We start from the raw sequence: 112215 nt of genomic DNA, 5'->3' as shown, positions 1-112215 counted from the left end.
CATTCGAATTGCAGAAGGAGCAGTTTCCTATAACCGTTATTGGTTTTACGGAATCGAAGTTGTGCCTGCATATGGGACATCTGGAATTGGTTGCTCTGTACAGTACTAAACAATTTTCACAAGCACACAAATGTCCACACGGGAAGAAGCATTTGGTAGATTGCTGCATTCTACAAATGCAACATTCACTGTTGTTAATTTCTTCAGCATGTTGATCTCGTTCGATCGCCAGATCATTTCCTTCTGGCCGACCTTGTTCCAACACTGGACCTTGCATGGCAACATTTCGAAAATCACAAAAAGTAGGTGCTAAAATTATTTAATATTTAAAATTATGTTTATATATTTAAAAAAATTATCCTGTGAAATGTATATTAAATTGAAATTTATTATTACACTTTTCGGTAAAATTCAAATTACCTTCTGCAGGATCTCGCTCTTGTTCAATCGGAAGATCACGGTCGTCCGCCAAACCTTGTTGGACCTCTGGACCTTGTTCAGCAACATCAGGGAAATCACGGAAAACAGGTACTAAAATTATTCAAAATTATCTTTCATTTTTCGAATGACCAACAAAATATGCCAATTTTGAATATGAGAGATTCTTTTTCAATCGCCCCAGCCCAAAAAGTCAATGTTCTGGGATTGGCTTCATACTTTGGTAAATTGTTGTCCTATATGATAGTAATAAATCCCTAAAATATAAACTCATTAAAAAAATATTTGTAGAAAGTAGAGGGGGTTGAAGTTTTGACGTTAAGGGTAACATTGTCATTTTCAAATCTTAATAAGTATGACAAAAGTTAATGGATTTTAATTTATTTATAATGAATTTTAATAAATTTTTCACGTACTTTTCAAAAATGTATACAAAATTAAAAAAAAAAAATTTTGACCCTTTTTTTCAAAATCAACCCTTATTTTTCGATTTTCACCCCTTCGGGAATTTTTTTTTGTTTTTTTTTTATTTTCTTTGGAAAGCTGAGGTTTTTTCCCATGAGCTATGTAAATATGAAAATGGGACAACAATAATTTTGTGAGAAACAGAATATTAAAGTAGGCGGTGCCGATAAGGGTGCCGTTAAGGGTAACATTGTCATTTTCAAATCTGTATAACTATGACAAAAGTTAATGGATTTTGATTTATCTATAATAAATTTTATTGAATTTTTCACGTACTTTTCAAAAATGTATACAAAATTAAAAAAAAAAATTTTGACCCCTTTTTTTCAAAACCAACCCTTATTTTTCGATTTTCACCCCTTCGGGAATTTTTTTTTGTTTTTTTTTATTTTCATTGGAAAGCTGAGGTTTTTTCCCATGAGCTATGTAAATATAAAAATGGGACAACAATAATTTTGTGAGAAACATAATATTAATTAAATTACGTGAAAAATGCATTTAAATTCATTATAGATAAATTAAAATCTATTAACTTTTGTCATAGTTATACGGATTTGAAAATGACAATGTTACCCTTAACGTCAAAACTTCAACCCCCTCTACCTTCTACAAATATTTTTTTAATGAGTTTATATTTTAGGGATTTATTACTATCATATAGGACAACAATTTACCAAAGTATGAAGCCAATCCCAGAACATTGACTTTTTGGGCTGGGGCGATTGAAAAAGAATCTCTCATATTTCGACCAATTTTCAAGATTTTACATTCACCGTTTTTTTTAAACATTCGATTCAGAAACGATTTATTTATAAAATAAAAAATAAACCTTCAACAGCTTGAAATAAGCGCAACGTAGATAAACGTTAGATAAACGCAAAAATATTCAGTACTCGGCTCAGCCACCACGTAACTGCATTGTGTCAAAAATTCCTCTTTCGTCAGATTACCCGATTCCAAAAGATTTCACATCCTTCTCAGTCTTGCGGAGGTACTTCTGTTTAACACTCTGGTTGCATTAATGCCCGTTCTATGTCCGCTATTTAGCCTGACATTGTCTCTAAATGATCGGCTTTGGAGCGCTAGTAGTCCATCTGAAATATTTGTTTATATAATTAGTAATTAATACATCATCATTTTCTCATGTTGTTTTGGTTTCGTCAATGTCTCTCTAAATAATTAAAATTAATTTTAATAAAATAATTCTAACCTAAAAAATAAATACCTGTAAAGTTCCACGTTAGGGGAAATGTTCCCACTCTTACGTGAAGTTGATTGCTGAAAATTTGAAACAAGTCCGTCATCATATCGAGGTTTCCGTTGACAGCGAAGAATTCAGCCGTAACTTGTTTCAACCAAGACGCAGAGAAATCTGCAATGAATTGATTTAAAATAGTTGCCGAATTTTCACTCAATTGTCGAACCATTTCTCGAAACGTTTGTTCAATGATCCCAGCAGGCAGAAGAGGCAATCAAAAAACAGACGGTAAAAATCTTTTGATTTCATTTTCGTCTTCGATTAAAAATGTATGAACTCCGTGTCGAATCGCCATTCGCTGTACTTGCTGCAAATAAAATGGTAAAAACATCAAAAACCTACCCAGAAACTTTTCAAATTAATTAATTAAGTTTTAAATTTATCGTGGACATAATTGACAAATTTCCAAACATATGTCAATATAACAATAAGGAAAATATGATATTTTTTCTAAATAACATTACTAATTTAAAAAATTTTTAATTTAGCTTAAACATAATTTCACGACTTTTCAGAAATATACAAAATTTTTCAATTAATAAATATAATTTGATAAAAAATTTATGAAATATGACTAATTTGCAAAATTTTAGAAATGTTCAGACTAAATTTAAAATTTTGCATTTTCTAAACCATAAAAAACTTCTCGAATAAGAAATAAAAAATGGTAATTTTTGAAGCAATCACTAATTTTTAAATTATTTAATTTATATTAGAAATAATTAGTCTAAGGAACAAAATTTGAAATTAATTAATCATAGCCACGTACCTTTTGATAGTAAAAGTGGCTTCCGCTCCCAGAAACCGCGGGAAAATGTTGTTGGATACTGCGACGCAAAAAATCTCCAAAATTGGTGATGACAGTGTTCATCGTGAGACCCGGCACAACTCTCCTCAATTCTCCAATGATGGCACTGTAATTTTCAGCTGATGACCTCGTTAAGGCATATGCCCAAGGAATCGCCTGGAATACGAATTAAAATTAAGGAAGTTCTCCCCCTCCAACGTCAGTCAAATCAATGCCCATTTAAGTTTTCATTTGTATCACGTAGTACTAGCTCAACGTTTGGCAACGTTGGATTATATTTCCCCCGTTCCATTTCGTGTCGTCTGCTATTGTTTGATTTATTTTCGTTAAATAATAATAATAATAATTTATTATTTTAAAAATCTTAATTTTTTATAAGCAAATTCAAATTATTATTCATTATTATGAATCTTTGAAGAATATACTATTATATGTATATACTACTTATATTACTTTCAAATTTCGCGCTTTTTCTATACCTAACCTACAAGACGCAACGTTGCCAAGCGTTGTGCTAAGTAATTTCTGATTGTCAAAATACGGTGTTTTTTTAGACAAAATAATTAATTGTGAGTCTCCTAAGCCAGGTCTGATCAATTTTATTAAAAGTAAGTGAACATTGGCTATTAAACTTTATGTATATAAAGTTCCAGTAATATCTTTTCGTCAGATTTTTCACAATTTGAGATTTCAGACCAAAAAATTCAATTTCCCATAAGAACCCGTGTTAAATGTGAAAAGAGAAAATTATTTATATCTTTTGTCAAAATCCACCTAGACCTTTAAAAATTTAACTACATCTTCTTTAAACCATTATCTATCAGTTTATCAAGTTTGATAATTAACTCTTCGTCATTTCTGTTTGCGAGAGAACTTCCTTAAGTTAAAATTTTTGAAACATCTTGAAATGGTATTTCAATAGTCAAAAATTTTATTACAAAATAATTATAAATTATTTAAAAATTATAAATTAATAAATATTAAAAATTAAATTATACAAAGAAATGAAATTAAAACTAGATAAATTGAATTTCTGAAAATAATAGAAAGAAAGAGAAGATATCTATAGATAACACAATGAAAACATAAACAGGAAAAACAATAGAAAGAGAAGGTAGATATAAATACCAATTAAGAGAATTATTAATTTAATTTAATTTAAAGTTTTTTTACAAATAAGAATTTTTATAGATTATTATTTAAAGAATAAATTTATTTTATATTTTTTCTTTAAATTATTTAGGAAGTGAAATAATAAAAATTATTTGAAAAAATTGCTGAAATTAATAATAATTAAATAAAATTATATGTTATATTAAAGTAAAAATTATTTAAAAATTAATGGTAAAAGTTAAATAATTTTAAAATTATTATTTTTTGAGAAATTAAAGATTTTAGAAAATGAAAATCAGTTAGAGAAAAATGATTGACAGGTAGACAATGGCATTGTTCTTGGCGAACGTTAGAAACAGAATTAGAGAGAGAAAAATATCTCTGTCCTTAGAAAATAATTTAAATGTAATTGGCTATCCGAAAATAGACGCCGCGAAAAATTCAAATAGAGGGAGAAATTGGCGGTAAGAAATACATGGGAGAAGCGCCCTGCGTAAAGTGGTGAGGGAAACTCGCGGATTTTCGCTCAATCAATTTGAAATTCCTTACTCACACACTCGCACATTTTGAATTTTACTTACCCCAGAACATTAAGGGTAGGGACGCAACTATATAAGCCAAGTAAATGCGTGTTTCTGTCTCTTTTATCTGAAAAGTTTTAAACTGGTAAGAGCTTTCTTTTATATTAATATAAGGAAATTTCAGAACTATAAAATCTACAAAGTCAAGTCTTTTAAACTTGAGAAATGCAGATTGTTGGAAGCTTTCTAACGATCTCTACCTAAACGATCTGCATCTCTGGGCGAGAAAGATAAAAAGGACTAAATCGTAATTAAAAATAAAATTTATTTAAAATTGTTGATTTTGGGAGACCAATTGTTAGGGGCTCTCTAACGATTTCTACCAATACGATTGGTTCTTCCTAAATTAACAATAAAAAAATTGCTGAAGAGGAAAGTCCGTTGTCAGGAGCTCTCGAAAGATTTCTACCAACAAGACGGACATTCCAAATCTGCAATAGAATAAATTATTATTTAACAAAACAACAAAATAATACCAACAAATAAATCTTCAAAGTCAAGCCACGGAAAATCAATGGTCAGGGGCTTTCTAACGACCTCTACCAACACTGATGATTGTCCAAGAGTGGTAAAAAGATAAATCGTAATTCTTGTTTAATATTCTTATATGCCATGTGCATTGAAATAGGCGATCCACATGACAATTTGAAAGATTAAACTATAGAGATGATTCTGACAAGCCCAAGAATTAGCTGGAATAAAATATAATTAATTTATTCAAATTAATTATCTAGTAGGGTTTTTCAGAGATAAATCTATTGAAGTTTAGTGTAATATTATAGTTTAACAATATATTGTTGAACTATGATGAGTCATTAAGGTTTAATTTTTTCATACCAAGAACAGAAAATTTAGAAATAGAGTTAGGAGAAACTAACCCTTAAAATTTTGTTAGGTAAAGTTTTATAATACTGTTAAAATAATTTATTTTATATTTTTTTTGTAGATTTCATAAACTACATAAACAAATTGCAAATCGATTTTAATAGTGAGATTATCTCAAAATCAAGGTGTGTTTGTATTTATTTTTATTTATTTATAGTTACTAAGTTAAACTAAAAGTAAATTTTATTCTATTCAGAATTGAGAGAATTAATGAGGAAAGACTCACAATCGTTTTTATAAACAAAGAAAAACTATATTGTCTGATTGATTGTTTATTTAAATTACTTAAATATAAATAATTAATTCTTTTATTTATTATTATTATTTTCTTACCATCAAATTCTTTGAAACGATAAACAATCAATTGTTTAAACAAGTAAAAGAATTTTGAAAAGTTAATAACAAAAGCTAAAAAACTAAATAATTATTGGAAAGATTCCTGTAATTTAGTTGGAAAAGCGACAAATAATTTAAAAATAAAAGAGAAGAATATAGATATATATAAGTATAACATAGAATTTGGAAAAGCGAAAAAAAAGATAAATACTAACGTATTTTTATTCATAAAATTTACTACACGTTTACAATCTTATCTGATGATATAGTTAGCACGTGTTTCATTATATTGAATAATAGAAATTAACTATAATAATCTTGGTATTCATTCATTCATTCATTCCGTCCGGACCCCTGCTGGGTTTTCGGTGGCAGAGAAAAGAACAAGTTATGAAGAGAGAAAGATATTTCTTTATTTTGCAAATGAGGGTTCGCTTGACCTGCAATCTGTTGAAGAGGATAAATTAATAACTTTGAGGACCCAGGTGATTATTTCTTTCTCCCTTTATCACGTGAAAAGGCTATAAAGAAAGTCTAAAACTGAATAGGTAACGCATACCTTTCTTTCTTACACCCAGGAATATAACATAAGTACTTATTGGGTTAACATTGCGTTTCTCTATCTAGACGATTGAAAATGGCATAAGAACATCATCGTCTAAAATCTTAATCTTCTTCCTTTTTGTTTTAAAAATAAAAAAAAATTCATAAATATGAGAGATTCTTTTTCAATCGCCCCAGCCCAAAAAGTCAATGTTCTGGGATTGGCTTCATACTTTGGTAAATTGTTGTCCTATATGATAGTAATAAATCCCTAAAATATAAATTAATTAAAAAAATATTTGTAGAAAGTAGAGGGGGTTGAAGTTTTGACGTTAAGGGTAACATTGTCATTTTCAAATCCGTTTAACTATGACAAAAGTTAATGGATTTTAATTTATCTATAATGAATTTTATTGCATTTTTCACGTACTTTTCAAAAATGTATACGAAATTTAAAAAAAAAAATTGTTAACCCCTTTTTTGTCAAAATCAACCCTTATTTTTCGATTTTCACCCCTTCGGGTATTTTTTTTTTTTTTTTTTTTTATTTTCATTGGAAAGCTGAGGTTTTTTCCGATGAGCTATGTAAATATGAAAATGGGACAACAATAACACAGGCACACAAAAAAAAAAAAGTTGTCTGTTTCTTGAACTACACATATATTTCCTATAGTATTTTGGCCCGCTGAAACCGAATCTGAGGTCAGAATTGCTCCATCACCCTTAGTTTTTTTTTAAATCGACCAAAACCACCCTTAAACGGACAAATTCACACTTCGGAAAAAAATAAATCAACTTATTTTTTAGAAAAACCAAATTTTACATCTACGAAACTTTGCTCCACTAACTCAAAAACAAAGCCAGCATTGATCCAGCACCCCCTGAATTTTTTTAATCGAAAAAACTACCCCTAATCTGAAGAATCAAATTCAGGAGGTAAAACAATAAAATAACTGATTAAAAAATTTTATAACCAGGTATTTTTACTCCAGCAAGGCAGAAATAAATCCAGAAATGCTCCCTCACCCTCTAAATTTTTTTTAAATCGAAAAAACCACCCTTAAATAGAAAAATTCAAATTTAAGAAGTAAAAAAAAAATACTTTACCGGCTTTTTTTAAAAACAGAACCTTACATGTTTGTAGTTTTGCTCTACTAACTCAAAAAAACAAAGCCAGCATTGATCCAGCACCCCCTGAATTTTTTTAATCGAAAAAACTACCCCTAATCTGAAGAATCAAATTCAAGAGGTAAAACAATAAAATAACTGATTAAAAAATTTTATAACCAGGTATTTTTACTCCAGCAAGGCAGAAACAAATCCAGAAATGCTCCCTCACCCTCTAAATTTTTTTTAAATCAAAAAAACCACCCTTAAATAGAAAAATTCAAATTTAAGAAGTAAAAAAATAATAAATTACCGGCTTTTTTTAAAAACAGAACCTTACATGTTTGTAGTTTTGCTCTACTAACTCAAAAAAACAAAGCCAGCATTGATCCAGCACCCCCTGAATTTTTTTAATCGAAAAAACTACCCCTAATCTAAATAATCAAATTCAGGAGGTAAAAGAATAAAATAACTGATTAAAAAATTTTATAACCAGATATTTTTACTCCAGCAATGCAGAAACAAAGCCAGGAATGCTCCCTCACTCTCTAAAATTTTTTTAAATCGAAAAAACCACCCTTAAATAGAAAAATTCAAATTTAAGAAGTAAAAAAATATTAAGGGGGGAACACCAGTTGTAACTCAAAAAATAATGCTTTTTTCAAGAATATTTTCCAAAAGAACAATGAATCTTTTTAAAGAATACTATTTATTAGTTAAAAGTACATGTAAAAAGCTGTAATTTAAAAGAAAAAAAAAATTTTTTTAACAAAAACTTTTGGAGATATGAGCCATTGAAGTGGCGTCTTAAGAAAAAAGGCGAATTGCGGTGACCAGCATTCTGCAAGTATACTTCGTCTGAAATACAAAAATGAAATTGATTTACATTTATTATAAGATTATCTAGTTCGTGATCGAAGGATTTAAAAAAAAAAAAAATTTGACAAAATGGCGACCTGTCAAAGTCAAAAGTATGATTTTCGTTAAAAAAATACGGTCGATTTTCAGCTATATAAAAAAAAGTTTTGATTAAAAAAAAAAATCCTTCGATCACGAACTAGACTTATATGTGTAAATGAAGCACACTAAATTTTAAATAAATCGGTTTAATGGTATTCGAGTAATCGTGGTCACCGACTTGGAAAATGTCATTTTGAGAAAAACGCATTAAAAGTTTCAACTTACTTTTTTTTGTTCAGAAGAAATTTTGTTTCTAAGTTACAAAGAGTCATCGATTCCTGGACCATATAATAACTCTTCCGCAGTGGTTGCCGTTTCTAAATCATAGGAAAAGGCCATCTGTCGTTAGGGTCAGGTATGGCTGGCCACCTTGTATGAAGCCACGGGACGCGCCGCTGCAGTGTTCTGTATATCTCATTTATTTTTCACCGGATCAACTTTGAAATTTACAGACACATTTCTAAATATGTATACTTTAAGAAAATGCACCAAAAAAAAAATCGATTTTTCGAAAGTTACAACTGGTGTTCCCCCCTTAAATTACCGGCTTTTTTTAAAAACAGAACCTTACATGTATGTAGTTTTGCTTTACTAACTCAAAAAAAAAAGCCAGCATTGATCCATCACCCTCTGAATTTTTTTAAATAAAAAAAACTACCCTTAATCTGAAGAACCAAACTTAGGAGGTAAAACAAAAAAATAACTGATTAAAAAAGTTTATATCCAGGTATTTTTACTCCAGCAATGCGGAAACATACCTGGCTGTAAAATTTTTAATCAGTTATTATATTGTATTACCGCCTGAATTTGATTCTTCAGATTAGGGGTAGTTTTTTCGATTAAACAAATTCAGAGGTTGATGAATCAATGGTGGCTTTGTTTTTGAGTTAGAGGAGCGAAAAAACATAGATGTAGTAAGGTTCTGTTTTAAAAAAGTCAGTTATTTAATTTTTAATCTCCTAAATTTGAATTTTTCTATTTAAGGGTGGTTTTTTCGATTTAAAAAAATTTTAGAGGGTGAGGGAGCATTTCTGGCTTTGTTTGTGCATTGCTGGAGTAAAAATATCTGGTTATAAAATTTTTTAAACAGTTATTTTATTGTTTTACCTCCTAAGTTTGATTCTTCAGATTAAGGGTAGTTTTTTTTATTTAAAAAAATTCAGAGGGTGATGGATCAATGCTGGCTTTATTTTTTTTAATTAGTAGAGCAAAACTGCATTCATGTAAGGTTCTGTTTTTAAAAAAAGCCGGTAATTTAATATTTTTTTACTTCTTAAATTTGAATTTTTCTATTTAAGGGTGGTTTTTTCGATTTAAAAAAATTTTAGAGGGTGAGGGAGCATTTCTGGCTTTGTTTCTGCCTTGCTGGAGTAAAAATACCTGGTTATAAAATTTTTTAATCAGTTATTTTATTGTTTTACCTCTTGAATTTGATTCTTCAGATTAGGGGTAGTTTTTTCGATTAAAAAAATTCAGGGGGTGCTGGATCAATGCTGGCTTTGTTTTTGAGTTAGTGGAACAAAGTTTCGTAGATGTAAAATTTGGTTTTTCTAAAAAATAAGTTGATTTATTTTTTATCTCCGAAGTGTGAATTTGTCCGTTTAAGGGTGGTTTTGGTCGATTTAAAAAAAAACTGAGGGTGATGGAGCAATTCTGACCTCAGATTCGGTTTCAGCGGGCCAAAATACTATAGGAAATATATGTGTAGTTCAAGAAACAGACAACTTTTTTTTTTTTGTGTGCCTGTGTAATTTTGTGAGAAACAGAATATTAAAGTAGGCGGTGCCGATAAGGGTGCCGTTAAGGGTAACATTGTCATTTTCAAATCTGTATAACTATGACAAAAGTTAATGGATTTTAATTTATCTATAATGAATTTTATTGCATTTTTCACGTACTTTTCAAAAATGTATACAAAATTTAAAAAAAAAAAAATTTTGACCCCTTTTTTTTCAAAATCAACCCTTATTTTTCGATTTTCACCCCTTCGGGAATTTTTTTTTGTTTTTTTTTTATTTTCATTGGAAAGCTGAGGTTTTTTCCCATGAGCTATGTAAATATGAAAATGGGACAACAATAATTTTGTGAGAAACATAATATTAAATTAGGCGGTGCCTATCTAAATCCTCAAAGATGATCTCCAGGTACACCCCTTATCGGCACCGCCTACTTTAATATTCTGTTACTCACAAAATTATTGTTGTCCCATTTTCATATTTACATAGCTCATCGGAAAAAACCTCAGCTTTCCAATGAAAATAAAAAAAAAAAAAAAATACCCGAAGGGGTGAAAATCGAAAAATAAGGGTTGATTTTGACAAAAAAGGGGTTAAAAATTTTTTTTTTTAAATTTCATATACATTTTTGAAAAGTACGTGAAAAATGCAATAAAATTCATTATAGATAAATTAAAATCCATTAACTTTTGTCATAGTTAAACGGATTTGAAAATGACAATGTTACCCTTAACGTCAAAACTTCAACCCCCTCTACTTTCTACAAATATTTTTTTAATTAATTTATATTTTAGGGATTTATTACTATCATATAGGACAACAATTTACCAAAGTATGAAGCCAATCCCAGAACATTGACTTTTTGGGCTGGGGCGATTGAAAAAGAATCTCTCATATGTATATATGTATGTAGGGGAGAGAGACAAACAGTGGGACACTTTTTTTCAAAGACATATTAATATGTTAATTTTATATATTTTTGGACACTTTTTGGTATAACCATAAAGTTTGAACTCTTTTTTACATAATGCATATATTCTATTTAAATTATATTGTGATTAAATAGAAAAATTTCAAGTTTTTGGAACTTGATACATTTTTCTTGTTTTGAAGGTTTGTGTTAAACAGTGGGACACCTATTATTAAATAATGAATAATTGTTTCAATAATAATATTTTGCTTCATACTTTGTAAATATATATGTTTTGTATTAAATAACGTTAACAAATGTTGCAAAACACTCATAATTTAATAATATTTTACATTTTTATAATACGATGTCAAGTTTCATATGAAAAATTGCTATTATTTTTTTTACGTTTACAGTACTGCTGATCATACGTCATACTTTGGTCATAACCTAAAAACAATTTGTAGGAAAATTTGAATAGTCGTTCTCTTATCATGTGTTATTTTAATTGTTGCCGAACAATAATTGTAATAATTATAAATTTTGAATTTTTTAATCTTTTTAGCATAAAAAAATTACATTTTTAGGCGCTGTGTACGTATAAATACGCATGCGTATAACTGACACAACTTATAATTAGTGTTGCCAAAATCCACGTTTCATAAACTTAAATTTTTGCCTGTCCCAGTGTTTAATGTCCCACTGTTTAAATTGAGCAATCGCAAGAAATTATTTAAATAAAAATTGTTTGTAAAATTTTAAAATATTTTAAATTATTCGATATTATACTTAAAAACATGAGTAAACGAAGTAACAATTACACTTTTTTTAAAACTGTCCTATCTATATAAAAATCAGCATTGTATTTCAAGAAAAAAATTACTCCGGAACGTCAAAAACAGTTTTTTTCAAGTTTATTTGTAAATAATGAATCAATGTGGCTAAAATTTTTGGAGATAGTGTGTTGTCATAAACATGGTTTACATTTAAATTTTTGGCGAGTTTCTTTAAATAGTTTTTCAGAAAATTAAAGTGTCCTACTGTTTAAACTGTCCCACTGTTTATCACTCTCCCCTACCTGTATTAGAGCCCCAGAAAATTTTAATAAAAAAATTTAAAAATTTTTACCTGGCCCCTCAGAATGAATCTTCATTAACAAAGGCTCTATTGTCCAAGGATTGGTATTGTTTGTGGTAATTGTGCTGAGGGTCTAATACTGGTATATACATATTTTTTTTATTTTGAAAACAAAAAAAAGAAGAGTAAGATTTTTAGGCGAAGATATTCTTATGTTATTTTGAATTCTCTAGATAGAGAAATGCAATATTAAATGAAAATGTTTATATGTTATATTCCTTGATGTGAAAAAGAAAGATATACATTACCTCTTCAGTTTTTGACTTTTATCTTTATATTTCCATGTGATAATACCCGGAAAAAATTTCGAGACGTCAGACGTGCCGATGTCAATGTAAACCTACAGTACATTCACTCAGAGTTAATCTTCATTAACAAAGGTTCTATTGGCCAAGCACGGTGTGCCTGAACCAACTTTAAATGACAACTTTTTTTACTTCGAATTTTTTACTTGCATTCGATTCAGGAGCTCAAAAATAGTGTGGAAAATAATTTTTAGCAAAATCCATCGAGTTGTTTTTAAAAAAAATGATTTTTTGTGTCAAAAAATCGATTTTTGAGAAATTCAATGTGATAAATAAGCGGTATTTCAATTAATTAATTAATTAATATAATATTCTGTATGGGTAAAATGATTTATAAAATGTTTACCAATATCAAAGGAAAAATAAAAAAAAAATTTCTATTTCTATTTTGCATATTATATGTTTCGAAAATCAACATTTTTGAAGCAAGAAGCTTCTAAATTAAGTTTTTCAAAATTTACCAATATTGCGTTACATTAGGCACATATTAAACAAAAGAAAGATGAAAAATTTGTATTCTTCCACTTTTACGTCAGTGAGGTTATGAGTTTTCCTAAGAAAACATGTTTTCAAAGCCAAAAGTTCGTGCTGGATCACAGGATGAAAACCGAAAGAAAATTTGTTTTTTCTGTTTAAAGAAAAAGGAGAAAATGGTAGAAATTAAAGGTGCTTTAAAGGATCGAGTGACAAAAATTGTGACGTTCAATGTAGAAGATAATCGTGTTCCAACTGTTGTTTGCAATTCTTACAAAATCTCAAAGATTTTATCTTAAAGATAATATTATCTTTGAGCGAACTATAAACAAGAATTTTGCAAGCATTGCAAACAACAGTTGGAACACGATTATCTTCTACATCGAACGTCACAATTTTTGTCACTCGATCCTTTAAAGCACCTTTAATTTCTACCATTTTCTCCTTTTTCTTTAAACAGAAAAAACAAATTCTCTTTCGGTTTTCATCATGTGATTCAGCACGAACTTTTGGCTTTGAAAACATGTTTTCTTAGGAAAACTCATAACCTCACTGACGTAAAAGTGGAAGAATACAAATTTTTTCATCTTTCTTTTGTTTAATATGTGCCTAACGTAGCGCAATATAGGTGAATTTTGAAAAACTTAATTTAGAAGCTTCTTGCTTCAAAAATGTTGATTTTAGAAACATATAATATGCAAAATAGAAATAGAAAATTTTTTTTTTATTTTTTTATTTTTCCTTTGATATTGGTAAACATTTTATAAATCATTTTACCCATACAGAATATTATATTAATTAATTAATTGAAATACCGCTTATTTATCACATTGAATTTCTCAAAAATCGATTTTTTGACACAAAAAATCATTTTTTTTAAAACAACTCGATGGATTTTGCTAAAAATTATTTTCCACACTTTTTTTGAGCTCCTGAATCGAATGCAAGAAAAAAATTCGAAGTAAAAAAAGTTGTCATTTAAAGTTGGTTCAGGCACACCGTGCAAGGGTTGGTACATCTTTATTTTTCTATATAATAAATGTGAAAAAAGAAATTATTACCTGGGTCCTCAGAGTAAATCCTCATTAACAAAGGTTCTATTGTGTTGGTAATTTTGAACAATTATTTAAAATTTTCTATTCGCCGGAGGAACCAAGTTGCCATTAAAAAGTCAAAATGAACATTCAACTTAATAATGTTTATTTTTAATGTGGGTTCGATTAATTATATCGCCGATAGAAGACGAAACTGCCAATTTAATCTTTATATCGTAAATAATGTTTCTTAGCTTTGAGATGAAAATCCACACTATTTTTGACAGCACAAATAAAAAGGTCTATTTGATTGAATAGAACAATTGGAATTTTAGTTTACAAAAATTTATTAAAAATCAAAGTAAAAATTGCAAACATTACACATTATATGCTTTCTTTTGTAAAGAATAATGTTTTTGGAACGATACAGTTTTTTATTACTTACGGCTAGATTTCTCTTACACACTACCGTCGAGAGTGCTTGTTGAGAAGGGAGAATTCTCGCGATCTCGTCACACAATCAACGGGCAAAACGAAAGAAAGGTGTTATGCGTATTTCCGCGTCTCGAAACGCGGTACCGGTACCCTATCAGACACAAGCGGCGCAGGTACAATCCGTACGGACTGGCCGGTTTTAATACGGTTTTATTAAAAATTATTTAATAAATTATAAATAATTTATTAAATAATTTCTCACTGTACTGATCAACCGATTGGGACTCAGCCGGTTCAAGGTTCGATTTAATTTTACGTCCGCCCAAAGAAAATAGAATTTAAATTGGAGCCAGCTCGCAGACGGGCCTTATTCTTAAAATTAAAAATTGGCTCAACGAAAATCTATCGTGATTCAGCAATTTTAATTTTAGAAATTTAAGCACTGCTGTTAATTTACCTGGCTCAACGAAAATCTATCGTGATTCAGCAGGTATATTATTGAGCTTTCTCCACAGTTTAAACTCTAAGTTCACTTTTTAAAGAAATAATGCAAAAATCAGTAACACGTACTAAGTGATTGACTGAAGACGAATAGGCAATGAGGCCCTATGAGCTTCTGCTTATAAAGAGCATCGCGAGATGCACTTAGTGGGATTAGTGAATCAGGGGTAGAAGGATTCTGGGGTTTTCAGGGGTATCGATAAGAAAACTTAGATCATCGTCCATCGATATTCTCAGAACCCATGATTCTTGTTATTCTTTTCTTTGTTGACACTATTGGAACTGCACATCTCCATATGTGTAAGTGTATATGTGTGTTTTTAATAAAGTATAACTCGCAACCTTTGTTGAATTCCAGAGCGGTCATAGTTCTGCACAGATTATCGTTTTCATATTAAAAATGAAACTATTTTCCTTTTTATATATGCATATACATTTTACGCATACACACGTACATTTACCTTAGTACACATGCATATATGCACGACATACATGTCTCAAAAATTTTCTTCTCTTTTTTTTTCATATGCATTTTGTTTTTTTTACAAAATTGACCCTCTTAAAATAAAATCTTAATTGTTGCGAGTTTATATGTGCTTGGAAAATGTGACATGATCCAATTTAAGCTATCAACAATTATTGTATCTTTATTTCCTTTTTTTTTTAATTTGAAGGTATTATAAGGAAAAGAATAGGGGAAGGAAGGCAGTGTTTGCATCGCGCGATACTCCTTAAGCGCCTCACACATATGCGTTACGCAGGCTATGGGGAGTACGTGTCTGTGTGTACCGCATCCACGCTGCGAGACTCATTGCACCTGAACGCGTGAGAAAGAGAGAGAAAGATAGATAGAATTGACGTATGCGATTCTTCTCCCTTCTTATAAAATAATACATTTTCGTAAATATAATAATTGCAATATAATAATCACATTATTGTTGGTTACTATAATATGCGTAGAAATGTGCAACCAAACAATGTATACACATATCTATGCATATCACTTTGGCATACTATGAACACACGTACACACGATAAAAATAATGCACACGCATACGTGCAAATACAATGCATATTCTTTGAAATAATATTTGATAATGATGATTCTAATAAGTAGAAAAATAGTATTGGTAATATATCCAATTGTTTATCATAATAATTATGATTAATTATTAATATTAATTTTAGTAAATGTAATTAACAATGATAATAATACGATTTATCATTATTAAAAAAAAATCATGAATTAACAATAATTTGCATACAATTAATTAATTAGTTACTGCAAATTATTAATAAAAATGAGTAAAGTATGATTGTTTTATTTATAATAATATTTTAGTATCTTTATATAAGGTAAGTACGCTATATTATATTTTTCATGCATATATTTATAATATTCAAGCTTGAATATTAGTGTTAAATACGTAATGTAATTTATAATATAGCATAATATAATATAGTGTAAATAATAAATGTTTATAGTAAAATTTGGTTTTATGGCTTTTTATAGGACAAGTAAAAGATATTAAGAAACATCTTTAACGTTTCGGAATCGGTACCGATTCCCTCATCAGAATTTATTTCATCTAAAAGAACAATGTTACAATTAGAACTATTTTAAGGTTATAAATTCAAAAAATGCGAAAAAGAAAAATACATACCAATTAATCCTGAGGAATTAATTTTAATAGTTGTGAATCAAATAAAAGATCATTTCTGAAAAGAATTTTGGTTATATAATAATTTAAAATTTTAAAAATATTTTAAATCTTTTTGTTATTAAATTCAAAACATACCTGTTAGTATTATTAAGAAATTTTTATGATTTGAGAAATGATATGTAAAAAATTAAAATATTTTAAAAAAGGGGAAATTTAGAAAACTTTTTTTAAAAAATTATTAATATTAAAACGGATTTTTTGATCCATTTTTAGTTGAATCACAACCACTAACTGACAAAAACATAGAATCATATGACATGTGGAAAATAGGTTAGGTTAAGTATTGTGTAAGTAACGCAACGTTTCATAAAGACGTTATGATATACGGAGTTTTACAAGAATTTGAAAGTCTTTTTTACGAAAAACAGATTATCATATATAAATACATTAAAGAGAATAATTACAGTAATTTTAAAAGTCTATTATATGTAGAGTCAAAATTTGCTAAATCATTCATTATATTTAAACTTTTGTCTTTTTCTTTTTTTATATAAAACATTTCTGCAATTTTTCTTTTTGGTAAACTACTTTCTTGGTTTAAAAAATAACAAACAAATTTTTGTAACTCATGCTGACAAAGGTAGTGTCACAGTTATTTTAAAAAGAGAAGATTATTTTAGTAAAGTTCATGACCTCCTTAATGACACAAACTCTTATGTAAAATTAAATTTCAATCCCGAAGATGAACTAAAGAAAAATTCCACTAAGATTTTAGAAAATTGGAGACTAAAAGGTTACTTGGGTAATGACGTGAAAAAAGCTGACGTCTCTATCGAAAATACAAATTTAGCCAGATTATATGGACTTCCAAAGATCCACAAAACTAATTGTCCGATGCGTCCTGTTGTTTCTTTAATTAATTCTCCAACCTATTTAATAGCCAAAATTTTAAATAATATTTTTAAAAAATCTCTCATTATTCCTAAAACTAATGTCAAAAACTCAAAATTATTTAAAGACGAAATTATTAAAATTAAAATCCCGGAAGATCACATTATGATATCTTTAGATGTAGTTTCCCTTTTCACAAATGTACCATCGACTTTAGTTTTTGAAAGCATTGAAAAACGTTGGAATTCGATCGAAAAATTTACAAAATTATCAAAAATTGAATTTATAAATGGTATTAAATTTCTTTTAGATTCTACATATTTTTCTTTTGATAATAAATATTTTAAACAAATTTTTGGTACTCCAATGGGTTCTCCCATTTCTTCAAATTTAGCTGATATTGTCCTACAAGACTTAGAAATAGAAGTTTTTAATTCATTAAATTTTCAGATTCCTTTCTATAGAAGATATGTCGATGATACTTTTCTTATTGTTCCTAGGAATAAATTAGACTTTATCATTGAAAAATTCAATAGTTATAACCCTAAATTACAGTTCACGTATGAAATTGAGAAAAATAATTCGATTTCCTTTTTAGATTTAAAAATAATAAAATTACCTGATAATTCGATCATAACCAACTGGTTCCAAAAAAGTACATATTCTGGACGATATATTAATTTTTTGTCCAATCATCCAATAAAACAAAAAATTGGTATTATTAAAAATTTAGTAGATTCTGCAATATTGCTAGCTGACAAAAGATTCCATTTTGAAAATCTAAATTTAATTAAAGAAATTTTATTATTAAATAACTACCCTTTAGAATTTATAAATAAACAAATTAAAGCAAGAACTTTTCAATTACAAAATTACAACAATAATAATAATATTAATAAAATAACTAAAAAAGACTTTGAAGTTGACAAATATCGTACTTTTTCTATTCCTTTCCATAACAATCTTTCTTACAAATTTAAATCGGTTTTAAACAATTATAATATTACAACACTATTCAGAAGAGGCTCTTCTCTTAGTAAATTTATTAAACTTGGTAAAGATAAATTGGATAACATGAAAAATAAAGATGTAGTTTATAAACTTGAGTGTAAAAACTGTGACAGTACCTATGTTGGACAAACTTGTAGATTACTTCAAACCAGATGTAAACAACATAAAACTAACTACCGTTTAGAAAAAAAGTACCACTCTGTTATTACGAAACACAGATTTAAAAAATTTAATGATGGTGTCGATCACGATTTTGATTGGAATAATGTTAAAATTTTACACCAAGAAAGTAGTTTACCAAAAAGAAAAATTGCAGAAATGTTTTATATAAAAAAAGAAAAAGACAAAAGTTTAAATATAATGAATGATTTAGCAAATTTTGACTCTACATATAATAGACTTTTAAAATTACTGTAATTATTCTCTTTAATGTATTTATATATGATAATCTGTTTTTCGTAAAAAAGACTTTCAAATTCTTGTAAAACTCCGTATATCATAACGTCTTTATGAAACGTTGCGTTACTTACACAATACTTAACCTAACCTATTTTCCACATGTCATATGATTCTATGTTTTTGTCAGTTAGTGGTTGTGATTCAACTAAAAATGGATCAAAAAATCCGTTTTAATATTAATAATTTTTTAAAAAAAGTTTTCTAAATTTCCCCTTTTTTAAAATATTTTAATTTTTTACATATCATTTCTCAAATCATAAAAATTTCTTAATAATACTAACAGGTATGTTTTGAATTTAATAACAAAAAGATTTAAAATATTTTTAAAATTTTAAATTATTATATAACCAAAATTCTTTTCAGAAATGATCTTTTATTTGATTCACAACTATTAAAATTAATTCCTCAGGATTAATTGGTATGTATTTTTCTTTTTCGCATTTTTTGAATTTATAACCTTAAAATAGTTCTAATTGTAACATTGTTCTTTTAGATGAAATAAATTCTGATGAGGGAATCGGTACCGATTCCGAAACGTTAAAGATGTTTCTTAATATCTTTTACTTGTCCTATAAAAAGCCATAAAACCAAATTTTACTATAAACATTTATAATTAATTGGGACATAAAGAATTTTAATTGTAAATAATAATATAAAATAATATAACATAAGGTAGAATAAAATAATATATTATAATATAACAGTTTAACAAAGTTATATTATAATATCATAGCCATAGATACATTCTTTAAAAGCAACGAGAATATAAGTCTGTATGAGTGTGTGGAGTATCACTCAACGCGCGCGATTATCGGGGATTCAAATTACGTGCCTATATACATTGTGGCATCGACTTTGAATTTTCATTCTTAAATAATTTTCAATTATTCTTGAAAATTATTTATTATACTATTTATTTATTTTTAATTTATAATTTCGTTACGATAGTTCGTAACAGTCCTTTTTGCACTTATTGGCTGATCAGTAGTTACTGATTCATTGTTACTTATAGTTCTCTCATTCTTTTGGATATTTTGTAGTTTTATTGGAGGTTGGTTATATTGGTTATATTAGAGAGAGTGAGCAAAAGGGTTATAGATATTTAGATTTTCATGAATCAAAAATAAAATTAAACGAAGTATACTATGGCCAACATAAAAGAGTATGTTATTTTAAGGATTGGGGTATAAAAGTTCCAAAAAATAAGTTCCAACCCAAAAGTACCAATAGATAAGTTCCAAGAATAGTTTGTTCCAAAAGTACATAAGTTCCAAGAGAAAAGTTACAACAGAAAATTTAATAAAAGTTCCAAAAAGTGTAAAAATATTTAAAAATGTAAATTGTGACCAATCGCTCTTAAGTAATCAATAATTTCATCCATATGTACAAATTTGAAGATTTATTAAGAAAAGATTCCAATTCTTTTTTTAATATGCAAAGTGCTTTGTACAAATAAAATATTTAATTAGATTGTTCCCTTTTAAACCAACAGTAGTTTTTGAAGCTGTTGATCAACAACCTTTTGGTAGTGTTGAGTGTGGAGTATATGCAATAGCATTTGCAACATCTATATTATTTAACGTAATACCAAACCGTGTAAATTATGAAACTGATAATAACAAAATGAGAAACCATTTTAAGTCAATGTTTGAAAATAATCGCTTAAATCATTTTCCGACAGTAAGAACGTCTCACAATAGGAATTCGATAATAGAGAATGATTAGAACTGTCTTTTCATAAATTGAACTCAGGAACATAAAAATTATATTTTTAGTAATTATATTCACAGTAATAACATTAACAGAGTTCTATTTACACAAGATTTAAAAATTAAACATTCTCTAAATGACACTAGTGAAAAGAAAAGAATTCGTACAACTGATAATAATGTGAACAAATTTTCACCACATGAATATTTAAAAATGAAAAATTGTATGAGTAAAGAAAATGATAAAAAGATAAATCGAGCAATTAAAGAGAAGGGAAGAAAAAGGAAGGCAAGGCGCGAAGTTACATATGAGCAGAAAATAATAAGACATGAGAATGAGAGATTGAAAAAACGTAATCGTAATATAACAGAAATAAAAAAGTATTTTTATTTTAATTAGAGATAATAGAATGTGGGTGATACTTCCCTAAACATTTATGTTTACAATTTATTGGCCACATGTTGGAACTCATTTGCTTCTCAGAATCGATGTGTCACGCAAATTTAATTAAATAATAATAAGAAATTATATAATCTCGTGTAGAAATTGCCCTATCAGGGCCCTAGTAGGGAATGAAACGCCACCCCTGATCAGGGCCAAATCAGGTCGACTAGAAAATGTGGATTTCCTAATTAGGGCCACATTAGGCGCGTCGTTTCATTTCCTAATAGGGTAGTCTGATCCGGCCCCGATTTGGGCCCTGGCAAAATTTCTACACGATATATTAATAATCCCCGGACTGAGAGCTTATGAATGCTTCAATCTTTAAAATTTTGAGTAATACTTACAAATCCATCTTTTAGGCACAAAAAAGTGAGTGACTCTTTACACCATGTCGTCGAAGGAACGGCAGTGTACTAAATATGAATATAAAAAGTTGTCACATCCGTCAGTAGAGTTCTTGCAAAATTCTCGTCCAGAATTACTATGCTTTTGTAGTCTCGGCCTGCGACGCGGTTGTAATTAAGACTTCCCTCAACGTATGTCCGCAAATAACTCATATCATTTTGAATCAAGGTGTGCTAAAAGAAAAACATGTTTAATGGAACTTCTGTTGGTCTTCTCAAAAGCCTCCAATTAGCCATAGTGCCTCGGATGGAATGAAAGGGTATACCAATCACTGCATTTCTATGCCTATAATAGAAATAGCTATATAAATATAGTTACTAAAATAGTACAGTTAAACCTTTTTGATTGAGATTTTTTTATACAATTCAAAATCAATATAAATTAGTACTCACAAATTAGCCACCGCATGGAAAATGTTTCGCGAGTTGTTTGGTTAGGTCCTGACGCTTCGAAACAGTTCTCTCCTCAACCTTTGTTCCCCTTCTAATCTCCCGTTTGGTAAATGTGTGTGATTCGCAGTAAGATTAAATGTACCATTTATTCCCATAATTCCTCGCCCAGGGCAACTTGTGCTTCGATTGAACTGACATTTCAAATATCTGCAAAAATTAATATAATTATAACTAGTCGAACACTCTGCTGAGTATTAAGAAAAAATAATATAAATACATACGAAACTCCATTTCTCCTCTGGTTAGTGACGTAAAAATGACCTTCAAAATTTAGCGTTTCTCTGAGCGGTCCTCTGTTATTTTGACGATCGTTCGGCCTGTAAAAAATTAATTTATTGTGCTTCACTAAAAATTAGAACGAATAAATGATACAGAAATATAATTGAGTTTCATATTAAAATTTATTACTTCTGAATAAACAGTAGTTTTAAGCTTCTATTTTTTAATAAGAAAATTTACTAACATGTTAGCATTGTCAGGCCGATTATTTTGATTGTCGATACCGTTGGCCTCACCTTCTTCCATTTCTGATTTTTTCTGTAATAAAACAATAAATTTGGTACTAAACTTTGAAGGCCTTTATAAGGTCAATGTGATTTCATTTAAGTCATATTAAAAAGAAATTAATCTATATAAATAAAATTAGACTTTTGTCTGTACATTGCTCCACATCGAAAAATTTATGTTATTTTTCGTTTCAAATAGCAAGGATTCCAAAAATAATATTAAAGAAAATTCTTCATGTCTGTCTGTCTGCGGACGTTGTGCGCGTATTACGTAAAGACGGCTTGATTAAATCCAGTTCATCAATATTCATCAAATTGACCAGTTTTCGATAATTGAAAAAAATGTATTTTTTTAAAAATTTCAAATGTTATATTAAAAAAAAATTCAGCTAAACATTTTAAATTTACTATTTTTTATTCCCATTTTTTTATTTAAAAATTAATGTTTTTTATAAATGGCTATTTTTAACAATATTATAATTAAAAATTATAAAAAAAATTAATAATTAATAATTGTGTAAAATGTTTTATATTATATTTAAAAAAATCAGAAATTAGAGGTAATCTATTTTCAAGTTTTAAAAAAATGAATTTTTAATTTTAAACAATGCATCAAAAATACTAAAATTAAAAATTTTGAGCTGCAAATTAGTTTTGAGTAAGCAAACAAATTTTCTATAAAATTACGAATTGGTTTTGAAGAATTGAATAATGAGTAAATAAAATAAAATATACCTATAATCAAATAATAAATAATAGTAAATAATTAAAAAAAAAATTTAACACAATGTTCTTTATTTTCGTTGAATTCAATGCAAAAAATGCGCATAATGCGATACTATAAAAATGGACATTAGACAAAAAATTTTTTTGGCCAGTTGATAAATGAACATTATTCCAAAAAAAACAGGAATTTTTGAATTTAAATATTGTGTTTGAAAATTAAAAAAAAATTTCCTTTCCATTATATTATTTACTAATATAAAAATAAGTTTTAAATTATGGCAATTTTATTATTTACAATAACAATTAAGTACTTACTCAATACTTAATAATCTACATTTTTATAAGTTATTCAGAATTTAATTTCAAAATAGCTTTTTTAAAAATATTTTATTGTTTTATATATTGTTCGAAAATTTTCTCTGATATTTAAAAAGCAATCGTATTGTTAAAAAGAAAACAAATTTTTATTTCACATCTTTTGGTTGAAAAATGTATGAAATTTTTAGAAAATAAAAAAGTTTTTATTACATTACTATTATTATTATTATTATTATTATATTTATTAATATTATAATGGTAATTTTTTAATTCGTATTAATAGTAATTTTTTAATAATTAATTATCTGAATTAATTAAATAATTTTTGCTAATTTATTTTAAACATCGTGTTAAAATTTTTTTATTCCAAAAGCAAATCATATTTCCTGAGAAAAAATTTTCTGTTTTTATGTCATGTATTTTCTCTTCAACAATAAAATTTAAAAAATTGAAATTCGTTCTGCGTTTTCTCAAATGGAAGAACTAGAAGAACTCGAAATATCTAAAAGTATGAGAAACAATCATACGATTAGCTACCTGGAAATAGGACGCGGATAGTATATTATATATTATATATATATATTACACACTAACAAATCTGAACTGAATTTTACATCGAGCGTTTAGATAAATTTTCATCGATGGTCGTTGCTCATGTTTTGAACAAATTACAATTAGTCTCCCATAATTTTTTACATACCAATAACTGCTTTAAGTTACTCGTTATTCTTAATATTATGCTTTAAAAAGTCTCTAAATTAACCAATTTGAATTTATTAATATAAAAATTTAAATTTAAAAGCAATTGAATTTCTTTAAAGCAGTTTTATAGACTTGAACATTAACCGAAATTTTTTCTTGATATTCGAAACAGAAGATCTTATTTAAAGACGCAAATTTTCGTTATCAATTATTGTGATTGTATAAATTTCGAAAAAATCTTACAGAATGTTACATCCCGGTAACAATTTTCCCTAATTTTCCTTAAAATTATCATAAAAATAAGACATTTCATATAATTCTATGATAATTTTACTATATTTAAATTATACGTCTTATTTTAATGTATTTATTTATGTATATATTGATAGGATAGAGTGTGGAAACGCAATCGATCTCAAAAGAGATATGACATTCGTTTTCACCATAAAAGTTCAGAAAGTTGAAAAGCTAATAAGATATACGTAAGCAAAATGTGAAGCAAGTTCGAGCTTGTTTGTTTATACGCGCGAAGAATATGAAGATTGTGAAGATCCAAGTGTAATATGATCTCCAAAAGCCCATTGTCAGCATATAAAAGAGAGAATTCAGAAAGAAGGAGATTCAATGTCATACATGCGATGTAAATCATTACCATTTAAGGAAAGTGATTCTATTTATAGATCACCCCCTCCTCAATAATATGACATTTCTCCCACTAATTAGCATAATCGACTTGTATATAAACAAGAGCTTTTTCCATAAAGCTTGTCAAAAGTTCCGGTGCAATCTCTAACATCGTAGAGCGACCCTTCAGTTTACTTTCGCCATAATTATTGTATTCTTTCCTGATAGCCAATAGGTGCAAGTTAATTTGACTTTTCACTTAGTGTAGTTCTTTCCTGATAGCCAATAGGTGCAAGAGAAGCAAATTAACACTTAGAATCAATAATTTAATAGCAATAACTGCCGTATTTATAACTATAAATACTAAAGAAATCTTGCATTATCTCTTTTTCTAAATTTATCAATTTAGTATATGTTGCTTCTCTTACATCTGCAATAAAATTCATTCCTGTCAAAGGTGCGAGTGACGAGAAATAACAATAAAGAATATTGTAATTCTTTAAATAGGTATAAAACAATCAAAGTCGTTAAAGTTACACAAGTGCAACAAAACGAACTATTTCAAATCAAATCAAAACCAATTTATAACAACTAAGCTATAATCATCGATTTATCCGACTTCATTGCTAAAAGTAAGTAAAAGAATTGTAAACTTGTATCATTATTGTATAATCATTACTATATAATTATTATTTAAACAATAAATGTTATAAAAGGGAATATTTGACTTGTTATTGTAACGCAAAACCCGTAGTTTTGACAAGTGACCACGATCCTACATAAAAATAAATATCAGACTTTACCAACCTGATTAATCAGTCTTATTACCTTCAAGTAAATAAAATTCATTTTATTTAAAAACCACGCCTAGTTCGGAACGTAACACAGAATAAAAAGACTTTTTTTATCATATAGTTCAAAATAAAAATAATCTTGATTTGAATAATGTTGTTTTTCTAGAAGAAAAAGGTTAATTCTACTGCACTCGGAGTGTACTATTGAAAAGGCTTGGGTTCTCTGTGAGTCACCTTGACACAAGGTCAAAAAAAAACAAACAAGACCCTCTAAAGTTGAATATATTTCTTCTCAATTCAAGAACAAACATGTTTTTTTCGTACTTAGAAATTTTAATTAAAACTATTGGCAAAAGAAGTGCTAGTCTACATTGTAGAACAAAAATTTTCATTTTCCTGAATACAAAATATGTATGTTTAGAAAAAAGTGAATTCATTGAAAATCATTCATTGTTCCTAAAAGCACCAAAGACTGATTTTTGTGACCTGCTTTTTTTTATATATTTTTCTTTAAAAATTTTCTACATTAGTAATATGTACTGTATTCAAAATTTAATTTTTCATTTCTTTTTCTTTAGTGTTTTTAACGGGATAGAACATTAAATTAAATTTTTCTTTGATACTGAAAAAACAAAATCTTACTTTAAAACAAACAGAAATTTTTCATTTTAATTGTCTTTGTTAAAAATATGAAGAATCATTTCATTAAATAATTAAAAATAAAAAAAATTATTGCCTTTCGCACAATAATACTTCTTCTGTTACGAAAAACACAGAATTACTGCCTGTTAGTATATTCAACACGTGGTCAACAGGCAGCACGTGGTCATCTATCACAGGCGATTCTCTACGAATGCATCTCTCATCGAGTCGAATAAAATAAACCGTAATAATTTAATCTACTATGAGTAAAGAAGCACTTCTAATTTCTAATTTTATTTCTATCACTCGAAAACCGGAAAAAATGTCACTCAACTTTGATTTTCACACGCGGCCTGATGCAAGGAAACAATGGTGATCCGAACTAGGAGAATGTCGTTCTAAAAATGAAGTGAAACAGAATAGGGGGTGAAAAACGTGTTGGTGGCGCTATTAACATACAATCGTACTAAATTACATTAATTTTGATTGGCGGACAACTGATATATTTTTGCGCAAATTTGAAAAGCAACGCATTAAGTTTAATTCGATAACGTGATGCAGTTTGCATCGCCAACTCTCTCCCATATGTCCTCTTCTACCTAGGTTGTTCTGGATTGGAGGAAATTGATCACATGGTAAGGCCAGTGTTACACACACAGATACCATACTTGAGTGTCAAACTCTTTCATCCTAGATGGACCGTATATTTTGAGTTTTCAACGGTAATATACGGTTAATTGTATTTTAATAGCGAATTGTTTCCTTGCATCTGCCAGCCTGTGAAAATCATAGTTTAAATATTTTTTTCCGGTTTTCGAGTGACAAACGAAAACCAAAGTGTTTCTTTACTCATATTAGATTAAATTAATACGGTTTGATTTATATTCCATTCGAGAGATGTATTCGTAGAGTATCGTACTAGATGACAACGTGTAGTATTTTCTTAAAGGTAGGAATTCAGGTTTTAACTTGTTTTTCATAACAAAAATATATATTAGGTAGTAATTGAATTATACATAACTAATAAATTTAGAATTTTTCGAATTACCTAATATTAAAAAAAATTATTTTTAACGTCTTGTGAATTTTTCCACTTTCAATGTAATCATAATAATTTTCTAAAATTATAAAATCGACAAAAATTTTTTTTTTAGTTATTAATAACTTAATTTTTTATTTTTCTTATTAAATGAAAACATTTTTTCTTGAGACCCTGTTAACCAATTAAGAATTAAAAAGGACGATCGATTTTTGTAATGATGAACAACAATAATTTAGCCGAGTTACAATTTCACTGATCCCCCTCTTAACAAGTTTTTGTCTGTATAGCAGAATGCTTTTCTTTCTTGGAACAATTTTTTTATAAATTGTTTTGACAAATAAAAAAATTGATTTTTTTAAAAACATCATTTTTTTAAATTCTGAAAATGGTTTTTGTTGTTACTTGATAACAAAACGAACTTTTTTCAACATTTTTGATGTACGTTAAAATGCCTCGAAAGTCGCTAGAATTTTTATTTTCAAAAAAATGATAATTACATTTATAAAATTATACCATATTAGCATAATAATAATAATAATAATAATTTAATTCTTGACAATTTTTTCATAGTAGTAAGATTCATATAATTGGATATTTTATAAATATTTCAATATTTTTAAATTATTATAATTAGCCATTATTACCAAAACACTTATCGGCACGTAATGTATTTCAAAAGAATGATATAATTTTTTAGTTGTTACATTTTTACGGAATCGATATCCATAATTTTTTGCGTAAAAAATTGTGTAATTTAATATTTCAAAAAACACTTTTGTCAATTGATAAATAAATAAAAATTGTTTGGTTTCATAGATAATATCGTAATCAGTATGGCGAATAGGGAAGAAGGAAATACGAGATTTTTTAATGGAGTAGTATTTAACAATTATAAATACTCCATCAACAGCCGCCAAAATAATGTAATGTAGGTATAATATTATATTTATTTAAGGGAGTTGTTTTTCAAATTATATCACATTATTTTATACCACGTTTATATTTTAAATATATATTGTCTTTTTATAAAATTTTAGCTACTACGTTTGCAGCCATTATCAGAGTGGCACTTGCCGGGCACATGGCGTATTAAAAAATAATGTATTTAATTTAATAACTGGACACAGTCATGGCCCTAATGTTCGCAAAGTAATGGAGGAAGCTTTAAAAAGAGACCTGTATCGCCACGTAACAAGAAGAACTACTCATTACCGTAAAATTTCCGATTCTGTTCGTCCCGAGTAGTACAGAAAAAATTTGGTTAAATATCTTTTCTAATGATTTTATCTATTTTACATACATAAAAAAGTGATATTGTATATGCTGATTATATCCCTATGGAAAAAATCGACATCGTTTACGTTGCAGAAAACTACACATAATTTGACGTAATACATGACATGGTAGTTTATATCGAAAAATGTTGCGTAAACATGAATGCAAACTACGTAGAAATTAACGTAGTTTTCAATGTCGGAAATTGAGATAGTAAACTACATGGTTTATGATACGGTTTACCACATCGTTTAAGACTGAAGAGTTATTTCAATAGTCAAAAGATTATATTTATTTAAATACAGATAAAGGGAAATGTAGAGTACCATATAATTTCAAAAATATAACGTTTCATTTTGGTATAGATATATATATATATATATACATGGGTAAAGAAAAATATAAGAAAGAAAAATACTGTTTTCATGAGTACACTTGCACTCAGGAGAATGAGTATATATATATACATGTATATATGTGTGTATATAAATGTCTAAACTATACACTAATATAGAAATCCTAAAAATATAAAAATGCATAGGTAGAATAAATTCAATGTTTAAATATTATATTAAATAATTAATAATACATAAATAAAACACCTTTTTACATTATCTTAAATATTGATAAATAAAATAATAAAAATTATTTTATTTTGTAAAATTATTATAAAAAAATAATTAATTATTTAAGAAAAGTTATAAATTATTTATAAAAATCAAAGAAAAGAAATATTAAGAAATAAACTTAAATCTAGAGAAATAGAATTTCAGAAATAATAAAAAGAGATAGAAGACATTCATAGATAGCACTATATGTAGAAAAGTATACATGAGAAAAAGAATAGTAAGAGAGGAAAGATATAATTTCGAATATAAAGAAATTATTAATTCAATTCAAATTTAAAGATTTTTTTTAATAACAATATTAAAAATAAATATAAACTACAATTAAATTAATTAACCATATTTTTCATTTTTTATATAAAATAATATAAATTATTTTATTTAATTGCTTAAATTAACAATATTAAAATAAAAATTATATGTCACATAAAAGTAAAAATTATTTAAAAATTAATGGTAAAAGTAAAATCTTTGTCAAATTATTATTTTTTAAGATATTAAAGATTTCAAGAAACTATATTAATAATTGAGAAATAATTGACAGCTGGACAATGTCATTGTTCTCTGTATACGTTATAACGGAATTAGAAAGAGAGATCCCGCGTGGAAATGGTTTGTGTGGGTTGACCATTGGTTAAAATTTTTGTAAGATTTTGCCTGTTGTTTAGCCACATTGGACCAAGTGTGGGGTTTGTCCAAATCCCATAGTTGAACTATGGACAAATTTTCTTCTGACTTCTACATTTTTGAACTTTGAACTATGGGCTAAATTTCGCCCATACTGTGGCAATGTCAAAAAATCAATTTTAAGTAAATTATACATTTATTAACATAAAATTTTTCAAATTTTGCAATTGGACTAAAATTTTGCCAATCAGTGGGAAACCAAAAATACCATTTTAATAAAATTAATTATAAATAAACATGGAAAAGTTCGAATGTTCAGATAATGAACAGTTAATGAACAGAAAACTAAAAAAAAATTTATTTTTCTAACTCTATAACTTCATTAATATTTTTTAATAAAAAAGAAATATTACTCGTGTAGATATATATTATTGTATATCCATAATTTAATGTGATTTTTTATTGACAGTAATCGTCTCTGAATAAAGTTTGGTGGACGAAGGGAAGCAATTCTTTCATCAGCAACAGTAACAGCTTCAAAAATAGAGAAACGTTCACCAGCAAACTGAGGATCAAACCAAAAGGCCATTAATGCCTTTAACACCCCTATAAAAACCATATGCATGGAGTCTAATGCTGTGGTTGTTATCCACTTATAAACTAAGGTAGACAAAATAGTTCGACCTTTCACCCCATAACTTAAATTTTCCGCGTGTTGAAGTGTCTCTTCCTCATTCCGTAGATGCATATTCCTTCTGTAAGGATATACTTGCCGATTCCCTAATCTTATTCCTTCATCTTTACATTTGTGGCACCCAAACTTCCCATTGTATTGCTTCATGTTCAAGAACAATGCTTTCGCAGGAAGGTCGCAGGAGCCACAAATGATCATACCTTTAACATTTACAAAATCGTTATTATCTGGCAATTGCATATCAATGCCATTACGAAATCGAAGCAACTCCTCATGCAAGGGATACAGGAATAAGTTTGGAACAGGTTTTTCATCCCCAAACCACATACCAGCCAAAATTAAGTTCTCTTTTTTAAACCTATCTTCATAAGGTAATTCATTGATTACTAAGTAAAAGGGCCAAAAAGAAAATTTTGATGTTTTGAAACCCTTTACACCATCAGTGTACCAAGATAAGGATATATTATTTAAATTTGCTAGAAATCCACCAGGTTCGCTCAATTCCCTATATATACTCCCGTCGTAAATATCTTCAATATTTTCTGGAGCAACTTTTTCACGATAAAATCGGTATTGCAATTTTTGCTGAAACCCTCTTCTCAAATAAAGAGCTTGGATTTGATCAATCACAGACATGAATAGAAAATAATTGCAATCTATATTTTCCAAACATTGAGGACATTGTGCAACTTTGAGCTCAAGAGGTGTTAAGCATATTGGACAATAATAATGTCTTGTAACCGGTGTATGCAAATCCTCAAAATATTGTTTAAATGTATATATAGTAGTTCGGCAAAAATTTGGTTCGGGACAATGTAAAGCTATTAGTTCCAAAATACCAGCAAGAATTGCACCTGATAAGGAAAATTTTAAGACGAGAGCGAGAATACATAGTATGCTCTCTGTCACTTTGAGGGGAGATCCTTCGTACAATGGAACATCTTCTTCCACATTATCGTTTTCAAAATTATTTGGATCTTCAGCAGCAATGTTATCTTCGGAGATATTATCATCATAATCTACATCAGCCTCATCAGAATCAACAATCGAATCATAATCAGTACTACTGTCAGAAGAAAAATCAATTTCAGTATCTGAGTTTTGTTCTTCATTCTCACTGCCTAAAAATATATTGACTTGATATTAGAAAAATAAATTTTTTTTTATAGTCTATATTTTCTATGTTCTTTAATATAGAAAAAAAATTATTCTAAAATTATTATTATTATTGGGAACTTATTTTAGAATATTGTATACTCAAATTCAGTATACTATTCTTTAAAAAATTATATTCGTAGTATTAATTTATTATCTTAATAATTAAGATATACTAAATATTAAGAATATATCCTTATTTCAAGAGTAAAATATAGACTGAATTTAAGTATAAAGTATTCAGTGTTTTAGAATAAATTTCTTCAGTGTAGAGTAAATATTTCGATAAGTAGAATTTTATATTATATTTCCATTCGAACAAAAATTCAAGCTTATATGATAAAAAAAATAAATTTAATCGAAACGATAATCAATTTAACAAATTTTTGTCAATTAGATTTTTATGAAGGTAATAAAAATTTAGATTTCATCAAACAAAATTGCACTTTTAATTTTTCAAGAAAGTAGTAATAGGTTATAATTGTGTAGTTAGCGATTATTTTTACTTGAGCAAAATAACAAAAATAATTGCTATGTTGTTTTTTATCAGAATAATTAAATGAATATTTCACGGTCTTTTTTCTGTGCATATAACGCATTAGTTGAATCAAAATAAAATCAATTTAAAGACATATTTGATTAATTTTTCATTAACGCTAATGTTTTTGTAAATTGGATTTTTAATAATAATTTTTTATGTGTATATTTATAAAAAACGAAAATATTTATCTTATATAATACCTTCGTCCATTACTGCGCTTAAAATACTATAAATACTGGCATTAGAATTGCTTCTCATAGAGACATCACTGTCTTCGATAGTATCGGTCTAATAAAAAAAATTACAATTTACTTTTTTAAAACAGAAAAAACATTCGTTTTCTAAAATTTCACATACATTTACAGAATTTGGAACATCTGAAAAATCTGAATCTTCTGTCAAATCGTTGGCAATGCGCATTTGAGTTTTTCTGCTCATTAATTCAAAGTCTTGAACTCGGGGCATTTTTAGTAACAGAATATTTAAAAATATCAAACTGTATTTAACTTGATCAATTCAAAATAAAACTTCAGATAAAGAAAATTTTAACCTTTGAAAAAATGTAGATTTCATATGACATAAGGCTAATTGATAAACATTGAAACAAAAGTAATTGAAAATTCAAAGTGACGTTTAAACTTTTATTGTAACGTTGCCCTTAGTAACAGTATCTGGTACACAAATCTTTTTATTAAAAACATTAAGTTGACATTTTTTCTAAAGTTTTTTAAAATGTCGAAAAAAATGTATATTCTTGTCCAATGGGTTGAGAAGCCAAACGAAATTACAATTATGGAGCAAGCAGAAAATGTAAAATTAATTAACGAAGGAGAAATTGTTGAAATTGATTATCCTAATAAAGGAGTTTTTCAAGCTACTCTTCTTCGCAGGAGTGGTAAAAATAATACATTTTAAATATTTTAATTGATATTAACTTTACATTATCTTTAAAAAAATATTTTATTAATATAATTTTTTTTAAAAGTACAATTTTTTAAAAATTTGAATTTAATATTCTTTGATTGCTTTTAACCTAAAACTTTATCAAATACATATTTAAATAACACATTATTTTTTAAGTCGAAAAAACACTTATTGTATGAAGTAAATTTTTTTTATCTTTTAGAGTCAAAAATATACTTAGAAAAAATAAGTAAAAATATAAACAAAGATGGGACTATAATAATAAATAAAAAGGATAATAATAAAGTTAAAAAATTAAAACGTAAATCAGCAAATGAAAAAGCTCATTTAAAATATAAAACAAAAATGAGAGCTCAATCTAAAACAGTTTTAGAAAAAAAATTATCTGAATTACTTCCAATCTGCGGTAAATTAAACTATTTATGTAATTTAAATTTTAAATTATTAACACTTAAAAAAATTTGTTTTTATAAAAAAGTAACAAATAATTCTTCTTTTAAATATTTAATTAAATTTTTCAATAAACAAATTCATAAAATATTTACAGACAATATTATTGCAAATGAAGATAATAAAAATGACAACACAAAAAATAAATGTGCTGCAAACGAAGAGAAACTTACAGTTCCAGTTAAAGGTTAATTTATTGTTTAATTTATTTTAGAAAGAAACAATATCATTGGTTATATTTTCATGTAATCTTATTTAAGATACAATTTGATTTTTTAAAAATTTTAATTATGATTACTTAATCATTCTATTAAAATAATAATCCACTTGAAATTATAAAGTAAATAATTTAAAATAACCTCTAAAATTTTTATTTACATTATCAATTTAGATGAAATTGACATTAATGAAAATTGTATAAAAAAAAATCAAGAAACAATACAACAAGATATAAAATCAAAAATACAATCTGAAAGTGACATAGCTCATTCGATATTGAAAAAGAAAATGAGAGAGCGTACGAAAAACATAATAGGAAAAGAAATCTCTAATTTTGCGTTAATTTGTGGTAAATGTAAAAAAAAAATTTTCAAGTTATATTTAATCATTAATTAAAAATTATTTATTGTATTATGGTGAAAATTCTATTAAATTTTTGGAAATTTTATTATAAATTATACAGAGGATGTGGATGAGAAAAAAGTTAAGAAAAATGGGAGTGAGATAAATACTACAAAAATTAACAACCATAGAAAAGAAAAAGATCAATTTGATAATAAATTTACAAAGTCAGCACCAATGAAAAAATATAATGATACAAAATTGGAAAGCCAATCGAAAGCAAACAAAGCTGTTTTATCATTAAAGGAAAAGAGTGAAGTGGAAACACATGGAAAAGTAGAAAAATTAATCTCAAAATTGCGTTCATCTCCAAGTAATAAAAAAATACTTTTTGAATTATTTTAAATTATCTTTTGTGTCTAATAGTATAACCAAAATAATAACTTTTCAATTAAACTATTTTAAATTTGTTAAATAGTTACTTTTTTTATTAGTGTATATAAATTTACGAATCATTATTTATTTAATTGAGCAGTACATAATTTAGGTTATTAATATTATACATTTATATTACTATATAGCTGTAAAACGCGATAAAACTACTGATAATATGCATACGGCTCAAAATGATAATACATTGAAAATAGACAATAATCAAAAAGATGATGAATGTATTACATCCAGCTCAATAAAAAAAATATTGATTATAAAAAATCAGAAAATCAAATGGAAGGAGATCAAGCTGATTTTACATTAAAAAATAAAAATAAAATAAAAACGGATGAAAATGTATTAAAAGATATGTGCGAATTTCCTTCAACTTCCGGTACAGTACATTTAAAATTAATTTCTCATTTACTTAGGTATATTCAATCATTTTAAATAAGTAACCGTAAAATTATTTGGTTTAAAAAATTTCACAATTTAAACTTTTTTAAATATTAATTTTTCACTTTAATACACAACATATATTATTATATATTTAATTAAATATCATAATGTAATTATTATTACATAAATTATTATATAGTTCAAAGAGGTGACAAAACTTCTGATCGTATATATGGGACTAGAAATGATGGAATACTCAAGACGGACAATAATACAAAATTAGTAATCAATTCAGGAATTGATAAAGCTCATTCAGTGGGAAAGAAAAAAAAAGAGCGAACGAATAAAAATGAAGAGAAAGACAGATTTGATTTTCCTTCAACTTCAGGTATAATTTAAATAACAAAATTACTTTTATATTTATCGTATATTATCTGTCTAATGAATCAAGAAGATTATTTTGTTTAAGAAACTAAACAATTTTAAAATTGATAAAGAGTTTATTGTTTTTTACATATTTTGCATTTAGTTTTATTAAGTTAATATTATTAATTATAATAATAAAATATTAACTTTGTACCTATATAAATTAAAAAAAATTATTACTATTAAGAACGGATGTATAAAAAATTTAACATATTAGGATACAAAAGTGAAAAAAATTATGACAGCTCCACCCAGAATGAGGAATTTAATAAATCAATCTTTGATGCTATGTTTCCAAAAAGTAAGAAATAATGAATTAATTTAAAAAACTTATATTTAATTTAAAAAAGGCTAATAAATAGTAACAGAAAAAAGTGGTAAATGTCATATTTATATATGTGACAGTCCCCGAGAGAAGGGACCTTAGCTCACCAGAGGTCAATATTGAGTTTTATGTGGTAAATGATAGATTTTGAATTGCTTTTTCACATGCAAAAGTCAAAAACTGATTAGGATAATTGCTTTTGACACAATAACATTTTGAAGATGGGTATGTCAAGCGCATTTCGAGGCGGATTGTGGCACTCAAGAAATCAGCCCCACTACTTTACTTACACAACTATACTCTCGCGTACGTGAGCTTCGCGTACGTGAGACCCGAAGATACACGAAGTAGACGAAGCTCACGTATACAGAAACACAACGTTGTGTTAGTGTGGTGGGGGGACTTTTCAGAAGTTCCGCCCCACTCTTCGAGTTCCGCGTTTCTGCTTCTTCTTCAAACGCTTGCCCTGTGAAATTCGTTTTGGTGAGCTAAGGTCCCTTCTCTCGGGGACTGTCACATATATATATATATATATATATATATATATATATATATATAGCAACTGTAATTTTTATATATAAATCTTTATTTATAATTAAAATGTATATATTCATAACGCAAAGAAAAGAAATTGTGTTTACTTAAAATTTATCTTATGAAAAAATGTAATAATAGTAATTCGCATTACTGATATTGATATAAAAATACAAGGTTTAAATTTAGCGAACTTAACATTACAATTTTTTACAGTTACACCAGAAATTGTCCATTTTTGTGAAACCCTATGTATTTATGCTAAAAAAGGGTTGAATAAAAATAATAAAGGAGCATCTCGTGTAAGTTGTCATATTAAAATTTTTATTATATGTATAAGTATACATATACGTATACGTATGCGTATTCATATAAAACTTATTATATAAATATACATACACGTTTTCATCAAATAACTTATTTCGCTATATAACAGATAGTGGAGCATGATATGGATGGATCTAATATGACCTATTTGTTTGAGGGATCAAAAGTTCTTATAAACAAAAATAAACTATTTTTATTGAAACGATTCAAAAGTAATCCTCGAGAATTAACTCGTAAACTTATGCTGGAACTGGTGGGAGCAGAAAAATTAAAAACCATGACAGCACAAGGCAAAAAAGGAAACGCAATTCCTGAAGAAATAAGGATTGATGTTTTCAGTTAGTATATATATATATATATATATATATATATACCTAACTCTATTTTATCTAATATCAAAATAACACAGTAAATTAGGGGGTATTATTCTAATACCAAAATTGATTAAAATAAGAAGCAACGCTTTATTCCATCGAAGATTAAAATAATCCATCTGAAGATTAAAATTACATTCGAAAAAAGGTTTTTTAAATTTAAATAATTTTTTAATTATTGAAAAAAAATTTTAATCTAAAAAATGGATTATTTTAATTTTTTATGGTATTAATTTAATTTGCAATGCTTTTTAATACTTATATTTTACTGTGAAGTCAATCTTTTAACATTAAACTACTTTCACTTCAATCTTTGATCGCGTTAGACATAAAACCATCCTGAAAATATTTTTAAACATAATCTTATTACTGGATATAAATACTAAAACTGTTTGATTATTTTATACACAGAATACGTACAAGCGAGAAATAAGAATTTTTCCGAATTCGAATTTACAACTGTCCTCAACTATCAATGTGGAACATTAAGAAATCCTAAATTAAAAAAAGAAAATGTTAATTCAGGGGGAAATAAAAAAAGGAATAAAAGTATTGTCACTAAAAAGGACAGGAAGAAAGAAAAGAAAAATTCGAATGAGGAAAATAGTTATGAGAAAGAGAAAAGTCATAATGAAGAAAATGGAGAACGAACAGAGGATGAACAAGAAGATAATAATAATGAACAAGAAGTGGATAGTGAGCAAGAAGAAGATGGTGACAAAAAAGAAAATAGCGAGCAAGAAGAAGATAGTGACGAAGAGAATAGTGAGCAAGAAGAGAGTAGCGAGCAAGAAGAAGATAGTGGTAAAGAAGAAGATAGCGAGCAAGAAGACGATAGTCAAGATGAAATGGATAGTGAGCTTGAAGAGCCACAACCAAAAAAAAAAATATTAGAGAAGTTTTTTTCCTTTAAATAAATCAATATATTTAATATATTAATATAAATATTAATTATTTTTAAAATAAATAATTAAAATATTCTTTATTTAAATTAACTAAATTCATACGTATCAATTTTCTATCATTAATCATCACACTATATTAAAATAGACACTTCAAAAAATACGAGAGATTGAAAGAGAGAGTGAGAGAGAAGGGAGGGATTTTTATAATGAATTGTTATTATTATTGTTGCACTTATAATATTATATATGAAATATTTTTTAATACATATAATATATAATAGTAAAAAAAATAAAATTATTATCATTAATAGTAGTTTTTTATTGTAACATTTTTGATTCAATGGGATCAAATATAAAATATAAAAACTTGAAAACATTTCAATTTGAGAAGTATATACTCTTAAAACGGGAGTTAGATTATCACTATAATGACAAATTTGAAAAATTTTATGTTAATAAATGTATAATTTACTTAAAATTGATTTTATGACATTGCCATAGTATGGGCGAAATTTAGCCCATAGTTCAAAGTTCAAAAATGTCGAAGTCAGAAGAAAACTTGTCCATAGTTCAACTATGGGATTTGGACAAACCCCATACTTGGTCCAATGTGGCTAAACAACAGGCAAAATCTTACAAAAATTTTAACCAATGGTCAACCCACACAAACCATTTCCACGCGGGGAAATCGCTCTGTCCTTACCAAAATAATTTAAATATTATTGGCTAAGAAAATAGGACGCCGCGAAAAATGCGATTAGAGGGAAAATTTGGCGGTAAGAAATATACAGCAAAAGTATACGAAGAAAGGTAGGAAGGGAAAACCGCGGATTTTCAAGCAATCAGCTGTTAGAATTTCTCTCACACATTTACCAAATTTAAACCTACACAAGATAGAGAAATTTGGGGGATGAAGCGACTTCTCGAGTCAATAAATAGAGAAGCAGACCCAATTTTGGACATTCTCTGAAATTTACTCAGGCTGTTTGCATATAAATATATCTATAAATATATACATACGTATTCAATTTTGACAGATAGTTTTTTTTGTGTATTGTAGTTGATTTATTTTGTGATTGGATATTACAATATTAAAGTAAGTTACAAAGAATAAAAGAACAAGTGCTCAATAAAATTTTTTCCATTATTTAAAATATTAAATTTTTATTATTTATATTTTTTATTTATTTTTTTTAATCTTATATAATATCTGAGAGGCTGGCTTAACAACCGTTCCAACTCAGAATTATATAAGAAATAAATATTTTGAACAAATTATAAATTTAAAGTCAAGATTAGGCAAGTAGAAGAAACGAAAAGTGAATAATCACTTTAACTCAAACCATATAATCTACAAAGTCAAGCCATGGTGAAAGACTTGAGGGGTTTCTGATAACTCGGAGTACCACCTCATTATCTGGATCCTTAAGTGGTAACAAAAGCAAATCGTAAGTCTCTTGAAGATACATATATCTCAAATTCATTGCAATAGGCGATCAATTTGTTAATGTGTAAGATTCAATTGATTATGAATCTCTGCCCTCCAATCAATTAGTTAATCTAGGAAATAAATAATTTACTTAAATTATTTATTTAGCAAATTTTCAGAGAGGTAAATGACTTTTTCATTTATTTTCCATTTGACTTTGATCATTTTAATGTGTTGTAAATAAGACTGCGAGATAATTTTGAATTTTGATTGAGGAAAAGAAAATTCGTTAAAAGAAGTCAGATAAAAGGTGAAAAATTTAAGTTAATCAATAAAATTATTTCATTTAATTTCACTCAGAACGAACTCACAATTAATTATTCAAACTTAAATAATAAATGATTATAGTATATGATTGATTGTATATTTTATTCTTCTATTAATAATTAATATTTATTTTTTTTGCAAAGTAAAAATATTCAACTTCGAAACAATATATGCCATTTATTCATATATAAAAGTAGAAGTGAATAAGAAAATAAACAGCTGATCTACCGAATAATTATGGGAAAGATTCCTCTAATTTGGTAAACAAGCAACAAGTTTTCTAAAAACAAAATAAATATTTTCTTTCAAATATATCTATAGAAATAATAAATTTAAGAATTGATCTAATTTAAATAATTCTATTATATTATTACAATCATATCTGTTGACTTAGCTGGCACGTGTCCATTGTATCAAATAATTAAATTTGACAATACAATGTCCCTTTAAATTTGGACAATAGCAATTCTTTCTTTTGTATAACTTATGTAATGTGGGTGATCACTATCTAAACATTTATGTTTACGGTCATTCAACCACATTTTTGAACTTATTAATTTCTCAGAACCGAAGCAAATTAAGGCCTAGATTGATAAGAAGGTAAACATAAACACGTATGATAGTATATATCCCCGGTGTGAGAGTTAATAATGCTTCAAGACACAGTTATGATTTATTCTATAACCAGTGTAATAGTCTACGACTGGTTACAACGTGGTTTACGACATGGCTTCCGACTTGATATATGACATTGTTTATTATATCCGATTGATTTAAGGCATCGTTTAAAACGCGGTTTACGTTGTTGTTTCCAATGTGGCATACATACAAAACTTCATAATTTTGTATGTAGTTAAGAATATATTTTATTCTTTTTATATTATTTATAATATACACTATATTGTTGTAAATATAATAATATTTTGATAACTTACTATCACAAAATTGATAAATTATATGTACTTAGACTATTTTCTGAAATGATTTGTTATAACCATCAAATTAAAGATAAAGTTCCAAGCTCAATTTTTAAATAACATCTAATTTTAATTTAAAATTGGATGCAAATTATTATTTAAATATTTATGCGATCTAAAAGTCAGTGAAAATCGTAAGATTCCTAATTGTAAGTAATCAAAATTTTATTTAAGCAGTCACTTTAAAATACAAAGGTATTTAAATGACACAATAATTAAATTAATAATTATTGTAGAAAATTAAAAGATTTGAAACGTGTGAAACGAAATAAAAAATAAAACATTTTGATTAAATTTTAAACGGTAAATTCATTTAACATTTTAAAAAATCTCAACTAACAAATCTCTCAACGTGAGTAAACTTATAATTCTAAACGACGACGGACATCATACAATTTAGCCCTTATGATGTTCGGAAGCTTCTTCATGCGTAACGCTCTTTGTTTTCCCTCCGCTCCTGATTCCGTGATTTTTTCATAAAGGCGATCTATAGAAAAATAAAATTTAGGTATTGCAAATATATTTCATAAATTCTCATCAATTTTCAACAGAATTAGAAGGTCAGGAGAGACAATATTTCAGAGTAAAAAAAGAGAGAGGCAGAGGGAATGGGGGGGAAGGGTATTTCAGGGAATAAGTTTTATTTCCACCTTTCAAAATTTCATATTTTTCAGGAGTGAGAGGTGTTCATGGAACTCCTGTATTATTGTGTGCGTTAGCTCTCTCCGCATTCATGCAACGTTGCTGAAGGCTTTCTGTTCCCCAAAGTTTCACCGCTAATTTCCTTACGAATCGTGCGTCCGATCTTGTTTTCATCATTTCATAAATGTCTTTATGAATTGGTGTGTTAGGAGTCAAATATATCTACAAAAATGAAAAGGTTAATAATATAACGCCGAGTTATTTTTTTAAAAGCCCCATTCACTTCAAAAAGAGTAAAAAATTCTCACTTTAAATAAAATTTAATGAAAATATAAAATGGAAATTTTCTTCAATTTTTAAGTAAATTAGTTTCGTACTTCAATTGAGATTTTTCATATTTCGATTGAAATTCTTGAAGTACGACTTATTTTTTAAATTAAATTTCATTTACAGGAAGCAGGAATTTTACCTCTTATAATAATAATTTATTTAATAAAAATTATTCTTCCTATAAATCAAAAAAATGTTATAAAATAAAAAATTTTTTAAGTTTATTTTTAACTTTTTAACTTTACCAAGTCCTCAGCCCTTTGCAATCTTTCTCCAGAGCCATATATATTCCTGTTTCTTTCTTGCAACAAAACAGCACGATTCACAACTTGTTGGTTACGTGGTGCATTCTGAATGATATTGAATTATAATGAGAATTTAACTAGACTTTTCTTTATTTTTTAATCAATTGAATTTATTCATTATTATTATTTTATTTTATTTATGTTTACCAAATTGTCAGCCCTTTGTATTTGTCCTCCGTTTCCATTTCTTCTTTCTAAGAAAGCGCCAGGATTTCCAACTTGTCTAGCAACTGCTTGGTTAGGTGGTGCATCCTGAAAATGATTGTTTTCATATTTATGTAGAGATTAAATTTAAAAGACTTGTAAGAATGTAAATTCAAAAGGAAGTTGTTTAATCAATTTAATTTAATTAATTCAATATATTTTTACCAAATCACCAGCCATTTGTTGTTCGTCATTTCCATTTCTTCTTGTATTTGATCCACCAGGACTTCCGACTTGTCTCGCATTTTCTTTTTCAAGTTGATTAATCTGAATTTTTGATTTAGAAGGATTTCATGAGTCTTTAATTTATAGTTGTTTGACTTATAATAAAAAATTCTTTGCTTTTCAATTAGAATATTTTTTGGCGACGAGAAAATATTATTATTTAATTTTTACCAATTCTTGAAGGTTTTCCTCAGCAGTCTCAATATCAGAATCCCATTCTTCGTTAAATGGTCCATTATTACTTGCAGAAGATTGTGGAGTTTGCTGATTGTGATTACTGCCAGAAGTTGATGCGCCGCAGTCTGTTATTCAAAATAATTAAAATAAAAAATATCTTAAAAATACAATGTTATAAAATATTACATCCCCCACAGCACCGAAAATTTCCTGAAAATTTCCTAAAGATTTATTTGCAAACTTCGGAAACTTTAATTGCAAAGTTTAGAGAAAATTGTATAAAGATTTAAATGTCCAAAATGAGTAAATGTTTGGCGTAAAACTTGACGGAAGATTTAAATTAAATTTTCCAGAAATTTTCGACGCGAAAATTGAGTGAAGATTTAAATTAAAGTTTCGTGAAAATATTTGTAAAAAATACAAAAATAATATTTAAAAAGTATTAATATTATTATTAATATTAAGGAAGTTCTCTCCCTCCAACGTCAGTCAAATCAATGCCCATTTAAGTTTTCATTTGTATCACGTAGTACTAGCTCAACGCTTGGCAACGTTGGATTATATTTCCCCCGTTCCGTTTCGTGTCGTCTGCTATTGTTTGATTTATTTTCGTTAAATAATAATAATAATAATTTATTATTTTAAAAATCTTAATTTTTTATAAGCAAATTCAAATTATTATTCATTATTATGAATCTTTGAAGAATATACTATTATATGTATATACTACTTATATTACTTTCAAATTTCGCGCTTTTTCTATACCTAACCTACAAGACGCAACGTTGACAAGCGTTGTGCTAAGTAATTTCTGATTGTCAAATTACGGTGTTTGTTTAGACAAAATAATTAATTGTGAGTCTCCTAAGCCAGGTCTGATCAATTTTATTAAAAGTAAGTGAACATTGGCTATTAAACTTTATGTATATAAAGTTCCAGTAATATCTTTTCGTCAGATTTTTCACAATTTGAGATTTCAGACCAAAAAATTCAATTTCCCATAAGAACCCGTGTTAAATATGAAAAGAGAAAATTATTTATATCTTTTGTCAAAATCCACCTAGACCTCTAAAAATTTAACTACATCTTCTTTAAACCATTATCTATCAGTTTATCAAGTTTGATAATTAACTCTTCGTCATTTCTGTTTGCGAGAGAACTTCCTTAATAATAATAATACATAGATAGATAGATCTTTATTATTATTATTATTATCAATAAAAAAAATTAACTATCTGGGATTAAAAATAAAATAAATAATATACAAACACTTGTTCAACACACAACTATCGGAGCAACACGTGTTTATGAGTCGCTCCTGACTCTCGTGTGTTTTTCTCATTGAAATCTCATTAGTTTATTGTATTTTGTGATTTTTATTTTTGCGGAATCCTGTAGTGTTACAATTTTACACTTATATTTTGATAAATAGTGACTTGAAGTGTACTTTTCTGCAGTTTTTTACTTTGTGCTTATACTGTGCAGTGTCTCTCAGTCTGATTCTGCTCTTTATTGGGCATTAGACTAAAATGTCGGATAGATCTTGTAGCCAGTGTAACGCTAACATAGCGGGTGAAGCGTCCTCATGTCCATGCGGTGCATTTTACCATCCTGGCTGTTTTAATCTCTCCATTAGTAAATCCACTGGAAGGAGAAAATGCTGTCCATTTAAGCCTTCCCAAAGGTCTTTATCTCCAACAGCACCGCCATTGACTCTTGAAAGTATTAGCAATCTGCTTGATAATCATTATGTAAAAGCAAAAAAAGATTCGGAAGAATTTATTACTAAAAAATTAGATGCCATCCAAAATGATTTCGCTACTTTAAGCACCGCACTTTCATCGCATTCTGAGAGACTCGATAATGCTCTTGAAAGAATTGAGAACCTCGAACTACAGGTTTCGGAGATTCAAAGTACAGATAACGCTTGTCAACACATCGATAGTGGTCTCACACCATCACAAGTTTTTTCTGAGATATCCGACAGAATTCAAAGGAAACAAAATCTTATCTTGTTTGGCTGCCCTGAGGTTCATGTTGACGGTAAGCCTAGCAGCTCTGATATATTAAAAAAAGACATTATTAAAGTTAACGAATTCCTGCTTTCTATTAATTCTAAACTCAAAAACGATGATTACCAAATTAATCGCATTGGCAATTATAAACAGAACCTGGGAACACCTCGTCCAATCAAAATATCATTTGTGGTGGAAAAAACAAAGATGGATACGTTGACAGCCTTTTGGGCGTGGAAAAAGACAGAACAGAGCTCGTCTGTGAAGCTACATCTATCCCAGGACCGTACTCTCATTCAGAGAACTCAACTCAGGGCGACATTGAAAATTTTAGCGGATCGTCGTCTTGCTGGGGAAACGAATTTGAAGATCAGGGAGATTCGGGGCGAATCAACAATAGTGAAATCTCGGGTGAAAACAGCAGATTAGAATCTCAGATTAACTTTTCCAATACTTTATCTACGTTTAACTGTACTCACATCACAAATTTGGATTTGCTTAATGATCTTTTAATTTATTATCAAAATGTTAGAGGATTGAATACAAAGCTAAGTATTTTATCTTCTTCCTTGGACGTTTCAGAATAAGACTGGCTATCACATTTATATTTTTTTGCGCGAATTTAAATTTGATTACTCTTAAAATCTTTATTTTGTTAATTATTGTTGTTAAATTTAATAATTTTAGTTATATTTTTTGTTTTACTACATATTATTTTCGCGCAATTCATCAATTTTATATCACACTATTATTCTTGTTATCTATTATGTATAATTTGTATAATCCTATTATTGGTCTTCGGACTGTTGGATTAATTTCAATAAATAAAATAAATAAATAAAAATAAACATTGTTGCTCTGCTTTGATTCACATTAAATCAAGCACTGCATGCTTGTTGAGCAAGAACTTTTGAAAACAACTTTTGGGGTGCTGGGGATTGAACCTACATTCGCCGCGCGCTAGCTAAAGACCCTAACCACTACACTACAGATATCTGGCTGAAAAAAAAAAATCTTCCACATACACTACAACTTTATATTATCGACTTTTGAGTCGATAAGTAGGATCACTTGTCTATCAGTAAGTTGTAGAGTGTGTGGAAGATTTTTTTTTCAGACAGATATCTGTAGTGTAGTGGTTAGAGTCTTTAGCTAGCGCGCGGCGAATGTAGGTTCAATCCCCAGCACCCCTAAAGTTGTTTTCAAAAGTTCTTGCTCAACAAGCATGCAGTGCTTGATTCAATGTGAATCAAAGCAGAGCAACAATGTATATTATTTATTTTATTTTTAATCCCAGATAGTTAATTTTTTTTATTGATAATAATAATAATAATAATAATAAAGATCTATCTATCTATGTATTATTATTATTAATATTAATAATAATATTAATCCTTCTTAAATATTATTTTTGTATTTTTTACAAATATTTTCGTCCAACCTTTTCTGAAAATTTAATTTAAATTTTTAGGAAATGTTCGTCACAAAAATTGACTGAATATTTAAATTACATTTTCACTCAACTTTCGGTATAAATTTTTAATAAATATTTAATTTAAATTTTTAGTCAACTTTTACACCAAACATTTCACGAAACTTTAATTTAAATCTTAACTCAATTTTCGCGTCGAAAATTTCTGGAAAATTTAATTTAAATCTTCCGTCAAGTTTTACGCCAAACATTTACTCATTTTGGACATTTAAATCTTTATACAATTTTCTCTAAACTTTGCAATTAAAGTTTCCGAAGTTTGCAAATAAATCTTTAGGAAATTTTCAGGAAATTTTCGGTGCTGTGGGGGATACCACTCATAATACTGCGACTACAATTAGAAGTATCAGATATGCTCGGACTGATTAGCATTGTATCTTGAGTTCCCATAGAGTTAAAATTTTGTAATTCTTATGATTCCACAAGTGATTTACGCGAATTTCTAAGTTTATTGTATTGGTCAACAATACTTCTTCCTTCATTTCGTTTCGCTGCATCTCTCAAAGCATTAAGTTTCTTTTTCTCAACCTACAAATAATTTTTTTTAATTTTAATATTTGGTATATAAAATGTCTTTACTGCGAGAAGAATTCTCTCAGTTGAACTTTCGACATTGTGAATAAAAAGAATATTTGAAGTTGAAAAAAAAGTTTAAAATCTAAGTCCACACTGAACATGAATATTAATTTTAAAAAGGTATTAATAATAAATAATGTAAAGATAAATTATTTATTTATATAATCTCACCACTTTGGATTTCACTGTTTCTGTGATTTTTTTACTTTTATTAATCTTTCCATTCGACGATGTGAAGCTTATATTTCTCATATTGGGGAATTTTATACGAGACTCATTTTTCTTTTTTTCAATATTCTTCATACTGCCTAAACTAACCAAATAGCAGTAAATACATTTCTCTAATTCAAAAATTTTTGAGGTAAAAATAAAATCAATTTATTTAATAATATACAAAGATCAATAAAAATAATCAAAAACATTTATTTCTTAAAATAGGACCATAATAATTAAAGTTAGTAAAAAATTTTATTAGGTAATTATTATTTTAAGCTTTAAAAAATTTTGAATTTATTTCAAAATACTCATACTTACTTCCCAGTATTAAAATGTAAGCATTGAGTAAAATTTGACTTTTTTCAGAGTCGTCACTTTTCAACCATATTTTATATTTTTTATTTGGTTGAAAATCTTTGTCGTGCTTCGGATGAAAGTTTGAAATTAACGTAATTGGCACAGTTTTATAGTTTCCATTCGTATAATATACGTATGCGTGTGAGACAGGCATTTTTAATGATCTTTATCCGCAAATGTATAGTAAACTAAAAAGTGTCATTAAAACAGCTGTCATAACTGTAACTATGGTAACTAAGATATTTTGTTTTGTTTTATTGAAATATATTTTGACAGATATTTTGACGTAAGAAAATATTCGTAGGAAACAGGAAGCCATTTTAAAATTTAAATTATTCATTCGTTCGAAATTTAAATTTCAATTAGTGGCAAAATATTTTTAAAAATTAAAAAAATAAAATTAAATTAAAGAATTAAAACTTTTTAAGTGTAAAAAGTATTAGAGAGCTGAAAATCTTTTCAAAGCTTTATACAAATTTTCTGAACTCTTATTAATTATATTGAGTTTTATATGTGCATTATTTAAATTTGATTAACTTGGAATTATTTACTTCCCTGCTATTTCCTGAGAAAGTAAGTATTGATATTAAATTTTTAATTTAGAAATGGTGAATTTACATATTTTCATGTAATGCGTTTATTTAAAATTTGTATGAAAATTAAATAATTATAATTTAAACATAAAAAAATTATTTAATATTTAGTTGAAATATATGAAGAGTAAATTTAGGTTGTAAATTTAATAAAGATAATTTAATAAAGATTAAATTGTTTAGAGATTTCAACATGAAAAGATACAAGAAATATAAAGAGTATTTAGAACCTGAATCAATTGATGAAATTCCAGCTCCATCATGGTACAGATACAAAAAATTGCGTTTAAAAAATGTGAGTTCAAGTGATATCTATTTCATTTTTAAGAATGTAAGCAATAAATGAACATTTTTTTAATAAAATATTATATAGTATTGCGCGGATTAATACACGGAAAAATTTTTCGTCTAGTATTTGCATTTATTAGTACTCTCGTTGCATAAAACAGAAGACAGATCTTAAAACGTCAGTTTGGGATATTCGATGTTCTGCTTGGTACATATATTGCCCCCGAAGCAATACAAATTCCTTGCCAACGACAAAAGACTGCGGCAGTTATTTTTTTAGTAATAATTGTGTACCTTGACAACCGTGTAAAAACAGAATTCGATACTTGTGCTGGTTAATTCGTATAATAAAAATATGTTACAAACAAATACGACAAGTTCTGCAAATGGTAATAAGTTTGAAAAACCTAGTCCATTTTGCCAAAGTAAATATTATTTTAATTGAATGTGTTTGAAATTTCTATTTGACTTATTCTAAAAGTCATATTAAAATATAACCATATATTTTGGCATACAATCGTTATACAATCGAATACATATATACATTTATGAAAAACTTTTTTAAAGCTCAATGTTTTAGGGTTCCGTACCCGAAGGGGGAACCCTATTAATGAGACTAGTGAAGCAAGGCATGTACCCCCCCGCTAGCGGCCACACGAATTTATCTAGAGGGCTGAAATTTGGTATACATATGTATTTTGGCGTGTAGATTACAGGAAAAATATAGCGAATCTCATAGGAATTGATTATCATAGCGTTGTCAAGGAAAAACCATGAATTTTTACGAAAAATCCCTGAAAATGACTATGTACCTACCCTCCCTCTGGTTGCCACATCTTTTTACATAGAGAGCTCAAATTTGGTACACTTATGTATTTTTACGTGAAAATTACAGGAAAAATATAGCGAACATGATTCGGATCAATTTACATAGCGTTGTCAAGGAAAAATCAAAAATTTTGAAAAAAAGCGTTTAATCCACCTAGCGCACACAGTATTTGACCAAGACAGTTCATATTTGGTATACTTACGTATTTTTGCGTGTAGATTACAGGAAAAATATAGCGAGCACGATTGGAGTTGATGATCATATTGTTTTTAAGGAAAACTCATATTTTTAGAAAAAATCACGGATTTTTCGAATAAAAAAAGAAGAAAATTTTATCCTAAGAGATCCAAATTTATACTTTTTTACGTATTTTTACGTATAGATTATAGAAAAAATATAGCGAGAACGATTCGGGTTTATTATCATAGCGTTTTCAAGGAAAAACTGATAATTTTCGTTTAAAAGCATGAATTTTCCTCAGAAACCGAAGAAAATTTTATCTAAAGAGTTTCAAATATACACTGCGACCCGAGTTTAGCGAAACTGACTTTAGCGAAATCTCGGAAACGGCAACAATAGGATGGTAATTAAGCGGTAAGCGTAAGATGCTCCGACTCGAGCAGGAGCGTAGAAGTAAGGCAACGCGGATCCTTCTAGTTGAAAATGAGTACCAAGCGGAGACGTTTGTCTGGGAGGTACAAGGTTCTTTAATCTTTAATTTTAAATAAAAAATTTGATAAATTATAAAAGCTTATTTATATACATGTATACAAATTTTATTTTTGTTTTCACTCCCAGCAAATTTATAAATTTACTTTATGAAAATCTTAATTTTAATATTTGCTCTCAATGTTATATTTGATGAAATTTATATTATTTAATTTCAAATAAATTTAAAATTTATAAGGCAAATGGTGAGTTTTTCCCCTTTCTTGTCTGATGTCAGTACAATTATTTGAATTTTTATTAAAAGTAATTTTAAGTATTACTTATTACTGTTTATAATTATAATAAAATCTAAAAATTAAAATATAATTATAATAATTATTGCAATAAAAATATTATGTATTATAAGATGAAGAATTTTCAAAAAAAGAGTTTAAGGATTTCGTATTTCAAGTTGTTCTTACGGCCCTGATTGCTGACGCCGATTTCGGGAAATCTCATTACTGAGTTTAGCGAACGACCCACCAAACCTGCCGCTAAACTCAGGTCGCAGTGTATACACTTTTACGTAATTTTGCGTGTAGATTACAAAAAAAATATAGCGAGAACGATTGAAGTTGATTATTATAGCGTTTTCAAGGAAAAACTGATAATTTTCGATAAAAATCATGATTTTTCACCAAAAAAATTTTTTAATTGAGTTTTTTCAAAACATACAATTTTTTTAAAAAGTGGACTTTTTCCTTAAGTTTTACAATTTTTGACCTAGAAAGATAAAATTTTCTTCCTTTTTTTGGGGCAAATTCTTGATTTTTTTTCAACTCCAATTGTGCTTGCTATATTTTTTTGTAGTGTTTTGCCATTCTTTATAATTTGCCATTTTCTATTTTTTACCATTTACTATTTTTATTATCTTTTGACATTTTTTATTTTTTGATATTTTTATTATTTTTTAGTTTTATTAATTTATTTTCAAATTCATGCGTAGATTATGTTCTATGTTTATGTCTATGAATATGTCTATGTTTTTTATCTAGGCCTTCAAACTTTAAACCCCTCAAATTTTAGGTTTAAGGGTACGGAACCCTCGGTTTTAATGCGAGTGTAACTCGCACTTGTCCGATTTTTTAAATATTACTGACAATAAGCTGAGAATTATGTTAGAATGCCTATAACTACAAAAGAACATTGACTAATTTATAAATACGTGTTTGTTATGAAATATATAACATTGTATTTATGATTATTTTTTTAGTTTAATTCTTGTCAATTTTGAATAAATACAAAAAATAAAACACCAATTTTATATTACATAGATGTGATAATAGAAGAAATGGATGTTGACTTTTTTGATGATTCTGCGTCAGAAAAAATTCTCCAAATAGAAAATATCGACAAACTATCAGGTACTAACGTTAATCCTGAAGAGAATCTTGCTGTAACAAAAAGTGTACCTTCCACTTCAGAAGCTACTCTTTCAGGTAGTTCATTAATACCATTAAAAATACTTCCGACTCAACAAGAATAACCGTATCTGTATTTCGGATAATTCCTCTGACTGCTGCTTAGAAAGCAAGATTTATTCGAAATGCATATACAATTATTCTCTTTTAGGGCGTCAAAATATGATAAATTTTTTTGTTTGTTACAAATGTCACAAATTTCCATTGGTGTTTTAGGTTTTGTAAAAAATGATCTCTATTATTTTTTAAACTCCACTTTGGAGGGGCGCACTCTGCTTGGGGTGTATAAAAATTCTAACTTTTTGGATCACGGGAGACTTAAAAATTTAATTATTTATAATGAATTGGAGAACGATCCAGTAAATTACAAGTAATAATAATTTAAATTTTTTATTTGTTTATATTTATTTTGTTATTATTATTCTATAATAGAAAATATTTAACAATTTAAATGTCACTTCGGTTTTTTTTACATATCTGGATGTATATTTATATGAATTTTTAACGATTTCTTATGTGTATTTTTTATCATGGTATTTTTCATTTTATTCTAAAACTATCAACTGTAATAAAAATAGATATTGAAAAAAACTAACAGAAATATTGTTTTCTAGGATAAAACCTCCTCGATTTTTACAGCTGGCATTAGAAATTCATCAATTATTTCCAACAGAAGATGTAAACTTATTTTATGTTCCGCATTTTAAAGGAGAGAATAATGAGAATTTAAGCGCCAGAGGATCCCTTTACAATTATTACAAATTAGTGAGAAAAGATCTAAGAACCGCTGGGACACTGTTGATCGAAAATATACCAATTAAAGAAAAAGTGACTTATGATGAAGATTTTTTGAATTGCACAACTGATGTGAATGTAACAAATTGTTCCTTGGCAACGAAGTTAAAATTATGGGAGGAGACATATGAAAATCGCGTTATTTTACTATCCCGTCAAGAGAACAAAAAGAAAACTTTGAGGCTTGAAAAATATTTTAGAAGTTTCTCGTATTTCTGTTCACCTCATGAGATTTTATTGGTAAAAATATTAAACTGTTTAATAATCTGTATTTTAATGTATAATTTAATATTTAAATGAATAATATTTACCAATATTTATCGTTTTTACAATATTTATATAATATACTGAATTGTTTTAATTCTTATTTTTAATTATTCTACCTTTCCCATTGAAATATATATAGTTCCTTGATAATTTTTAAAATTTATGATTTTTTAACTGAAAATTAATTGTAGTTTCTTTAATACATTATAGTTGGAAGCAGATTTTCAAAAAACTATTGAGAAGTATGCTAACACGAATTTAATTCCCAAAGAGATAATTCCGGAATTATCAACATTGTTTTCCACTAAGTGGCCTGACTTAGCAAAAAAAATTCTTCTTTATTGCAAACGCTCAAGAAATTTGGAAGTTAAAGTATTTCTTGCCACAAACAAAGATTTAATCGATGCTGGTATGACTTAGTTTATCAGTCATAAATTTAAATTTATATATAATATACTTTACCTAAATAAAAAATCTTATTGTCCTACGATAAAAACCGTAAAAAGTCGATAAAATACCATCATGTCAATATCACTGAAAAATTTATTTCAACAACTTATTTTAATTTATTTAATTAAAATTAATTATTTGAAAATTGATTAAATTATTTTAAATTAAATAATTAATTATCAAATAAATAAATTTAACTACATAAAACAATTTATTTAAAAAATATTAATAAGAAATTTTTTTATTAAAAAAAATAAATAAAATTGAGATAAATATAATTACAACAGCAAGACTTTTAAAAAAATTAAGTCATTTTATCCACTTAATCGTTATAAAATAATTCATAATATATTAGATATTTAGAAAAATATTTAATTTTTTATTTAGGTACTCACAATGACGCACTTGCCTTCTTTCTCTTACCTTTGTGCATAAGAACAGTTTTAAGTAAAAAAGAAGAAAAAGTAACAAAAGAAGAGATCTCGAATAATTTCATTTTACATGTAAAGGAAGCAGATGATTTAGAAGAAGCACAAGAAGAGTTTGAAGAATGGCTGAAAAAGCGTGATGTCGAAGTTCTTCCGTATCTAATCTGTACTGGCAAATTTGAAAATGCTCAATTTTATATTTCGTTAAATAACGAAAAATATGTTTATTTAAATTGCATCCAAGCAGTTGCAGACTGTTATAAATGCCTTACGGCCTTACGCAGGCGGTCAAATTTCTGTGATTCTGTGTGGACATTCTTTGATCAGACGATTTATAATTTAACTTTCAAAAGAGCTAATTCTTTTGTGATCAAATTTATTTCCGAACTCAAAAAACTTAAATAACATTTGCAACTGTCGTGTTGATTAAGTTTTAATAACTTAATTTTAATTCTAACTTGAAACAAAATGGATTATATTTTGATATTGAATCACATTTTGGGGTTTATTTTGTCGCTTTATGGTGATCCAGGATTTCCTAGAAAAATTGTACAAGATGTTATTAATTATCTGAAAACTTTCCTTAAAAATGTTTACCTACCATCTTTAAAAAAGGACCTATTAGACATTCTTCAGAACGAAAATATTTCACCTTACTCTTTTAATGAGATAAATCATTGTTTTGAAAGGTACACTAATGTTTTTGACGCTGTTGACACTGAGGTCAAACGTTTTTCGATTTTAAAAAGACGAGGTCTTTTTCCCGATTTTCAAGAATTTTCAATCGGAAAAACATTTAAAAACACGATTGTCGGAAATGAAGAAATTTTGATTCCGCATTTAATGTATGGAATTCATATTCCACTTCGTTATAGTTTAAAACTTTTTCTTGAAATACCCGGTATATTTAATAGTATAACAGAATATGTTGAAATACTATCGAAAGAAACTAAAATTATTACAAATATAATTTAGGATGAATTGTGGAGAACAAAATATGCGTTAAATTTTATTGTTGATACAGTTCTGCCTCTCTATGTCTTCTTTGATGACCTGGAATTAGGTAATCCATTAGGAAGTCACCGCGGGGTCAACAAATTCGATGCTGTTTATGTAACAATCCCTTGTTTACCACCTCATATAGCTAGTCGCTTAAGTAGCATTATTTTTTCAACCATTTTTCATTCTTCAGAAAAAAAAGAAAGTAACAATGAAAACGTTTTCAAAACTCTCATTGATGAACTAAACTTTTAATTGGAAGAAGGGATTATAATAACTATTGGAAATGTAGCGAAGCGAATCAAATTTCAAGTAGTCTTAATTGTGGGTGATAACTTGGGCTTGAATGGAATACTGGGTTTCGTTGAATCATTTAAAGCCAAATTTTGCTGCAGAATTTGTACAATTTCTGCTGATGATTATTCTAAATTTACAACTGAAGACAAGTCTAAACTTCGAAATAAAAGTAATTACGAAAGAGACACTGCACTTAATGACGAAGGAGAAACTGGTATTAAAGAATCTTGCGTTTTCAATAAAATCAGAGGATTTCATGTTACCGAAAATATTTCAGTTGACCTAATGCACGATTATCTAGAAGGTGTATGTGTATATGTATTAAGCGCTATATTATATACATTTATTTTTGAAAAAGAAAAAAAATACTTCACTTTAGAGGATCTAAATAATAGAATCAGGAATTTTGATTTTGGATCGGAAAACTCCAACAAACCCCCATTAATTAAAGTCAAACAAGTCAAGAAAAAACTTAATATGAAATTCTCCGCGTCCGAAATTCTTTGCCTAGTTCGTTACTTGGGTTTAATTATAGGTGATCTAATTAAGAAATCTGATGAACACTGGAACTTATTTAAAAATTTACGTCGAATTTTAGATATTTTAATGTCACCAAGAGTGATTCGTACAGATGTGGAAGTTTTAAAACGCCTTATAATCTACCGCAGAATCAACTTCTTGCACAAAAAACTTATTGAAAACCATTGCCACTAAGCAAGCATTAAGATTGGGTCACATGGTTCTTTCTCCGGCATTTGATAAAACAATTAAATTTGGCTCTCTGAAGGAAAAAAATGAAAACAGTGAGATTTATGAACAGGTAGAGATTCAAAACTCCTTATATCACATCGGAACCTTTTTAGTCCTAAACATGGAGAATAGCGAAATTAAATTTTGTAAAATATATAAGGTAATTTATTTGCAAAATGATATTTATTTTGATGTTCAAGTATTCGAAGAAATAACTTTTGATTATCATCTCCATGCGTATATAATAAGCGAAAACAGCATCGGAATCCGATTAGTTAAATATTCTGATTTACCTGCGATAGCTCCACTACTATTTGTTGTCAAAAATAAAACCCACTACATTGTTCCTCGTTACGGTTTGTAATTAAATGTTTACTAATTGTGGTATAACAAAAATTGCATTATTGTTATTAGTTATTATTGTTATTATTAAATTTAAGAATTATTTAATTACAAATAAATCTTTTAAAACATTCTAAATGTTAAACTTTATTTACATTCCAAATATAAAGGGACTATTTACTTGGTAAATAAAATCTAATAAAAAGTATATTAAATATTATATACCAAAATAAGTAAAAATATATAAATTAAAATAACAATGTTATGACAAAATGTCACGAATGTTCAAACTATCGAAAAAAAAGTTATATAGATTTACAAAATTTTTATAATTTTTCAACATTCGTATTATAGGTAATTATAATTTTCTAATTTAATACTTATAATATTAAAAAAGCTAATAAAAAATTATTTTTTTGAAACTTAACTTTATTGAAGCAGTATTTAATAATTAAATAATAAATGTAATTATAATAATAAATATAAATATTATAATAAATAAATATAATATAAATAATAAATGTAATTACTTTAATAGAGATGACTATTTTAAGCACATAATTAATTTTTCGAGAAAAATATATTTTAAATAATATGTTATGAATTAAAATTACACATTAAATTAGTTTATAATAATAAAAATAGCAAGAATAATAAGGTACAAAAATTTTATAATAAAATAACCTTGTACATAAAGTAAAATAAAATTTAAAATGACAAAATATTTAATAACCTTTAATAAAATCCTATTTTTTATTAATTTGCAAGATTGGATTAACTTTTTTAACCTGAAATTCAAGTAGAAATTAATTACCAGATATAGAATTTATTTAATCAATTTCCATTTGCAGTTGACATTTGTATATTGAGTGTATAATGTCTTTAATTTGGTACAACATATGTACCTTACGCGTGAGAGAACAATATTACTAAGATTTAACAAAACATCACACCCAAAACTGACATTTCTGTTATCTATAGGTTAAGGTGCATTTAAATTACTAAGTATAGTTCAGAAGATAGTCAAAAAATTTTTCCGTGTACATTTTCTTTATTGTAATTAATAATTATAATAATAATTTAAATATTATTTTATTTTTATTAATCAATTAATTTTTTTATTCCTTCCTCGTGGAGGAAGCTTTGTAGTCCTTTCGTTTATAAAACTTTTCAAAGTGACGGAAACAAATTTTTTTCTTAATAGAAACATGTTATATGAGATCCTGATCAATTGTCCGGATGTATGTATGTGTGTGTGTGTGGATCCCTTTTTTGTTTAGAAGATAACTTTAACAGGTTTTAATGGATTTAGATAAAATTTGGTAGGCTCATTTATCATATTAATATCTCAAATCTGACCAAAGGATTTTGAAAAATACTCCAAAAAAAATTTTTTATCGTCTTTTTTCCAAAAATTTTTTTTAATCGAAAAAATTTTTAAATAGAAAAATTTAAGGTTATATATAATAAAATCGTATTCCTTACGTCAAGACGAATCGATCGATATATATAAAGTATTCATTTGAGGTAAATTTAAAGAATTAGTGAAAGTTAAAAAATCAAAAATTCACATTTTGGCTATAAAATTTTGTGATTTTTTAAATTGAAGTTTATATATGAAATAATTGTATTCCTTACATCAAGACGAATCGATCGATATATATAAAGTATACATTTGAGGTAAATTTAAAGAATTAATGAAAGTTAAAAAATCAAAAATTCACATTTTGGCAATAAAATTTTGCTTTCTCCATGAGGAAGCAAATTTTTTTGCTGATCGTAAAGAGGAAGCAAAATGTTCATGAAATGAACATCTGAATTTACAACTTGTTTAAAAAATTTTATAATTAAAATATAAAATATGTAATTTATAGTTAAATATAAAAAAAATATATTAAAATACATAGAAAATAAATTTATAAATAGCTATTTTTTAGGACTTACCCGAAAACTTACCGCTTGAAAAAGATGCCGACGATGAAAAAAATCGCACTTATATCACCATACATTTGGCAGATGAAATTAATGCTATTGATAATGAAATATTCACTACTGCTGAGGTAACTCCCCGCTTGGAATTTTGCTAGAATATTTATTTGAAGCTAAAAATATTTGAAAATATTTTCAAGTTCATTGGATTTAAAAGCTTTAAAACAGCTTTAACAAAAAACAGTTTTACAAAAATTCTTTAAAAATATTTTTTAATAAATAAATTTTTTTAATTTATATTTTTTATTTCAAGCTTTAATATATTAATAGTTGAATAAAAAATAACATTTTTCTCTTGTTCTCTTGTCATTTTCATTTAAAAAAATGTAAACGATAAAACTATAATTTTACTATGAAATTATTACGAAAAATGGAAAATTTTGTAAGGTAAAATAACGTTTTGCAGTTGGGAGTTGAAGATCCAGATGAAAAGTCACCTGATGAAGAAATCGATGAAGACATTTTTTTCGATGCTGTAAACGAAGATGAAAATTTATCAAACAATTGGTTTTCTTCTTTTTGAGATGCAATCAATAATGATGATTTGAAAAAGCCTATCACTACTGCTGCGAACAAAACCGTTGGGGAAGTAATATTTATGATTTTGAAGTTCGCTCTTATCCGTGCACTATCATTAACGGAAATAACGGACTTATTCACCCTGATTAATTGTATTTTCATGGAATCTTTCTTACCAACTACCCGATATTTTATTGACAAACTATTTTACCCCAAACATTCTATGATACTTCACGCCATTTGTCCAAAAGGTCATGCTTATCTTGGGAACTTTAAAAAAAGTGATCAATCTCTGAAATGTAAATTGTGCAAACCAGTAACTAATGTTAAAGGTATTTTAAAGACTTTTTTGTAATGTTAGATATTGAAACTCCCATTCGTTCGTTACTTGAATCAAATAGTGATTATTATACTTATATCATGAATGATAGAGTTCACGAAAAAAATCAATTTAACGAAATCTACGATGGTAAAATGTACAGAGAATTTGTGGAAAGTTTAAGCGAAGCAAATAAACACAGCTATGCTTCGGTTATATTTAACACTGATGGTGCACCTTTATTCAAAAGTTCGAAATATTCTATTTGGCCCATTTTTTTAAGTATAAATGAATTGTCATTTCAAGTAAGGACGAAGGAATTGATTTTAGCTGGACTTTGGTTTGGCAAAGAAAAACCAAATATGAGTGTATTTTTAGAACTATTTGTAGAGAATATGAATGAGTTTGCTAGGACGGGAATTAAATGCATTATAAATGGTATTAATATGTGCATTAAAATCTTCACTTTGATTTGTTGCGTTGATTCCGTTGCTCGCGCTTCTGTACAAGGATTTACACAATTTAATGGTAAATATAGCTGCAACCACTGTTTTCACCCGGGAGTTTAGGTTGGAAATAATAAAAATCCAAAGTCAGGTTGTATTAAATTCCCTTTGATGTCAAAAGTTCCAAAAGAAAGAGATCCGTTGAAAACGATTAAGCAAATGATCAAATCTGTCTCATCAAAGAAACCAATTTTCGGTATCAAATGTTCATCGCAGTTAATACGTCTATCGCATTATAATATTATTTACGGTTGTGTTGTTGATCCCATGCATTGTCTAGCTGGAATTGCGAAGCAATTCGCTACAATGTGGTTCGGAAATAACAACAAAACTGGATTGTTCTCTAAAAATAATATTTTCCAAATTGATGAGCTTATGGCTAAAATAAAAGTACCCCATCAAATAATGAGAATGACTAGACCTTTTTCTGAAAACGCGTTTTGGAAAGCCCGCGAATGGGAGAATTTCATCCTCTTTTATAGTATGATAGTTCTTAAAGAAATACTTCCACATAAGCATTTAATGCATTGGGCTTTATTTGTAGAGGCAATTTACATCTTAACTAAGGACAACATTAGCGTACATGAAATCGATTTTGCTGATCAATTGCTATACGAATTTGTTTCCCAAACACAAATTTTGTACTCAAAGGTAGCAATGACTTTTAATCTGCATTTGTTGTTGCATTTAGCCAAAAGTGTTTTAGATTGGGGGCCGTTGTGGTGTCACAATGCTTACGCTTTCGAATCAGGTAACGGAGATTTGCTTAAGGTTATTCACGCAGCTAAAGGAGTGCATCAACAAATATGCAGACGAATAAGTTTGAAATATAGTTTTTTAACATTAAGAGACGATGTTGTTCCATTTAGTTCCTTCCCTGTAAAAAATTACTGCAACACAATCGGTACGATAACTGCTCAAAAAACCTTTCAGATTAAAGATATTCGATACTTCGGAATTTCAAAGAAATTAAGTGCATATTGGTCACAAAAATTAAATTTGGCTGAAAATACTGTTTTCTATCAAAAAATTGTAAAAAATGGCTGCTTGTATGTATCGTCACTAAAAAATAATAAGAAATCTGATAATTCGTATGCACAATTAAAAAATAATTCGTATGTATAATTGATCTCGTTTATACCAGATCAAAAATGTCTAAACGAATTTACTATTGTTCAGAATATTACTACAGCAAATACTTATAATAATGATTGTAGTTTTTTGCAAAGAATTGTACGCATATCAGATGAGCAATCGGTAATATTAACGAGCGACATTGCAAAAGTTTGTGTTCATATGGTTGTGAATATCTCTGAATATCTGTGCACTGTACCTAATCTACACTATTATTAAGATCTCATTGTAAAGATTGAATTCTCCGTTTTGTGTGGAAAATTGTAGTTTCTGAGTTCAACTTAATGTTGAACATTTTAAACTAACTGTTCCTCTCTTGGAGCAATAGATTTATTTATAATATTATATTTAATAATTTAAACACTTGCTCTCGAAAGATTTCCAGGATTGACTAACACTGTATTCTGGGAAATTTTTTACATTGGTTATTATAAAAGAGGATTCATATTTAATTATTAATGAATATTCCCGTTTCTAAACTGAGATTAACTGTATTTCAAAATTAGCATGACTTTTGGATTATTTAATTATAAATTAAAACAAATTGTTATTTAATTTATGTTTAAACACCTAATTTGTGTGAATAGTGTTAAATTTAAGTACACTTAATACTTAAACATTTATATTCTACAATACTGTAAATACTTTAATATTAATAAAGTGACAGAATTCAAATTCAATTTATTATTTTGTTTTCATTTTATTTAACAATATTGAATATAAAGCAAAATTATATGTTCAATTAGTATGCAAAATGTTTTAAAATATTTCCTTATAAATTATGTAAAATATGTCATAAATCATGTAGTAAAAGATAATGTAAATGATATCGCAAAACATGTCGTAAAAGACAACGTAATTTATATCTTCAGTCGTATTTATGATAATAAACAATAACAACCGTATTGTAAACCGACCGTAATCCATGTCGTAAACTACGTCGTAACCAGTCGTAGACTATTTCACTGGTTATAGAATAAATCATAACTGTGTCTTAAACGATGTGGTAAACCGTATCATAAACCATGTAGTTTACTATCTCAATTTCCGACATTAAAAACTACGTTAATTTCTACGTAGTTTGCATTCATGTTTACGCAATATTTTTCGATATAAACTACCATGTCATGTATTACGTCAAATTCTGTGTAGTTTTCTGCAACGTAAACGATGTCGATTTTTTCAATAGAGATATCATTTCATGCAGGCTGAATAGGTTGAATTTTGGACAAATAAAGAGACACGTATTGTTTAGTTTTGTGAAAAAAATCTTTCGGTTGAGTTACGAGAATTTGAAAATTTTAGGTAAAAAGTGACTTTGAAGCAAAAAGGCTGACCAATTTCATTCCAATCATTCAAGTTAATTAAAAAATCAATATTTTGCTTCCTCGTGGAGGAAGCTATGTAGTCCTTTCGTTTATAAAATTTTTAAAAATGGTGAAAACAAATTTTCCTCTATATAGAAACATGTTATATGAGATCCTGATCAATTGTCCGGATGTATGTATATGTGTGTATGTGTGTGTGTGTGTGTGTATGTGTGTGTGGATAGTTTTTGTGAACACGATATCTTTAACAGGTTTTAATGGATTTGGGTAAAATTTGGTAGGCTTATTTAACACATTAATCTCTCAAAAATGACGAGAGGATTTTTAAAAATACCCAAAAAAAAAATTTTATCGTCTTTTTTCCAAAATTTTTTTTTTAATTGAAAAAATTTTTAAATCGAAAAATTTAAGGTAATATATAATATAATCGTCTTCTTTATGTCAAGATGAATCGATTGATATATATAAAGTATAGATTTGATTGAAATTTAAAGAATTAATGAAAGTTAAAAAATCAAAAATTTTCATTTTAGCTAAAAAATGATGTGTTTGATTAAATTCAAGTTTATATATGAAATAATTTTATTCCTTGCATTGAAACAAATCAATTAGTATATAGAAAGTATACATTTGAATAAAATTAAAAAAATTAATGAAATTTAAGAAATAAAAAATTTACGTCTTAGCTAAAAAATTGTGTTTTTATTTAAATTCAAGTTTAAACATAAAATAATTGTATTCCTTGCATTGAAACGAATCGACTGGTATGTATAAAGTATAAATTTGCGTTAAATTAAAACAATTAATGAAAGTTAAAAAATAAAAAAATTACATTTTAACAAAGAAATTTTGTGTTTATTTAAATTCATGTTCAAATATAAAATAATTGTATTCCTTTTTTTAAACTTTCATTAACTCTTTCAATTTAAATAATAATAATAATAATTTAAATATATATCATACATACCAATCGATTTATTATAATGCAAGAAATGCAATAATTTTATGTTTAAACTTGAATTTAAACAAACACAATTTTTTTATGTATATTAATTTCAGTGTTACTGCTTCGCGCCTCCATGAGGAAGCAAATTTTTTGCATTATATAATGAGGAAGCAAAATGTTCATGAAATGAACATAAAGGACACCCTACTTGTTTTAATTCTCCTTCTTGTTTCTTGTAGTGATTTTGTGTAAATAACATTTCTTTTCAAAATAAAAATTCTAGCGACTTTCGAGGCATTTTAACGTACATCAAAATTGATGAAAAAAGTTCCTTTTGTTGTCAAGTAGCAACAAAAAAATTTTCAGAATTTAAAAAAATGATGTTTTTGAGAAAATCGACTTTCTTATTTTTCAAAAAGTGTCCGACATTTTGTTAATTTTTCAATTGTTCCAAATTTTCAAGGCTTTAAAGAAAGAGCTAAACAAACACTACTATAAAAAAGAAAGAGAATAAAAAAATGTAGATTTTTGAAAAAATTATAATGATCCGAAAAAAATGTACATGAATTTGAGTATAATCAACTTTAAAATAAACAATATGAAAAATTTGATGTTAAATTTTTTTTTAAATGTTCAAAATTTATGGTTTTGATAATTAATAGTAATTATACATTCTCATGATAGTCACTTAGATGCTTCAGTCTCTGGAACTTTTAGTCGGTTGGAAAACTCAGTGTATAAATGGAGACAAGCAAATAATCCGCCCCTACGTTGAAACGTTAAATAGAAATGAGTGGCAACATTGGTTAAACTATAATGATGGAACATTGAGTATTTCACATGTTGTGGCAGCAGATTCTTCAGAATCAGTCATAATCATGGATCCTACCTTCGTTAGGAAAATTGCGGTAAACGGTTTCTTTTTTTTGGATGCGACATTCAAGGTAACACCGTCATTGATTGGTGCTCAACAGTTTATGACAATAATGGCAAAGAAGCATAACAAGGTAATTTTTATTTTGTATATTTGGCTGTTTCTATTTCACCCTCTCAGGCGAAATAATTCTTATTTCTAATTTCGCCCGTGACGGTGGAAATGGATACGAATGTGTGATGAGGCTATTTCTGTCAAAATAAATTTGTTTTAAGAGGCGGTCGAAATAAGAAAAATAGATTATTTCGCCCGCCTAAGAAAAAATGGAGTATCTAAAAGATGGACAAAATAAGTCCAGTTCATTTATCGTTAAATAAAGAAAATAATTCTATCTTTTTAAAGTCTTTTCCGATTATTTGGGTCTTAATGTCGAGAAAGACTACAGAAGCTTACAGATCAGTCTTCAGAAAATTAAAAGACATGATTCCAGAATTTCAAATTCATGAAGCAATGACTGACTACGAAGTGGCATTCAAGAGTGCCTTACGCGAGGAATTTCCGGGAATAATTGTTCACGGATGCCACTTTCATTATTGTCAAGTAAATTAATGTTATTTTTGTTAGTCTTATGCTATTGATGGTTATCACTGCAATTGAAAATTATAGTCGTTTATAATATTTAAAATGATTCTTAATTGACAACAGTGTGTTGTAGGTTATTTTTTCAAATAATATGAATTATTTTTTTAGTCTTTCAAATTCAATAAACTGATTTATTACGGTATAATGTTATAAACCTTCTGCTCGCTAAAAATTTTTTATAACTTTAAAAAGAAAATAATTTTTAAATTAAAATGATTATTAATGTACTTTCCCTAGCGTATCGGAAATTTCGTGAATTTTTAATATTTTTTGACCATTCATTTGTAGTTTACTTATTTTTTTGGCATTAAAATATTTCCATCATCATTTTATAAATTCAGAACTTTAAAATATAGCGTCAAGTGCCAGCGGACAATAGTGTGAATTTGCTAATCTCCTATTAATCTCTTTAAATTCACGGAATTTCCAGTCCGCCATGGTTAATATATATCCAAAGATTTTATAAAAATAAATCAGTCTGTTGCCCCCCCCCCCCATCACCTGAAAAATTAAAAAATATTTATTTGTAATTTTCAGAATATTTAATCGAAAGTTTAGTGAAAATTATGTAAAAATTTTAATGTCCCAGACAAAGAAATATTTGGCGCCAAACTTTCCAGAACATTTTAACTGAATTTTACACCAAGATATATGTAGGCAAAAAATTCAGTTCAATGTTCAGGAAATTTTGGCGCCATATATTTCTTTAACTGGGGCATTAAAATTTTTACACAATTTCCACTAAATTTGCGATTAAATATTCCAAAAATTGCAAATAAATATTTAATAAATTTTCAGGTATTTTCTGGTGCTGTGGGGATGGTAAAATTAAAATGACACTAAAAATATTGCTCTTTAGTAATGATAATGTCAATTCCAGTAAAAAAAAAGAATTATCTGATAATAATTACCAAAACACTTACTGAAAAGCATAATTTTTAGTTTACAATGATGGTGTCAATTTATAATTTGCAAATTAATTTTTTACCAATTCGTTCAAAATGTTACAGTATATTTATCTTAAGAGATCTCAAATTTCATTCCCTATAATAATGCAATTAATAATTTTGCTACTAGAATGAAGATCACGTTTAATTAGAATTTCCGTTTACATGTGATAATGCATTACTTTATACTTTTAGGCATTATATCGGAGTGCTGTTCGTTGTGGATTAGAAAACCATTTGAGGAACAATGCATACATTCGTTGTGTGATTTCATTGCTAATGTCACTAACATTACTAACTGCAAATTTAGTCGTACCTACCCTTCTAGAAAAAATTGATTGAAAACGATTGAAATCAATAGGAAAGAAATTTCTATTGTCCCCAATCGTGTTTCTTAATTGTGTTCTTACAATTGAGGACGATTTACTTTCTTATTATATTCAATCGTTTTCAATCGTGTTCTATAGATTCTATTCCATGCACTATTGTTTGGCGGGATTTTTTGAAAATTTTAAAAAATGCAACTAATTAAACAGTCTAGAAAAATATTATTTCAAAGATTATTATCCGAACTAAAAAATTAAAATATTTATCAATGTATTTGTCACCACAGAAGAAAATTATATATTTTATCAAAAATTAATTTAAAGTTATTTTTTAATTCATCTTTGAATGAAGCTGCACAAGACGAAATGTTTATAATTTATCGAAAAAATGTTTAAAAAATAATTTTTGACAAATACATCATGTTTTGTTTTAAATTGAAATTTTTATTAATTGCTGAAATTTTTTGTTAATTTCAGTCAATATTGAATTTTTTTTTAAATAGTCAAATATTGGAAGATCTACAATAATTATAAGATTCGTAGAAATAATTAAATTTCAGGCGATTTTTAATTAAAAATTTTGAAAATATTTTAATAAATTAAAAACTTTATACAAATGTAACGGATTTAAGTTATTTAGTGCTATAGCACTAAATAAGTTTGTAAAGAATTTCGAGTCAAAACACCTTTGAAATAGAAAATTCGACATTTATATTCTATAAAGTCAATTTAAGACTTATTAAACTAAGAGGTTATGTTATTTAGATGTTAAAAAATGTTTAACTCTATAAAAATCGATTATTTAAACAAATATGAGAAATTAAAACTAATACCGTAATTTTCTATTGCGCGGTGTATCAATTTCGGTGACCAAAATTACGTGTATTTTGAAGATACTTTGCCCGCCGAAATTGGAGCCAATGAAAATCTTAAAAATGTTTCAATTGCGGCGCGGAAAAAAATTTCGTCTCAAATAATTAAATTAATAATTGTTTAAATGTGCATATTTATAAGTAATTGTATCAAAAAAAGATTAAAATAATTTTGTTTTAATCATTTTGCAACAGTTATATTAAATATAATAGCAATAATTAGTTAATTAGTTAAAATTTTTTATAAATAAAATAATTACAGAATTTAATAGAAGTAATTCAATTTTGGAAGAGTTAGAATTGAAAGTTTTGACTTATTAATTTTAAATAATTAAAATTTTGTAAAATTTAATTGAAAAATTTGAAAACAATTGAACTTTTTAAAGAATTTGATTACAAGTTCAGGTGAACTTTGAACAAAATTTATACTGAATAATTTTTTTGTTAAATTTTTTTCAAAAGCTGCTGGACACCCAAAGTTTAGAAAAACTAAAAATTTGTTCTAAAAAAATGAAAAACTGAAATTATTTTAAAATGTAAGAAATAGAATTTTTTCTTATATTTATTTTTATATGTAACTAATTATTTATTTAATTTCTGTTTACATGTATTTTTTTACGTACCCATTTATTTATTTTTATTTTTTTGAGGTTATGTATTAACAACTCAAAGGTTGTCATACTTAATTTGTTCATATATAGGATAAGTAAACATATTGACACGTTAGTTTTCCTTAATAATTTTTTTCCAAATTTTTAGTTAATTTTATTCCCAAATTGTTACTTAATTTGCGCAATGGCAAAAATAGTGGGAAACAAACTTATTTGCGACGGGTTTGTGTATTTGCGGTCGAGAAGAGCTAAAGGTCGTGCTTATCACGGTGGGCAGGAAGCGACGATAGGTTGAACAAAAGTGTCAAGAAAAACTGAAAGTGGGGTTGTATTTATGGATGATTGTAGGTGAAAAATCCGTTTAGAATGAAATCCTAGCTGCTCCTATTTCAAAGTTATCCACATTTTAATTTTTTTAATAGGATCAATTTTTGAAAAATAGAAAAGGCGCGAACATTTCTTTATGTTTGTGTGTGTACGTGTAGACACCCGGTAAGAAGCGAGGAATAGAGAAAAATTGAAAGTTTGCAGACATAGAGCAGAAGTTAAGAATTTTTAATTTTTCTGAATAGGCGATTTTACGTTTTTACCCAATTCCTCACTGAACATCAAAATATCAGAAAAATGAATTCTTCTCTATTCCCAGTAGAGGTAAGTCAATAGAAAAGAATTCAGACTTCTTATTCTTCTTAATGCGCAAAGTTTCATATTTTCAAATTTTTGGTAGCGAATAGAGAAAAATTAAATTTTTGGAGAGTAAAATTTAAATATCTATTCCTTTCAATCGACAGTATCAAAATTTCTGAAGCGCATTGAAAGGAATAAAAAATTTGGAGAGTGAAGTGGATATGTCTATTCCTTTTAATTGATTGTATCAAGGAGGAATTTAGAGGAATCAGGAGCGTATTTAGAGGAATAGAAAATTTTAGATTAAATGAGGTATCTTTATGCCTTGCAATTGACTGCGTCAGGTTTTTAAGAGCATATTCAGAGGAATAGGAAATTTAGGGTATAAATTCAGTATTTCTATGCCTCGCAATCGCCTGAGTCAAGTTTTTAGGACCGTATTCAGAGGAATGGGAATTTTGTAATATGAATTAAATATTTCTATTTCTTGCAATCGACTGCGTCAGATTTCTAAAAGTGTATTGAAAGGAATGAAAAAACTGGCGAGTATATTAATAATTCCTAATCATTTCAATTTTTTTTAAATATTATAAGAAGCGAAAGAAAATGAATATAAATTTTAAGATTTTAAAAGAATATAAGTAATAATTAATTACTAACTAATTTAACTAGTTGATCATTTTCAATTCTTCTGAATGGGTGAATTTACGTTTTTACTCAATTCCTCATTCAACATCAAAATATATAAAAAATAAATTCTTTTCTATTCACAGTAGAGATAACTCAATAGAAAAGAATTCAGGCTTCTTATTTTTCTTAATGCGCGAAGTTTCTTATTTTCAAACTTTTGGAAGTGAATAGAAAAAAATTTAATGTTTGGAGAGTAAATTTTAAATGTCGCATTTTGGACCGCATTCAGAAGAATAGAAAATGTGGAGAATAAATGAGGCATTTCTATGTTTTACAATTGACAGCGTCAGGTTGTTAAGAATAATATGTATATAATTTAGAGTATAAATTTTGGCCAAGTCAATTAAGAAGAATAGATTTTTCTACTTTTTTTTTGCTTCATCGAGGAATTGAATAAAAACGTAAATGCTCCCATTCAAAAGAATTGGAACTCTGAGTTCTTTTCAATTATTCGCCTCTTACCGGGAAATTATTTTTATACTTGAATATTCTGTAAAATAGAATTTTAATAATATTAGTCAATATATGAGACCTGAACTATTTATTTATATTATATGGAAATATTTCCATAAGCTTAAGCTTAAGAAAAAAAAATATAATTTTTATTTATTAACACAATTAATCATTTAAAACTATTTAAATTGACAAAATTATTAATTAATATCATTAATGTTCATAAAAATATATATACGATAATATACTCTTTGTAATAATGAACATCTGAAAAGCTGTTTGATGACTTAACAAAATAATATATGTATCTGTTTAATGTGTTCATTATAAGACATTTTCTCAAAAAATTTTATAACCTCCCCTGGTCGAGCGCGTTAAGGCGCTCCCAGTGCGGTTGAGAGATATGATGGTCGAGGGTTCGAGTCTCAGAGTCAACTCGTCGGAAAATCCAAGATTGAGAGATGAATAATCATTTTTTCTATTTTTTTCTATTCCCAGTACATATTAAGTCAATAGAAAAGAATTCAGACTTCTTATTCTTCTTAATGCGCAAAGTTTAATATTTTCAAATTTTTGGTAGTGAATAGAGAAAAATTAAATGTTTGGAGAGTAAATTTTAAATATCTATTCCTTTCAATCGACAGTATCAAAATTTCTGAAGCGCATTGAAAGGAATAAGAAATTTGGAGAGTGAAGTGGATATGTCTATTCCTTTTAATTGACTGTGTCATGACATCAGGAGCGTATTTAGAGGAATAGAAAATTTGTAGATTAAATGAGGTATCTTTATGCCTTGCAATTGACTGCGTCAGGTTACATGTATAATTTAGAGTATAAATTTTGGCCAAGTCAATTAAGAAGAATAGATTTTTCTACTTTTTTTTGCTTCATCGAGGAATTGAATAAAAACGTAAAATCACCCATTCAAAGGAATTCAGATTCTGAATTCTTTTCGATTCTTCGCTTCTTACCGGGCATATGTTCACATACGATTTCCACACTTGTAGCCAAATATAGCATCCTTTGTAATTTCCCAATTATAAAATAATAAATATTAAGTGTTGAAAGTCACTAGTAGACGTGGCAAATAATATATGGGTGATTCCACGTCAGATTTTAGTTCAAAATTTAAATTCGTCCAAAACTATTTTTTTTTCATTCTTCATAGTAAAAAAACGTATACGTATTTTTTTTTTTTTGGTGCCCAAATTTTTGAGTTATGAATTTTCAAAATTTTGGTTTTTGAAAAGTAGACCTATTTTCAACTACCTACAATTTAAAAACTATTGAATTTAGAAAAATTTCATTAAGAGAAAAAAGTTTCGATTTTTTGTCGACTTTTTAATAATGTAAAAAAAAAATTATTTTTGAATTTTTATTAAAAAAATAATAATTTTTTATAAACAAATTCATTTTTTTTCAATTTGGACATTTTTTTTTAATTTTTTTTTTCATTAGATACCTGAAAATAATAAAAAACGTTTGCACAAAGTTTTGGAGTGGGCCTGATGAGTTTAATGGGTGAAAATGAATTTTTAAACTCTGCGTGCAAGTTGAGCGCGCGACGTACAATCCGAATTTTGCTAGTTTAAGTAGGAGTGTTTTTTTAAAGTTAGTTTTTAATTTGTTTTTTTATTGTATAACATATCTATTACAATTAATACTTTAAAATAATAATACTGATAATATAATTATTATTTTCTTATATATATTCAGTTTATGTTTTTCGTTGAGATTTAGTTGTTTACTTATTTTTTGTTATTCGTCCTGATTTTGTCGTTCGCGGAGATTTTCTTTTTCGTTGAGGTTCAGCAGTTTTCTTAGATTTGGTTTTTTCGTAACTGCTGAACCTCAACGAAAAAGAAAATCTCCGCGAACGACAAAATCAGGACGAATAACAAAAAATAAGTAAACAACTAAATCTCAACGAAAAACATAAACTGAATATATATAAGAAAATAATAATTATATTATCAGTATTATTATTTTAAAGTATTAATTGTAATAGATATGTTATAAAATAAAAAAAACAAATTAAAAACTAACTTTAAAAAAACACTCCTACTTAAACTAGCAAAATTCGGATTGTACGTCGCGCGCTCAACTTGCACGCAGAGTTTAAAAATTCATTTTCACCCATTAAACTCATCAGGCCCACTCCAAAACTTTGTGCAAACGTTTTTTATTATTTTCAGGTATCTAATGAAAAAAAAAATTAAAAAAAAAAAATGTCCAAATTGAAAAAAAATGAATTTGTTTATAAAAAATTATTATTTTTTTAATAAAAATTCAAAAATAATTTTTTTTTGACATTATTAAAAAGTCGACAAAAAATCGAAACTTTTTTCTCTTAATGAAATTTTTCTAAATTCAATAGTTTTCAAATTGTAGGTAGTTGAAAATAGGTCTACTTTTCAAAAACCAAAATTTTGAAAATTCATAACTCAAAAATTTGGGCACAAAAAAAAATACGTATACGTTTTTTTACTATGAAGAATGAAAAAAAAATAGTTTTGGACGAATTTAAAATTTGAACTAAAATCTGACGTGGAATCACCCATATATTATTTGCCACGTCTACTAGTGACTTTCAACACTTAATATTTATTATTTTATAATTGGGAAATTACAAAGGATGCTATATTTGGCTACAAGTGTGGAAATCGTATGTGAACATATGTCTACACGTACACACACAAACACAAAGAAATGTTCGCGCCTTTTCTATTTTTCAAAAATTGATCCTATTAAAAAAATTAAAATGTGGATAACTTTGAAATAGGAGCAGCTAGGATTTCATTCTAAACGGATTTTTCACCTACAATCATCCATAAATACAACCCCACTTTCAGTTTTTCTTGACACTTTTGTTCAACCTATCGTCGCTTCCTGTCCACCGTGTTATTGGGAATGTCGGAAATTGCATAATAAGGAGTGTTCCGTGCGGGTAATCACTTCCGACTCTGAGCCCGGTGAAGAAATTGTTTTTTTCAAAAGTGCCAAAATATCCGATCACGCCCATGCACCAAATCAGGAGGAATGCAGAGCGGAAGAGGTTAAAAACAGTATTAAGAGAAAAGCCGAACAACATCCAGAGCAACCTCCTGCACAATTACTTCGCACGGAGTTGACAGAAGTACCTGTGAGTGTTTTGAGCCAACTTCCAGAGCGAGAAAACTTGAAGAAGATTGTCAGAAGAACTCGACGTCAAAACTTGCCTCCTAACCCAAAATCATTGGACGATTTAGGCGAAATTCCTGATTGTTTTCAACGAACACTTGCCGGGGTCTGTTCGTTTCTCGATGGAACATTCAAGGTGATTAAATAAATTGTTAATTTAATTTTCTTATATTTTATAAAAAAATGTTATAATTTTACTTTTTTATTATTTGGAAATTTCATATAATTATATAAATGTAGGTTATAAATTATAAAAATAATTATAAAAATGTTATAATTTTACTTTTTTATTATTTGGAAATTTCATATAATTATATAAATTTAGGTATGTCCAACTATATTTACGCAAGTATTCACAATAATGGGAACAGCTCACAGAAACAGGCCTGGTAGTCGAGACATTGTTAGTGTTCCACTCGTGTATGCATTTCTCTCGTCAAAAGAAACTGATCAGTACGCAACAGTTTTGCGAGCAGTAAAATTGGCAGCTGAAGAGTTTAGGATTCCTAATTGTCAACCGCAGAAAATTATGTGCGACTTTGAGACAGCTATTCTAAATGCTTGCAGGGAGGTTTTTCCTGAAGTTCCGATTTCCTGTTGTTTTTTCCACCTTTCCCAATCTATGTATCGGAAAATACAAGAAAAGGGATTGCAACAACAATACAATAATCCCGATGATCGAGATATAAAAATCCACACGCACATGATTCTAGCACTTGCCTATGTTCCTGTGGATCAGGTCAGTCGTACATACGGTCTTCTCAAAAATGTGGTACCTGCGGATCTTCTCCCAGTAGTGGAATATTTTGGGGAGACTTACGTCAACGGAAAACCAGCAAGGGGTAGAAGGAGAGGAGTTGCACCTCGATATGTACCAGCTATTTGGAATCAGCATGTTGCTGCGCTCACTGATGCTCACAAAACAAACAATCTGAGTAAGGGGTGGCACAATCGCTTCAGGCTTGTCGTCGGAAAGCACCACCCCGATCTCTACTCCGCGCTAACAGAATTTCAAAAGGAGCAAGCTGACAGTGAAATCGTAATAGCAGAGCTTAGTTTGGGCCGGAAGGTAAAGGCAGCGCCGAAAAAGAGGTGGCTTGAATTTCAAGCTAGAATTAAATCGATTACTGCCGAATACGAGGAATACAATAACGATGGTCAAGATCTTGAGTTCTTACGCGCCATTGCGCATAATATCGTCATTTGAAAGTTAGAACACATTTTCTACTTCTATACATTTTTTCTATAAATTAAATATTAAATTTTAAATATTAAATTTTAAATATTACATTTTAAATATTAAATTTTTTTTATTTTCGGTAGCTTGTTGATTCGGTAAAAATGCATTCGGTACAGTGGTATTCGGTAAAATGGTCATTCGGTAAAATGGTCAATCGGTAAAATTTTTATTCGGTAAAATGGATTCGGTAAAATGGTTGGGAACCATTTGCGCATGTGCGTATATCGTTCTCCCGATAGCACCCGATTAAAAACAATTGAAAAAGTTTAACTTATTTTACACAGTTGAAAACAATACGAATCAATTGAAAAAATATATACTCCAATTGAAAACAATTCAAAACGATTAAAAAATTTGTGTACTCAATCGTTCTGAATCGTGTTCAATTGATTTTTCTAGAAGGGTACTTACAATCAGATTTGTGCTTCTTTGACGGCACAGACGAGAGGGATTCTTCGTCGATTCCTCAATTATTACGCTCGTGAATGGCTGCGAAAGGTTACACCACAAACGTTCAGTGTTCACATGTTGGTCCATCGTGCGAATAATTATTTGGAAGGGTACCACACCACCTTGAAAGAAAGACTTGGCATGCATTCTGCAACATGGAATTTTACAAGTACAATTTATAACAAACGATTTAATATAAAAAGAAATGTCTATTATAATTTTGGTCAGAATTTTTCAAACGGATTAACTAAAATGTTTTAAAAAGTACTTTCAGTGTAAAAACATTTTTATACGTAATACGATTAAAACGTCTTTTAAAAATTATTAAAGGAAAATAACTTTTATTCGAATTATTAAAAATTTATGTTTTACAGTCTTAAATAAAAAAAAATTAATATCCGATTTATCGTTAACAAAAATCAACGAAAGGTTTATTGCCTTTAACAAATAATTTTGTTTTCAATCATTTTTATTTTTAAATTGTTTACACATAAGCTAATAATAAAAAAATTATATTCTTTATGCCTCATTAAAAATTTGAATATTGTTCTATATTCCATATTCATATTTTAGTATAAAATCGTCGAGAAAAAAATTCACTGAATTTAAAAAAAAATTTTAATCATTAAATTAAAAAAAATTAAACAACAATTATTAATGAATCAAAACGTATTTACTCATTTAAACTGTTACAGGAGATTTGATAAAATTTCAAGAGAGCCTCTAAACGGATTTGAAAGCTCTTGAGCAAGGATTCTCCATCACCAGGCTTCCGAGAGTTGTAAATGTGCAGAATCAGAGGTTACTCCTAAACGCGTGGTCAATTTTACATGATAATGGATTCACACCAATGCAGTTTTTGGAACACGTCTTATCATATAAACTAAATATCGCTGAAGCCTATTTCATATTATATTCCGCAAATTGATCTACTGGACCGACAGAGGGTTTTCGCTTCTCTTCATCGCGTGTATCGATAAAGAGAGAAACAGCGTTTTAAAATTTTTTTAACTTTCTAAAAGTTTTACACTTTTTGTTCGTTCGTTTAATGTATTATTCTTGCAAAACTGTATTAAAAATTTTTTAAATGTCGACATTTTTTAATGTTTTGAAAGTTGAAATGAACAAAATTTTTTTTGGCTTAGATATTTTTCAAAATTTTTTACTCTATAGAGAAATACAAAATAAATTTTATTAACAATAAGCATTTGACTTTCTTAATATAGCAAGCAATCATTTGTGATGAAATTTAAACTCAAGTGGAGACCGAGACGACATTTGCATCTCTGTATATAAATGAATTTATTTACTTTTCTGGAAAAACATTTTTAAATAAACTTTTTTTGCGAGAAATTCAATAGTAAAAATTTTTTCCACTAAATTTTTTTACCATTGAATTTCTCGCAAAAAATGGTATAAAAAAGTTTTTCTCTAAAATTATAATAAATTTATTCATATAGTTGCAAATGTTATCGCGTTTATCAATCGAAAACAAAAATGTTTTTTTAGCTTTTTATAAGTTTGATACTTTTTCGTCCTTTCCCAGCGGGCAAAAGATCATTATTGTTTTTTAAATGTTCTAAACAGTTTTCGGGAGTATTTTAAAAACAAAGACGATTTTTGGACGAAAGGATTAGTTACTTGCATTTTAAATTTTCTTGTAGTAATTAATAAATAAATAACTTGAGTTATTTAAAAGGGACACATTCAGGCAATGTGACTTAATTATGATTATAAATTGTAATTAAAAATAAAACATTTTAGATAGTATTTTTTTATTGTTATTAAATTATTGACACCTTGAAAAGTCAACTATAATTCTATAAGAATTCTATAGATTATTGTCAATCACATATTCAATAATTTTAATTTATCGTATTCGTTAAAATACAAAAGAAAACCAAATCAAACGGTGATTTTCTTAATAGGAAATTTTGTTAATAATTCGTTTCAATTATTTTTGAAATGATTTTTCAGTATTTTTCTTTTAAAATATATAAGTGGATACAAAATTACAAATTTTCTTGCTTTAGGACAGAGAAAAGGGGTAATCAATCAGGTTTCTGAAAAAATTTGGATTTTTGATAAGAGAAATAAATTTAAATAGTAAAAGTAAAAACAAATAATATTCACCGAGCTTTAATAAAACAGGAATTTACAACTAATAAAAATTAGTGAAAACATTGAAAAGATCTAAAGAATCTTTCATTTTTAGAAATAAAAAAACACTTTTTCATTATTTTTTTTAATCTTGCTTAAATTTTGTTCTTTAAAAAATATTTTTAATTATTTTGAAAATATTACTTCATTATTATTTAATAAATAAATAATTATTTTGAACTAAAAAATAGAAGAATTATAATTAAAAATCAATTAATGATATAAATTAATTTTAGAAATTTTATTATTAAAAAATTCGAGCACTTACCTTGAACTGTAAAAATTCAAATGTTTCCCGCAAATCTACCCGGTAAGAAGCGAGGAATAGAGAAAAATTGAATGTTTGCAGACATAGAGCAGAAGTTAAGAATTTATAATTTTTCTGAATAGGCGATTTTACGTTTTTACCCAATTCCTCACTGAGCATCAAAATATCAGAAAAATGAATTCTTCTCTATTCCCAGTAGAGGTAAGTCAATAGAAAAGAATTCAGACTTCTTATTCTTCTTAATGCGCAAAGTTTCATATTTTCAGATTTTTTGTAGCGAATAGAGAAAAATTAAATGTTTGGAGAGTAAATTTTAAATATCTATTCCTTTCAATCGACAGTATCAAAATTTCTGAAGCGCATTGAAAGGAATAAGACATTTGGAGAGTGAAGTGGATATGTCTATTCCTTTTAATTGACTGTGTCATGACATCAGGAGCGTATTTAGAGGAATAGAGAATTTGTAGATTAAATGAGGTATCTTTATGCCTTGCAATTGACTGCGTCAGGTTTTTAAGAGCATATTCAGAGGAATGGGAAATTTAGGGTATAAATTTAGTATTTCTATGCCTCGCAATCGCCTGAGTCAAGTTTTTAGGACCGTATTCAGAGGAATGGGAATTTTGTAATATGAATTAAATATTTCTATTTCTTGCAATCGACTGCGTCAGATTTCTAAAAGCGTATTGAAAGGAATGAAAAAACTGGCGAGTATATTAATAATTCCTAATCATTTCAATTTTTTTAAAAATATTATAAGAAGCGAAAGAAAATGAATATAAATTTTAAGATTTTAAAAGAATATAAGTTAATATTTACTTATTGACTAATTAAAGACAATTTTAAAAAAGTTGAATAAACAACTATTTTTACTGTAAATCTGAACTTTTTCAGTGTGTGTAAAAATGGAAGTGAAACAATAGTGTACTGAATTAAATTATTTAACCAATTTTTAAACCTGATTAAAATCTTCTTTTAATTTCATTATATTTATTAATATTAAATTAACATTTTCTTAGGAGATTATTTTAAAACTTGAAAGATCTCGCGAATTTTCAATTGTTTAATTGCTGTTGTATTTTTATTGAGAGAGTTAGATAAATGCATTTTCTTCTATATATTCAATTACTTTGAAAAAATAATTTTTACATTTCATTCAATTATTTTTGAAAGTCAATTATATATTCAGTAAAGTTAATCATTTTCATTTTAATTGTTATATGTAAATTGAATTATTATTTAATATAATTATAATATAATTCTTTTACAATTTAATTATTATTTAATATAATTCTTTCATGGTTTAATTATTTCACAAATTTTAAAGTTTTTACAACTTAAATTTTATTGTTTCATTATTTTGTAAATAATTACAGGAATGACCGTCAATATTTTGTTTAATTTAAGGTAAAAAAGGGAATTTTGCCAGGTGAAAAGGGAAATTTTTTTTTAAAATAGAGGGACTGTTGTGGACTGTGGAATAATTAATGGAATAATTAAATTATTTATTGAATAAAATTTATAATAATTGAATTTTTTATGTAATATCGGATAATTGTATTTTAAATTAATAAAAATTAAAAATATTTGATTTTTTATTTGATTAAAATTTGTAATAATCGAATGTTTCATTGATTGCGAAATAATTTAATTTTTATTTAATAGAAATTGAAACAGATTGAAGCTTAGACTTTAAAAATTAGCATAATAAGTGAATTAGAGACAATTTAAATAAATATGTGAAATAGGTGACAAAATTTAAAAAAAGTGAAAAGTTGACAGTCTGTGATAGCTGAATTTAAAGAAGATTATAAGGAGAAAAAAATCATTCTTTTTATGTATATTCGATGGTTTTTTTTCAGAAAAAGGACATAAGAAATAGAAAAAGGGAATTTTTTTAAAAAAGGCGACGAACTGCTATCCCTGTAATTAAATTATTTTCATATTTAATTATTTTGTAACTTATTTGAATATTTTTGATATAACATATTTCTCAGATAGTTATTGGGGTAAACTTGTAGTGCAAAGTTTTGATTCAAGGACAAGTAATGGTGTTTTTGTTTCAATATTAAAAAAAAAATTTTATTAAATTTTGTACAATATACTAGGTACACGTTAATTTATTTATTATATTACGTTAAACGAAATTACTTTAAACCAAAATATAAAATATATAATATCTTCAAATTTGCACTAAAAAGAACTTCCATCTATTCAAATTTTCAATTAATTAAATTTGCTTTTGAGTAATTTTTCGTTTAACAGAATTGTCATTTTCTTTTTTTCTATCATTTTTCGATATATGATGCAAATTATGTCATTTAAATCCTGCGAAAATCATAGAAAACTTATGGAGTTTAAAAATAAAAATTTTGAAGAAAATTTGTAAATAAATTTTTCAAAAATTGAAATTTACGGTATTACGATTTAGGCAGCAAAACTGGTTTAAAATTTTTTTTGGCTTAAAAATTTTTATGAATTATTGCATTTAAAAATACATAATTAAAATTGCTTACAATTATTCATTCAGAAAAGGAATTAAATTTTAGAGACATTTCTTTTTGATAAACATTTTAAACAGAAAAATCTTTTGTCCCCAAAAATAAAAGGCCAACAATCATAAAGAAAACCAAAATATAAATTATGATTTTCTTTTGTAATAGAGACATAAATTACATCAAATTATATTAGAAATTCTTGTACAATCGAGTAGTAACAGCTTTTTTAAAACAACTTGTGCATCGTCTTACAATAAAAGATCCTTGTGGTTTTAAATATTTTAACAAAACCTGAAATACATTTTATTATTGTGCTTCATATGTGTTGGGAATAGAACAAACATATTGTGCAATACTTAAGTCAAGAACCACACATTTCGAAAATACTTCAGAGATAGATACAGGCAGATGATCAACGTTTCCTACAATTTCCCAAATGTGATTTAACAGTACATTCCCTACAACGAACGGTCTTACTAACAATTGTTTCACTGTAAAAGAACATGTGCCATCTGGCAATAATAAAACACTAGTTATTTGTACAAAAGACCAATTTTTTAAAACAATTACTGTATCGTTAAATTTTTTTTTACGACTGTATTCAATACTACTGTATATGCGATTTTCGTAAATGCACCTTTCAAACCGTTTATTAATCGTAGATTCGAAAACATTTTTATGATGTGGGCCAAGAAATGTAACATTTTCAGATTTGACAGCACTTTTTGTCAATGTTTTTGATATAAAAATATGTTCACAAAAATTTTTCGCCTCATTTGAAATGTTAACAGTAGGTGGACGAACACGATACTTTAAAAGATTTAAAGATTTATTCACAATCTGCTGATCGGGGCTTTTTGGACCTGCAAGTGTTTTTTTACAAAAATGGATATTATGCTCGAATGGAAAGGCTGATGTTGCCCATAGTGGACCAGATTCTCTGACTGTTTTTACGATATGTTCTGCACAGTGGACGTTAAATGTCATGCATTCTGTACCGTATAAAATTTCATATCGGGCAACAAATGTCATTAAATTCAATTCACATACGTCAAGTTCGTCTTCAGTGATTTCTCTTTTCAGCATAGTATACATACTATTTACAAATAAAGAAAAATGCTCTAATAATTCAGTCGGAATATCCTCTAAGCATACTGGAAGAGAATAATAAAGAAGCCATGCCTTCCAATGACTTCCTTTCCAAATGCTTTTACTTGAAATCTTTTCTGAGCTTCTTTGCAAATCTCGTGGAGGTTGTATCTTGAGGAGTAAATCGTCAATTTTTTTTCTTTGTTTAGGTGATAAAATCAGATACCAATGTTCCCAAACTTGCACGCATACACCAAAAAGAGCATTATGTAAGTAATCCAAAGGGAATCCCCAGACCATGTCGATGGCTTTAATTCTCATAAAGCTTGATTCACCTTTAACTCCATTTACAAACGAACCACGAGCACAGGCATTCTTTACATCTTCGAGATGAAGTTCGTGAGTTCGAATTTTTGGTTGTTCTTCTAGGAATGGATACTTTACTCCCCTCTTTTTTTGAACATATTTCCCTGGATGGTAGCAATAACTGCACGCACAATATCCATTATACTGTAGAATATTTTGTAGGATGGCTCGCGCAACGGAATCCGCAACAACTAAATTTGCAACAAAGAAAAGCGTTACTTCTTGATCTTCATTTGGAAATTTCACACGCATTCCTTCTAAACACAGGCGATTTGCTTGCTTACAAAATTCATCGATGTATGCATTCATTAACGCTGGTTTCGGTTCTGTATAAACAACCATCATACCCACTAGTAAAACGAATTTATACCTAACAGCTGGAGGTAAATTATGCAACATAATTTGCAACGGCCAGAAGTTTCTTTTAGAAACTTGAAATAAGGGAGCACCGTCAGTACTAATAGTGTAAGTAAAGCTTTTGGGATATTCTTCAATTGTCTTTTTATATAATAAGCTATCGTTAATATCGCGTATAATATTAGTCTCCATTACTTCATCATTTTGAACTTGATTTAATGAAAAATATTTTCTTAGATCGTCTTTTTCAAGTAAGATTCGAATTTGATACTCGAGATCTACTGTAAGGAAATGATTATTGTTACTCAACTTCATGAACTGTTCTTCATTACAAATATCACAAATAAGAGACTGACCTTTTACTTTATTTTTTTGAGCACAACCTAAAACTTTCATGCACTTTTCACAGTAAAAGTGAAAGTTTATTTTTTCTGGTGGAGTATCAAAAATTTTAGTGATTTTATAATCTGAAATATTTAAATTTTCAAATTCTGGACCGGCGCAAATTTTAAACATTTCCAAAAGCATTATACGTGCTTCTTTTGAACCACCGAATCTTAGATTGAAGGCTACAATCATCTCCAATACATCATTAACTGTTTGTCCAGATCTGTCGAACATAATTCTTGTATCAACATCTTCAAACATAATTTTTTTATCTGGCAGTGGTGATGAAGTTGATCTGAAGGAGTCTTCGTGTGCTGCATTATTTATATCTTCATTCAAAATGTTCCGGTCTTCATCATCTTCATTCAAAATGTTCCGGTTTTCATCATCTTCATTATCTCCTTCGCTGTCTGAGCAACTGTCGAAATAGTCGAAATAGTCATATATACTTTCATCTGATTCTGGCAGTGGTGTAAGTGATTCTTGCTCATAATGAGAACTTGTCGCCTCTTCATTAAAATGCTTGGCTGAAAAAATACGATAAGAGAAAAATATATTGATATGAATTTGGACAATTTTTAGCACTTAGTTAATATTATATGTGAAAAATTAGTTTAATTAATAATTAATATATTTTTGTAGACCTTATTTTTATAATTCAAAGTAGGCCAACAAATTTTCTACCTAAATTATAATTTAATTAATATTATCGAGTACTTTTTAAAATATATTTATTATCTTAATACATTTATTATCATAATAGTTTCCAATCGTTTTCAAAAGATTTTCATTAATATTTCAATTTGTAAACAATATGAAATGTTGAATAAACTACTATCCATCGGAGCAATACATTCCCAAGTAGCACGGTATATCACTCGAATGTCATGGTGATATCCAGCGGGAATATTCCTGTGATATTCAGGTGATATCAAAATGACCGCCTCACGGTGATATCCAGCTGGAATATTCCTGTGATATTTAAGGAATAATCCCGCGATATTTCCGTGATATTAAGAGAATATTCCCGTTTTTTAATTTTTTTCAAATGTTTTATATTTTCTTTTAATTACGTTTATTAAAATAATTAATATAATTAACGTAATTAAACAAAATAATATAAAAAATTTGAAAAAATTAAAAAAACGGAAATATTTCTTTAATATCACGAGAATATCACAGGAATATTCCCTCAATATCAATCGAATGTCACAGAGATATATCCCCTTATTATCACACGAATGTCACGGGAATATTCTCGATGGATATCACCATGAGGCGGACATTTTGATATCACCTGAATATCAGGTAGAAAATATAATTAAAAACATATCTGCAAAACGTCAAAATTTTTGAAGAACCGACAAAAAAGTTACAAGTGAAATAAAAAATTGAAATTTTTTCAAGAAAAAATTTTTCAAAATCGTTTATTATATAAACCTATAATGAAATTTAATAATAACTCCATAATTTCTATACAGAGAATTTCTTAATTTATGTTTTTAAATAGTAACAATATCTAATATTTTGTAGTTTTTGAAAAATGTTTTTAAAAAAATTGAAAAATTGAAGGTTACGAAATTAAGTCGTGAACCTCCTACTTTTCTTAATGAATATTATTAAAGGAAATAAAATTTCCACCATAATATTGTTGTCAATAAACTCAGAAAATAATGAAATTTCAAATATATAAAAACTAAATTTTTTAAAAATAAAAAAATTTAAAACATAGTTTTTATTTTGTGCTCTAGAATCCAAACGTTTTAGGATATTTAAAAATGGTGCATTCCGTATGAAAGTACAATAAATAAGGTATCCTTTTGCCATAAAGAAAAAATTTTAATTTGAAAACAAACATTTTTTAAAGAATTTTCAAATTGTTGTAAATTTCGATTTAAAAAAAAGTATCCCCAAGATGGACACTTCATAAAATGCATTAAAAAATGGATAAAATAAAAATAAAATATCAAGTAAGGATTTTTAAACCAATTTTCTGTTTCTTTATTATATTTTTTAAAAGTTCTAACATTTTTTAAATGTTAAAAATTAAATAATTTTGTAAGAAAATTAATTTTAACGTGAATAATTTAATTAAATTAATTTATTAAATTTATCCAATCCAATTTATTTAATTTATAATTTATTTAATAAGAGATTAGTTATTTTATAATTAATTAAAAGAAATTAACAATAAATACAGCTCTAAGCTGAATTGCCTGAGTCACAATTCGGACATTCGTACCAGGGTCCGTAGATTTTGGCGCACTTTGAGTGCACATCTCTCTGACAGATTTCAATTCTCTTTTGATAACAACGCAATTTCGAAGTGGAAAAAGAAAAAATTTTAATTATGAGGCTTAGAGCATTATTAAGAAACTTTAACATTGAAAATAAATAAATTTAAAAAATTAAGATGTGATGTCCATCTTAGGACCAATGAACCCATTTTTTTGGGTCACATAAAAATTATTTCCAAACACAGTGTCAACCGAATGATTTTAGAATACTATTATACGATAAATAAATGACGTTATTACGATATACACCTATTCGAAAACAAAAATATAGATAATTTTACCGACTGAAATAAAAACTGTTACAAAACTTTTTAAAACGAAAATTCCACGTGATATATGTGTTCAGGAAGAAAAATAATTCTTTCCGATCCGTGTTTATACAAAAAGTTTCATCTAAAAAAACTAAATCAGTAAAAAAATCACGAGGCGATATATATTTATACGAAAATATTATATCAAATGTCCATCTTGGGGCCCTCTCCCCTAGTGTTTATTTCGCCATGGCGAAATAAGTAAAGTAAATTAATTCGCCAGTTACCTGACTTTTGCTGTATAAAAGAAATGAATTATTTCGCTAGTAAATGGCAATAAACATTAAATTGAAGACCGTCGAAATAAGTGAAATGAAAAACTTCACCGGTGAAAAGAAATAAAAGTTAAAATAAGAGTTAGAAGGAGATTAAATGACTTCATTTTTATAATTTAATTTAAGGAATATATAATACTTTTTTGTTATCGACACAATATAAATGCGAACCTAATTCTGCCTATTTTTCGTTATATGTAGATGATTTTTGTCTTTTAAATTTTACTAAAAATAATATTTCGTTATTAAAAATTAAATTTTTATTATAATGTGAGTTTTAAAGTAAAATTTACAAGCAGTTTAGAAAGTGCTGTTATTGGCAGCGTGTTTTAGTCTGTTTATATTTTTTTTAAGTCGGCTTATTTGTCATTCGTACGACATTGCTTCAGATAAGCTTGTAAAATTTGAAATAAAATGACTTTAAATAGTTTAAAATTTGACTGATTGATTATGCTTAATATACACAACTATTTTATCATTTAAAATTTGCATAAATAATAAATGAAATTTATTTTCAAACAGTGAAAATAAAAAATCATAAAAAAATGTAGTTCAATTCAAATAAAGATATATGCACCTAACCTCCATTTACTGTAAACATATACATATTTTCCTTCTTACTTACGAAATAATTCATTTCTTTCATTTTGACAGTTTGAAAGTACAATCACTTACAAATAGAAAATTATAAAAAATAGTAAGTTTATGAGAAAATATAGTTTAAAATATGTTATTCTTATATACTACTCACCTTTACTGTTTTGTGAACATTCTTCATATTTTTTCTCCCAAGCCTTGTGAGTTTTTTCCGTCACCATTACTGTCCTAAAGTTTGGATCTAGAGGCAGGTTGTAAAAACTTCTTTTTTTTCCATTTTTCAATTTTCTCTAGCTATTAATTGCGAATTAACCTTCTTGTTCAACAGTTTATTTGCGTGTTCATGCGTGTTTGTTCTAGCATATCTAGCACTTCATTTTCAAGTACAGGCGACTGGACAGTGATGTGCTCTCGCAGATTTAAAAATAGGATGAAAGTTTTCGTAAATGGTGGAAATGTTTAATATTATTATTTTTTTACCACTAAATGTTTATTCAAGTTTTAATATTTAAAACATTTTTTAAATAAAATTTTTAAGCTTATGTCAAAGAACTAAAATTAAAAAAATTTCTTTTATTTAATTAAATTTGTTAAATATTAGACTATTTTTTAACATCATTTGTTTAGTAATAATTGACAATTTTTTGTTAATTAATAAAACAAAAATTCAGTCAAGATTTCACTAATAATTATATATTTTTAATAAGTTTAAAATTTAAGAATTCAATTTTGCGAATTGGTTCATTGTACACCATCTTTCTCTGGGAGAAATTTAGGAAGTGTGCGTCCCTGAAATCTTCGGAAATTTTCTGGGGGTCTGCCTGCGCAGAGAGCGGAAAACGTACAAAAGTAAGAGAGATAGAAAATTCAAATTTGCAGGCAGCCATGAGGTGTACCTTTTGAACCTTTAAGTTGGTTCTACAGTAGGCGCGTCGGACGTGAACGTGTACCTAATAAGAGAAAGGGGTATAGATGTATATCTCCGTACCCCTCTCTCTCATTCGGTACACGTTCACGTCCACGTCCAACGCGCCTATTGTAGAACCAACTTTAGAACTCAAGAACGTGGTTTTGTGTGTGTTGACGCGTTTCGGCGTTTGTATACCGGCTACCGGCTCGATTCAATTCATGTTGTGATCAGTAGTTTATTTCAGTGCTTGTTAATATTATAATATAAATAATCGGATTTTAAGCATGAGTAACAAACAACAGTATGTGGTGATGATTGAATGCGGATCACAAAAACTGTACACAGTTCCACTTGATGCTGTACATCACTTTGATAAAAAAAAGCATGATCAATTTAAATCATATAAATTTGACCTATTGGATTCGGTTCTCTATGGGACGGTGAGCTTTATCGGAAGTAAGTACAAATTAAATTATTTTAATGTATTATTTTTTTACGTATGAAAGTGTGTTATATAAGCTAAATTAACAAAAATCTCATGATACTTATAACCACGTGCTTGCCGGCTTCCTTTTCTTTGTATAACGCCATATTGTGTTATGTATATTGAGGTATTCTTTTGATTATTTTTATTCAAAAATTTGATTTTTCTGGAATAATTTTTTCTGGATTCTCTATTGAGAAATAATATATACGTATTTTTTGTATTTCGTGATTTGATGATAATTAAGGAAGTTATAAATTATTGAAATTTGTGGTTTTCGAAAACAGGCTATTTTTCGAACGCATTTTTCTTCGTTTATATCAGAGGAGATTGAAAATAATATGTTGCATGAAATTTGTTGGAAATTTGTTGAATTCTTTATATATGCAGTAAATAATAATGTATCTGTGATAAAAGTATCTTAAAATTTTTAATTAAATTTAAAAAGCATTTCTTCTCCAAGATGAACACTTGATGTTCAATTTTTTTATTTCGACATAATCTTTGATTAATAATGAATTTTTTCCCGTTAATGCGAATGTGGTGTTAATTGTTGTTTAATTAATATTTACAATTTTTTAGCTCAGTGTACTGAATTTGAGTTGTATTTTATAAGTATTTTCGTTTTCAAACAATTACTGTAAATCTAAAAATTTTACACAAATTTAAAACATATTCAAATGAAATGGAACATCTCCAACTTAAAGAAACTAAACATTTTTTTAAATTAAAAAAACAGAAAAATTAAAGATTAGAAGAATGGGAATTTCTTTGAAAAAACGAAAAATTTTTAAGGTATTTCCATTTATAAATTAAAATTTATTTTCCTTTCCACAAAAACTAAAAAACTTCTAAATTAAAATAAACTTCAATGTTAAAATCAATGAATTATTTTTTAATTTTATGAAAACTGAAAATTCAACGAAAAATCCAATAATGAAAATTTGTTGATAAGAACGAAATATTTTTTTAAGTTTAAAAACAATGATCGGAAAAGGTAAAAATTTTGACGTTATTTATGGCCTTTTTTCAATTTTTTTAACTTTTCAGCTTTTTTGAGGAAAAGAATAAAAAAAATTCAGTTCCTTCGGAACTTTAAAAAAGTTTTTTTAGTTGATTTAGGAATCAATATTTTAAAAAATCTGAATTTAAACATTTGTATTTTTAAAAGCCAAATCTCAATTGAAGCAAAATTAATCAACAAATTAATTAATCTCATTTTGAAAATGGCTAATAGTTGCAACAAATATTGTTAAAGATTATTTTCTTTTAGGTTCACTAGAGGAAGTACAAGAGATTTTAAATAAAAATAAAAGACTAAGTAAGCCAAATGAAAAATTCATCATTCCTGCAGTTGAAACGACTGACACAGAGAATGAAGTTCAAAAAGATTCAAAAAATGATGAACAAAAAAAAATAAGGTACTTATTTATCTACTTTCCATGTCACAAATACTGTTTAGCAAATAATTTTGAAAAAATTTAAACTGTAAGCGTTACTATTTTAATCAATTTAAAACAGATGGATTTCAAACATTTTAATGTTTTTATATATAGATTTATTAATATTTTATACTTTGTAAAAAGACATATAAATTGCTCATGATATTATTTATTATTCTGAAACTTTTTTTGTGCTACGTCAGCATATTTTAAACAATTTTTTTTAAATTACTTTTCCTTTCTAATAATAAATTATTCTTATTTCCTAATCTCATTTCTAGATTGAGAGTAGCCTAAAAAAAAGATTTTTGAAATTGAAAGGCATAAAAACAGAAAAAATTACAAATAATAAAGAACAACCGGAAAAAAATATTGTTCTTCAAACTCAGAAACGAACTTCAAATACTTCATTACCCGAAAAACCTCTAAAGATTCATAGAAAAGAACCTACAGAAAGTTTGGTTTGTAATAACATCACTATATTCCTATAAGAAAACCTTCCCATGATTGATATTTTATAAGATACTCAAATACTTTTATTGTCCCAGATTTCAGAACTCGTGCATAATGGAAGCCAGGAGCAATCTTCTTCAATGAATAATAATGATAATAATAATAATAATTTGTTTCCATGTGAAAACAATATGATGCAGAATAACTTAATACAAAAATCTGTAAGAACTTTTAAACATGTAAATTATTATTTAAATTACATTAGCAATAATTGTCAGTTTTTATTATTTCCGTTTGTTAATTATTATACATTAATGGATCCTTAAATAATAAGCTATTCTATCTTTTTTACAGGGTATAGAAACTACGAAGGAAAGTAACAAAGAGAATTCTCTTTCCTCTAGTATTATGACTACAATAAGAAAGCCCGTAATTCGCCAAATTGACATCGTAACAACAGCTGTTAGTATATTTAAAGGATTCTTTCTTCATTTTATCAGATTCGTTATCAATTTTTAATATTTATCTTTGATAGACAGTTTAATGATAATAATCTCAATAATAGAAATTGCAAAAAATGGAACAAATTTAAGTTTTGTCGGTTAATAACTTTTCTATTTATTATATATACTTATAATGTAGAAAGTTCACAATAAATTGTAATTATTACAAAAAAGAAGGTAGAATAATCTATTGTAAAAATAAAATCTCAAAATTAAAGTTAACAAATAGATTTACACTGAGTTCGACAATTATTTATACTAAAAATAACATTGTTAACATTTTTTAGAATAATAGACACAGGGAAACTGTAATTCAATTAGAAAAAAAAGTTGAAGTATTAATAAAAGCAGTAAACAAATACAAACAAGAAATTAAATTATTAAAAGAGGAAAGAAGTCACAATTCTGATGGGTTACAGTTAATTCATAGTACTCTTAGCGATCAGGAAAAATTAATCGATGAGCAAAAGGCAGAAATAAATAAGCTCAGAATACAAAACGACAATTTACAACAATTTGCACTGGAGAAGTCAAATTTAATGGAAGGTTTGAAACATTTTTCTTTAATAAATATTTTATTGAAAAAATGGGAACAACAAATTTTGTTCTATTATAATATAATGAAAAAAGTGAAATCTACTTAACACCCTTATAATTAATTATTAAAATTTCTTTCAGCTAAATTCTCCGAATTAAAATCTTTTTGTGAAGAGGTAGGCTTAAACGAACCTTATGGACCCGTCGGTCACATAGCTGCAAATCTCGTAAGTATTTCAAAAACTCAAAATAAACTAGTTTCTAATACATTAATTTATATCTATTTTATCAAAAACTGTAATTTGAGATATTAATTATTTATCTAAATAAAATCAGGCTTTTGTCTGCACAATACGGATCTGTCTCAATTTACAAAATGTTTATCGCGCATCACACGCCAAACATTTCTCAAGCAAGTGAAGTAAAATTTGTCTGTGTTACTTTAAATTATAATCACAATTCTAACTAAAAAAAGATAATTTAGCAACAATCTATGAAAAAATGTATAATTTCAGAATTTTTAACTTAAAGTTTATATCTAAAACCGTTTTTAGGTGATGCACTGTCCAAATTTGCATACAAACTCTCATAAATACAATTTTTTTTGGTGCGGTATATATATGAATCTTCTGCTGTTTAAGAAATATGTATAAGAAACTTTTAATTGTAAGCAGTGTATAGACAAAGCTCTGATTTCATTTAAATATAAGATAATTTTTCCTTTTTTCACAGATACATCTTGGCCGTGGTGTTTGGCTACCAGTCGATGTATATAATTTAGCCATATATGGAATCACAAAAAAAACGAAAAAACAGTTCGTTCGGAATATATTGGTGGCAGTATTTGGTTACGACATACTCACAGAAAGTACTATTTCAGGAAAGGCGAGTAATAGAGCAGAACATCCAATGACTGAAATAAAAGCTTTAGATCCAAAAAAAGTACTGGCAATTAAAGGTACTGGCATTTCAAATAATAGAGGCAAATTATTTTAATATTAAAAAAGTATATTTACAGTAAATATGATGACCCATAAAAGCCGAATTTAATAAGCAATTTTCTTCAGAATAAGTTGGTCTTTTAAAAAAACAGAAAGTTTTAATCTCTATGTAGATATTAATTTGAGACTACTGTTAAACATAAATATTTCATTGTTTTCTATTTATATAAATCAAATTGTAAAATAGAATTTTTATTTCAGCAAAGTTATATTTAACATAATTTTCAATTCGATTTAAAAAAATATGCCTTATTTAATTCTCTTTTTACAGATATTTATAAATATTTCTTAAAAAAAGAATTAAAGATACCTGACGAAGCTGCTGAAATGGAGGCAGACAGCACTAATACATCCATTGGAAAAAAAATTGCTCAAATTAAACGAATTTATCATAGTAAGTTATTGAAATAAATGTGAGTAAATTAATTCTATCCTTTGTGCGAGATCCTACATGTAGGATCCCACAAAAGTCCTATTACAAAATTGTTATGCTTTTTTGTTATAACAGTTACTTTTATTATTAATATTCCTATTACAGATTATTTATTACTATTTATTATTGTGAACACAAAAATTGATTATTAGACTTATACTGTCACTAAAAGTAATATAGTTATTGAATTTAGATGTTATAAATTTTTTTATTATAATTTTACGAATGCATCTGAAAATTAATTCTGTATAATGTTCATGCACCTTGGTTCAAGTTTCATTTGTTTTGTTGCTGTGGGCAACATTTTTATTTCTTATACTAGTACTTTAAGTACGAAAGGACGTTTTCTTTTGTAAGTCCGTTTATGAACTAAATAAATAAATAATTAATAATAGGACATTACATGGATCCTACAAAGAATCCTATTTACCTCTTATATGTGGAATTCTTATCATTTATAGGATTCTACGCAGTACAAAAGAGACCCATTAATATTCTCCAAAAATCCATTTTACCGAAAATACAAATCTAACAAATACAACAAAATACTACTCATTTTGCATAATTTCATTCTGACCGAAAGTTTATGTGTCATAACAGTCATTTATTATAATTTTATTCTTCCGGAAAAATAATTTGTCCGCAACTTTATTTGCTATACTATAGTTATTTGTCATAAAACTCCTCGTAAAACTCATTTGTTATAACTATATTCTGCGCGATTAGGACATTTATATTTTCGGGTTAATTAATTTAATTGTTTTTAATGATTTGTATGACAAATTATTGATATGGCAAAAAAATTCGGACAGAATAGAATTATCACAAATGACTAGTATGTCAAATAGATTTTCGGTCATTTGATGTTTAGGGAATTTTCATGTGCCTCAAAAAAAATATAAGAAATCTTTCATCAGGTAATTTCATTTGATTTATTTTCAGAACCTGATAAAACAGTTTCTAAGAAAATTTTGGGTTCGGAGGGTAATGCAGACGAAGTTGAGTTACCCGAAAAAGAAGGAGACGAGCATCAAGATAAAATTATAGAAGATAGAGAGCAGCATCGAAATGAAAAAAGTACCGAAGAAGTAGAGGAATATGAAAATGAAAGATGCATAGAAACAGCTGATGACTATGGAAAAGAAACTATTGATGACGAAATTGATATCGAAAAAGAATTGGCAGAAATTGGCGTAGGAAAAAATGAATCAGAAATTAATTTCTCTCAATATTAAGTCAGAATCAGTAAGTAAAATATAAATTTTATTTAATCCAATTTCTACTTGTTACAATTTTTATTTATCAGAATTATCAGAAAACAAAATTTTTATCGTAATAAATTTTTGTTTACCATAATTTTTATTGATTAAAATTGTTATGCAGCAAAAAATAATAATTAAAAATTGGTACGAAATTAAGTTTATAATAATTATACTGTAATTGAGGAAATAATCTCATAGTACCGGCCATAATGGTTTAAAAATTTTGTTTTCATTCTCTTCACACGCAGTTTTAGTCATTTTCTGAAAATTTTCCGAAGTTCGTAATGCGATTTTGAAAATATTCTCAATATTTTCTTCTGTACAGCTCACGAAATGCCTGTTTAATATTAAAATTTTCATTTATTAGAAAATATTACACTAAAAGTTCATGTGAATATTTGACGATATTTTTTAGGTAATATTAATCAAATATTCCAGTAATTCCTCAATATCAATCAATATTGACTGAAACTTTGCTGTACGATATTCACTTAAACTTTTATTTTAATATTGCACATTAACTTTATCAAACGTTTAGGAAATTTCTTGTGTTGAAGGAGTTACTACAATTTGAAATCTTAATTTCAAGCATAATAAATATTTCTATTTCCAGGATTTGAGATGTTTGAAATGTTTCAAAACAATAATATTGCTTACCTCGGCGTGGGAAGATCCAGAGGAATCTTCCAGGTTATCGTAACGTATTGTGAGTAATTTATTTATTTTTGATATTATATTTTCACAGGGTGTCTAGCGGTCTTTAAAATCTCAAGAAACTTAAATTTATGGTCACATGTAATTTTGTCACCTATTTCACCAATTTTTATAACTTTTTACCTTTTTTAAAAAATAATTTAATTAATCATATATCTTTAATTTATTCAAAATGTTAATCAAATAAAAATTTAGTGAAGCCAAATTCCAATATATCTTAACTTAATATAAAACTTGCAGTTATTAGAAAATAGTAAAAATACGTTTTCTTTAAATTTATTAATTATTTTTATGCTAAAAATATTTTTCTTAAAATTATTCTACCTTGACTTCAATTTTGTAAGGAATAAATTATACTTTATTTGTTATCAAAAATTTTAATTTTATAAAATATTATAAGCCTAGGAAAAATAAAATATTATTTCTAAAGTAATTTGAATTTTTATGAAACATTAAAATACCCACTATTATAAATAGCAATATACTATTATAAATACCCATTATTGCTTTAATGAAGTCTCGTTTCCTTATAATTTTATTATCTTTTATAAATAGACAAAGAAAATTTTATTTTTTATACTTTTTACGTTTGAAACAATTTTTTAAGAAAAAATATTTTCAAAATTACTATCCCAAAAATAAACCTTGAAATAAATTATTTTGGTTCTTGAAAATCTCGAAAAGTCTTTCCATTTCTTTTCAAGAGTCGCTAGACAACCTGATTTCAAATGTATGTAGATGAATCACAGTTTAACTATATGCCTTTTTTCAGAATCATGTCTCAAAAAATATGGGTTGTATAATTTTATAAACTTATAATTAGTACACTTAAAAATTGTATTTGTTTAAATCGAACATTTATTTCTTGCATTAAAAGTTAATAAGAAAATGGTCCTTTAATTCAAAAATTTTTTTAAAATAAGAATAAGAATAAAAAATTATTAAATAAATAATTTTAATTTTCATAAACTTTTGTTTTAACTTTAACGTATTGTAATGAAAAAAATGTTTGATTTAAACATACGTTTTTATAAGTGTACATTTTAAATAATAAATTAATTTTATTAAAATACATTTTAAAATCTTATCGATTGAATTCAGAGGAATAGAGGATATTATCAACTTGTCTTGCTTCTTTATACTTCTTAATGCGCGTTTAAAAATACTGACATGTCAATTCAGAGGAATAGAAATGGCTATGAATTTTTCATTTTTCTGATTCATTGGAATACACATTTTAGACTAGCGTCATGTCAATTCAGAGGAATAGCAAATTTTTTTACTTCTTCCATTCCTTTCTATGCGCATTTTAGATAGCTAGTAGGTCAATTCAGAGGAATAGAAACTGCTATTACATTGTTTTCCTCTTCTCATTCTTTTGAATCCGCTTTACAGAATATTGTCAGGCAAATTCAGAGGAATAGAAACTACTATATATTTCTTTGAATATTCCATTCCCTTTAATTCGTATTTGAAATTTTGACCAAGTCAATTAAGAAGAATAGACTTTTCTACTTTTTCTCGCTTCATCGGGGAATTGAGTAAAAACGTAAAATCACCCATTCAAAAGAATTCAGATTCTGAATTCTTTTCAGTTCTTCGCTTCTTACCGGGCTCCTGAAGCTAACTTCACGATGGAAATGTGCACTAGCGCCTCTTGTGTTCATTTTTGCGATTATCAAAACACATAGGTGGGAAACTGGCATGATAAAACGAGATTTTCGCTAAATTGAAATTCGTATAAGTGACAATTTAATTGAAGAGAAATTCTGTCTTATTAAAATCATGACGTATAAAAATTATTTCAAATGGAAATCCAGTTAAGTAAAATTTATATAAAATGATAATATAAAAAAAATCCTGACACAATATATTTTTAATACATGTACATTTTGATAAATAAAATATCGTCTAAAAAAAATTATGAAATTTAAAAATCCATCTATATAAAAATTATGTTCAACAGAAAATCGATTTAACAGCAGTTGAGATTAATACCAGTTTTAATGGATAAAAATTTTGATTAATGGAAATTTGTATAAATATAAATTGTGGGACATAAAAAATTGGATAATTAAAAAAATTTCACTATAAAAATTCTGTCATACAAAATTTTGAAAAATTAAAAATTTGGTTACGTGTTTTTGAACCTATTAATGGAATTGACTAAATAGAAAATATATAACATTTAAAACCGACTAAGAAAATATCTGATTATAGAAATTTTGTTTGAAAAAAATTCTATGCCACAAATATTTGCATAACTTTCAACTATACCATATTTAAATTTGAAAAAATAATAATTTGTACAAATTAACGTTTAGTTAAATATAAATTACTTCATACAAGAGTTAGTTGGAGTGAAAATTATGGGTTAAAACGATTCGATTAAATGAAAAATTTTACCTATAAAATGTCTATTGCATAAAATTTCGGTTTAAACTGTAATTCAGTTGAACAAAATTTTACCCAAACGCAATTTCTCTTTAAAAGATTTTAGTCACATAAAAGTAACTGTTATATTAAATTCCCATCAATCAAAACTTCTTTCATTTAAAAATTAATTTACATTATTATTCGTTTTGTCATAATTCGTTTAAACAACATTTTGTTCATGTACCATTACTGATAAAAACTAATACAAAAAAACAAATAATCTGTTGAAAAGCAGTTCTACTATATAAAATTCTGTATTCTAAACATTACATGCAATGATTTCTATGGGATCTTCATGCGCGCCCACGGGCAATACTATCTCTTTTGACACTGTTAACAACTCACCATTTGCTAACTGAACCGTACCGACCTTTTCTGTGATTGGAAGGTTTAATTTTTTTAACATTTCTAAACATAGAGGGCCTATAAAAGTTCTTGACGCTCCACAATCTACTATAGCTTTTATGGCGTGATCATTCACAAGAACAGTGAAGGTACACTCACAGCTCTGGTGACTGCTTGCCTGCGCAAGCAAGCAGGCAGCCAGCGTTCACAGCTCGATTTTTCCAGCTGCTTGCAGAGCCGAAAATTGGCGGAACATTTGAATATGATTAAAATGAAATATACTGTTTTAATACATATTAATAATAAAAGGGTGTAAAAAAACTAAAATTACTGCAATATTAATGTTTTTTCTGTAGTTAAGTGATTTATGTATGACTACTGTGGAAAAAAGTGATGTGTGTATTTAAGTTATTCTAACCTCAAAAATTCTCACTCCTGGTCTGTCATCGTTGCATGCTGTCAGAATTTGGTATATTTATTTTAAATATTATAGTGAAATAACTTATTATAATGATAAATTAATATTTATAAAATTGATTTGTACAAGATTATAGTTTAATGAAGTATAGTAATTTAAGTAATAACTATTTACACATCAATTATTACTTAAATTAAATTGATATATTAATATATCAATTATTTATAAGAGATACCTTAATTTACATTCAATTTTTCACAAAAATTAACTCTATATATTACTTGGTCATTTTCAATAGTTAATATATTTGATAATATTTCACTGATTAACTTAAAAAATTTTCTTTCCTCGAATTTAACTGAACCTAATCTAATCTAATTACTATTAATAAAGTTATTGAATGTTTATAAGAAATAGTGGTAAGTAACTCATTTGTATAAAAAATATATTTTGATTGTGTATTTCAATTGTTACAGTTATGGATAACGAAATGAACTATTATTCATCATCAGAATCTGATGATAATCTCACGAAGATTCTCCTTGGTCTTTTTGTACTTCGTAGAAAAAGGCGAATAAAGAAGAGAAGATTTCGTGTAAATAAACTGTGGTTGAGTAGAGAACAAAAAGGTACAGACAATTGAAAGATATTTTTAAATGTTGTCATCAAACCTAAAATTTGTGTAATTGCAAATATTTTTTTAGGTGCTCATAATTTTGGTTTGGAGACGGCCCTGTTCGATGATGTTATGTTCCGCAAATATACAAGGATGACCGTAACGCAATATGAAGAAATACTTCAGCAAGTTGGTCCTAAATTATTGAGCAAGTCAACTCGAGAAGACATTATTTGCCCGTCGCTGAAATTAATGCTGACATTAAGGTAAGATAAACAACAAATTTGGGATAAAGTTTAAAAAATTTTACATTGTTTTAATTCTGTTATGGATTTTAAATTTCATCCGTTCAATTTTTTGATTCTACCGAACAAACCAATTTCTTTTTTCACTTATGTGCACAATTTTTATATGAAATAAATTTCGAATTTTTTTTATTTATCAGACACATTCAAGATGTTTTCGGACAATTTTTGATTTTTCTTTTTTCTCTGATTGATTTCGGATGCACTTGACTATTTTCCGTTCCTCCTTAGAAGCTATTTCCATTTAATGAGTTTTGAGATTTTATTTATGTCTGCGTTAATAGATTGAAAGTTTATAATTTTCAATAAGAGTTTTTGGAACGATTGTAATTTCGGATCGATTAAAATTTGAAACTATTTTAACTTTGAAAGGATTGAGCTTGCAGTTCAAACTTGCAGCAAGTTATCTGCAAGTAAAAAAATGTCCGCTTGCGGCAAGCTATGCAAAAACTTTGTCCCAAGCTTGTTACTAGTTTGCATAATATAAAAAAAATTCTAGGAAGAATATTTATTTATTAAAAAATTTACTGCATCATAGCAGCGCATGGCAGCTTTTACAAAGCTTTCAACAATAGCTTTTTCACAAGCTTGTGACAAAATTGACGCGCAAGCTGGCCAGAAGCGAATCCAATCCAATCCTTTTTATTAGATATTTGTTATGTAGCTGTTTGATTATTTTCAGATTTTTAGCTGCAGGAGAGAGTATCTCATCTCTTCACATTCAATTCCGAATGGGAAATTCTACAGTCGTGAAATATATTTATAAAACTATGGAAGTTTTATGGACAACGTTACAACCCATTGTAATGCGTATGCCTGAAACTCCTGAAGAATGGCTTCAGATTTCAGACGTTTTTGAAAGGCAGTGGCAATTCCCTCATACCTGGGGAGCGATGGATGGCAAACACATTCTTATGCAGGTAATTATTTTTTATCACAAAACGATTCCAGATTATGCTCTTTCATAGCTAGAGATGTGCGAATAGTTTAAATTCGAATTGCAAAAGTTCGAAATCGAACTATTCCAAGATTTCGAATCAATGTTAGTTCGAATTCGAATCGACCATTTAAATAATTTCTTTCTCTCAATAAACATAAAATATAGTGATTTGTTCTGATAGCCTACCCTAGAGTTCTTGAGTTTTAAACTTTCTTACTTTTATGTTTTATATTTTCATATAGGTACTTATTACATAATTTAAATTAATTGATTCGAAATATGTATATTCCAATTCGAATCGTATTTTGATTTGATTTTTAAAAAAATCTTCAAAAGTCAAGGAATTTTTCTTTAAAAGAACCACAAAATAAATATTAAAATTTTAGTATTTTCAATAAATTTGGGAAACCTCAAAAATCTGATTTGCTTGGTGAAGAAATTCAAATATGAAATTGTGAATTGAATGAAAATTATAAGCAATATAAAATTTTTAACCTGTAAAGAAAGATTTTAATAAAATAAAAAAATTTGTTAGTCAGGGGAAAATTAGGGAATTTTGAAAATGAAAAAATTGTTATCATCTATACGTCCTTAAAATGCGTATTATTTTTTTCAATTCTTTGTTTGATTTAATTGCAATTTAAAAAATATATTTCTTCCAATAGGCTCAACCTCACAGCGGTTCCATCAACTTTAATTACAAACATCATCATAGCTTAAATTTATTGGCTGTTTGTGATGCTGATTACAAATTCATCGCCATAGACGTCGGAGGAAGAGGCAGAGAGAGTGATGGCGGAGTTTTAAGAAAAAGTAATTTAGGGGAAATGATTTTTGAAGGAAGCCTCAATCTGCCACCTCCATCGGAGATATTTCCTGGAGGTCCGGTTGTACCATATTACTGTGTGGCAGACGAAGCATTCCCTTTGCATCCAAATATAATGCGCCCCTTTCCTGGACGCTCAACTGGTCGGCTCCCTTTTTCTCAAAAAGTTTTCAATTACAGATTGAGCAGAGCCAGACGAACGATTGAAAATGCATTTGGCATTCTGTCCTCACAGTGGAGAATCTTTCGTGTACCCATCGATGCCACCGAAGAACATATAAAGTTAATTGTTATAGCGAGTGCTTCACAATTATCTTCTATCAAATGAAGAGAACTGTCCTGAGGATCAAAGACATTATTGTCCAATTAACTTTGCGGACCGAATAGAAAACGGAATTGAAATTGAAGGAGAGTGGAGGCGTGATTTACAAATGGATGCATTTGCTCCTCCTGATGCAGTTAATATTTGTAATTTAAGTGCTATTACAATCTGCGAACATTTAATGCACTACCTCTTAGAAGAAGGGCAAGTGCACTGGCAGACTGACCGAGTAAATGAAGGGGTCTTCTAGTCTAACTTCGATAACATTTTGTGGTTTTGTTATTAAAATTGCTATATATTTGATTTTAATGTAATTTATTCTTTGATATAATTTTAATGTATTTCTTCGAATATTCTACGAATTATAACTTAAAAAATAAAAGATTCTTAAACTTAATTAACGTTGTAGTAAATTACTTTAAAACATTTCATTATATATAAAACCTTTAAAAATTTCATCGCAATCAAAAGTTAATCGCTTTAAATTTAAAACTATTAAAAAAAACCATTGGATACAAAACTGGAACGATTGAACATCAAATCTAATTATAAATAAATTAAGCAACATTTCAAGTTGGAAAAATATTTTATTTCCTTAAACGCAATATAGTACACACAAAGAACGAAAGAAAGATTTAATACAGTTTTGAATGACTAGTTAGAACTACAATTTGTACTTTGGTTTTTTAAGATATACATTAAAAATCTTTTAATCTACAAAATTCATGTTAAATTGTAATACTAACTTAATAATACTGTACCGAGTGTCGTAGGCGAGAGTGGACATATTACAGTTTGATACAATCAAATATAATGGGTGTTATACACCCAGTATAACATGATATACATTATTTTTTATCAATATAAAACATACGAAATAATTTAAGATTTTTGTAGTTTTCTATTTTTTTCTAGTTAACTACACTAGCAGTCTTATCGTGACAGTCTTTTTTTCAATTAATTTAAAGTAACATAAAATTAGGACAAGTCTCTTAGTCTCTTTTTACACAAAAGCCTTATTTTTATAAGTATCTGACGTTTTTGGCAGAAATAACCACGGTGGAAAAAAACACAAACATTCAAAGTAGAATATTAAAAAATATTAAATATGTGACCCTAGTAAGTTAAAAGGTACCTTAGGGTCAAAGAAATCATTTTTCTCTTTTTCGGTTATTTTTTTGTAGCAGATGTTCTCTTTTCAACGCACCGAAAAAGGTAAATTTGATTTTTTTGACCCTAAGGTCCCTTTTCATTTACCAGGTTACATATGAAATGTAACTAGAATTTTTAGAACATAGTAAAAGAAAAATAGAACTTTATAAATGCCGAATGATCCATTGAAAACACGAAAATTGTGCAATGAGTTATAAATCACTATCATAGCGTTTCTGCGCAATGTAGTTTGTAATGTGGGTTTGTATTTCAAGCTTGTCTTTTTTATCGCTGAAGTCGTTTATCTCCTTTGCAAGCCACATGCACCATTGTTCAATAGAACTAAGCTCCTTCTTGGGAACCTTAGGGCTGGTATTTTCAGCCAGTTTTAAAATCGCTGCTTCCAAATTATCTTTCCCTGTTTTTTGCTTCTTGGCTAAAAAGAATATAACACAAATAGAGCATTAAATCTTCAGATTAGTGACATTTAAAAAAATAAAAGATCATTTTACTTTTCTTAGAAACAGCCTTGGCGGATTTGGTTTACTGAAATCCGATTGAATTCAGTCTGTTTACATCCTAGTGATTTTTTCCAGATAAATCGATATAAAATCATGAAAAAACGATCAATTATGATAAACTGTTTTTCGGAGAGTTAATTTGGGTAGTAATTGACCTTAATGACAGTAAAAATAATGAGAAAATTTGTTTAAGTTCACATTAATTAAGGTAGTTCACGCGCGCGTTTGCAGACCTCTTGGAAAAAACATTTAATTGACCTTTAAAAATTCGTAATCTTCTTATAAACGGTATCTTCTTGGAGAAGACATTATTTTTCACGAAAAAAATTTGAAACTCACAAAAATGATTTATTTAGACAGTTTTGTATGTGGCCAAACGTTTTACTCATCGTTTTTTACCAAATTTTTAAAAATGAACTAATTATAATTAGTAAAGGCTTATTTTCTTCACAAAAAGATCCCCTACAACTTTGACGCGTTCATTTTTCAAAAAATTTAACCATTTTGGAATTATGGCCATTTGTTTGAAAAAAAAAATTTAAACAAATGGCCATAATTTCAAAATGGTTAGTAGGGGATCTTTTTCTGAAGAAAATAAGCTATTACTAATTATAATTAGTTCATTTTTAAAAATTTGGTAAGAAACGATATGAGTAAAATGTTTTGCCACATACAAAACTGTCTAAATAAATCATTTTTGTGAGTTTCAAATTTTTTTAGTGAAAAATAATATGTCTTCTCCAAGAAGTTACCGGTTATAAGATTACAAATTTTGAAAGGTGAATTAAATTCTTTTTCTAGAGGGCTGCAAACGCGCGCGTGAACTACCTTAAGATCAATTATCACCCAAATTAACTCTCCGGGTGTTAATGATTGTCTGTTAATCATTTTATAGTGAATTATCTTTAAGAAAATCACTTGTACCGAAGCCGACTGAATGCAGTTGAATTTTAGTCCACTGAATCCGAACAAATTATTAACCCCTAAATACAATCAGTATTAATATTTAATATCAGGGGCATTTCATTTCAAAACGACCCCCCTTGTAAACAATTGGCAATATAAGGGAGTTTTCCAAATAAATGTTTATCCCATTTAACAGAATCAAATTACTTTTATTATTAGCAATTTTGAAAGTATGATTTCTAAACTCTATGATGACAAAAATAATTTTTGGGAAAATCAGTTCCTTTTAATACAAATTTCAGTTTGAAAGATCAACTTCTAAATATCTCAAAACACGTTGTCTCAGATTTTGATAAAATTTGTGTCAAAAGAAAGCTTAAATATTCTAGTTTTAATTTCTGCCCTACTGAAAATCCCTGTACAAGATCTTGTACAATTTCCTGTACAGGATCAGCAACTGAACTTGTACAAGTTCTGACCAGTTCCTGTACAGGAAAATGCATACGAATTAGGAACAAGTTCATGTGTGAGATGTTGTACAAGATCTGGTGCAAGATCTTGTACAAGAAAGATACTTGTACAAGAAAATGTACATGTTCTTGCACATGTTAATTCGCGTTTTTCTTTACTAAAAATTAAAAACTTCAAAGTCTGCGCAATAGTTTACATTAACCTTTACAGCTGCGCAATAGTTTTTAGCATGCATGAGTTACGAATCTTAGTGGTTAAAAATTATCAAAATCTCAAATTTTATTAAAAAAAAAAAATTTACAACTATACATGTGCAAGAACATGAACGTGTTCATGTACAAGTACTTATACATGAAATTGTACAAGATCATGTACATGAGAGATTCTTTTTCAATCGCCCCAGCCCAAAAAGTCAATGTTCTGGGATTGGCTTCATACTTTGGTAAATTGTTGTCCTATATGATAGTAATAAATCCCTAAAATATAAACTAATTAAAAAAATATTTGTAGAAAGTAGAGGGGGTTGAAGTTTTGACGTTATAGGTAACATTGTCATTTTCAAATCCGTTTAACTATGACAAAAGTTAATGGATTTTAATTTATCTATAATGAATTTTATTGCATTTTTCACGAACTTTTCAAAAATGTATACGAAATTTAAAAAAAAAAAATTTTAACCCCTTTTTTTCAAAATCAACCCTTATTTTTCGATTTTCACCCCTTCGGGAATTTTTTTTTAATTATTTTCATTGGAAAGCTGAGGTTTTTTCCCATGAGCTATGTAAATATGAAAATGTGACAACAATAATTTTGTGAGTAACAGAATATTAAAGTAGGCGGTGCCGATAAGGGGTGTACCTAGAGATCATCTTTGAGGATTTAGATAGGCACCGCCTAATTTAATATTATGTTTCTCACAAAATTATTGTTGTCACATTTTCATATTTACATAGCTCATGGGAAAAAACCTCAGCTTTCCAATGAAAATAATTAAAAAAAAATTCCCGAAGGGGTGAAAATCGAAAAATAAGGGTTGATTTTGAAAAAAAGGGGTTAAAATTTTTTTTTTTTAAATTTCGTATACATTTTTGAAAAGTACGTGAAAAATGCAATAAAATTCATTATAGATAAATTAAAATCCATTAACTTTTGTCATAGTTAAACGGATTTGAAAATGACAATGTTACCCTTAACGTCAAAACTTCAACCCCCTCTACTTTCTACAAATATTTTTTTAATTAGTTTATATTTTAGGGATTTATTACTATCATATAGGACAACAATTTACCAAAGTATGAAGCCAATCCCAGAACATTGACTTTTTGGGCTGGGGCGATTGAAAAAGAATCTCTCACATTTTCTTGTACAAATATCTTTCTTGTACAAGATCTTGCACCAGATCTTGTACAAGATCTCACACATGAACTTGTTCCAAATTCGTATGCATTTTCCTGTACAGGAACTGGTCAGAACTTGTACAAGTTCAGTTGCTGATCCTGTACAGGAAATTGTACAAGATCTTATACAGGGATTTTCAGTAGGGTGTAAAGAGTATCATGGACAGTTCAGAGAATTTTGAGGAATTAATTATAATTCACAGTAATTTCAGAGGTTAAAATATACATAAATTGAAAACTAAAAGCGAATAGATCGGCATTTGTTTTTTAACCTCTTCAATTACTGTGAGTTTTAATTAATTCTTCAAAATTCTCTGAATTACAGAAAATAAAACTGGAATATTTAAGCTTTCTTTTTACATAAATTTTATCAAAATCTGAGATAACGTGTTTTGATATATTTAGAAGTTTGACTTTCAAATTCAATTTTGTATTAAAATGAAATCATTTTTTCAAAAACTATTTTTGCCATCATAAAGTTTAGAAAATTTACTATCCAAATCGCTAATAATAAAACTAATTTGATTTTGTTGAAAAGGAGAAAAATTTATTTTAAAATTCCCTCACATTTTCAATTGTTTACAAAGGGGGTCGTTTTGAAATGGAATGCCCCATCAATATCATAAAATAATGGAAATTTTAAGGGAAAAAAATAAAAAATAGAGATATAATTATAAATACATACCTCCACGTTTTTTTACAGGAAAACCAAAATTTTCTTTATTTTTTTTATTTGACTCCTCATCACTGGAATTGCCGTCTTGACAAGTAAAATATTCCTGTGACGATTCGTTCGCAATATCTTCGATCTGTTTTCTTCTTGGTCGCACATTGGACACGGTACTGAAATATGTAATATATAAATTAATATGATATTTAATATTCACGCATAATTTTGTAATACTTACGTTCTATTATTCTGTGCAATAGGTTCGTCCGTAAAAGACAAATATGGCTCTAATTCCCAAGGTTTTTGCACCACAGCACCGGAACCACTCGCTGGAGATTTTTATCGTCTCTTATATGAGGCTTTTAAATTTGCGAAGCGTGTTTTTGTGATTTGCGGACTCCAACCTGCAAAAAGAATGTCAAATTATTAAAAACAAAATAGATATTCATCACAAAAATACAAAATAAAGCAGGAACCATCACGAAATTAAGGGTCATTTTCGTGTTTTTTGCAAATATCTTACACATTTGAATAGAATTTATTTAAAAAATGTGACATTTTTTAAATAAATTTTATTCAAATGTGCAAGATATTTGCAAAAAACACGAAAATGCCCATTAATTTCGTGACAGTCCCTAAAAAAAAGTGAATATAATTACCATTATTAAAAATTAATAAATAGTAACAGATCCAGGAAAAAAAGATCGATTCATAAATTTCTTTGTGAATCGTAAATTTTAAGAATGCGGATTGACGATTATCGTTTTAAATTGTTTTGAATAGGAGTTCGTCTTTAATCGTGATGTCTATATTGTATATCCTTACTGATAAAAAATTTACTGAATCATTTTTGACAATTTTGAATCGGATCAAAAATTATTAGGCCGGGTAAAATGACTTGAATCGGAGATTTCTTTTTAAGAATGAGGATTTTTAAAAAGAAATCTCCGATTCAAGTCATTTTACCTAGCCTAATAATTTTCAATCCGATTCAAAATTGTCAAAAAAGATTCAGTAAATTTTTTATCAGTAAGCTATACAATAGACATCACGATTAAAGACGAACTCCTATTCAAAATAATTTAAAACCATAATCGTCAATCCGCATTCTTAAAATTTACGATTCACAAAGAAATTTATGAATCGATCTTTTTTTCCTGGATCTGTTACTATTTATTAAATTTAATAATGGTAATTATATTCACTTTTTTTTAGGGACCGTCACGAAATTAATGGGCATTTTCGTGTTTTTTACAAATATCTTGCACATTTAAATAAAATTTATTTAAAAAATGTCACATTTTTTAAATAAATTTATCAGTAGGCTATACAATAGACATCACGATTAAAGACGAACTCCTATTCAAAACAATTTAAAACGATAATCGTCAATCCGCATTCTTAAAATTTACGATTCACAGAGCAATTTATGAATCGATCTTTTTTTCCTGAGGAAATAGTATTTCTGTTGAGAACAATCGTTAAAAAAGTTATTTTTATTTTTATTAATACGTGTCACCAAGTGATAAATTCAAAATTTGTAATATGCATAATAAATTTTTATATTACCTGGAAAACTTTTTGCAATTTCGACCCATCTTTCTGCAATTCTACCAGGACTCCTTTCAGCTAAAGGTAGGCTGAAATCCCAAATGCATCTGCTTTCCCGTACCAACTCCGCCAGATGAATGAGATTGTGATTGCTATATGTCGCAACTCCACTCGAATCTAACTGTATGCCAGTTGCTTGAACACTGTCATTTCTCTCATTGGCATTATTTCCTCCATTGTTCGGTGGTGCCTTTATAAAAATATAATATTACTTTTTGACTCAGGGACCGTCACGAAATTAAGAGGCATTTTCGTGTTTTTTGTAAATATCTCACACATTTGAATGGAATTTATTTTAAAAATGGGATCAAGTTTTGATAACATTTGAATATAAAGTTCCTACAGAGTTATAATGTCAAAATTAGTTGTCAATTTATTGGTATGAAAATCGTAACGGAATGAAATAGTTTTGTTATAATCAAACTATTTCTTTCCGTTACGATTGGATACCAATAAATTATGACAATTAATTTTGACATTATAACTCTGCAGGAACTTTACATTCAAATGTTATCAAAACTTGATCCCATTTTTAAAATAAATTCCATTCAAATGTGTGAGATATTTGCAAAAAACACGAAAATGCCCCTTAATTTCGTGACGGTCCCTGCTTTTTGTGTAAAATGTAATTTCGATTTATCAAATAGAATGATGGAAAGTTATACAAATTGCAGAAATAAGATGAATTGCAAAGAAATATTATATTTAAGTAAAGAACAAAACTGATTTTAAAAATTGAAAATTTTCAAACGACGTTTTTTTTCACTAAAATGAATAAAAAATATAAAAAAGCAAAATGTAAGGAAAAAAACAAAAAAATTACCAAAAAGGACAGGATTTTCTAAAAAACCAAAATATTCTACAAAAAGTTAGGAAAACCGATAAAATTAAAATAAATTAAAATTATTTACTTGAAACTCTTCATAATTTATTACGTTCCCGTCAAGCATAAGCTCGGCATCCGTAGCCCCCTTAAAGCATTCGTGCATTCCGACAGTGTCCAAGGTAAAAGTTCCTTTGCACATACCACAAATGACTGCCATATTCTGAAATTTAAAATAGTTGTGTTAAAAGCGAAAAACTTACATTGGACGTTCTAATATATATCATTTATAGTTAGAATTTAACTTACTTCACTGAAATTTGCTTCCGCCATTTTCCTGCTCTTTTTGATGATCTATAAATAAAAAAATAGGAAAAGAACTAGGCGCAATTGCGCCTACATCTAGGGTTTCGTGGCGCTTTAAGGGGACATGTCAACTACTGGGACATGTCAACTATAGGGACATGTCAACTATAGGGACATGTCAACTATATGGACATGTCAACTATTGGGACATGTCAATTACTGAGACAGGTCAACTACTGGGACATGTCAATTATAGGGGCATGTTAACTAATGGGACATGTAATGTCCATTCATGTAATGTCCATTCGGGAAAATGTCCATTCAGTAAATGGAGATTTGGGATCTATGGGGCCCCAAAATTTGAATTTGGGAGCTATGGTGCCCCAAAATTTGAATTTGGGATCTGTGGTGCCCCAAAATTCGAATTTGGGATCTCTGGTGCCCCCAAAATTCAAATTTGGGATCTGTGGTGCCCCAAAAGTTTAATTTGGGATCTGTGGGGCCCCAAAATTTGAATTTGGGATCTGTGGTGCCCCAAAAGTTTAATTTGGGATCTGTGGGGCCCCAAAATTTGAATTTGGGATCTGTGGTGCCCCAAAAGTTTAATTTGGGATCTGTGGGGCCCCAAAATTTGAATTTGGGATCTGTGGTGCCCCAAAAGTTTAATTTGGGATCTGTGCCCTAAAATTTGATTTTGGGAGCTGTGGTGCCCCAAAATATACTACGGACAGACGGACGCCAAAGTAAAACTATAAGGCTTTCGGCCATGGGCCACGAAACCCTAAAAATTACCTATCAATAGCCATTATATATCCCTGGCGAAATTAATTAAAAGATTTTTTACTGAAATCAGTTACACTGTAAAACTGCCGATTATGAATAAAAAAGTTAATTTACACTGTAAGACGTTGTAAAATCACATTGTCAATTTTTTATTATAAACGGACAGTCAGTTACTATCATTCATTTAAACGTAGTTTATTTATAATCCTGAAAGTTATTTTCCTAAATATAAACGTAACAAAAATACATTTCGGTAGAATATATTTTCACTACGTTTATCATATAAGGAAATGGCTTTCTGGATTGACTATCCGTTTACAATTAAAAATTGACAATGTGATTTAACAATGTCTCACAGTGTCAATTATAATTTTTTGTAATCGGCATTTTTTACATTGAAAATGATAAATTAATATTTACATAGAGTTAATTCCGATTTAGCATTATAATAATAGTTATTTCACTACTTATATATTTTGTTGATTAACCTACAAATATATTTTCCTACATTTGAAGGTTATGTTCGGTTTGACACTAAAAATATTGCGGTTAATCAGCAAAATATAGTAAAATCATGTATTACAATGATAAATTAATATTTATAAAATTGATTTGTTCAAGCAAATTAATAATTCAGTACTATAATTTCACTATAATATTTAAAATAAATATACCAAATTCTGACAGCATGCAACGATGACAGACCAGGAGTGACAATTTTTGAGGTTAGAATAACTTAAATACACACATCACTTTTTTTCACAGTAGTCATACATAAATCACTTAACTACAGAAAAAACAATAATATTGCAGTAATTTTAGTTTTTTTACACCCTTTTTATTATTAATATGTATTAAAACAGTATATTTCATTTTAATCATATTCAAATGTTCCGCCAATTTTCCGCTCTGCAAGCAGCTGGAAAAATCGAGCTGTGAACGCTGGCTGCTGTAACACTCAGCGATTATTTCACTTGGAAAGTTTTAATCTCGTTCTCCCTTTTTAAATTTGGACAAGTTGAATTCCGCCAAATTGAATTTGAATTTAAATTATAATAATAATTTAAAATTTTGATTTATTGAGTTCTTGAAATCACTTAAAATCCTAGAAAGGATTTACTTGTTTGTAATTTTATTAATTATTTCACTTTATTGTTAAAGGTTAATTAATTCAATAAAACACTGGCAATGTATATATATTAATATTTATTCAAGTTAAATTGAATATTTGAGTCTCGATAATTAACAATATTAATTATGATTAATTAATTTTATCAAATCAACATTTCAATAATTTTATTGAAATGAATTGATTGAATTTTTAATGTTAGTGTCCATTTCACATTTCCCTTTTATTTAAGGTTTTTTTACTTGAAAAATAATTATAGTTTTTATTTCTCGAATTATTCTAAGTCCCACTTTCACAATTTTTAAGAAAATTGTATAGAGATCAATTACGCAAATTGAAAAATATCTCGCCAAAAATCTGGTCCCTACCTCTTGATTTTTGCTTATAAAGACATTTCCCACTTATGTCAAGAGTCCCTTTTTCCCTTTCTTCTATTCTATTTTCCAATGATATTCTTTCTTTTTACCCTTTCAGTTCCGCCCTCACCAATCATGAGACTTGTTTACGCGAAAATCAATACATTTGTCGCGTAATTTCTCTCGTTTTTTATGGTGAACACCTGCACTTTTTACGCATTTAATATTCGCATTTTCTCTAAATCTATTTTTAAAAATAGATTTTCTCCCTATTTTTTATCAAATTAACTGTCATTTTACGTTTCATTTCATAATTTTTTAGCTTGTTTATTTCTTCTTTCTACGCATTTTGTTTTATCTCTTAAATCGATTACTACCAAATTTTCCATTCTTTTATTACAAAATATTGCAATTACTTATGAAATGTTTCTGTAATATTCCAGTTTAATTTGAGTCAGGAAAAATCTTCATTAATCTAATATTATTTTATTTATTATTTGAATATTTAAATATTCAAATATTCAAATTTTTCCCGCCATTTATTTAGATTATTATTAATTATTCTAATTCTATTATCGAGACTCAATTTTGCAGCGTTGCTTATCAGTACTCGCATTTGCCTAAAACAATTTTCTAGAGAAAAGGAAAACTGCAAAAAACCCTTTCTGAGTACTTACTAATTTAATTATTAATTATTCTTATTTTTAATTCCTAAGTTTAACGCATATATGTTTATATATATATACATGTAAAATTCTCAATTTTACCAATTTACGCTAATTACCTTTAATTATTGTTAATTATTATTAATCATCTTTAATTAAATTATAATTTTCATCATCGTAATTTATCAATAAAAGACAATAAATTACAATTGTTTCCTTAATATTATTTCTTATGTAACTTATTTCTATTCCTATATTTTATTAAATATATATTTTTAAGTCAATTCGTTCCCTTTCAACCTCTTGCAATTATCAATTAATATATCATCATTTAATTTCATTAAATGAGATTTTTACTGATTTGAATTTTATTATTTCAAATTAAGTACAGGGCGACATTAAATTTGTTCCGGTCCTGTAACTATAAAAGTTACACCGGGGTGACACAGTGGTTAATGCGGCACTGATCAACAGTGTCTGTCACTGTTACACTTCCATCCATATATAAAAATTTGATCATATGATCAAATTTTTCAAATTAAATAATAATTGTGACAGTGATTAAGTGAAAATGAATATGTGTAGTATTCCTTTGTATACATTAATGAGGATTATTCTAATTATTTTCATGTGAGTACTAGAATTGTGTGTTATTTATTTGATTTATTTTGTTAATAGATAATTCTCCTCCTTTTTTGTTTACCCTATATAAACTAATTGAATTACTCCCCTTTTTCTTTTTTATTAATTTTGTAATAACATACAATTCCTCCTTTTTATAAAATATGTTTATTGTTTAAATCAATTTGAATTTCGCGATATTTGACAGCGCTCCCTTTGTTTACATTTCTCTTGTCGTCTGCTATGCTTTTAAAATTTTCCTTTTTCAATTATTTTTCTTTTATTGCTTAATTCATTCTATTTTTTCATTAAATAGATTCAATAATTAATTTTATTTAGGTTAGTAATTACTATTTTTGTAAATTTCCTTTTGTTTACATTGTTATAGATTTCCTAACCTAAAACCCGCGAAAATTCAAATGTCTTAAATTAAATATGTTCGATTTTTCCCCTTTTTTTTTTTTATTTAATTTTCATTTATTTAGAAAATTGTCATACTTAATAGATTATGATTAAATATATTAATTTCATTAAATAATTCCCTTTTTCTTCCCCTTTTTTTTTTTTTTTTTTTTAGGTAATTGCAACGGTGGATTAATACATAGTGGGCTGCTATGGAATCCAATTATTGAAAAGATTCTTTTAAAAATATCACCCTTTTCAACAGTCATCCAATAATCGTTTTATTGTAAGTATTATTTTGTTTATTATTATTTTTTTTTTGTTTTTCCTTTTAGGTTTTCATTGTTGCTGATATATAAATAAAAATTATATATATTTTTCCTTGCTGATTATTTAAATTGTAAGTATAATTAAAAATGATTATTATATTATTTATATTCTGTTAATAGCGTATTTCCCTTTTTTAAATAAAGTCATTTTTTTAGGTTAAAAGAAAAAATCTCAATTTTATCAATTTGGGTTGCAGCGAAATAAACTATGGTGAGTATTAAAATTCCCTTTTAAATTTTTTTTTCCTTTTCTTATATATATATATATATATCTCCTCCCCCCCCCTTTTTTTTGTATATATATATATTATTATTTCTTCCCCTTTTTTTTTTAAAAAAAGGATCAATTTAGGAATTTGATTATTGAATATTTTATGTGAAGAATTATTTCAAAAAATAGAGTTTATTTTTTTTTTTTTACAAATTACATGCTAATTATAAAAATAATGGACATAGCCAATTAAATATAATAAAACCCCCCCCCTTTTTTTTTTAATTAAGGCTCGAATCTGATATAATTAATGTGGGTCTGCTGAGTGCAGAACTTTTTCCAATTGTTTATATATATAGATCTACATCTCGTGCACTTTTCGGAGTCCATAAATTGAGACACTATTCTTTTTTTACAAAATCCACACTCAAATATACGTATTTCGAACTTATTGTTGGCTTTCATCTTATGCCTAAATACTAACTCAAAGTTTGGTAGGCGAAACGCCCCCAAACTTTCCCCCGTATATTCTTTAATAATGGATTTTTCGAAAAATTCCTCTTCGAGGAGGGTATTTTTCGTCTGTGCACATAATGCACAGAGTACTATCCCTCCTCGATACTGTTGGAAAAAGGGGATTTCCAAGTGATAATATTCTTGGAAATTTTCCCAGAATTTGGAGATCCCTTTCGCCGGTATTTGAAGATTTTTAATTTTTTCTTTTTCGTCTTCGATCTGAATCAGATCGGGGACCTGAAAAAGAGAAAATATACATATATCCCTCCATACATATATATATTTTTTCCCCTTTTTTTTTCAAAAAAATTTTTTTTTTAAAATTTTAATCAAAAATTTTCCCCCTTTTTTTTTCTTACATATTTTTCTTCCAAAACGGCACTTAGTACTTCCATGATGAATGATGATGCTTTGTTTTTTTTTTTTTTTTTAGGAAAACCACCTCTCCTTCACTTTCCCTTATTATTATTCACCCTTTTTATTTTAAAAATGTTCTTTTCTTCATTTCTTTTGACAGATATTGCGTCTTAATTTTTTCATATCCCTTGCTGCCATCTACTTCCGTTTAGAATATATATTTTTTTTTCTAGTAATATTTTTTTTTTCTAGGGTATTTTTTTTTTTTTTTTTTTTTTTTGTGGGAAAATTCAAATTATCAAAAAGAAATATAATACCTTTTTGATTTTGATTAATTAATTTGTTTCTCCCCTTTTTTTCAGAATAGAGGACTTCAGGACATTATTTATTTTCAAAGGATATTAGGGTATTTACTTTCCAGAGGACATCACGACATTCATCATAATTTCAATCATCTTCAAAAGGACATCAAGATATTTATATTCAAGACATTACAACATCTACCAAAAATTCAAGGATATCAGGATATTTATTCTCAAAAGGACCTTACAACATCCTTCAGAAAATTCAAGGACATTAGGATATTAATTCTTTAAAAGGACACCACGATATTCATCATAAATTTATGGGCATAAAGATATTCATTCTTAAACGGACACTACGATATTCACCAAAAATCTATGAACATCAGGATATCCATTCTCGAAGGACACCACGACATCCACCGAAAAGGGACATTAATTATAGTATCGATGATATTTAAATTAAATAGAAAGAAACCTTTTCCTTCCCTTTTTTTTATACAAAAATTTTATAAAAAATTTTTTTTTTAGGTTGTCGGACGCACATTCAAGGAGCAACTTTTTTAAAATTCTCATTCGTCATAGGATCAAATCTTCCGCCGTGGGATTCAAAATACATATATATATTAAGACCATTTCCTATAGGAGATCGTCTCAACAAAAATAGACCATCCTCTTTTTTTTTAAAAAAAAATTTTTTTTTTTTTGGATCGTCTCAACAAAAAATTTTTTTTTTACTAACTTTCCCTTATTTTTCTCTTTTTAATAATAAAATCCCCCTTTTTCTTATAATCTTATAAATGCATGTTTTACGCGATTCACGTGTACAATTTTTTTTTCACCTGAATTAATTTGAATCTCGATATTATATTCGTTTATAACTCTTGTAATTTTAAAAGGACCTGTGTAGTGATCTTCAAATTTATTTTCTCTTTTTTCGTTTGTTAGATAAATATATTCTCCCTTTTCAAAATTCTTCTCATTTATTTTCATATCGTAATATTTTTTGCACCGTTGTTTTGCAGCCAGCAATCTGGTAATTACCATTGATT

General features: G+C 27.4%; 8 protein-coding genes and 2 long non-coding RNA genes across 10 annotated transcripts in view; 5 read left to right on the top strand and 5 right to left on the bottom strand.

Annotated features, from left to right (window-relative positions):
* Positions 1 to 274: 274 nt before the first annotated feature.
* On the bottom strand, positions 275 to 16961 carry LOC127278492 (uncharacterized). Its single transcript, XR_007842498.1, has 7 exons — positions 16826 to 16961; positions 16691 to 16745; positions 2931 to 3125; positions 2129 to 2468; positions 1733 to 1997; positions 421 to 531; positions 275 to 309 (listed from the first exon to the last, which is right to left on the bottom strand). It is a non-coding gene; the product is annotated as an uncharacterized LOC127278492 (long non-coding RNA).
* LOC127278491 (uncharacterized) lies at positions 8227 to 9027 on the bottom strand. Its single transcript, XR_007842497.1, has 2 exons — positions 8720 to 9027; positions 8227 to 8392 (listed from the first exon to the last, which is right to left on the bottom strand). It is a non-coding gene; the product is annotated as an uncharacterized LOC127278491 (long non-coding RNA).
* A 16117-nt stretch (positions 16962 to 33078) lies between the features above and the next one.
* Positions 33079 to 40335, top strand: LOC127278514 (glutamic acid-rich protein-like). Its single transcript, XM_051300250.1, has 6 exons — positions 33079 to 33229; positions 34391 to 34605; positions 36822 to 37050; positions 37498 to 37601; positions 37653 to 37941; positions 40313 to 40335. Exons 1-6 carry the CDS (start codon positions 33079 to 33081, stop codon positions 40333 to 40335), a joined length of 1011 nt encoding a protein of 336 aa, XP_051156207.1.
* Positions 40336 to 44119: 3784 nt separating this feature from the next.
* LOC127278493 (uncharacterized) lies at positions 44120 to 45344 on the top strand. The gene is made up of 2 exons (XM_051300227.1): positions 44120 to 44650; positions 44776 to 45344. Exons 1-2 carry the CDS (start codon positions 44137 to 44139, stop codon positions 45207 to 45209), a joined length of 948 nt encoding a protein of 315 aa, XP_051156184.1. The 5' UTR covers positions 44120 to 44136; the 3' UTR covers positions 45210 to 45344.
* Positions 45345 to 77981: 32637 nt separating this feature from the next.
* LOC127278484 (uncharacterized) lies at positions 77982 to 84032 on the bottom strand. The gene is made up of 2 exons (XM_051300216.1): positions 83843 to 84032; positions 77982 to 80735 (listed from the first exon to the last, which is right to left on the bottom strand). Exons 1-2 carry the CDS (start codon positions 83907 to 83909, stop codon positions 78316 to 78318), a joined length of 2487 nt encoding a protein of 828 aa, XP_051156173.1. The 5' UTR covers positions 83910 to 84032; the 3' UTR covers positions 77982 to 78315.
* Positions 84033 to 84827: 795 nt separating this feature from the next.
* Positions 84828 to 86983, top strand: LOC127278488 (uncharacterized). Its single transcript, XM_051300223.1, has 3 exons — positions 84828 to 85054; positions 86356 to 86503; positions 86806 to 86983. The coding sequence occupies exons 1-3, from the start codon at positions 84883 to 84885 to the stop codon at positions 86819 to 86821; spliced, it is 336 nt and encodes a 111-aa protein (XP_051156180.1). The 5' UTR covers positions 84828 to 84882; the 3' UTR covers positions 86822 to 86983.
* A 96-nt stretch (positions 86984 to 87079) lies between these two features.
* LOC127278487 (uncharacterized) lies at positions 87080 to 91464 on the top strand. Its single transcript, XM_051300222.1, has 8 exons — positions 87080 to 87198; positions 87332 to 87439; positions 87768 to 88026; positions 88159 to 88244; positions 88750 to 88975; positions 89290 to 89412; positions 90394 to 90696; positions 91327 to 91464. The coding sequence occupies exons 1-7, from the start codon at positions 87118 to 87120 to the stop codon at positions 90684 to 90686; spliced, it is 1176 nt and encodes a 391-aa protein (XP_051156179.1). The 5' UTR covers positions 87080 to 87117; the 3' UTR covers positions 90687 to 90696; positions 91327 to 91464.
* A 2842-nt stretch (positions 91465 to 94306) lies between these two features.
* LOC127278490 (uncharacterized) lies at positions 94307 to 98032 on the top strand. The gene is made up of 5 exons (XM_051300225.1): positions 94307 to 94677; positions 95103 to 95255; positions 95331 to 95508; positions 96230 to 96467; positions 97153 to 98032. The coding sequence occupies exons 1-5, from the start codon at positions 94662 to 94664 to the stop codon at positions 97639 to 97641; spliced, it is 1074 nt and encodes a 357-aa protein (XP_051156182.1). The 5' UTR covers positions 94307 to 94661; the 3' UTR covers positions 97642 to 98032.
* A 193-nt stretch (positions 98033 to 98225) lies between these two features.
* Positions 98226 to 106492, bottom strand: LOC127278482 (uncharacterized). The gene is made up of 6 exons (XM_051300215.1): positions 105496 to 106492; positions 105275 to 105409; positions 104322 to 104553; positions 102991 to 103156; positions 102768 to 102925; positions 98226 to 99223 (listed from the first exon to the last, which is right to left on the bottom strand). The coding sequence occupies exons 1-4, from the start codon at positions 105517 to 105519 to the stop codon at positions 103092 to 103094; spliced, it is 456 nt and encodes a 151-aa protein (XP_051156172.1). The 5' UTR covers positions 105520 to 106492; the 3' UTR covers positions 98226 to 99223; positions 102768 to 102925; positions 102991 to 103091.
* A 4779-nt stretch (positions 106493 to 111271) lies between these two features.
* LOC127278513 (uncharacterized) overlaps positions 111272 to 112215 on the bottom strand; it is an 11878-nt gene continuing 10934 nt past the window's right edge. The window contains exons 10-11 of the mRNA XM_051300249.1: positions 112208 to 112215; positions 111272 to 111316 (exon numbers count right to left, since the gene is read on the bottom strand). The exon at positions 112208 to 112215 is cut by the window's right edge and continues 126 nt beyond it. Of these exons, the coding sequence (XP_051156206.1) occupies positions 111272 to 111316; positions 112208 to 112215 (53 nt within the window). The remainder of the gene's footprint in view (positions 111317 to 112207) is intronic.

The sequence above is a fragment of the Leptopilina boulardi genome, unplaced genomic scaffold (genome assembly GCF_019393585.1).
Source record: "Leptopilina boulardi isolate dan_hultmark-lab unplaced genomic scaffold, ZJU_Lbou_2.1 LbouV2_204, whole genome shotgun sequence".
Taxonomy (NCBI): Eukaryota; Metazoa; Arthropoda; class Insecta; order Hymenoptera; family Figitidae; genus Leptopilina; species Leptopilina boulardi.
The sequence above is the reverse complement of the archived record's forward strand: the minus strand, read 5'-3'. Positions and strand labels throughout refer to the sequence as shown.

Coding starts and splice junctions, on each gene's coding strand:
- LOC127278482 (XM_051300215.1), bottom strand. CDS start 105,519: ATGGCGGAAGCAAATTTCAGTGAA. Junction 104,554..105,274: donor TAAATTATGAAGAGTTTCAA/GTAAATAATTTT, acceptor ATTTTTATAAAG/GCACCACCGAACAATGGAGG. Junction 103,157..104,321: donor AATTGCAAAAAGTTTTCCAG/GTAATATAAAAA, acceptor TTCTTTTTGCAG/GTTGGAGTCCGCAAATCACA.
- LOC127278493 (XM_051300227.1), top strand. CDS start 44,137: ATGTCGGATAGATCTTGTAGCCAGTGTAACGCTAACATAGCGGGTGAA. Junction 44,651..44,775: donor CCCTGAGGTTCATGTTGACG/GTAAGCCTAGCA, acceptor AATTATAAACAG/AACCTGGGAACACCTCGTCC.
- LOC127278490 (XM_051300225.1), top strand. Junction 95,509..96,229: donor AAATTAATGCTGACATTAAG/GTAAGATAAACA, acceptor GATTATTTTCAG/ATTTTTAGCTGCAGGAGAGA. Junction 96,468..97,152: donor GCAAACACATTCTTATGCAG/GTAATTATTTTT, acceptor TTCTTCCAATAG/GCTCAACCTCACAGCGGTTC.
- LOC127278488 (XM_051300223.1), top strand. CDS start 84,883: ATGAGTAACAAACAACAGTATGTGGTGATGATTGAATGCGGATCACAA. Junction 85,055..86,355: donor GACGGTGAGCTTTATCGGAA/GTAAGTACAAAT, acceptor ATTTTCTTTTAG/GTTCACTAGAGGAAGTACAA.
- LOC127278487 (XM_051300222.1), top strand. CDS start 87,118: ATGAATAATAATGATAATAATAATAATAATTTGTTTCCATGTGAAAAC. Junction 87,199..87,331: donor ATAACTTAATACAAAAATCT/GTAAGAACTTTT, acceptor TCTTTTTTACAG/GGTATAGAAACTACGAAGGA. Junction 88,976..89,289: donor AAAAGTACTGGCAATTAAAG/GTACTGGCATTT, acceptor CTCTTTTTACAG/ATATTTATAAATATTTCTTA.
- LOC127278484 (XM_051300216.1), bottom strand. CDS start 83,909: ATGGTGACGGAAAAAACTCACAAGGCTTGGGAGAAAAAATATGAAGAA. Junction 80,736..83,842: donor ATGTTCACAAAACAGTAAAG/GTGAGTAGTATA, acceptor GTATTTTTTCAG/CCAAGCATTTTAATGAAGAG.
- LOC127278514 (XM_051300250.1), top strand. CDS start 33,079: ATGTATATTCTTGTCCAATGGGTTGAGAAGCCAAACGAAATTACAATT. Junction 33,230..34,390: donor TACTCTTCTTCGCAGGAGTG/GTAAAAATAATA, acceptor TAAATTATACAG/AGGATGTGGATGAGAAAAAA. Junction 37,942..40,312: donor TAGTCAAGATGAAATGGATA/GTGAGCTTGAAG, acceptor TTAATTTCTCAG/AACCGAAGCAAATTAAGGCC.